This window comes from Argiope bruennichi, chromosome 7, assembly GCF_947563725.1.
Source record: "Argiope bruennichi chromosome 7, qqArgBrue1.1, whole genome shotgun sequence".
In the NCBI taxonomy this organism is placed as follows: domain Eukaryota; kingdom Metazoa; phylum Arthropoda; class Arachnida; order Araneae; family Araneidae; genus Argiope; species Argiope bruennichi.
In genome coordinates, this window is record NC_079157.1 from 45848466 (window position 1) to 45992644 (window position 144179).

Below are 144179 nucleotides of genomic sequence, written 5' to 3' on the forward strand. Positions count from 1 at the left end.
GGGAGCTGTGGTTGAGTCCTATGGGTCATCACCGGCCACGGTACAACCCTTCCCGAAGGAAGTACTTCCCGTCATCGATGGGAGGAGCCAGATCCCCCACCTTTTTGTGCACCCACTAGGGTGGCGAGATCCAATCACCATACTGGAAGCATCTCATTTCGAGAAGCCCCGGGGTGTTTTCACAGTTTGAAAATCAGAACTACTCATTTCCTCGAAGAAAAAGGTTTTTTTTACGGTAAATGTGGGAAACGTGACAACGTGACTTTCTCGTCATGCAATGCGAAATCCACGACAGTTCTAGAGTTATCGGTAGTTGAAATTCCACTGTTGTAGGATAAATCCTCGGAGTGTGAAATGGGCTTTATCGATCCACAACACGTTGGACAAGCAATCGCGATTTTCCCTCATTTCTTGCACTTTTTTAGGTTTCAATAAAACCCCATATCATTTCAATCATGTGTGTCAGTTTTTACCTCTCTATCTACATTATTCGTAAATTATTGAATTTTCGAATGTTAACGAACTTTTGAATCATCTGGTACATATACCATCACATATAACTTTTTTATAATTACTTTCAAATTTTTATTTATTTTCAAATAGTTCTTGGCAAATGTTAATAAATAAAGAATACTTTTATAAAGACTTTCTTATTCTATTAACATTTAAGAACTGGATAGAAGTTGAGAAATTTCTATCAAAATACAGAAAATTCTATCATTTATAAAATTTTATTTAGGGAATTATGTTAAAATTTTTGGAGACTTTGCCGTAAAAAAATTTTTTAATTTACTTCACATAATTTAACTATGTTCTTATGGATATTAAATTCTCGATGGGAGCTTTAAATTATTATTTTTTTTTTTTTTCAAAATCTTACTTTGAAAACATTACAAAGCTAAAAGAATGGAATTATGAAAACAGAGACGTTTGAGAAATCTATTCAGGTTTAGATACTAAATTCTTACTTCAAACTATTTTTTAATTTAAAAAATTATATTTAAAATTTTTTTAAAACTAATTATGCAGAAGCAAATGAATCGAGTTACAACTTGAGATATTCAGTGTTTGAAAATGATAAGGACAATCGGCTTTCATGATCAAGAAATCATTTGAAGTGCCAAAGATAAGATTTCACTTAAAATCATTTGACAAGTTCAAGGACCATGCTAAACCTTTGCAGTTAACATTTGATAAGTTATCAGTTTCGGAAAATTTTGAATTTGAAAAAATTGATTTGTATAATCGAAGACGTGGAATTTTGATTAAACAAGTTTATCTATTCAAACATTTACAAAGATTTATAGATGAAATCGACTCGATTTTTAAAATGTCTTGCTCGTGTTTTATACATTGATTGATTATATTGATTTAATTACAATTTGATATAACCGGCTTTACTAGAAATTAAAATATTTTCATGTCTAATATTTTTTGTTTAAAATTTATTTTTGAATAAAATATTATAATGCATAAAATTCTTTTATCGTCTGAAATGTTTTTAATCATTTATCAATTAAACCAGACCATTTTTAAAAACCACGGATAGCTAATTTTCACCATAAGTTATAGTATTTATTACCTAATTACTTCAAATTGTTTCATAAACACTGAAATAATATAAGGTTTCTTTGAATATATTGAGAACAATTAATTAAATAGGTAATTAATTAAAAACTTTCGATTTCCTGGCTGACCCCTCTCATAAATTTGAACCACTGCTGTTGTAGAAGGTCTGTTTCATTTTCGTATTTAGTTTTACTTTCTTTACCTTCTTTTGAAGTTGAGCTTTGGACGCATGTTTTCTTTAAGGTATCGTTATATTAATTTTCTCATTAATCAAAATTCTGCTCTCTTTTCAATTACAATATTATTTTTTCTATTACTGTGTAAAAGACGCAGGTAAAAGTTTTGAAAGTAATAACTTTTTAATCTAATTAAAATATTTTATTAAAAAATTTTATAAGCAAAAAATATTGCAAAAATAAAATGTAAATGTTGTATATTAAAAGTATAAGAATTCTAAGTCTTTGCAATGAAGTATCTATAAATTTCCTTTTTATAAAATCGTCTGCATCTATTCAATTTTTTATTAATTTTGGAAAATTTATAAAAATGTATTTATATTTATAATTATAAAATATAAATTAGCTGTCTGTGGTTTAAAAAAATCGTCTGGTTTAATTGATATTTAATTTTAAAAACAGTTCAGACGATAAAAACATTTTGTGTATTATAATAATGTACACGGAAACGAAATTGATATCTTGAAAAAGCAAAATTTGAAGTTATGAGATGACATAAAATATTTTCAAAGGGATAATTTGCTATGAATATTCATTAATGTAATAAAGAATACAGAGTAAGCAAGTAAAAATGAATTTCAAGCTTCAGAGTTTTATTTGAATAAGTTTTAACAAATTATCTCAAATAAAAAAAAAACGTTAGAAGAATATTATTTGATTAATTTAATATTAAACTACTGAAAATTAATTTAAAAATGCAAGCAAAAGGTAAGAGCACTACTCATGCTGCATCTTGAAGAATTAACAATTAAAACAATCTCAAGATCGCATTGCATGAGTTACCATTAAGTCTTCGGGACTAAGTGGGTTAAAAACTACTTCAACTTTTGTTTAGCTTTTTATGAATGATGGGAGATATTTTAACCTACCTCGAAAAGTTGAAGTTGCTCATAGTCAGTCATACAGTTTAATATTTTATTTAAAGGTTTTCTTTCAGTTGGCAATGCTATTTATTAACGGTAAATATGCAAATAAGTTAAAGCTAGCGGGAACGATCTCCAAAATTTTCTCACAATAAACTTGTAATGCCAGCGAACACCTTGCATGGCACTGGCTTACAATAGTTACGAAATATTAATTTGGCGTTCATTTAGTCTTTTTACTGAATTTATCGTGTCATCCTTAGCAGGTTATTTGGCTATTAATCCTTGGCATGCGTTAACAGAATCCGAAAATCGAATTTGTACATTAGATAAGTTTTTCATAAACGATTGAAACAAAAATTTGACACAAAACTGCACTTATAGTCGCAAAAATTCAACTCAAATTGGAAAAATTTAATTGAATGCATTTTTGAATTATTGCTTTTATATATGTCTGAAAGTACAGACCGATCGATAGACAACCTTTTGTCGAATTTGGTTCAAATTTAGATAGGTATCCGCAATACAGATGTTAAATCTGTGCACGGAACTTTATCTGTCTACCTGTCTTCGTTTTGTAATTATCATGGTCACTTATATTCGAACAACCGAGCAGGCGGAATTTCACTGAACCGATTTTATTCAAAACTTGATAGAAATCTGCAAATTTGGTGTAAAGACCACATACCAAATTTCAACAGTCTAGCTTAACCCTTTCTAGGGCCGTAGTAAGTATGCTTCCCACCAAATTTATCAATCTTTGTATGAAATTATGTAGGTTGGCATAAGTTCTGACACATTTTTTTAGTAAGTCAGAAACTTAGATGCTTCAGTTCTTTATCTCAGACAAAATAATGCCTCTTGATTTGTTACTTCATTATTAATTAACCAAATTAATTAATCAACCAAATTAAATTTATCTAATAAGCTAAATGAAACCCTTTTCTTATTCTAATTTCAAGCCTAAAAATATTTTAACATAATATGACTAGAAAAAAATGGCCTTTTAAAGGGTTAAATCGCTTTTCAGATACTTTTGTCACAGACAGACAGACACAAGACGGGTGAACATTTTCCAAAAATATATTTTACGAATTCAGAAAGGTCTAAAATGTGGAGATTCGTTAGAATTTTGTGAAGATTACTATACTTTCTCTGTACTACGTATACGAAAGAGTAAAAATGTATACAAATCAAAATGAATTAATAAATTGTGTGTGCTGTTGTGATTAAAATTGGAGCAAGTTTTACCCAGTGAATTTTTGTCGCTCATAATGGTATATGTTATTTTATTATAAGTGAATAAACTGTTTTATAATTAAAAAAACATGTTATTTGACGTCTCTTACTAATTTTGAATCTGTGAAGTGGTGGAATTATATATGTCTCATTTTATATAACAAAAGGATTTATTGATATATTTTTTTCTTATTTTGATTAATGTTTTATGTTAAACAATCAAAATGGATGTTTTTACAAAATTTTATAAGAACAAACTAGGCATTTTATTTTCTTTAAAATCATATGTCTCAAAGAATTAAGCATAGAAAATTCCAGAAACAAATCTTTTTTAATAAACATTTTATTCATTTACTTCAATTCATAATAATTATTATTTTATACACAAAAGACATTTTTTTTGTCATAGCCAATGCATTTTAAGTGAAAATTATGAAGGGAAAAAAAAACATTACTTCAAAGAGTAAGTTTAGACAGAGACCTTAATAATATCAGAAATGCAAGGTTACAAAAACAGGATGACATGATTCAAAAACACAGATACTACAAAATAGAATTATCTAGGGATTCTTCTTCATACACTAACAGGACAAGGACTGATCCAACCATTGAAAACTTTGTCCAATTCCGCCGCTGCTGCTAAGCAGAGATGATCTTTGAACGGTCCACTTACAGCCTGGATACCAACAGGAGCGCCATTGCTCAATCCTGCAGGTATTTGCGTAGATGGATAACCCAATATATTGAATATGCAGGTGTAGGCGATGTTAGGATACATTGGAATGGTCATTAAGTAGTGAGGAGGAGGTTCTGGATGGGTCGGGACCAATAGAATAGCGTCTTCTTCAAAGATTTCCTTGAATTTGCGATAGATTACTTTGTACTTGTCGAGGCAGAACTGGTAAAAGTCGTCCTTTTTCCTTCTGTCCACGATTCCAAAGTATATAGCTGGGAGGGTGTGTTCAGAGGACCTGATTATGCTCTTAAATAATTCCAACCACATGTTGATGCTCTTATTTTTTCCTTTCAAATAGAACTGGAAGGGTGGGCCGTCGTGTTCCAATAGTTTGGATTCCCAAATGTAAAAGGCATGTTGTAGCTCGGGACATACCAGAGGTGTTGCTTCAACGCCGTATTCATTGCTGAAGTGTTTTACTGCCTGCAAATTAGAAATTATGAATAAATGATCATTTTGTAGAATAAAATTAAAATTTAACAAAAGTTATTTTTGGATGGAAAATTAAATCATCCTTTATGATTATAAAGTATATGAAGAAAATATAAAGAAGAGGAAATAGATATCAATAGAATTTATAATACAGGGTGGGTAAAAAGTTCATAAAAACTTTAAAAGTTTATAAAACCGAGAAAATTAAGCAGAATAAAAAACATTTTGCAAGTTTAGCATCGATCAGTCACGGGATTTTTTTAAGGTAAGGAAAAAAAAAAAAAAAAAAAACAGCCGATAAGAAATAAACAGCCGATAGGTAGCGTTTTGTACATAAGTGAAAGAAAAGACAGGCAAATAACAAAAATAATGTTACAAATAATTTATTATAGCAATGTGTGTTTCACATTTAGACGACATTCCCACATTTAGATTCTGATGCTAATGTTTCCATTTCGGCTGCAACGCGCGCAAAACGTGTCTGCCTTAGATTTGGTTGTCCGGACCTTAAACGATCCTTCTGCAATCCAGTTTCCTCAAATCACTGAACAAGATTTATGAGGCCTGCCACTGTTTCTGAAGTCGGACTTTACTCAGTGCAACAGTCGCTGATTCCTCGTTCATGTAAAACAGCTTTACCAACAAAGCTTTATCTTTTCCACTCAGTATCCTTGTTCACATACATGATAGCATGCAACGGAGAACTGGATCAAGAACGTAAATATTTATAATCGCCTGTCTCATTTCATACATCCAACTAAATCGTTCGTACCAGCGCCATCTGTCGGCTGTTTTTTTTTTTACCAAGAAAGCTTTATCTTTTCAACTCAGTATCCTTGTTCACATACATGATAGCATGCAACGGAGAACTGGATCAAGAGCGTAAGTATTGATAATCGCCTGTCTCATTTCATACATCCAACTAAGTCGTTCGTACCAGCGCCATCTGTCGGCTGTTTTTTTAATTTTTTAACAATGTAATTTTAATTTAATAATGTAAGTCTAACTTTTGTAGTTATCTTGTATAATTGGTGGTAATAATGAAAATAAAGAAAAGAGATGTCGCTGAATTTGAAATTTGTATTATGTTATTTTACTTATCTACTTAATAATAAGCATAACTTGTGTAAATGGTGTCACTAATTTTTAGATCATTGCATCTAATAATTGGGATGCTCTTGCATGTTCTTTTGTTGTTGTTTTATTTTGCACAAACATTTGAAATATAGCTCTATAAATGTTATATGCAAGCTCATTTTGTATTTATTCTTAAACTTTCTCTAGAATCAACATTTTCGATGCTGAGAAGATTCCCTTTTTTTTTTTTTTTCTCTCTCTCTTTCTTTTATCACTCGTGGCTCTAAAATATTTGTACCCTAAGGCTCTGTGGAACCCAATTTGAAGACCACTGTTCTAAAGACTTGTGTACCACGTTACACTAATTTTTAACAAAGATTCTTTCATAACAGACATGTCACGCGAGTCATCATGTTTCCAAAGGTACTATTATTAAGCCTATTCAATAGCACAAATATAACTTCATCGGTGAATGCAAGTCATTGCGCCATTTATACCACACATCCCATTACAAAATCTACTTATTTTAGTTCCTGTTGTTACTTTTCAATAAATATAAGCATGGTTCTTGAAGACAGCACATTTATTAGACATAGAAAACGAAAAGAAAAGAAGACAGGTATTGACAATTACGTACACAGCATCAAGTTAAAACAGTTCGCGGGAGGAATGGTGCCGGAACGAAGCGCCAGAAACGTAATCAAATATCAAATCGTAGAAAGAGAACTGTGGTGGATTGTTATGTGCGAGGATAGAACCTGGGACCTTGTGGTTCGCAGTCCAGTAACATGACCACGATACAAAAGCAATTGCTCGTGTTTCGTAGCTGTTAACTGGCTTATAAGCTATTTACCACAGAACACAAATTTTAGACTTTGGATAACAAGAAAATAATCGTTTAATTGTGAATGCAATAGATAAGAATAGGTGATTCGGTAATTTGAATCATTTGATGAGTAAGTCCACGCAATTACCATGGATTATTTGACTTACTTGTATAAAACCTATAGAGAAAAACACTTTTGATACATAAAATTATGTACAAAGTAAGGAATTTATGGGAAGAATTTAACATAAGTAAAATTCGCACGTATAAGTGATTTATAATTCAGTAAATAATCAAAAGAATAGTTTCATTAAATAATAATCAGATTAAATCATTTCAAAAAAATTGAAAGGATTATTTCAATTACTAAAAAGATTTTATTTTAACAATAGACAGTAGGACATCATAAAAAAAATCATGTATTTTCGCTGTGTGTTTCTCTTTAATTTCTCCTTGTATTACCAGTTCTCTTAAGAGATAGGATGATTTCTTATTTTAATTCTTAAAATATTTACAACAATTGAACTTCTTGCAGCATAATTGTTCACGTCTAATATTAATACAGTTGTAATTTGAGAAGTTTATCATAAGAAATATAAGACATTTTCATTAAAATATCAGTCAACAGATGGCGGGACCAACAGAAGTCATCTAAAAAATGACTCGTTAAACATCGACTGTTCTTTCTTTGTCTTGAGCTGGTTATAAGTGTTTCATAACCATAGATATTGAATCAAAATAAAGGTTTATGATTCTAATATGATTTCAATTACTATTTTACTGAAATCTTTAGCTCAAGTAATAACAGATAAATTAAAAGTTAAATAAATAACTGTTCTGTTAAGTTGTCTTTTCTATTGTTATGATGAAAGATTTAAATCTTATTTGAGAATTCTGTTTCCAGAAAACGCACAAGATACACACTCATATGAAATTCTTTTATATTATTCTTTCATAATAGGGAAATAATTATTATCGATTAAAATTCCAATTAAAGCGATATGAATTATTTTAAATTAACTTATATCTGATTTTCTTTGATTTTTGTTACTCACCGTTTTAATGCGTTTCTTCACATCTGGTACTGCAGCATTCAAGATCCCCGGGAATTCTTCGATGTAGTATATTTTAATATTCTTGAAATTCACCTGTTGGGAAAAATAAAGTCTCATTAACATGCAACTGTACTAATAATAATGAAGAATGTATATATATATATATATATATATATATATATATATATATATATATATATATATATATATATATATATATATATATATAAGACTTACTAAGTTGGTTATATTATATTTATAAGTTGGTTATATTTATAAGGTTATATTTATTATATATATCTTTGCCCTTGACTTACCAAATTCAGTACAAATATATCTTAAAAGATTAGAATATGCATTTTTTTTTTTTTTTTGAAATTTTGACAGCTAATAAATAATGCCAATTAATTTTACCTAAATTTCGGTAATTTTTTTTAAAAATGGTTATTTTTGTTTAATTTTTAATAACATTATATATTATTACTACAATATAAACCGTTTTTAATATTTCATCAGATATTTATTTTATTACTCGTAATTTTCCTCCCATTTTTGAAAGATGAGGATGAAAGATTCTGCTAATTATCTGCATATGAGAAATCAAACTACGAAATCGCATTATAGATTAGGACAACACGCATTTTAAAATACCCAGACGCTAGTTTTTAATGATACGGTGGTATCATGAAATTCGAATGTTTCAGGCAGGTTCATTTACACAATAAATCGAACGAGTGTCAGGGTATCAAGTCAAAATTTGATATTTAAAATTCTTTGTTGAAGGAATCATGAACATCAAAGTAAGCATAAAAACTATAACTAAAATGAAATTAAACCGATATTTCCGGAGAAGCAGTTAGTTACCCAAGGAGACAAGATTTTTTCCCCCTTTAAATAATGAAAAAATCGTCACATGATAAAAAAAAACTATTTCTGAAAAATAAATATATTTCTTAAGAGATACAGTTTCGATAAAATGTGTTCATTATTCAGAGATTTGTTCATAAAATGTTTAAACAGATGAAGGAATATAATTGTTTCAGTATAGATAATATTCTATTAAACTACATTTGCCGGCTACAAGCAGCTCTTTCTTTTAATTGTTGTTGTATTATGATTAATTCCATTTGGTCCAAGACCTGAAACATGTCAAGGATTTGTGATGAAGGGATTGTTCGGTATCTTTTGTTGATGAATGTACCCTTGAAGTACCTAAAATAAAAATCTTGCCGATATATATATGTAAATATGACGATGTATAGATGAATATATCATGGTTGTAATTTTAAAATGTGGTATTTCAAAAACGTACACAGCAAAACTGATGTAACAGCTAAAATCACTGGTGATGTATAATATTTTATGACAACTTACAACAATCACATATAACATTGGGCCGGGATAGCCTGGTTGGTAGAGCGTCGAATTCGCGGCCCTTCCGCTGCGAGTTTGAACCCCGCCGGCCGAAGATTCCCCGCGTGCTTGGTGGCTGACGCGCGTTAAATCTGTCGTGGTCACAAAGTCCTCCATGTCGAGACTAATACCACTGGGGGTACTGGATCGGGATGATCGTTCTCTGATTCAGGTCTAAATTACGATCTGTGAATGAAGTCCGCCCCGTAAAAAGGGGTGTGACGTGTGTGTAGCTAAGTCGTTCTCTTGGCCCTAGATGGCGCTACTATAGAAACAAGAGGCACCCCCCAGGCTTAAATCCGCTGTCTTCGAACAGCGGGCTTGCCTATGGCAAGTGCCATAAGAAATAACATTTGGTACATATATATATATCAGCATTTTGCCCCAACTGATTGAAGGTATTTTGCATCAGATTTTTGTGGAAAATTTGACATACGATGTGTTTTGATGTAATAATGATAATCTGGAAATAGATAAATATTAGAAGTTTATAATTATTGCTTTTATATACTAAAATATAAAATTTGAATCCATGAGTTGAGACTCTGAACCTTCTAAAACGCGCCACATTCCTCCAAAACCGTTTAAGCTCTTGGTCTAACAAATTGCATCTCGATATACAATTATACTTTCGCCTATTTAGTTGAAATAATGAAAACAGAAACATTATTAACCTTCGGAGAAACTTACTATCAATGCGTGCTTTTCTTCTATAAGAAGTATATTCAGAGCATCCACTAAAAATCGAAAGCTCCGTCCCTTTTAACTTCAAAATGGCGATAAATATAATCATAAAAATATTGCCTAGGGATGATTGAAACAACTATACCTATATAATATTGGTTTTATCATTGATAATGATGCCACTTAAATCGCTATCTGTCGATAAAATTTGGATTAAGAATTCTTTACTCGAAAATATATCAGTTACGAAAAAAAAAAATGAATTTTAAAATTGTAAAGTATCAACGATTCGGAACGTTAGCACTCTATCCCGTAATGTATCAGATTGATATGAGCGAGGATAGAACCTGGGACCTTGTGGTTCGCAGCCGAGTAACAAGACCACAATACAAAAACAATTGCTCGTGGTGCGTGGCTGTTAACTGGCCTATAAGCTTTCACTACAGTAACATTTGAATATTTCTGAATAGAAATACTTACCTTCGTATCTAATTTCAATCTTTCATCATTACCAGAAAGAGCCTTCAACAGTAGTGGAAGATCTTGAACGTATCTGCACATGGGGCCTGTGCTTACAAAGTCGATGGTCCGGTCTTCTTTTTCTGTCTTCATTTCGCAGTAAGGAAACATACCCCAATTTGGCACGATACCTAAAGTCGATTAAGAATGAAAACTTATCCAAGCTTTGCATGTTACAAATTCCTCTAGCATATTTAAAGTGGAACAAATGTTTTTCTTTCTGTTTTTAAACAGTACCAAATAAAATTTTGGCAGTTTAAGAGCAGTTGACTGGATTGAAATCAACTAGAAGATTCGCATCTCGAATCGGGATGGAGGTGGGGGGATCAGCACATGGTTCAGTTTGTGGTTTAGAAGCCCTCAGAGTTCTACGAGTGGTCGAAACGACACTGCAGCACCTAGGTATTAACTAAGGTAGAAATTTAGAGTAAGCCCCGGTAGTTGTTCTCCTAAAGGATTCCAGTAGGCGGCTTTTCGCGTTTTAGTTTCGCGTAGAAGAAAACCAAGGAGAACTCACAATCAGCTCATCAGGCATAAGACTCTCTATTAAACAGCCCTCTCGGTATGTTGTGTCTTATACAATTTGGGTTTATAATTGTTGTCCATGTCCATGAACCAAGGACCCACGCAAAAAAAAGGGAATGTGAAGAACTGGTACTGAAAGCCTTAGTCATTAGCAAACGAAGAAATCTAACTTAAGTTCTAGTAGTTGCTTTCCTACAATAGTTCAAGAGAAAATTATTTACGTTTTAGTTCACTAAGAATAAATCTTTCCTACAACAATGCATCAAACCATTAACTAGATAGCCTTCTTGATGTGTTATATCTATCCCATTTGGTTTATTGTAGTCTATGATTCCTTGATGTCCTTGATTCATATTTCTGTTTCATGAGTCCCTGATTCACATGTGACATCAAGGAATGCAGAAAGTGAAGTGTGAACCTTCTGTTAATTTTAGCGATCTTACAGCAATTAGGTATCATTTAAGGCATAAGTCTGGCGTAAACTTCAGTAATTGCCTTTCTGGAAATTACCCACATTTGAGTTTCAATAAAAAAAAACCCAGCGAAACCCTTTAACAACAGCCCATCAAACATAAGACCATCAACCAGATATCTATCTTGTTGTGTTGCAATTTAATCCATTTGGTTTTATCATAGTTAGATATGTCTATGAATACTGGACATAGGGAAGGGGAAGTGAGCAAGTTTTGTTGATATTGGAGAATCTAGATATTAGTTGAAGTAGAGATCTCCATAATCTTCAATATAAAGAACCTGCATATTAGCTGAGGGGGAGATCTTCATAATCTTCAATATAGAGAGCCTAAATATTAGCTGAGATAGATATCACCATAGTCTTCAATAAAGATGATCTAGATATTAGCTGAGATAGAGATCTATCTCCATAATCTTCAATATGGAGAACCTAGATATTAGCTGAGATAGAGATCTATCTCCATAATCTTCAATATGGAGAACCTAGATATTAGCTGAGATAGAGATCTATCTCCATAATCTTCAATACAGAGAACCTAGATATTAGCTGAGGTAGAAATCTCCATAATCTTCAATATGGAGAACTTAAATATTAGCTGAGGTAGAAATCTCCATAATCTTCAATATGGAGAACTTAAATATTAGCTGAGTTAGAGATGGCCATAATCTTGAATAATTGCTTTCCTGAAAAATTTCAAGAGAAAATAATCGAAGATTTAGTTTCGCTTAAAAGAAGAACCAGAATGGTTTCCAACAACCGGTGCGATTGTAATGAGTAATTCTCGCTAAAGCTCAATTCATTCTATAGCTTTTTTTAAGAGCTATTGATTAAGAAAGCGTCTAAATACAGAAATAGCCAACTTGCTAGTCAGCATTCACTACCAATATTTCGTTCTGATACAAGGTGATCCTCAAGCAACTTTATCTAAAAGCACATGCGTACAAAATGAAAAATAAGTGGATGATAGGAATAGTGATCTATCCTTAAAATATTCTGTACCACGGTTATAATTTGAAATGAGATTTTACTGGAATACAGCAATAACTAACAAAATTGCAAAATTATAGCTTGTCGAAACGCATCTACCAAAAAAAGTAATTCAATATTTCAAAGTTAAATAGGAATGTTTCAAGTCAATAAAATCACTAGAGGAGTTTACATACCTCTGGATGGTTTGTGTCCGTAGATTCCACAAAATGATGCAGGGATTCGTATACTTCCAGCTATATCATTACCGATACCGATAATTGAACAGGCTGATGTAATTATGGCACCTTCTCCTCCTGGTGGAAAGAAAAAAGAAAAGAAAATTAAAGAATTATGCCAATGGAATTACAAATATATATCAAAAGTTTTGGTCTATCTGGAAACTGATTTCTTAAACTATAATAAAATAGTACCTAAAAATCCAAAAAATATATAATCCATTTTCAGTTACTTATTATGAACGTCAAGACAGTTTTAATCATATATAAGTGCATTTGAATACCATGGACACAAGACCAAAGTTAGGTGGATGAAATCTAGAATGGATTTTATCATCTCAATTTTTAATTTGTATCAAATTGCGGTTTAGATTTATGAAGAGATGACTATCTGCCTAGCATAGAGCATGTGAAAAACTCGAAAATGAAATTCGACTGTAGACTTCTCGCCAAAACTGTAAATCTGTATCAAATCTTTTATCCAATCATTTAAAAGACTGTGCTATTTCTACTGCACTATGAAGTAGAAAACATGCCATACACTGTAGTAGAAATCTTTCTACTACATTATATGAAAAAGCGGGAATCTCGCACAACTTCTACCTCGAATGTTGAAACTCTGCCCAATTCAAAGAAATCTTAAATCCTTACCTGAGCTCCCCCCGACGGTCCTTGTGTTGTCATAAGGATTCTTCGTCAAACCATTTACGTGGTTAGAGCTCTCCCACCACATGCAAAGTTCCGGTACATCGGTGACGACGAAGGGAATGGCACCGGCCTTCCGATACATTTCCGCCGCTCCACCATCCCTATCGGCTATATGGTCCTTGGAACGTACGAGTCCCGATGTTTGTTTCATTCCTGAAGAAGACGCCGGAAAGAGAAGAAGTAAAAAAGTAGAATAAATAAAACAAAAAGAAAAATCACAGATTAAAAAAAAATTGACTAAAATATATCCCTCTGGCCCAGAACGTGATATAAATTCGAATAAGATGAAAGATTACTGGATAAAATGAATAATTTAATCAACAATTGGATTTACTTATTTGTTGTAAAACAAAATTGGTACGATTACGTTTTATACATGTTCAGCGATGCAGCTGCATTTCAATTCTAACCGTTTTAAGTTCTAAACTCATACTGGGAACATGAAACAGTTAAAAAAATACTAAAATAACAAAAAGATGTACTTTACGTAAGAAGTAGCTGAAGAGGAAGAATTAGGAAGGCAACGACAACGTTTACTGAAGTGCCTCGTATTTTTCCAAAAAGTTCAACTGTCCATGGGCCACCTCTGTGAGAGGGGAAGGATTATAATTATTAAGAAGCATGCAGCAGCTGTTGTGAAATTCAACTAGCGCACTCATTCTGTAAGTGTAAAGTATTGTCAAATGAAAATGGGGTTTTTACCAGTTATTAGCTTGTAATATCAGTACCTCCAAATATTATCTAAGTGCCATTTCTGGTTATACATTCCAATGCGATTTTTATTTTTTTATATATTGCTTCTCTTCTCTGACAGTTTGTACAAAGTTTTGAATCCCTATCATTGGATTCATTAATTTAAATTTTCAAATAGTCAATCCGAAATTCATAAGAGTGTAGCGACTTTCTATATTCTGCTTTCAATTTTTGTAACTTAGATGCTATTCTTATAAAGATGGGCAATCCAGAAGTTCCATTTGAAATTTAAGCTATATTCGCAATTCTAAGATTGTGCATGCTGATTAGTTTGAGCAATTCACACTACAAAGATATCATCATTAGTGAAGACAGTCATGCAACGATTTCTTTGTAAGGTATACTATTTTTTTAATTGAAACTTCGCCGTATCCCCATACGAGGCTGCAACGCAAAGACTTATTACCGAGAAATATCTCCTCAGCTTCCTTACAGTCCAGATCTCACCTTCTGTGATTTTCATGTAGTTTCGCAACTTTAAATTTTTTCATTTTGATGAGAGGTTGCCGGGTGACAACAGCTATGAAACAATTTATTGTTAATTATTATTATAATGACAATGTTTTTTAATACCGGGATGTAAAATATGAAATTGATTATGACAAATGTCTTCGAACGAATGGCAGTTATGTTTAAATATATTCCATATGGTTTATTTCATTACTTTAAATGTTTTTTAATTGGTCACTGGAACCTACTTTCTTGTTTCCTTACTATAACTTTTCTTAATATAACTATTCGTTAAAAAAAGCGCATATATTAAAAAAAAATTATTTAAAGTTGAAATTTAATCCATAAAGAACACTTTAAATTGTTGAAAATATTTAAGAAGGCAAAACACGGGTGGATTAAAAAAAAAAAAAAAATTCTATTTTTCTTCACTGATTTGCATTTCTGCTATCATTTTGGAATTGATATTTTAAAGAATTCAACAAAGAAAAAAAATTTCCTTAGTATATAACTGTTATCTTACCTGTAATACCGATTGTTTCTTTGCAAGAGAATGGAACTCCAAGAAGTGGCGTTTCTTTGGCGATATCTTCTTCGGATTTAACTCCACTCGCCAAGAATTTATCAACTTCCTTTGCATCTTTTAGTGCTTCTTCGTAGCGTTCATCCACAGCGGCATTAATGTAAGGATGAACAGATTTAGCTCTTTCAATATATACTTTCATTATTTCTTCGGAACTGAGCTGTACATAAATAAAAAAAAAATTAGAATTTTTAACCAAATCTTGTCATATTTCAAAGACAATTTGAAAGAATTTCAATAAAGTTCAAGAAAATTTAGGCGTCAGAGCAAATTAATTTAGCATAAGATCATAAAACTGGAAACATCCTATTTGTACACTAGAGGGCGCTGTTTCAAATGAATTAATGATTATTCCCTCATTGTATTCCGTATATGTACAAACGTGATTATATATAATTGGGATAATTATCTTATTCTCTTTTGCTGAAATTATTTGGAATTTCTGTGAGTCTGCCGCTGTTATTTTCTTTACTTTGATGAGTGGTTTAAAAAGCTTGTATAAGAACAGCAGAAATGAAATAATAATAATAATAATAACGAGTTTAATTCAGTTTTTACTAGAACTCTGAATAAGATTTATTCCATATATGTGTAGCATTGTAGATACATTTAGCTTTCATTTTCAATCAATTTTTTTAAATTTGCACGTGCAGTAATTTTTATACTCTGTTTCATCCTAACTTGGCAGTATTTTAAAAGGTAGAAAATGTGATGTTTCGCGTTGGGAAAGAGTTCCCCAACAATTCCGACTTTAAAATAGTTAAAACGCGCAGAAATTTATCAAATAATATCATAAATTACAGAAATCCTTTTTTTATCAGTATGTATTTAAAATTATTCTCAAGTTAGAAGTGCTTATCTGTTAAGTATTTTGTAAATAAAGCGAACGAATAAAACTAAAAGATTGACATAATGAATTCCACTTTGGCTAGAACCGGTCTTCAAGGTCAAATATTTGGCGCGCTTTTCTTTTACGTACCCGCCAACTCAGCTTCATTCAGTTCGCAACCATTATAATGTTTCGTACTTTTTTATTCTCGCTTTTTTCCAGCTGATATTTTTGATACTATTAATCACATTAGTAGTTATTAGTTTTGATTGTTGAATATTTATTCGATTCGTTATTTTTATTCACTTCTAAAATGTCTGAAAAAGAGAAAGTGTTATCACCGACTACGCTGTGCACACCTTCAAGACGAGTGAAACCAACAAAAAGTGCAGCATGCAGAAACATATTAAACGTTTATTCTCGACTCCGAGAAATCCCTCAGATTCTATCAATCAAATCGTCGATAAAGTTTCGCACCTTACAGGTGTTTCGCAATGAACAGTTTTCCTTTTGAAAAAAGAAATAAAGGCATCCAGTCCTTTAAGTACCCCTGGAAAGAAATGACCAGGCTCAGTAGGTAAACATTCAGGTCTTGTAAAATATGATGATTTTACATTTTTTTGTATTTGACGAAAAATCCATGCATATTTTCGTAGAAATGAGATCCCAACATTAGATAAATATTTAAAAGATGTGAACGATTATACAGATATCTTTTCGAAACATTAGCCGAAATACGCTTTACCGAATATTGAAAGATTTAGGGCTTTCTTTTGAGAAACGATGAAACGAAATGAAATAACATTAATGATTTATTAAAATAATGTATCAATAATATTGAAAAAATAATGAAAATAAAGAAAAATTAATTCTCCGATAAAGTGATAATATAATAACGTAAATAAATATTTACTATTTGGCGAAAAATTTGCGAGATAAAGTTTCGCCAGCTATCTGCATTTTTAGTAACTTTGTACTTTAAAGTAACCCAGTTCCCCTGACAGTGACTGTGATTCGGCATACCTAGAATATACACTACTGCCAAGTTAGGGTGAAACAGAGTATAGTGGACAGATTCCATTTATTTAGTTGCCTCTCTCTTTCAAAAATGAAATTCTAAATATAAGATTTCCATATATTTCAATCATGAACGCTACTATCCAGAGTGAACAAATAGTCTTCAAAGCTCGCTATTTATTTTATATTGTGTAAAATGGAGTGAGTTTATTATTATTATTGCTTTTATTATGTCAGAAAAATGATGTTGTTTTGGTTTGGGGTTTTTAAAGCCTCAAAATGCGAGAGCAGAAAACTGGCGATTTACCGTTTTGGAGGAACCAATTTATGGCTTTTAGGGTTATTAGAAAATGATAAAGAAGATTTGGCGACTTATCGCCAACAAAAAATTACAACTTGGTGCGAATGTCCGCCATGTATCCGATTCTCCTGACTGATCAATAAAGGACAGGGTCCTAAGAAGTAAAAGAAGCACAAAGAAGATGGGAAGGAACGCGAAACACTGAGGTGAGGTAATATATATATATATATAATTTTCAATTTTTCTAACTAATAAAAAAATCTTGCCTCGAGATAAGATTTTGGAGCTCGAACACTTTGAGATGGGTGAGGAAGGGGGAACACACACACATTGTTTTCTGAATATCGACGCATGCGTAATCTGATAGTCACGTGACTGTTTAAAAACGGTTTAAATTGGTTTTTCACGGAAAAAAAATTCTGACCTCGAAAAAATCTTTTTAGAACTCGATTGATTTTCAGAAGGTGAAAAACCATCACTATTCTGAATGTTGGTGATTGCGAAGTAAGAGTCATGTGAGAACATGATGTTTACTGCTGAGTTGAGACTTAAAAAAAATAATGCTCTCTCAGATAACTTGAAATTTTGCAATAGCAGATTTTTTTTTTTTTATTTTTATTATTTTTTTTTATTGAGATAAGTAAATGAAAGGCTGGATAAAAATTCAAACGAATTTTCTAATTTGCATATCTTTATAGCTTCTGATTAATTTTTTCCGTGCGTTTAATAATTGTAATTTGCATTTTTTAATGAAAATAAAATATGTCAGGAAAAGAATAAAACTAAATTCTGAATTTGTAGAAATTTGTTTTAATAATATAAAACAATTTGGCTACATAATAGCTAACAAGAAATTTTTTAAAAAACTGACGCCTTCAGCAAATTTTTAAAATATTTTCGACCTACAAAACAAGAAATTATTGTTAAAATGTCACAAATTCCAAAAGTAAAAGAAAATGTAAAACATAATCATTAAATTTTTGTCTTATATTGCTAAAATACTTACCTGTCTTTTTCTAATTTTTTCCGCTAGTTCTACAGCTGGTATTAGAAGAATTTTATTGTCGATGGCGGGAAGTTTCTGCGTCTTACCCATAAAAAGACGGTAAAGAAAATCCAAAACGTAGTCAGAATATGGACGAGTGATCGTCACTAAAATGCGAATAAACTCCGCACATATTCTCAGAATCTGAAGTAATATATTGGTATTTTAATAACAAAAATGATAACAAATGATTTTAAAAAACGTACAAGTTCTGGTCAATGATATTTACAAGTGAAATCAAGTTACAGAAGAAAAAAAATTTGAAATGTGCAATAGATACAAAACTGATGCATTCATTTGTGCAATAGATACAAAATTTAAATATAAAAACGCGAAGGAATTTTTTCTGTTCATTTATTTGCAAACATTGAATACAATGTTACAATTATTAGTGTATTTAATTATTGCCAGTATAGCTTGCATCTACTGATTTTTATGATACACAGAAGAGCATTTAAGAAAAGAGTGATTTAATAATCGCATAATTTACTACTTATTGCATACTATACCTTGTTTATTTAATATAAATCCAATCAGTTTCAGAATGACATAAACAGTTTTTTTATTGACTGAAATGACTGTTTATTTCTGTGGTATATTATAGGTTATGTTACGTCAGAACTTCAATTAAATATTTTGGATTTCTTATTTCTTTGTTTGTTCTAATTTTGTTCAGATTTCTAAATATCGTTTTCAACTATCATATTTCTTAGCATTATTGATGTTAATCTAACAAAATTATATCGGCGTTTTTTTTTTTTTTTTGAATTAGTGATACTTTAAACTAAATTATTTGTAAAATTAGTTGTTATAAATTAGTTTTTAAATATACTCATCAGAGTACTAAAAAAAGTTTTTAATTTCTCTCAACACATCAGAGTATTGAACAAAATCGTTAGGCATAAACATTATTTTTATTGGCAATGCTTTTTAACAACTCAGATGTATAAATTAAAAAACTTGAAAAAGATTTGAATGTATGATTACTGATTTTCTTTTATGCATTAAAACATCTAAAAGCTGATTCATGATGTATTGTTTTATATTTTAAATAATAAAAATATTTTTTAAAATAGAAAATATAAATGTCATAAGAAAAAAAAAAATTATAGCGCATAATATAAACGTTGCATCATCAAACGCTAGTGACACAAACACATGCACAATGTATTTTAAGATTCAACATGTAATTACACATCACATGATATACACAATTGCTTTTTTCATTTGGTTTCATGAATAAACTCTAATAACTCAAATAAGCATTTCTTAGAACTTGCAATGTTTGTTTTTCCGTTTTATTACGGCATTTCTTACAGTTCAGATTACTGCTGATTTCATTTCTTGCATCTAAAATTAGCTACAAAAGTAATATATCCATTGCAAAGTGAAATAATAAAATGTAGGAAAAAAACAACCTAATTTTGGCAAAAAAAAAAAAAAAACTAATTGCATTGCTAAAACCTTTACCGACTTTTTTTTACCTTCGAAAAGTAAACGAACGCTTATAATCAATTAGCAATTTTCTAATGCAAGTAGAGTGTTTTTAATTAAAAATTCGTTAAATAATTAAGAAATTTGTGCGAAAATAAAAAATGGAGTTTCGTTTCTTAACAAAATTCAGAACAAACATTATATTCCATTTTTTAATTTTCAACTTGGAGTTGCAATTTGACTATTGTATAATTTTCCAATTTTCTTTTTACAACATGCTTGAGAGCTGAATTAAAAAAAAAAAATACGCGATATTGACGAAATACATAAATTGTTTGCAATAAACTAATTAATTTCGATGACATTCTGAAATAATTAAATTTTTTGTTTGAACATATTATTTTGTCTAAAATAAATAATTAAGTAAACAATTATGAGATAATTCATTTTTTTTTTCAGTTTTTCAGCGGAAATCAAAATCGCATCATAATTTGTATAATATTGCTCATTGCCAGTTTAAGAATTAAAACAATACAAAAATATAAAAATAAATTTAAATATATATATATATATATATATATATATATATATATATATATATATATATATATATATATATATATATATATATAATTTTTAATTTCTTAACGAAATGTTTTTTAGGAAAGTAGAAAAAAAAATTAGACTGTAAAAAATTTTGTGAAATATCACTTTTAAACCGCAGCATCCTGTTTGTGTATAGTGCATAACTGCTGAAATGGCATTTAGAATTATTTACAAGGATTAGTTTCTATTACGATGTGTAACGTCGGATATAGCATTTATGCAAATATATATATTTTTTAAAGTAAATACAAGATACTAGAAATAACATAAGGAATAATATACTTACGACGGACATGATGATGTAATTAAAAATAGATACCACCTTTAGATATCTTCCTATAATTCTTTTTTCTGTAAAGAGTTATTTTGCAAGCTCCGAAAATATATTAAAAACTTCCTGGTCGAAAAATTTCTGCTTCTCCTTTTTCTTTTCCTGTAAATCAAATGTATGCATGAAATTTAAATTGTTTCCTCAATTTCTTAAAACCTAAATCATACATTATTTTTAAATTAAGAATGAATTTTTGAAAGATTGATTCATTGAAATATTATCTTGAAATTTTATTTTCAAAGGAAAATGGAAAGTTATAACATATTTTTAAGGGAAATTTTTAATTCAAACTCACAAAAGGATAAGATCTTCTAACTGCAATTATAATATATAATATTAACAGTAAAAAAATGCAAAACATAATCGTTCTGTCTATTAAATATTAAATACATATGACAGATAACTGCATGTATAGTTAAGAAAGAAAACAATAAACCATCTCATTTATCTAAAGATTTATTCATGTGTTTATTCATAAATGAATTGTATTTCTTTATTTTGATATAACTATACCAGATTCTAATTTCATAAATTTCTTCATTGCCAGATAGAGAGATATTTTTTAAAACACATAATAATTTTTGATTATTTTTCATATTATAAATGATATCAATACTTATTTAGAGTAAATTATAAAATACAAACCATAATTTTTGTTCAAATAAAAAAATATCATTACAGCATTAATGGAAAAATATTTCATCGGCAACTACGTAAATTTATTGCTTCATTTCATTATTTTTTAGACTTTGTTGTTACAAAAAAGAACTTTTAATAGCTGAATGTAAATATATTCAAATTTATATATAAAAACGCTAACGTATGTGGCACAGAATTATTGTCGAATGTCAAAAACAAATGACACGAAAATGACATATCATAGAATGTTTTTATAGTTGTATTAAATTCATCGTTTCGCTTAGTCAATGAATGGAACTGCAAAATTTGCATTCTTAGAAATGTTTTGTAGAGCACTTGCTGTATCATTAAAAATTCCATTCAGTCAGAGGAAAGAAGATACAAAAGAAATTAAAAAATAGGCTTCAAATAAAAAATTTAATAGAGCGCAAAAATAGACTTTACTGTTGGCAGATGGGTAATCTCTATTATTTCTTTATGAAAATTGATGTTCATATCTTCCAAAAGAATTATGCCAAAAAAAAATGACTTTGTATTATCTTAAGACAAAAAAAAAAAAAAAAAAAAAAAAAAAACCTTTTTTGACTATATAAATTTCATTTTCATATACTTTTTTCTTAATATTATTAATATTTTATTACTTCTAAATTTGCAATAAAGTGAGCCAATTGAATTCGTGTTTGATCAGTCATTTGAGATAACAAGGTGAAATTTTAAATAAACGCGTACCATATTAATCATTTAAAAGCCTAAAAGGTTAATAATCTAGGCGAACAAGCTGTTCACCAAAGACGGATAGTATAAACAATGATTAGATTATTTAAACATAATGGAGCATTTAAATAACCATTCTGTAATATATATTTTAATCCTAAATCGTACAATTTTTTAAAAAATGTTCTGTTACTTTTCTGTATGTCTATATCAATAATTATAAATAATGCAGGAAAAAAATAAACATTATTATTTAATCTGCTTATTTTTTATTAGATTATAAATATATTAAAAGCAAAGATTATAAATAATAGACAAACAAAGCCGGCTGTTAATAAAAGCGATTAAAAATAATCGTTTAATTGAAATTTCTTTATTAAAACTTTTTTATTTTAAAATAAAAATTGTTGCAAGAACGCTGTTTCACTCATCAATTATTAGATTAATCTCAATCTCCAAAAAAAAAGCAAAAATAATAAAGAAACAAATGCAATAAAGTACTGATTCAATGAATCTTGAAATGAAAGACAATGTTTTTTATTATTTTACCTTTTTTACCTTCTAATACAAATTTAAAAGAATTTTATCATTCAGATTGAATATATGTATTTATTATTTTCCATACACATTTTCTGAAATATAACTTTAAGTAAAATATCCTATTCTAAATTCTATTCACTAAAATTCATGAATGAATAGATTTCTAATTTTTCGGGCAATTCATTATCTTAATTCATCTTAATTAATCCATTAAATTGAGAGTTTTCTGTATTCTTCAAAGCTAGGCTTTAGTTAGAAATTTACATATTCGTAGGTAAAAGAAACATTTCTTTTCATTACACAGAATTAACGTCTTCTGTCTCTCCGTAAGTTATTTAAATGAGTGAAATGGCAAATAACTGAAATTATATCGTATTTTATATTAATATATATATTTTGAAATAACCGGATTACATCCAATGTAATGTATTATGAAATAAAAAATAAAAAATATATGTTTCAAATTCAACAAAAAAATATAATATTATTATTAAAAAAAAATTCAAAATAAAAAAACCTATTACATATATATTCTAAATTCAGCAAAGCAAATAAAACAATATTATTAAAAAAAATTCAAAATCTCAAAAAATGAAATATGATGCAAATATTTCCATTCAATAATTATCTAAAAATATAGCTTCCATTTTGGCTATTATATTGACAGAGAATGTTTTTTTATATTATACTGTCCCTCCCCCCCCCCCACACAAATATTTCATTATTCGAAATCAAATTCAATTAATCTTAAAGAAAGGACACAAAAATTATTTATTCCAGCTTCGGCAAACAAAATAACATATTATTATAAAAATATTTGAATCTCTCTCAAAAAAAATAAAGTATGCAAGCGATTTTATTTCTTTAATCATTAAAAATATAGCTTTTAATTTCACAACGGGATATATTATAAGCCACAACGTAAAATATCGCATATCAATCGAAATTAAATACAATTAATTTTGAAAGTAGATGCAAAAATTATTTATTCCAAATAAACTGAGAAAATAATACATTATCATATACAGTGGCTTCCAAAAGTGTTCGTACACTAAAGAAATTTGCAGAAATTGTGTTCTATACTTCTTAATAAAGCATTTTATTAGTTGGTTTTTTTAATTAGCATCTTTAAATAGTTCTTAATAAAACTGAACAAATATTTTTATAAAAAATCAAGTAGTATTGTTCTAAAAAATAAATAAATAAAAAATGTCACAAAATTAGAACACAAAAGTCTTCGTACATCCAAACATTATTTATTTAAATTCATCATAAAAATATCTTTTGCGGCTTATTTTTCTCCTAATTGAAAAATACACTAAAATCGTTTGATTTCAGTATTTGATATCACGATTATTTATTCTATTTACTTTATTCTTAGATATGAAGCGCATTCGTAAAGAAACGAGTTTAGACGTACGAAAATTAATTATATTTCATTTTAAAGCTGGAAAATCAATTAGAGGCATTGCAACTATAACTAATCTACCTCATTCAACGGTGCAAAGCATAATAAAACGTTACTGAGAGGGAAAAAGGATTGCAAACAAGCCTCGTAATGGTCGCCCTCAAATTCTGTCAGCTAGAAGTCAAAGAAATATTGTGAGTAAATTTCTAAAAAATCCACGTCTGAGTGCAATAAAGTTTACTTCACAATATAATGAATCAAATGGAACTTCTATTTCCTGTGAAACTATTCGTAGAATTCTTCGGAATGCTGGTATACATGGCCGCTCTGCACGAAGAAAATTCTTTGTAAGTCAGAAGAACAGAATTGCTAGGCTTAAATTTGCCAAATCTATGATAAACCAGCCAGAGAGCTATTGGAATCGTGTCTTATTTGCAGATGAAAGTAAGTTTAACATCTTTGGGTCGGATGGGAGAATCATTGTATGGAGAAGAAAAAAAAAAAAAAAAAAAAAGGAGAACTTAATCCCAAGAATTTAGTTGGAACAGTAAAACATGGCGGTGGAGGTGTCATGGTTTGGGGGTGTATGTCAGCGGCTGGAGTAGGCAATTTAGTATTCATTGATGGTATAATGGATCATAGAGTTTATATAAATATTCTCAATAATAATTTAAAAGCGTCAGCACAAAAATTGGGCATTTTAAACAACTTTGTGTATTACCAAGGCAACGATCCTAAGCACACGGCCATGAATGTTCGTCTTTTTTGCCTCTATCATTGCCCTCAAACCCTTAAAACACCAGCTCAATCACCGGATTTAAACCCTATAGAACATATTTGGAAAGAATTAGAGATGCGAATAAGAAGTCACGACATTAATACGAAAATTCAACTGAAAGCAGTAATGATCGAAGAATGGAACAAGATCGGTGCAGAAGTAACCGACCGTTTAGTTAAATCTATGCCCAAACGTTTAAAAGCTGTTATAAAGAATAAAGGATATCCTACTAAATACTAAACGTTTATAAGAATTTAGAAAATTTCATACTTAGTGACGTTTTTTAAAGTGTATGATCACTTTTGTGTCCTATTTTTGTGCAATTTTATTTATTGTCATTTTTAAAAAAATAATTTGCATCGTAATTAAAATTTATTCTTCACTGCTTTATTAAGAACTGTAAAAATATGCTATGAAAAAATTTTCATGTAAAAATAAGAATATATAATGATAAATAATGAGGTTTTTAATTGATTCTTGTTGGTGTACGAACACTTTTGGAAGCCACTGTATATTTCAAAATCACTAAGAATGTAATACACTGCAAACGATTCCAGCTCAATATTTATTTAAAAATATAACTTCTATTTCGGCTTTCGGATCAAATTCTGCCTTTTGTATTGACGTAGCCTGTTGTTTATATTATATGTCATCCTAAAAAACATCTTTCCTTATTCGAAATCGAATTCAATTAATCTTAATAAAAGAAATAAAAATTATCCGTCCCAATACTCAGCAAATAAAATAATAAATTATTATAAGAAATATTTCAAACTCGCAAAAAAAAGTATACTAATGATTTTATTTTTTTTACTGTTAAAAACATAGCTTTCAATTTCACAACAGGATATATTATACGCCATAATGCAAAATATCGTACATCAATCTAAATTAAATACAACTAACTTTGAAAGACGATACAAAAGTTATTTATTTCAATGTAACATTATCGTGTATATTTCAAAATCTCTAAGAATGTAACATAATGCAAACGATTCCAACTCAATATTTATTTAAAAATATAACTTCCATTTCAAATGCTGGCTTTTGCATTGACATAGCGTGTTGTTTATATTATATGTCAAATAAAAAAAAATATTTCATTATTCGAAATCAAATTAAATTAATCTTAATAAAAGAAATAAAAATTATTCATTCCAGTTTCAGTAAACAAAATAATACATTATTATAAAAATATTTCAAATTTGCAAAAAAAAAAAAAAAAAAAATATGCAAACGATTTTATTTCTTTAAGTGTTAAAAGTATTCATTTTCACAACAAGATAATTATACGCCATAACGCAAAATACCGTGTATCAACCGAAATTAAATACAACTAACTTATTTTGAAAGAAGATGCAAAAATTATTTATTCCAAATAAATTGAGAAAATAATAAGCTATCATATATATTTCAAAATCACCAAGAATGTAATATACTGAAACGATTCCAGCTCAATGATTATTATTCTTAAAAAGGACACAAAAATTATTTATTCCACTTACAGCAAACAAAATAATATATTAGTAAAAAAAATATCTCGAACTCGCAAAAAAAAAAAAAAAAGTATGCAAGCGATTTTTTTTTCTTTAATTGTTAAGAATATATCTTTCAATTTCACAACAGGATATATTATACGTCATAAAATATCGTACATCATTCGAAATTGAATACAACTATAATTTTGAAAGAAAAAGAAAAAGTTACTTATTCCAAATAAATTGAGAAAATAATATACTATAATATAGATATTTCAAAATCACTAAGATTGTATACAATGCAAACGATTCCAGCTCAATGCGTATTGTAAAACACAACTTTCAGCTCTACAATTTTCGTCCATTATGCAAAATACCGAACAACTCTTGAAATCGTAAGTAATAAATTTTAAAAATGTTACCTATTTTCTGGAAACGCTGCATAAACTGTTGAGTAGGAAATTGCTCCTTAACACACTGAAGTGTCAGATGAGAAAAGCCTGTAATTTACATTCAACTAGCATTTGTTTTTGATAATGGCATCATCACAAAAATAATTGACCCAGATTGTTTGAAGCGCTTCTCGTCTGTTAGTATTATTGGCTACGAGGAAGCAATTACAGACCATTTACAATTTATTTGATGGCTGACTCATCCACAATTTTTCTAAGTAAAACAATTTTCACAACGCAAGTAATAGACTGGTTTTTAGAGTGCTAGACCATACATTATCTCTCTTGTTTATTCGTTTCGTTCCATCCAATTAATAATTGTTAGTTATTGAATTTCAGAGAGTTTATTATTAAAAAATTCTCTCTTCCCAGAAAGATGAAATTTGTTTACTGAAATGACAGGATATAGCGATACACTGGCATTATGAAACTAAATCAAATTGATTATAAACAGAAAGGAAAAGATAATTTTTCTTTTTACTTTCTCGTATTTGAAGTATAAATGGAAAAATTACCGTAATCATTCAAAAATTTTAATCAGGAATCTGAAGAATTTCTTAATTTTAATTTATATTATATATATATATTATGTAAACATATAATTTTTGAAGCAGAAGGCAGTTTCAAAGACAGTGAAGAGACTATTTTCGATTTTTTAACTCTGTTTTATTTCCGTCCCGGGAGCCATAATTTTTTGCACAAGCAGAAGCGACGAGCAAAACACAGAACGACACAAAACGAAATTTTATCACTGTGAATATATACTTTGAGATTTTAATAGGGATTTCTAACACATGTTAATCACAAGCAAGGGAAACGCAGGGATCTTTTAGTGGAATTATATATAAGCATTTTTAAGAATAAGAATTAATATAATAAGAATTTTATATAACCATTTAGTGGAATGTTTATATAAGCAATATTTTATCCCTTCACTCGGAGTGTGGGAACGTGTCGCTCTTTGGCCGAATCAGCAATTTTGCAAAGCTTCTGTCGAATTAATTAGATAGAAAAAGGGAATGGGATCAGGAAATAAGAAAATATTTTAGAATGAAGTTAATATGGGATAAATTGAGCTAAAAATTAAGACATTAATTAAGTTTAAATTAGATTTTAAAATATCCATACACACACACACACACAATGTATGTATCCTATTCTAATTTAAATCCTAATTAATTTCCTAATTTTTATCTTAACTTAGCCCATATTTTCATTCTAAAATGTTCCCTTATTTCCTGACTCAATTCCCACTCTTCATTTAATTAATTATACGCGCTTTCAATACAATTAATAATCTCAGAATTTTCGTTCCGAGTAAAGAGAAAAAAATCCTTAATGCTTACAACATTCTTTCAAAGATATCTAAAATTCCCTATTCTAAATCGATACGTGTCAAAGAAATCCCTATCAAAATCTTATGGTAAAACCACTGAAGGGAAAAATTTTGCTTTCTTCTGCTGCTCTGTAACGATGTAGACTGACGTATTTCTTACCACTTATTCTTTGTACATAAATTATGCCTTCCGCGGTGAAATAAATCGAAGTTTTATGTATATATATGTACATATATATATATATATATTCTGCAGGTCTTTTTGAATATATATGAAAGTGATAAAATTTAAAAATGAAACGAGCTATAAGTGAGATTGGTTTTTAACATATAACATCAAAATTGCAGATATATATCACTTTTTGGACAAAATACTACATCGAAGGATTGATTGTCGGTCCATCGATCTGTTCTTGAGATGTGAAATGAAACTGATAATTAAAGTATGAAAAGAGCTATAAGTGAAATTGATTTTGAATACCTAACATTAAAATTGCAGTTATATTAGCGCTTATTTGGGAAAAAATATATCAAAATATTAATTGTCTGTCGGTTGATACCTTCTTGAGATTTAAGTCTGATAACTCAAAAACCTAAGTTCTCTATAAAAGAAATTTGGTGTGACCTTGACATCATAATTATATCGAATTTGATCCCAGTTTAGTAGGAAAAAAATTAGGCATCGTATGTAATATACTTAGGCATTCTATAAAATAATAAATTTTATTTAAGCAACGTATTGAAAACGATTATAAAATATCAGAATCATTTGAATTTGTTATATAATTCCCCTAGCCATTTAATGCTTAGGTATTCTATAAAACGGAAAACGCGTTATGAAACGAAAATTATGAAACGAAGGTCAAGCATGATGAAGCTTTCATTTAAAAGTGAAGTTTATAAAAGAAACAAAGTATAAAATACAGATGGCAAATCTTGAGCCTAAGGAGAGCGTTATTTATTTTGTCACGTGATATTCGGATTGAATCGGCTGCGGAATATTTCATACTTTGAAGGTATAACATTTTGTTTCATACTTCGCTTAAAATTTCCTCGGTATTCTATGCCGGATTTCAAATGTAATGTATGAAGTAAACTTTGTAATGCCGGATTTCAAACTTTGACAAATATATCTACATTTTTACTACTACGTGTATTAATTCAATCGCTTTCATTACTCCCATTGAAAATATTAAACTCATTTGTTTGCAAATTATTATGACTACACTTGAAGCCATTTTTTATTATCAATACAATGAGAAAAAAAAATCAGAACAGTCATCAATATTGAAAGGATAATTTGTTATATTAGGAGTACGTAATAATCGTGTTCTTCTAATATTGATTATAGTTGAAATACAACAAAGTTACGAAATCAAAGTGCAATTAAAACGAATTATGGGTAATTTAAAAAGTTGTTATGGGAATTTTATTGAAACTACTTGGTTAAGTTTTATGGTGAAACAAGTGAGCATAAGCAACTTTGACCGCAATCTATCAATAGCATGGTTATGTGAGAATGCAAGAGAAAGGCAAAGAACGCTCCAGATTTCTTTCTTCCTTTTTTTTCATAATAAATTGCATGATTAAGCAGCAAATTACACACTGTTTCGCCATCCGCTGAAACGAAAACTTATTTCTCTTTTTCGTTTATTCAATTACATTTCTTTTAGAATAGGTAATTTCTTTTTAATGATCGCTGCAAACGATGCAATTTTTTTTAAACTTTTTTTTTATTCTTTATTCTGACTATTTGAAATCAGTGCCGATATCAAAATTGACAATCGTCTGCATCTAGTCATCTGTTTATCTGTTATTTATTGAACAAATAAATATTTTTTTCTGAAATATAAACTTTTTCTATCGTTTAAAAATAAAATTTTATACTGATATACATTTTAGAATGTTCAATCTGTGTTCCAAATTTTATCTATCCAGGTCTTTACGTTTTATTCTCTTACAGTCTTTTCGAGTTCACTTGTACTCGAAAGGCCGATCAAACAGACTTTCTCTGAATGGATTTCTTTCAAAATTTGAAAGAAATCAACAAAATTAGGATTGTACAACAAAATTTGAAGTATACAAATTTCATTTGTATACTTCAAAGAATTTTTAATTTATCGAGTTCACATATTCGTACTCTAATCAAAGTGTCATTTATAAAAATCTTTTATTGTTATAACATGCTAATTTTTAATATTAATTCTATGTCATATTTCTTTATTGCAAGTATTTTAGAATAATATTGGCATAATTTTGTCTCGAATTCAGTATCAAATCATGACAGTCGCATGGAATCAATAATTAATTAAATTCAATTGATCAACGGATTAATAATTTTTGAAATATTAAAATATTGTTCTTTCGTCGAAAAAATACAGCTATTCAAAAAATTTTAATTTTAGTACATCGAGAATAAAAATAAAAATTACTTTAAAATTCTTTTTTAAAAATTTTACATCCATGAAAAAGTTTATATTAAAGCATTAAACAACGTTGGTTTCAACAGGTTATTACTCAGTCTAAACTATTCACGATTCAGAGTAAATCATGCAGCAAAAATGACTGAAAAGTGAAAAACTTTCTCTTAAAATTAGTAATCGTCCATGAATCACAGCAATTAGAATATACGAATCGTGATGAAACGCAGATTTAGAAAGCGTGATGGATCCCGTACCACATGCAGACAAATCACGCTATCGCATAAAGCACGGATAAATTACATAATCGAGTTAAAGAGTCATAGCAATTCTTTTCGGGTAAAACACTTCTTTCTTAATGCATTAATACTGTTCTATAATGCTCTAATAAGTGCATTAAAATTAAAATGCATAAGTAAAGTATTTTAGAAACAATGATCGGATTAAACATGTATATAAGCATGTATATTAAAAAAAAGAAATAAGTCAATGCAGCAACATTAATTCAAAATTCTTCTATTGCAAACTTACTTATTTCGTATTCAGAATATGACATTCATACATATTTTCAAAACTTTAAACGTAGAAGTAAGATAATGAGGTTGAGTTGTTGCCATTCAAAAAAAGGAAAATCTAAAATATCTTACGATATATATATAATATCAAACGATAATTTATTATAAATAGAAATTAAATTCCTAGTCATAAAATTTGAAATCGTTCGATAAATTTTCTTGTTTTATTAATGAAATATTTGATAATTAATTATAGATAAATTTAATAATTAATTAATTACATATTTTTAATTAGAATTTACTTTTCTATAATTAGAATGAAGTTTTCTCATATTCACAGAATGGAAATATTGTAGATATTTTGCACCATTTTATTTATTTTTATTTTGCTTTCAAGTTGCTGCTTTATTGTATAATTACGTTTTGCATCATTTTTTACAAGTTATTATTAAATTGTGGCATTTTAAAAAAATCGTTAGATAAAAATCTGTAATTTTCGAAAAGCTGTAGATTTAATACAAACTCATAATTTTAAAAAAAAATTAGGCAGACTTTTGGAGGATTTTGTGTATTATAATATTTCATATTAAAGTAATTTTTATAGCAAGAATATCGTATTGTAAAAAATACACTCATGTAAATGGGCTTTGGCATTTCATTACCAGTTAATATTAAATATATTTTTACTTTCTTGCATATAATGTTAATAAGTAGCCGTTAAAAGCTGTTTGGTAAGTTAGAACTATAACTATGTACTAAGCACAGATGTGTGGTTATAAATATCTATATTTTGCTCTCAAGACTGAAATATAAGGAAGATTTAAGTTAAAGTTTTCTGATAATTAATAATATAGTTAATATTTTATAAAAAAAAATACGTGGAAATATTTCCACCCTTAAGAACTCTGAGTAAAAAACAAAACAATTCTACAATTTTTAATCTCAAAAGTAAGCAATTCTAGTCGAAGTTTCAGGACTTACATATTATTATTAGGAATTTTAGGAAATCAACTTCTGTATTTTTTAAGGAAATTAGTAAATGTATTCACATTAATTTAAAATTATATTATTCTATTTTTTTATTTCGGATTTACAAAACTATACCCATGCAAAATCTAAAGAATGATATTGTATTTGCAAAAAAAAAAAAAAAAAAAAAACACGAGTTAATTATTTCCATTTAGAGAAAAGGAAATATGAAATACCATCTATAAGATATAATCCATTTAAATAATCAAATGCAAACGATTATTTTTCAAGCATAACACTACATATAGTTTACCAATGAAGTGATGCAATGAAATCTTCACCAACGTTTAAAGATTAAACAAAATTATTTTATCGTAATTGCTTAAATATTATTAAACGTGATTACAAAATAATTATTTTAACAGTGATCAGTTTTTAAAAACTTTAAAGATTTTTATGGATTTTAGAAAACTTTATATAAAAGATTAACTAGTTAAACTAAGATTATTGCTTATGTTTTTAAACAGGAAAAAAATAAATAATAAAATCATTTTTTTATTTGATGATTGATTTGATTTTTTTATTTGTACATATTTTTAATGGCTAAATATCGTCACATTTAGTAAATTTGGACAATTCGCTTGGACAGATCTGATATCTTTTCCATTTTGTTCTATTCTCCAAATTATCAAACCTTTTCCTTCAATTAAATGATTAAATCAAGATGATATAAAGTCTTGGATCTTCATTTAATTTAATTAGCTTTCAATGTTATTGTTATTGAAACAAATGGAAGAAAATAACTGGAAGGAAGTTCATGCTGGTTGATTAACATCAAGTAATTCGCACGCAATAAATACAAGGTAAAGCAATTTATATATTTCTGAAGGTTGTTGAATCCAGTTTTTAAAGTTCAACAACCTCAAATCATTTATTCTTTGAAACATATGTTTCCCGTAGACTGTTTATTTCTTTTCACAATTTTATTAATCATCAGATTCTGACATTATTCATTTATATAAAATCTTTGATACAAGCGATTCAATCGTTAATAAATTTTTAATTCACAAGTTCATGTGTATTACAAATTGTATGGTCCTTGTAAGTGAATACCATAAATAACGAATTTCAGTATGATAATGTTTCAAGGTTAGAATACAATATGTAAATTGCATTATGCGACATATGTGACCTTCAAGTGTTGCAAAACGCTCTTCAAGGTAGATTGTTGGACATAATGAAATTGGGAAGGTAGTAGCATCTTGGAAAGTCGATGGTCATTGAGAAAGAGTGTTGGATGTATTTGTAATTTTAATTATAATTGTATTTATTTTATTAGTTCTGTTCTCGTGTGTTTTTGTTTTCTCTGTGATTTTTTATTATCATCATTTAAATGTATGACATTGTATCTGGCAACCAATTTAATGTTCAATTTGTATTATGGTCTTGGCAACGGCTGTTATGTAGTTTATTATTCGCTTGAGTTCAGCTCAGGCGTTCAGTTAACACTTTATTCTAAATGTGAAATTAAACGTGTTTGTACTTTTAGAAGCTTTTTAATTGATCTGTAACGATCAAAGACTTAAATTAGCTTTCAAATAAAGATTTAATTGAAATTTTAACATTTTTATCTCAATATTTTCAAAGCCTATTATCACACAAAACTCAATTTTTACTTTTGCATATTCGAAATGTGCTAAGAGGAAGCACTGAAATCAGTAAAAAATGTCGAACTCGAGATTTTTAGATTACTCGAGAACTCGAGAACCCGATCACTACGAGTCCGAAAAACACATTTTTGGAATTATGTCTGTCCGTCTGTGAACAGTTTAACTTAAAAACGATTTGGGCTAGGACAGAGAAATTTAGTATATGGAATTTATACCAAATTTGCAAATGTCTATCAAATTTTGAAAGAAATCTATTCAAAGGGAAACTGCCTATCTGGCTGCTCGAATACAAATAACCTCAGTGGCTACAAAGCGTAAAGAAATAAGTATATAAATTAGATACGCAGGTTTAGCATTTAAAATGTAGATTTTTATAAAATTTTATATTACATCTGTCAAAGGGTTGTTCTTCTGTCGGTTTGTATTTTTTCATATATCCAAACACGATAACTCAAAAATGCAAGAACTTAAATAAATATAACTTGTTTCCTAGTCTTGTGATTATTATTATTATTTTACGCCAAATGTCAGTTTCAACTGGTCAGGAAAAAAAAAAAAAGCATTCATAATGCAAATTCTGTTGTCGGGTTCTTTTGTATTAATCGCATGCCAGGAAGTAAACGCCAGAAAATCGCCAAAGATCGCACGATAGATTCAGTAAAAATACTAGATTCCCATCGAAGGTAAATATTTTGTTATTATGGTTCGCCAATGCCAAAGGTCCATAATTTTATACTGGGTCAGGGGAATAACATAGATATTGGAGAATTGCAAGACTACCCACGCTTGTAACAACAGTTTAAACACAAATTTTTTTGTTTCGGTTATTTTAACTTTATTTCCAAACATTTTTTCCCACTTTTAATGAAATATTTAAAAATTCAAAGTATATTTTACAACAATAGCTTTCATTGCTTTAGCATGCATTTATATGCATATCTATTTCAACCATGTTTCTGCGCGCATGTGATTGCTTACAAATAATTTAAAATAATACTAAGGTAATGATTCAATCCTAAAACAATATCGTAATATGATATTTCATAATAAAATTTCGAATCGCTTTTAATTTTTTAAAAGCTTTTACGAAAGTCTCACATATAAAAATTTAAATTTATTCGTCTTCATGTATAATTTTCAGTTTCTTTGGTCATAAAAACTAATAGACAAACAAACAAATTTAAACAAACTAATAGACAGTCAATTTTTGTTAGCTTATGAAACAAAATCCGCGGCTACTGGGTCATTCAGATTTGTTAACCTCGAGGGTGTGTAGCATTTGTGGTTATGTCTGTAGATGTGTCTGGCCTTGTGAATGTGAACATATGATTAAAAAAATAAAACCAGGTAAATGGGTTTAATTTCGATATGACATATGAGTCCTTTCCATCCAAACTGCATACTTAAAAAATTCTCGATTAAATTCATTCAGAGAAGGAAGACAAAACTCTGAGTTTCTCAATCGAAAAAGTAAGGGCTTATGATCCGATTTTTTTTATAAGTTGTAAGCACTCTTATCAGTCCGTCTGAATGCAGTATCTTTACCCCCCCTCCCCCGCCCGATTAGATGTCAAAATCAGCTGCGATATATAGTAGTGGATCTTCAACTAGGAAGATTAGGCAGTTGCCTAAAATCACTAGGCTGAGAGGGATTGCAAGCAAATGGATTAAAAAGCTTTATTTTCCCAGTTGACACATAAATAAATTTGTAAAAAAAATACAATTTTTATAATGGTAAAATATTAGGATAATATTAAAACTGCAAGTATAATCAAGTATAATTGGTCAGACTCCTAACGTTTCATTAGATTCATTTATTTATTAGAATATTTTTAAACACCGAACAACAGTTTCACTGATATTGGATACGTGGATATAAAAAAGCCTGAAATAAGACAAATAATCTCAAATTGACCGCTCCAACCTGCTCAGAGGCTTACGGAAAAACTTAAATGTCAGGCCGCCACGACAGCATTGGTGGGAACTAAGGTTGAGTCCTAAGGGCCATTACTGACATCCCTTCCCATGGGAAGCACGATCCGTCATAGATATGGGGTAACCATTGTTGTATTATATATATATATATATATATATGTAATGATATTTTAAACTCTTCATTTCAATTTAATTAATTTCCAAGATTTTATCTTAATTTAGCCCATAGTATCTTCATTCTAAAATATTCTCTTATTTTTTTGATCCAATTCCACTGTTACTACTTAATTAATTCAAGAGAAGCTTTGTTAAATTGCTGAATCAGCTAAAAGTCTAACTTTTCCACACTCCGCGTGAAGAGACAATATACCGCTGATGATACAAATTCTTTTTTAAAATCTCCCTGTGTTTCCCCTACCGCTTCAACGCGTGTAACGAAAATCCCTCTCGAAATCTCAGTATATATTAGCACTATGAAGAAATATTTTTCCTATCAATTTCTCTGGTTATATAAGACCAGGGATAAAATATCCTAGGGCTTTTCCCTCATTCTTTTTTTGTGTCTCTGTGTGTGCTCATCGCTTGTATATATGCCTGCTTCTTCAAAATGAAATAAAACGACGTCACGAAATAAAAAGTATCATCACTGTCTTAAAACTGCATCCTGCTTCACATAAAATAATGTTCGTACTGTGCATTACCTTGGACAATGATTGGCGATATCCTATCCGATTCATTATATGACCATCTTTCAAGAACAAAAATGACTGTCATGTAACTTAATTTAGGGCTAAGATTCTAATTAAATCAAATCATGAATCAAATCAAATCAGAATTTGATGAATGAATCGCAAAATGTTACGTCATACTATATCAAGAATTATTCAGCAAATATTTCCTTTAATGATTATATCACAAATGAAAACGAAGGCCAAATTCCTCATTTAATTTGCCCATTTCCTGCGTCATTTGAAAAAAGATAAAAAAAAAAATAATAAAAAAAAATTCTGGAAGGTAGCTCGTGTGTTATTCGATTAATATCAAGTAATTGGCACGCACTGCTAGATTGAATCATTTGAAACATTCCTGGATGTTACTGGACGAAGCTCAGAGGGTTCAACAACCTGCATTGTTGTAACATTGAAGTAACATTGTTTTAAAAAAATCTTTCCAAATTTCTTCTTATTATTATTTTTATAACTTTTCCGTGATACCAGGATATATCCTTTCTTATTCACATGATTAAAAATTGTTTTTAACATTGATTTACAATTTCACGACACTTAAATTTATGAAAATACTTTTCTTTTTACTTTGACGTATACGAAATATAGATAAAGTATAATAATAATCAAAAAATTCTAATTCAAGGTTTTGATAAACCCCCACGTTTCAGACTTTCCTGAATCTAGAATACATATCTTTAAAATTTTGACTGTCTGGCTATCTTTGAACAAGATAACCGAAAAACATCTTTAGATATTCAGATGAAACTTATTTTATATCTTTGTATCAAATCTGCAGATATCTATAAAATTTTGAACGGAATCCATTCAGAGGAAATCAGTCTGCCCGGCTCTCTTAATATAAATTAACACAATAACTACAAAATACTGCTAGATGAACAAAACCCGTTACGTAGATTTAACATCTAACCCGTTGAGGACCATGATCACGCGAGTCTCTCTTCAAGGTCCGCGGTATTCATTCAACGTAAAAGAAATTGTTTTTAATGCACATTCACTATTCTTCATGAGATGAAGAAATTAAAATCAAACCATAATATATTGTGAAATTATAAAGAAAGCAGAGCTAATACTTCCGCGGGTTTCTGGGATATGTAAACATAACAGATGGAAGAAAAATGGAAAACTAAAACTTAAAATAAAAAAATAGTACAAACATTCAGAAATCGCAAAATGGCCTTCACAAATAAGCAGACGAGTTGAAAAGTCACGGTAAACTCTTTTACAGCGGAAAAAGAAATACCTTTACCTTTTATCGATAATAATGAACTACAGACAAAAACTAAAATTAATGAATAAGCTGTCCTTTTTTAAAAAATATTTTTTTTTATTTGAAAACTTGAATACTGTAATTATACGAAAAAATGAATCAAACCGGGGCATACCAAAACATAAATCTAACCAATTAATTATTACTTAAACTTATTGTTAGTGACGTGCGTCATGGTGTCTTTCAATTGTTATTTCCTAAGACACATATCATTGGATTTGCATGAAAATTAGCATATTTGTATTCAATCCAAATTATTTTGGATCCAGTCCAAGATACTTAACAATTCTTTACCGGTACTATTTAACGATTTACGAAATACAGGGTAAGCTAAATGTATAAATGAATATTTTAAAATTTTATATTTTCAGTCTTATTATGCGTACTATAAATAGTGATGCATGAAAATAAAGGAAAAAGTCCCAACTATTTTTAACATCGTTCAACAAGTGGCAATTATATAACTGGACAAACTGGAATTATAGTTATTTCCAGAATTGGGAGAGAGTACCACAAAAACTACTCCATTCCCCCCTCGAAGAACATTCTGAAAAATCTGAACACGGCGAGAGCATTGGCGAGAATTGTGGTTGAGTCCTAAGGGACTGTAACATCCACGGTACAACCCCTGTCATAGGGAGGTAGCCACCCCTACACTATTTCTGGACCCATCAGGGCAGTTAGAACCAATTACCTTTCCATAAGGTTCTCATCCCTATATTTGAGGGGGGAGGGGGAGGGGGGATTATGAGAAGATAGTGCGCATTTTATCTTTCATCAAACTGAATGTCTCCCTCCATTGGTTTGGATGTTCGAAACCTACCGAAGTTGGAGCGTCCACAAGCTGGATTGGACTGATTGGCATGGCTTCCAAGATACCGGGACCTAACCAAATGTAATATCTTTTTTTGTGAAATTGCATTAAATATCTTTTTCACAAGCACCATTACCAAAAACAGTCAATCAGCTTAAAAACGCATAAATGTTGCATTAAGCACCATTGGCAATGTAAAACTTCAAAATGCATGGAATGTATTTCTTTACAGATTAAATATTTGTCATATTATGGAGGGTTCACACATTTGTAATTGAAAATAAATTTGGAATGTTTTTCATTACTTTAATTTATCACTGATTATATTATGTCTGATAGTTTTTAAAATATAAATGTTTAATATCCGGTCATTCATTTATGGTAACACAATAATTTAAAATATTGTGAGAAAATTCCAAAAAATATTAAAACATGAAAATTTTATTATATTCTAATGAATGACTATCCGTCTTCGACGAGCAGCTGTTCTCCCGCCATATAACAACATTAATGTAACATTGTAAATCCACTTTGACGAATTACATTTTATAACACTAAATAAAAATATTATTTTAAATTGTACTTGCGTAAGGATAATAAAGAATTCTGATTGTTGCTATGATTTCCCTACTTGCTAGGCACATAAATAGTGACATTAATTGGCGAAATAGTTCCAGCTTATTAGACTGGAGAATGTATAACGGTTTTATTTTGCTATATCTCTTTAAAAAGTAGAGCGGCAGTGTGCAGGCGGCCATTGATAATAAATCTAAACGCCAACGTTACGTTAATTTCAACAATACTTATAAATTAATTCAGAATGTAATTATAATTTTGAATTTCATTATCATATCTTTTATTCTTTCATATCTTTTTTATCGCTCTCTTTTCCAATAACAAATTTAAAAAAAGAAAAGGAATGTTTTTATATGAACATTAATTTCAAAGCAAAATTTCTGCTCCCGCTTTTTTCTTTCTTTTTTTAAAAATGATGATACAGGCTGGCATAATGGTAGATTTTGGTACGTTGCTGTCCTAGGCATTGCACATTATAAAGACCCACCCCCTCTTTCTTTTATAATCTGGTCAATTCAATTTCGTTCATTTCAACTCATTTTTATTTCACTCATTTCAATCTCACTCATTAATGTTTTCTTTTAAATTAATTTTTTATTGCAAAAATTTATTTTGTCTATTATAATTTCAGACTGACTGATATCCATATTATTATATAAATATCAATAAACAAATTTTCAATGTTTATAAAATGTTCTAATAAAAATGCAAATGTGATGATAAACCCGACTAATAATATAAAGCGTTAAAATTAACCTAATATTTTGTAATTCAAAAAAATTTGTATTTTTTTAATAAATTTATTCATTTGGCAATAACGAAAATGAAATTCTTTTCTTGATCTATTGCGTCTTTCTCTCGAACATTACTGTCTTAGACAGCTGCTCAATTGGAAAGAATGCCAACCACTGAGCAGCATTCTCTCTATAAACTGAATGATATCAAAATAGTTACACACAAAATACTACGGCTGATAAACCAAGTGAAGACACTGAAACCAAACTCAATCATGCTACGATCCTTAGGGCATATTAAGAATTTATGCGAATTTCATTTCATTCAATCGTTTCTCCACTTAAAATACTTTTATGATGTGGTTTTATAAGATAAAATAACAAGCATGTTAATCTGACTCCATTTATTTTCGTACTGAAGATTGATACTTACAGTTCTATTTACATAAATGTTGCCATTTTCAAAAAGGAATCTTTATTTTGCGCTCAACTGAAACTTAATTTTGGCTCGGCGTCAGGGGCACTTGCTACAGGATACAAGATTAAAATTCATACATTTTTGTAGTTGCAACTAGATGGACAGATGGAAACATAATTTTTTAGTCGAATGCAAGTTTTCAAAAAATCGAGCAACATAAATTTTGTAAAATATTATTTACGATCAAAAGTAGCTTTAGTTTGTTACTCCAAATGTTAATTAAAATGCTATAACTTGACATTTCTAAGCACAAGGGATTATTAAAATTCTCAGCAAATTGAAATATAGTAAAACAAAAAAAATATTGTTTAAAAGGAATTTAATACATTAAATTTACTTAGAATCTCCCATTTTTTTTGTTTATTATATTTTTATTGTACTTGATATATTGTAATGCATTTAATTAGCAAAATCCACGAAATCAAAACCATAATAATATAAAACTGTGAAAACGAAAAATTAATAAATAAATAAAAATAACGATTTTGCAATTTTATTTTTCTTTGTAGCAATGATATTATTTCGTAAAATACAGACGATAAAAATCGAAACAAATAACTGAAAAAGAAAAAAATAAAGTCAGACAATGGAATTAGAGTTTGCAGCACACGATGCCATTATGAAGTAAATTATATATTAAAAAATGATTTTCATGAATGTTGATTTCCTAATTTGGTTCTTTTCCCAATTCAGTACAAGAAAAAAAAAACTGTTACCTGTAGATTCGAGGGTTTTTTTTTTTTTTTTTTTAATCAGAGTTAAAAAAAATATATTGTTTGCCAATGGATTCTAAAACCGTCCTCGGTTTTGGGTATGCGTCATTAATGGATTTAATTCATCAAAATTTGTATGAGAGCAAAGATGAAAGGAGGAGATGTTTACATTTGACTATAAAGTGAACTCGGATTACTCGCAGGCTTATAAGGCGTGAATATTGCAGAAGATTCGTAATACAAGCAGAAAAGGATATTAATTAAAAATAAAATATGTTAGAACAATTTTTATTTACTATGAAAGGCATAAACATTAAATTATTATGAATAAATCGATTTCTGTTCTTAAAATTTGGTGATTTACTTTTTTTTTATAAAATAATAATGACCTGTTTTTTATGTTAAAATACTTCTTTTTTTTTATACTATATGTTTTTGAACTATTTGGCAATATTTTGATTATAAAAAAATGATCATTCTTGCTTAAATCAGAGAGAAAAGGTAAATAATAACAAAAAAATTGCAAAAGATTACGGAATTAGAATGTCATGTCATACACGGGAATTTTAATTTTCAGACCTTAAATTTTTAAAGAAAAAAAAAAGCTATTTTTTAAAAAAATTTCAATTTTTAATAAATTATCTCAAAGGTGCAAAAAAAAAAAAAAATTCTTTAGAATTATAATTTTTTGTTTTCGATTGTGCATTTTTTTTTCCTATATTCATTACAAGCGAAAACTCTACTAAACAAACACAAAATCTATATCTATACTTATAATAAAGCTCAATGTGTGTGTGTGTGTGTGTGTGTGTGTGTGTGTGTGTGTGTGTGTTGGCGCTCTACAGGCCAGACCGTTTGACATACAGCTACCAAATTTGGTACATGTATACCTTGGAGGTTGGGAATGTGCACCTGGGGTTTCTTTTTTCGAATTTTTAATTAGAATTTTAATTATTAATTAAAAACTAACTTTCCCGCCAAAAAAATCTTCCATTATCCCAAGCGCCAAACGAGAAAGGTTTCGGTTTTTTTTTCTCCCAACAGTAATGAGGCTAGGGTTAAAATTTTTCGGCGGATTATTTCAATCGGTTCTGTTTATTTTCTTAATGTTTGATGCATTTAAAATTAAACATTGTTAATGAATCAATCTTTCAGATTCATTCTGAAGTACTTTTGAATTAAAATAAAACAGAATAAAGGAAATTAAAAATTTCTAATCCGCATAGCGTTACCCCAACTGGCGTAGAAAAAATCACGTATTTGCGTTGCGTAACCGGCGAAGAAAATTCACGCATGCGCATTCTGTTCTGATTGTTGCCATGACAACGTTATCAATGGATGATTTAAATTATTTTTGAGTTAGTTGCATGCTTTTGTAAGTAAATTGTATTTATGTTAGTTATATATTTTTTGTATATGCTTATAGTTTTAAGTACATTGTTTTTTAAGTAGTTTTTTTAAAACCTGTTTTCAACCGTTTATTTTAAACGATTGTTTTATTTTCTTAGTGTTTGATGCATTTAAATTTAAACATTGTTAATGAATCGATCTGCTCATAATGAATCTAAGAAAATTTTGTTGACCAACTCTTGAGATATTACATAAATTAAAAAAGATATTCTTTAGTGCCCATAAAGTTTAAACGCTGAGTGACACTATTTTCAGTAATCAGATTATAAAAAAATGCTTTGTTTCAGTAAAAAATATTATTATATTAATTGATGATAAATTCTTTCCACTTTAATTTAAAGCATAAATTCTACGGGTGCTAACAGAAAATGAGAGAGATACATATTACGTTATGACTGAAGGCCTTTATAATATTATGAATGAATTATATGATAATCAAAATTTGAAGTTTTAAAATATTTTGATGAAGAAGCTATTAAAGTAGAAATTGCATAAAATATTTTAATAATTGTAATAATTGCATAAAATTATTAATAGTAATAATTGCATAAAATTTTAACGAACATTAAGAATGGCGAACCGGCTGGTCGCCAAAGGCGGCTAGTATTAAATAAAATTCAGGCTTCAAGACAATTTGCTCATACAAATACATGTGTACCAAATTTCGTGGCTGAAAATGGACAGATGGTAAGTCTGGACATATCAAAGATGCGCACAAATATATAATCTTTTATAAGTATAAGTTGTTAAATATCACGTTTTCTCTGGCAATTAAAAAAAAAACATTTTGGTCAGTTACTGCATGCGTTGCAATAGCGTTGTTACCACCTGCTTTGACAAATTCATGTAACCCTGACAGCCATTTGATGACCGTCCAAAGGTTAAACCTTGAAATGACCTTGCATTTTTTTTCATCGTCTCAAATTTAACATTTCGTTTTCATTCACTTCAATTCATACACGAGCCTCTTCTTTAGCACAAAAATTACTTTCATCATATGCAAGAAATTCTAAACCTACAGAAAAAAAAAAAAAAAAAAAAAAAAAAAATTCTAAACTGCAATTTATTTTGCTGAATGAAATGATCTAAAATCTTGTAACTAAGCCACAAAAACTTTAATCGATGCCTCATCCTTTCCATTATTTATAGTCGAAATCCTTCATCTTCTCGGACTTAGTTCACTGCTCACGGACGAATGCAAATCAGAGTACAAGGGATTGTTACATTCATTTGTAATCCAGAATAAAATTTATGCTCAAATTTATGAATTCTGAAAAATCTAAATCTCTTAGTAAGCTAAAAGCATATTATTACTTCTTCTTATATAAAGAGAAAGTATTTTTAGTAAATTGAAAGTATGCTTTATTACTTCCTCGTATACAAAGTGAGCATATTAAGTTTGGATTGATATTTAGTTTTACTATATTAGGATGTGTTGATATTAATATTTGATTGCACCTGATACTTTTATATCTGTAGAATAGGCCTGATACGGCCAGTAACTGATTATTTCTAGTGAGAAGGAAATCGAATATTCGATAGGTATGGGTTCTTAGACTTGTGCTGAAATTAGAGTAGATTTAATACTCGATTTTGCAGTATCAGAAGCGATAATCGATAGTATGTCACATTTTTATCTGATAATAATATATTTGATAAATCCAGCAACAGATCTCTTTCCCGTCAATATGTATTAAAATATTATCTGTTAATAGATATTAACTTGTAAAATTCTTACCTGTACTCAAATTGATCGTTACTTATAATTTTGTTATTAATTTTAATTTTGTACTTTATTTCTTAAAGCTTTATTAGAAAATAAGGACTTTTATAAAACTTAAAAGAACTGACAGCAAGAGTTTAATTTACTTTTTATTTTTAAGTATTTCGTCACACATTTATTAAGAAAATATTTATTTTTAATTTAAAATATATAAATATTTTCTTTTTTTAAATACCTCTTTTATATCGTAATATTTTGAAGATTCTGTTCGTGTTCAACGCTTAATTTTTATTTTCTTTTAATTAATTTGCTAATAATAAATTTTATTATTTGAGTTACCTATTTGTTTTAAAAAGAATTGTTTAAACCAATATGCATTTTATTTGTTCATCGAAAATCTCATCAATCTTTTATACTTAACAAACATTGCAAAAAAAAAAAAAAAAAAAGAACATTAAAACTGCATTAAAAATACTTTTATTCCAGGTTTTAATTAAAAATAATGTAAATAGGTAGTTTGAAAAGCTAGCTCAAGTGAATAGTGTCGATGAACCAGAACGGCGGATTAGAATTAGGCGATTCTGTAACGATCCGATACGTTGATTCATTTTGATACAAATATCACTCGGACACTTTGTATCATTTGATACGAGTATAACTGACTCCAGTCGAGACAAGTACCACATATTGACAGAAATATTATACCAAATTGGAATTTTGCTTCTTCGGAAGAGGAACTATGGAATCGATTTCAGTTTTTGACAGTGATTGACAGGAGGTATTGAAGAGGAAAGAAAAAAAAAAAAAAAAAAAAAAACTTTTGCTGATGTAATTAATATATGAGATTGAGACGATTCTTCACTGTTATGAGCGCCGTCACATGGGGTAAAGGATAGTAATGGCTAATCGCGCATGTTCATAGTGCTTCCTAAGCAAGACGGCGAATTAAATTATACTGATATAATACTTTTTATCATTGATATAATATCTCCAACAGAAAGGAATGAAACCGAAAAGATTAGCAATCGGCATCAATCATCCAAAAATTAATACCTGGTACCTGATACTCTTAGTTTATATCAGTTATGTGTATCTGATACAAAATATGGGGTAGATAAAGTATAACCTAACTCTATAAAGTATTATAAGCTGAAGCACGTTTTATCATTTTCTCTTACAGAAAAAAAAAATATTATAATCTTAAAAAAAAAAAAAAAAAAAAAAAAAAAAAAAAAAAATAGACCTTTAATGAATCTTCACAAACCTCCCTGTTAGAATCATTATTATGTGTGTCTCTCGGCTTGTGAGCTCTGTAACTCAAAAATACACCAGACGATAGCTATAAAATGTAGCATCTGGTCTCTACAGTCGAGTTCCGGAAGAATTCCGCCTATGGAAAATCTATCTGTTTCTCCGATGTCTACGTCAACACAACAGTTGAAACAACACTTAATTATATAAACTGACGAAAGCAGAATATAGTTTCATTACTAGAAATGCAAACATATATAAATTTATGACCAAATGAGTCTAAAGGCTGCCTCATAGTCCCGTCTGTCGATCTGTATATATATGAACACTATAACTCAAGAAGCAATAATTCAGAATAATGAAATTTGGCATTTAATCTTACAACAAAAACTGTACACCTGCATCAAATATTGACCCAATTAGTGTAATGAGTATTTAAAATTCATATTCAATATTCTTCATAAATTTATGTCGAAGGGAAAACACTTCCTGTTGGTTTTTAATCCGAATATAAATATATAATTTGAAAAGCGACACTAAAATTTATGTTGTATCGAAAATTTAGAAAGATCAGAAATATTCATCAAATTAATTCAGAAAATATTTTTTTATTCGAAGCATTTCAGAAAAATTTATACTTTAAAAAGCTCTCACTTCTCAAATGCACATTACAGGAAAAGTAAAGGATAGTCTTTAGAAATAGATTCTCCTCAAATCCCACAAAATTTTGTATATTGAATCAATATTATTAAGAAATGAATGTTTAATTAAGAGAAAAAGTAATAATAATTTATATTTATGAAGAAATTGTAAAGTTAGTAGCAAATTTAATCAATACCATTAGGATGTACGTACATGAATGGCCAAAACAATAAGGCATTCATCATAACAGAAATTTTTAATCAAAAACAAATACCGTTATTTCAGCTTGAGAAATGAGTCGGGCAAAATATTTGCTTAATGCGATGGTGGAAATTATATTTACTGAACGCAAGAGAATATATAATAATATTTGAATATTTTATTAATATTATCATATCAATTATTCTCTCATGTTAAAATGATTTAAAAAAATGCTTTCTGTGACAAAAAGAAAAAAAATTCGGTATTGCTACTATTAACGCCATTTATAGGCATTTGCGATATTCTCTTAGTTTTTTTATTATTAAGCAAGCAGTATAAATGTATTTTCATGCAAATGATAACGATTTACATCGAAATAAAAATTTCCATCCTTGTTAAAAATATGTATAAATTATTCTTAATACTCAGACGATTATTTTCACAGTAAATTACAAAAACAAATTTATTCTAGGCAGAGATAAATGAAATTTCTTTTTAATGTGCAGACGATACTTTCATTGTAAAATTCAAAAACTGAATTTCTTTTATACAGAAATAAATTAATCTTATTTCTTAAAACGCAGACGATAAATTTCGGTTTTAATTATAAAACAAAATTTTTTCTATACATTTAGTTATAAAAAATTTATTTATTAAACTTATTATGAAAACTTTATTCAAAAATTATCTTTTGCAAATTGAAGTTAAGGTTTAAATTTTTGACAATATTTCTTTCAAAGGCATAAGATTTCTCGTTCGTGCTATCTCGATTAAATGTATATAAATATTCTCGATTAAATTTATAGAAGGTTAATTTAAATTTATATAAATAATAATAATAATAACATATAACTTTTTGTAAATTTTATTAAAATTAAAATTAAATTACATTTAACATAGTATAAATTCTTAATACCCGCGTATTTCTTGTAGCATTAAACGTGAACAATAAGCGAAAGTAGAAAAATCCTTACCTTACGCCCGAAGGTGTTGCATGTTCCTAGACCGGATAAATAGTGTCTGCCTCTAAACGCCTAAACAAGCGACCTAACGATTGTTTGATCGTTTACAACAAATGAAACAGAAAGAAAAAAAGCGATTTCCTCTTTTTACCAAAGCGTACGATTCACGGCAACTGGCTATAAAGATGACCTTTCCTTTCCCAACATATCAGACTTCCTCCACAAAGAAAAGAAAAAATAACTCCCATTTAGAAAAAACCAGTTTTATTTTCTAGTTGTTATGTAATCATTGAGTAATAAATTGTTTTGTCAATAATTTAGACGCTTTTTTTTTTTCTTTTATAAGTGTGAAATTCTTTGAGAGTTCTAGGACATTTCTTTGATTTACGGAGTTGATGGTTTTTTAATTTTTTCCATTGAAAAGAAAATTTATTAAATTCAAAGAACTGTGACGCTACCATAATTTGATCGGGATATTATAAAAGCAATTTATGAAGTAATCTTACCAGAATTTCCTGATAATTCATATATCCTTCGATGGCATTTGAAGATTTTATCATATTTCATCTAAAGTCATCAGGCAATTATAAATTGAATGAGCTATGCAGTGAGGTAGAAAAAGACATTGAAAACAGGTAAAAGATCTTCTACAGCATATTAATGAAGTGTTTTAATATACATTTATTCGTATCATTTAATTTTTTAAGTCATTATTTTCGCTAAGTGCACTAAAATTGAAATAATTAACTCTTACTGATAATTTCATAATTTACTAAATATTTAAATTCTTCGAAAAAAAAAAAAACAGTTTGAAAGGATAAAATGCATCAAGGATAATCCTATTTGCAAATAAATTGGTAATAATTAAGAGACACAACTTGCTGATTTTAGATAAAATTCGATTAGCACAATTCAGAAGGTTAAAATTTTGATAACAGCAGGGGCGTTCACTTTCAGATTTTTTGCGTATGTTATCAAAATATCGTGTTTCCAAGCGCTTTGGAGCCGCGGTGACCTAGTGGTAAGGTCTCAGTTTTGGAACTGCAGGGCTTCAATTTCGAAACCTAATTCCACCGAAGAATCGTCGTGTAAGCGGGTCTGGTGCACAATAAATCCGTCGGAGCCAAACGTCCCCCCACTGACGTGGTGTGGAAGTTTGGAGAGGGAGTGCCAGCTCAGGTGTCATATCACAGCGGTTCAAAATTACGAGGCTCGTCCCAAAATTGCCCTGCTGTTGTTTTAAAAAACACGACATTAATTAAAAACTAAACTTAACATTTAAAAAACTCATTAACTAAAAACTTCTCAGCTTCTTCGTATAAAGAAAAAAAAATGAGTATGAATTTTGGATCTGTCTATATATTAACTAGCTATAACCGATCACGCGTCGCTGTGGATCGGTTATATTTCTCCCAAAATTCTGTTGGAGTTGGTTGGTTGGTTTGTATTTTTTTATGGCGCAAAAATCAAAATATTGTCAATGCTGCTCCAAACAGAGAGATAAAATCATAGCAATATGAAGGAATAAAAATGTTACTAAGAATGGTTATAAACGAAATTTTTCAAAAAAATAAACACAATTTAAATGAAAGAATAAAATTATTTGGATTTTAAAAATTCAAGAAGATTAATGTAAGGGATTTTGCCAAATAAAGTTGATAAAGAAATTAAAGGCATTTGAAAATATCGCAAGCGGTAAGCACTGAAACACGATCATTCAGACAAAATATAGTAGATGGCCATTTGACAGTTGCATCGTGAACACATTGGTGGTGGTTCTCCAAGTAAAAGATGAAGATGAGTGGATCAAGTGTGATCAATACGCAATCCATTTAAAAGGGTATATGCTTTTCTATTTTTTAATGAAGGGCAAGACTGCAAAAGTGGTTTGAGAGCGTGGAGTTTCTTCTCTATCTCAAGGTTCCACTATATTTGCCATTTTGACGTGTGTGTTTTTTTAAATCGCTCGCTGGTAAAGTTATATTTATTGGAGTAGTTGCCAATTTTGCTGCCTGGTCCACTTTCTGTTTCTTTGTCTTTCAAATTAAAGATAGGAGTCGGTCAATATAACCGCAAATAATGCAGGAATTTGATTTGGATGTTATGTGCTGCACGCATCGTTAATGCATACATCCAATTATTGGTCGTTGCCCAATAAATTCAGAACTTAACATGCATTCGAAGTGGTATGTCTAACACCACTGGCGAGGGGAGTGATACAGAGTTCTTGAACTCAAGGGTCTTAACCCCCAGTCATAATAGATGAATGGATTGCCATGCCATATAACATAATGGCATGGCAATGAGATTACTTAGTAAGTGATTGTCAGTTATTGGAAAGACGTTGGACCTGGCACATTTACCAATAGCATCATCTTGATTAAAATGCACGTTGTACAATCTATCTATCGTAGTTTCTTCGAATATGTCAGGTTCTTTGTCGAATATCTCTCCTCGTTTGCGTTGCTCAAATGATTTTCTACTTTAATTCATGTCTAATATGTAGTACTACATAATACAACGAGGCTTTGAAACGATTTAAATCATGACGAACATTTATATAGTTTTTATTACTTAATAAGTATTACTATTTTCTTAATTTTTAAACTTACTTAAGATTGAAGTTGACTTATTTAAACTCAGATCAATAGACAGCTCAATTCCAAGGAAATGAGAAACGAAATATTTCAACGACAAACCCGGACAGGACAAATCTGTCCAGATAGGTCAGTTTCATGAATATAACAAAATAACATGATATAAAGCACAGTAATTAATTAAGAATGTTACTAGAGACTAATTTATGTTCCAAAATTAATTTAAACAACACTTGATTTTAATTTGAATAAATTCGATAGCACCTACCATTATAGTGGTTAGGACGCAACAATAAATAGCTCTTGAAATATCGCAAAATAATAATAATAATCCTCGAGAGATCGGAGCTTTCTAATGTTGTTGGACTCCTAGGCATTTGCCTATTTTACTTATTTAATAATCTGATCCTGGTTGTATCATGAGAATCATTGTGACAAATAATATTTAAAAAAAGAACTCTCCCAAAATGTCAGCAGTTTTAAGTTGAACCCTTTCTTGAAATTTGTTTCACGAATTCTGAAGTGCTGAGTATATTGTAAAGAAAAACATTTCACTTATGTAGAAATATCTCCTGAAATTGAGAAGAGCAGAAAAAAAATCGCCTAGAAAAGTTAAATATAACAATTAATTGATTTTATAAGAACTTTTTCTTCAGGCTCCTCTGAACACATCGAAAGTTATACACGTTAAAAGATCTACGAAATTAATAATTCTAAATGCTAATAAACTATCACATAATGCGAAAACTGGTTTTAAAGTAAAACCACATGAAAATGCATCTAGAATATTTTGGAAAGAAAGCGGCAAGAATAGAAAATTGAAACGACTTATGTTTTCTGATGAGAAAAATTTTAATTATATGGTCTAGATGAAAGGCTGCACTGCAATAATCTAATGTACATTATATTTGCATTTCTTATTTGATGATTTAATTTAAAAGAAGGGCGGTTTCGGAAACATTTCTTTGAAGTTTTCAGTAAAAACCAGTTCGAAAATTTTGTTTCAGTGACTCCAAATAGCAAAATTCCCGGAATCTCATTTCATTTACAGCTCTGAGTCATCACGGCTAGGCGGACGCTCCGAGAAGGACGAAGATTAACATAACGCATAAGTTGCGATATATAGCGTTATGCTTCCTCGACAATTTTCGTCAATTATCTAAATTATCAAATAATTGCATAGATACTAATTAAAAAATATTACTTTGTATTTAAAAAAAATGACATTTAAATAATTACAATGGCGGTTTGAGAATTTCCGATATTGAATATCACAATTTCTTGACAACTTTCGTTATTAAAAACACATGCATCGAATTATTAAATAGGTGTATAATAATTGCTTATTTACGAATTATTTATCATCTGTTTGTGTAAAATAGATGTTTACATTACATTTTCTTTGAAATGGAAACTTTTTAGTTCTCAGGAATTTTATTTTTTAAAAAAAGGAAGCTAATTAATAGTAAAAGTACAAGTAGGAAATAAAAATTGCTGTAAAAAAAATTTGATTAGTAACATAATGAGATTATTCATTCATTTTTTTATGCTTTATATAAGTATTGAATTAAAAATTTTTTACTAGAAATTGTTTAAAAAAATATAGCAAATCTATGAGCTGTACTTGTATAAAGAAATAACATATTTTAGTTAATAAATATGAATGACTTAAGAAATTATAAAATATGAACCAGATGAAGACACATATTAGTAAACATTTATTTATTTCAACATAATAACAAGGGGAAAAAAACAATTATTCAGAACTCGTACATATACAAAATAGAAATACTATTAAAATGTGATTAATAAACAATTATTTTTATGTTGATGATAACAAATATGTTGGGCAGCCAGGAAAAATACTTAGCACAGCATTTTCTTTCAGCCGGGACTTCTTCAGAGGAGAAGATAATGTGTCCCCAGTACTTTCATTGTAGAAAATAGTTCTGTAAAGCACTTCACCATCTTTAAAATGTCTTTCACATACCTGAAAGAAAAAGAGAGAGAAAAAATTCACTATCATGTAGAATAACTTTTTATATTTATAAACCTACAAATCAAGAGGAAATTTTTTTTTAAGTTCTAAAAATGTTTTAAACTATTGCTTAAAAATCAGTTATTTTCATGCTTTATTTTAAAAAAAAAATCTGAGTGGCCTATATTTTACATTAACAAAATAGTGAAGCTAGGATTGAATTAAAATTAATGCATCTTAAATAAATTTTAATTAAATCAGAATGGCATTAATTTTTTTTACAAAAATTAAACTGTAACTACACTGCGTAAAAAAAGTAGAAGGACAGTGTCTTTTTGCCAATTAATATCTCTTATTTTCTCCTAACTACCAGATATTTATGCAGGTTTAGTTTAATGACCCTTGTTTTCATTTTAGATAAAAATTAAACATCTACCACTAGTATTATTAAGAAAATTAGTATATATAATTTCCGATACATAAAAAAGTAGGACACTTGCTAATATATTTAATTTAGTGAGTTGTTCTTTATTTAAATAGTGATTTTGTACTTCTTTGTTTATGCTTTTCTGTCAAAAAAATCTAATTTGTTTAAAAGTTACGTTGTTTCTCCGTTCTCAGAAATGTCTAAAGGAATACCTTTGGAGGATTTGCAAGAAGGGCAAATTTCCGCATATCAAAATGATGGTAAAGGTGTCAGAGAGATTGCTCGATTGTTGCAGGTGAGCCCCAATACAGTTTCAAACTTTATTAGAAATCCTTATAAAAATGGAAATAAAAAGAAGACTGGTAGACCGAAGAAGTTAACACCACGTGATGAAAGAAAACTTGCTCGTGTGCTGAAGAAGAACAAAGGAAGTGTTTCAAAGGCAAGAAATTACCAGGACTTAATCATGTGACGAAACAAACAGTTTACAACTATATTAAAAGATTTAAAAAATTCATTTTCAAAAAACAGAAACATCATCCTAAGTGGAAACAAGCCCACATTGATAACCGTTTAGCGTGGGCTAAGGAGCACATGTCCTGGACTACAGAATGGACTTCTGTGATATTTTCCGGTGAAAAGAAATTTAACTTAGACGGTCCAGACGGATATCAGCACTACTGCCATTGTCTGGGGATTGAAAGCGAATACTATTCAACACGACAAATGGGAGGAGGGAGTTTAATGGTTTGGTTGGCTGTTGGATACGGAGGAAGGACAAGTCTGGTTTTCTTAAATGGTAGGCAAAAACATACAGACTACATTCAAGTGCTGAATTCCAAGCTTCTTCCTTATGCCTCTGACATGGGGGGTGAAGAGTGGAAGTTTCAGCAAGACGGAGCTTCCATTCACACCGCGACTAGTCAAAAATTGGTTCGAGAAGCATTGAATGACCGTGGGACAATTTTTGTCAAACTGAAATTCAAACTCTATACAATTCACTTCCAAACAGAATATTTGAAATTTTAAAGGCCAATGGGAAGACCCATTCCTTATTAAAGTCCCTATTTTTTCATTCATTATAGTGCTGTCCTTCTACTTTTTTTACAAAGTTTCAAAAAAGAGAAACTATTTTTGTTGCCATTAATATTTTATGTTTGAACATCATAATTCTGATGTTAAAATTGTATTTTTGAAATATTTGTTAAATGTTTCTAATAAAAATTTTTAGTAAAAATAAAATATTTTTCGGTTAATGTTACAACATCAAGTGTCCTTATACTTTTTTTTACGCAGTGTAACACAAATTATAATATTTTAAACCTACAAATAATTGAAACTGTTTCAAAATATTAAAACGTATTAATTATCAATGCTAATTTTTGCTAACCTTAGAATTCTTTATAATGGTAAAATTTTTTCTTGGAATTGCATGCAGCCATTTCTCTTTTAAACCCTCACAAGTGGGATATCCAAAAACAGCGACTTTATTTTCTTAATTATAATTTCCACGACAAGCTAGAACTGAGCATTTATAGTGTACGGATGGTGTGCAGCTATTTTGGCCTCGTGCATTAGCTAAACCTATAGAAAAATAAATATAAGATGTGCAATGGCTTGCAATGTTTTTTTTTTTTTTTTATGTAATCTGTCTATATATTTATTAATAATAAAGAAGAAAGTGTATGTTTTGGAGCTCAAAACGCCAGACTTTTTGACAATAGTTACCACATTTGCTTATACCTTGAAGAGTAAAAATGTGCATCTGGGAATGTTTTTTTTTTAAATTTTAATTAGAAGTTTGAAAAAATTAAAATGAATTTTGGCTTTTTTTTCTATGACAACTTCCGAAAATAGACTCCACAATAAATTTTATAACATTTCCACATTTAAAAATTGTCTTTTTAGTGATACCAACTTGCCATGTGAATATGTACTGAATTTTGGCAACATAAATTATTAAAAAAAAAATCGATTTATCCGAAATTAAATGCAATCAATAATACCGACAAACAAATTGGCTGCCTGAAACTACTAGTAATTAATAATTATTGTTTTACTTTAACATTTACACATTTAACTTTGTAAGAATGGAAGTTTGTAATAAATTTTTCAATAATTTCATGATGTGCTAGTGCTTTTATTAAATTTTGTATACACTCATTTCCTTGATGACAATGCTATTTTAACATTTTGGAAATTTTAGTATAAGACATGGATTCTAATAGAACAAGAATCCATGATATTTATAACAGTAAATTATAAAATAGACAAAACTATAGAAAAATAAAGCAAAATACTGTCTTTCAGCATGATCAAAAAAAATTTTTTTATTCAGTTTTCTTTTTATATTTTACATTTTTTTGCTTATTTATAATGTTTTAGAGGCCTTCTATGGCATACCTTTCTAGTTTCCTTTTCCCTTAGAAAAGGAACAGAATGTCCATCCTTGCTACAGATGTCTGAATTCCAACTGCTTATAGTATTTACTAGGCGTTTTAATCGTAAAATTAAACGACGAGCTCTCCTTCTATTTCCAAAATGAATAAAATGATTCTCTTCACCTAAAGTTCTTGAATTGTGGCTGTTTCTCGAATTCAGTTCCAGATCTAATTCAAAAACCAATGATTTAATTCGTTTAAAAGTTCGTTGATAATTGCTTATCTTCTTTTCTGCTTCGGCAACTGAAAAAAGAAAAAAAAATTACATGAATTGCTTTTTCTAATTATTTATTTTTAAGAAATAAGAGTTGTAATAGTTACAAAAACCAATAAAATTGATAATAATTTTAGTAATGAATATTTAGGAATTGTTTTAATTCTTTCATTTAAAATACACAAAATTTTTTAAGAAATAGAACCAGTGGGAGAAGTTTCACTAAAACTTCCTGGAATACTCTAATAAAAGTATCACTCCTTTCCCTTACCCACTCAAAATAAAGCTGCAAATGTAAGCAAAGCCTTGAACGGCAGGAGTGTTCAGATATTTATTTTCATAATTCCACACATGTGTATTTTGTGCACCATAGTACAATGAAGAAACCCAAACTAACTTGGATGCCTTTATTTTTCACTGACTAAAAACAAAATTTTGACAATACAATTTAAAACGATCATATACCAAATTTAACTTGTATTTTTGATTTAAGCATGACAATAACTTGCATGTTGATATCATGTTCATATGTACAAACCAATAGACAGTAAATCCTTTGTTAAATTTTGAAAAAAAATCTATCAAACATCTACACTTCAGATGTTAAAACTATACTAAATTTCATTTATTCAAGCTACTGTATTTTGGAGTTATCGCATTTTGCATAAAAACAGATGAAGATCCTTTCAATGGATTTGATTTATAACTTTCTACAGATCTAATTAGTATTAGGTGCTAAATCATCAGTATCAGTGGTTTTTTTTTTTTTTTCTTTTTCCATTTCTAAGATTTATATATATCTTAGAAATGATAGAGACAGACAGACATGATAGTTGATTATTTAGACAGACTTGTATTCCATCTTAATGGAATTTGTTCAAAATTTAATAGAAATCTACAAATTATGTGAAAAGACACCTACCAAATTTCATCCGTCTACCTCAAAATGTTTGAGGTTATCGGATTCAATCACATTTCCAAAATGTGTTTTTTTGTCATGTGTTCATTTCAATCCATGTATTTTTCAGTAGAAGTCTGAAACATGAAAATTTATACATATCTTGAGTTCGTTTTTTTTGTTGTTGTTGATTACAATATCTTCTCTATGTATATGAAAAAATATAAGAAGCATTCAAAAAGAAACGAGCCGGAGGCCGAGGTACAGTAATCATTATATGCATAACAAAAGTATTGGCCCTGGCTGCAGAGGCACTTATCCCACTGCGACACAAAGTGGTGAATGGCTGTCTTGTAAAATTCCAGGAGCTGCATTGTGAACAAGTTCCGAACATACTGTTTTATGTTGTCAATTTTGTCATCCAAGGTGAATCGTTCGCACCACAGAGGGGACCAAAAAATGCCGTAACCACAGGGAAAGAGGTCTGCACTGTATGGAGTTGACCAAGGACCTCCCACTTGAATTTTTGCATGTGTGTCATGATTTTATTAGCCGTATGAGGACTTTCATTATCGTAGAGCAGAATGAACCTATGGGTGGACTAACCCAGTCATTTCGATTTGATTGTTTGGTGAAGAGTGATCAAGGTTTAAGAGTAACGCCATTCACTGGTATAGTGCTGCAAGAAGTCTATCAGAAGGGGGCCGTCAAAAAAGAATGTCAGCATAACCCTTCCTATGGGTTATGTTGACATCCTCCTTCATATGGATGACCTTGGATTTTCTTGGTGGTGGTGACCCAGGATTTGCTTCCACAGAAGACTTTGCCGTTTTGATTCTATTTCAAAATGACATCAAGACTCATTTCCAGCCACCACTTGCGCAAGGGACTCTGGCTGAGTGGTGTTTGAAGAGGAGTCTTGCCAAGTGGTTTTCGTTCTGGTATAGTGCTGCAAATGACAAAGACAGTGGGCCATTTGATTTGCTCCCTGTTGAGGTTGAAAACTTAGGGGCACCCATTGGGCACACACTTTGCAGCAATTCAATCTTGCTATCATGATGGTGTGGACATTTCTGATCTCAGTTTTACTGTCACTCTGCGGGCCCTGGGTAACGAGTCCATCAACCAGTTGGACAATATCATCGATAATGTTGTTTGGTGTTCCAGACCGTGCAACATCGGCTAGAGATAACTCTCCTTTCCTGAAGCGCTTGTACCATGCCTTATCTCTTGCAAGGCACATGCAGTGTTCACCATGCACTTGTGACATTCTTTGTTAAATATCCATCTCTCCTACTCCTTCCGCTGCCAGAAAACGCCTCTTTGCTCGTCCTTTGACGCCTCCATTTCATTGCTTACAACGCGCACGACTGCGTTAGCCAATTGACGCATGCTTCTGCTAGCTTTGTAGTCACATGGTATGCATCCGCGAACCGCTGTCAACTTCCGGGCTCTTGTCGGGACTATGTTTTGTTATACACGCAATGATATAATTCTGTCACCATTTTGCACATTCCAGACTATGGCTCATTTCTTTTTGAACGCTTCTTATATAAGAGGCAAGACATTTAAAAAGCATATTTTGTTTTTCTTGCTACACTTTGAAAGCATTACCCTGCATTGTGGTAATGCAAAATAAAACATTTCATAAGTTTACTTTTAGTTTTCAATTTTTATAGATTCCTAGAAACAAAACTACTTCTGAGACTACTCCAAAGAACAGTCCTGCAACTAGGCTAAAATTATAATTATGGAAAAGAAAGTTTTTACACTCATTTTCTGTTTCTTCAGAGCAAAATCTCATTTCTAATATTAAAATTGTTCCAATATTGAATTTTTTAAAAAAATATTAGGATGGCAATCTATTGGTTATAAAGGAAAGATCAATGCAAAAGAGTAACATAAGACATAACACTTACAGATAAATATAATAAGACGCCATTTATTAGTAATAGCTGTGGAGTCTTCATTTCTGGGATTGATGAAAACAATGATTTTTCAAATAATGTGGATTTTGAAAATCGTATGAAAAAATCTGTTTTAAAAAATGCACTTATGTTGCAAGTCGTCTATAGTATTTAAGGGGAAAAAATTTCAACATTAGTGCAAAAACTGCAGAACTTTCTTGCATAATAAAGATGCTTTCTTTCTCCTCTCTACATAAAATTATGGACTTTGGATGAAGCCACGAATGTTTTGTATTGCATGGGTGAACTATAGTTGTAAAATATTGTGGCATCAACTTAGGATTTTTACTGAATTTTTTTGAGGGGGGGGGGGGGGCAAATAATCTTTTAATAGTATCCAGAAACCAAATTTATGTTTTAGACATGCTGTTTCCAACGAATATATTTGGTTTGGTTTAATGGCACACACACCATTTGCCTATACTCTGCCAAATGTTTAAGATTGCAATAAAATTTTAAAGCAGTGTAACTGTTAAAACTAACCCATCATAAGAAATTGAACTTTACTTAGAAAAAAAAAATTAACATTAGATTTTGTTGTGTTTGAGTAAAAAAATGAGAATAAATATTTTTGCAGAAGACATTTTAATGAAATATTTTTTTAAAAATTACACCGAGTTTTGTAATACGGAATATGGAAGATTCTCTTTAACCCCCAAGAGAAACTGACGTGATGCATACTGCCAGAGAAGACAATGTTGAACATTAACGCATCTAAGCAAACAATTTTAGTGCTTAAGTCAGTTCCTCTTTGAGAAAAGTCCTGTAAATTAAATGTAAACACATATTTTAAATTTTTCATTGCCTTTAAATGGGATCAAATATGAGAACTCAGTATTTTTTTTAAAATTCAAATTTCCAAATAAATTTCATATTGATTATAGTTGCACCTTGAAGTGAGAAAAACATTTTATAAGCCTCTTTATATTATGAAATATTAAATAACAAGGACACGTTAAAACATTTTATACGAATATATTATGAAATATTAAATAACAAGGTCATGTTAAAACATTTCATAAAAATACATTATGAAATATTAAATAATAAAACATGTTTGTTAAAAGATTTTAAAAAATCAATCAGAACAATACATAAACATTTCTTTGTTTTAGTACAGGAATTGAGAAGAAAGGGGAAATCAACAGCTTACCTTTCTTTGCATATCGAGCCCTTTCCTTTGATAAAAATGTCTCCGTATTTGTTAACAGTTCCTTTTCATCCAATAAAGATTCATATTCAAGTTCCAATTCTTTCAATTTATTATCCTTTAGTTTATTATCTTCTAATAAAGAGTCACATTTGTTTAATAAATTGGGTAGCTTTCTTATGTTTTTTAATATAATACTCAGAGCTTCTCTTTTTGTTACCTGGAAAAAAATTTAAAGATAAAATATAATAAATAACAAAATGAAAATATATAGATCAAACAATCCTTTCAAGCTATAATTATTCAAACAGTATCGTAAAATTATCTGCATCTATGTTTTGAATAATGGCCAACACAATTACATATACTGAGGATAATAACTGAAATGGAATAATGTCATTTGAAATGAAATCATTAAATTGCAATATTTACTAGTCAAATATCTGTTTTAAAACAAAATTTAAATTCTATCTAGATATAATTTGTTAATTATTTACAATTTTTGTTCCATTTTGAACCAAAACTAATAAAATATAGATGGTTGCGTTTTCTGTTGAAACAGTCAGAATCCATAAGTATTAAGTTTCTTTCTTCAGAATAAAATAATATTCATTTAGATATTTTAAAACATTTTTACTATGTTTGAAATGCTTTTCCCCTCTTTTTATGGCAGTACTAACAAATAGTGGTTATAAGAATTTACATTAATTATATGAGTTTTGACTACAAAAGTATGAAAGCTTTTATTCATTTTAAATATTAGTATATCAAGAATATTACAAATATGACTGATAGGGTAAAAAAACTATATAGAACTTGTGATTGTATTACCAGTCCATTTATTGGCTTATATATAACAATTGGCTTCATTAAAAAAATTTTCAAGCTAGAAGTGTACATGCGTCACAAAAGATTTAAAATTAACTGTTAAGGTACAATTCAAGAAGCAGCACTTCATAAAAAAAGGTATATCATTGAAACAAAATGTAAATCATAAATGAGTCATACAAATATTTTTGCAATCATTCAGGTTCTATACAATTTATTGAAAATTTTAATGAAATACATGTTTAAACTAAAAAAAGATTTCTTGCAATACTTTTAATATTTACATACTTTCAAATAGTCTTTACTTTTATATTAAAAATGAAAAACTTACTCGTGTCTTTCCTTTCTTCAGACTTGGTGGTAGAGAGTCCCACAACAGGGATAAGGCTTCCAATAGAGAATTTTTCTTTATTAAGCATTGTAAATATTGGTATGAACACAAAGAAGACTATAAGAAAAGGGAAAAAATTAGAAAATATTTTTTTAAATCATATTTGTTTTCAATTTTGAGAAATTGAGCTAACCTCAAAATCAGAGTCATTTTTATTTCATATATAGTTTACCATGAGCAAATTCTTAAAATTATGAAATTGATGCACATTCAATTTCCTTAGAATCTTCAAAAATGCACTTTATAGAAATATTAATTAGATAATTCATAATGTTCTTCAAATAATATTTAAAGACATTCCATTCTCTAAAACAAAACATAAAGCCCTCGAAAATATTACTTTATAACTATAGAAAATTAAAATATCGTTAGATGGAAAATTGGAGATATTTAAGCACAATCAAAAAAACTGATAAAGTGGAAGAAGAAATGGAAGTTTTATCATGTCTCTTAATACAGAAGATTCTCTTTTATAAATGAAAGATTAATATTTATTTATTAAAACTGATGCTTCATTTCTGAAGCCATACAAAGTTATTAGACAAGGGTTTCAAAAGAACCCTTATGAAATGAAGACCAGAAACCAATCCATTATACAAAGACAAGCCAATAAAGACCTGCACTTTTACTATCTGCAAGTTGGTTGCATGGTTGTTGGTACATCAAATTTGACATTTTCAGATTAGACATATCATTTTCTCCTGTATTCCTTTTAGTGTTAACCCTACGAGCCCTGGCCACCTCCGTTCGACAGGGGTCTGACTCGGGTGCTTAAATGAACGCTCATCGAGAAATACTTTTCACCCCTTAAACTGCCCCATATCGCCTGAGTTAGGCCCCTGTCAAACGGGCAGTCAGGGCTCATAGGGATAAAGTCTAATAGCGATTATGTTTTTGAACTGGCATGCAATTTTGTATGTTTCCTTTTTTAAATATAAATAATAAAGGCCTGTTTTCCCATATTAAGCTTATTATCTTCTTGCAAAGAGAGCTGTACACAGCAAACAGATTTTGCGGAATTTCTCTAACCCATTCAGCAAAATTATCCATTCTAATCCATACAAAATACGGATTTTGAGCAACACTTTGTCTTAAAAAAATCTTTATTCTGAATAAGATCACAATATTTTCATATTGTGATCTTATTCAGAATAAAGATTGAATGTTGCCCTTCCACCGAAGAAATTTATTCTATAGGTAGTATAGTAGTCTCATACATCTTCATTAGACTGATCTATACAGCAAAAAGAATACAAAAATAAATACTAAAAAAGCGAATCGAATAGAAAAGGGGTGGGTTTCCGCAATTACACAGTTTCGTTTTTGGTGCTGTGGATACAATGCACAAAGTTCGGCATTTTTTAGATAAAAAAAGGGAAGGAGCAGCATTTTTAGATGATTTTTAAAATCCCTGTACTTTCCAGGTGCAACCCTGATCCGTCAGCACCACGAGGTCAATGCTTTACTAAAGCAAAATCATCGATAAATTAAACAGTGTAAAGCAGTTAACAGTGGTTACACAAGCCTAAAAGGTGAAAAAAAGAACAGGATATTCAGCCACATCTACTAATGATGACAATATTAAGCAATCCCATTCCCTGTTTCTACTAATAATAAAGATGAAAGTATGTGTATGCATACCGGTATTCCACGTTTGATCTACAGATACCAAATTACACATGTATATATTTTGTAGGACAGAAATATGCATCTCAGAATGACTTAAAAAATTAAATAAAAATTAAGCTGAATTTTTATTCTGATATCTTCTGAAAACTGGAGTTTACATTGTTTGAAATTATTTTATAAGGGAAAGTCAAAAAGTAAAGAGGCCTTTCAATTTCGCTTCCCAGGGTTTGGTAATACCACTAGTATCCAGCGCTGAATTAGAGTACTCGGCAACACTCCTATGCAACATGTCATTCTTATTCTCGCATTAGTCGTTGGAGCTTACCACAGTTAAATATTGTAGTCCCATTATCGATCTACACCAAGGAGGAAATGCGGTCAGTGCTTCCTGTTTTATTTGCGGAAGGTGTTAAAACTGCCAAATCAGAAATATTGTGATGTATTACGAACTAAATTGAAACCTGTAATCAGATCCAAATGTCGGGAAAACTGCGAAAAAGTGCCATTCTGCAACAAGATAACGCTCGTTACATTCCCCCCCAACGGACTGTCATAACAATAAAGAAGTTGGAATTCGAAGAGCTGGAACACCTGCCATAAAGTGCAGACCTGGCTCCAAGCGATTTTCATAAGTTTGGAACATTGAAGAATGCGCTAAGAGGAAGATTCGAAACCGATGAAGCCATTGATGCGGTGCAAAAGTAATTACAGATACAACCAAAAATGATTTTTTTTCCTTTCCCGATGGAATAAAAAAAAAGACTTATGAAACATACAGAAAAGTTAATTGAAGTCTAGGATGGTTATGTAGGAAAGGCATATATAACTTTCGATACTACCCCTCCCTGTTTCACGTTTATTACAGTTTTTATCTCTGTGCTTCAACGGATAATAAGCTATTACGAACCTGCTTTTAATTGGCCAGATAGGAGAATCGGGTACATGGTGGACATTCATGTCAAATTGTGACTTCTTGTTGGCGATAAGTCGCCAAATGTGACAACCTTTATCATTTTCTAATCAGATACGTCAACACTTTTCTACTACATTGTGTGGCTCTAAAAACCTCAAACAAAAACATTCTCGCATGATAATTGATTAAGAGACAAACCCTAAGTATATTAGTCATGCTTTGCATATGAAATCGTAAATAAATGTTTCTACTGCTACAAAGGCAGTGCGAGATGGATCCCAAAACTGAGTGAAGAGTAAAAATGAAATCATATGAAAATATCAGAATCAAATGGACCATCATAATAATAAAAATTAAACAATTTTGAAATAAATTATCATTGAAAATGAAACTTGAGTTCCTCACTCTAATCTATAGAACAATTGTTTGAGCATGAAAATAAACAATGAATTTCGAGTCAAAAAGATACTCAAAAATCAGCAGGAAAAAGCTGCTCAATTTTTTTTTTTTTCTTTTTCTTTCTAGGACTCACAAAAGCCAATTCTGGAAGATTACCAGGAAAAAGTGTTAATAACAAACAATGCCATACTTTGAATATGGTATATATTAAAACTTACAAACACAAGTTTCATTCATCAGATCCCCCCCCCTTTCTAAAACACACACACATGCAGCAAACTACAAAATCTTCAGAACGATCATCTGAATGCTCCAATAATCATCTTGATTATTGGAGCATTTTATAAACAATCTTTGTCTCTCTTGTTTAAGTAGCTGTTATTCATTTTTCATCAACAGGTGCAGGAACAGCTTACAACATACACAGTTTGCAATTTATCCTACAACTTCTTTTTATGCGAGTATTAGTTTATTGTTGACTGAGCTTTCTAAGTTCATCAAAAATATGACATTCAAAAATGACATCAGTTGAAACATACACATACCATATTACAAAATGGAATGAAGATATTGACAATACTGTATTTTTGTCTATATTGGCTCAACCTTGTAAGGTATGCACACACACACATGTACAAGCTTTGAAGAGTTTTGAAATTTTGATAACACTTCACTATTTCAATATTTAAAAAATATACATATCAAATACAATATTTTCATGATGAATTTGAGAAACACTTCATAATGAATTTGAGACAAACAGATTTCAAAATTCTATGCCACATAATAATAAATTATAAATTAGATAAAATAATCAGAAATAAAAAAATACAATCTAATATTAAATGCTATATTTGAAAAAAAAAAAATACATACATCTTCCTCCTGTAGGGCAAAATTCTCTTTATCATCAAGCTAAAAAAAAAAAAAATAAACATATTGAATATTGGAAAAGTACATTATTTGTCATAGCTGCATTTTAAAATTTTTTATAACATTAAAACTAAAAAAGAAACAATATTCAACATTAATACATACCGATACAACAGAATTACGAATTTAACAAGAAAAAAATATTATTCAAATCAAGATTAAAATTTAGATATTATAAAAGTTCAAGACAATTAATTCAAGACTTTAACAAGTCTTCTCAAAAATATCAAGGTGAAGCAGCTCAGCATCCCATATTAACCTTTAGCATGGTGATTCTCGGATGGTGATCAAGGCGGTGCAACATTGATGTTTTATTTAATTTTTAAAAATACCTGCAGAGGTATGAAGATGCAAATTAAACAGAAGAATTCAACTTAAAACCATTTTATATATTTATTTTTCAGAGCAATAAACAGGTCTTTATATTAGGTGAATGACTATGCATTGAATCACTTTTCCAATTATAAAAGGTTAAACATGTTTATGGTAGCCAGCTGTCATCCAAGTTCATGAACTTTTTTTCATATCTTTTATAATGAAAAAAAAAAAGAAAAAAAGTAATTCAAGCCATTACATATAGAATAATGCCTGAATGTTTATACATTGATAAGCTTATTTCATTTATGTCAATTTATTAATGTAACCTATATACATAAAATATCAATTCTTAATTTTTACTATTATTTTATTGTAAATATTCTTAAATTCAATAATTCTTAATTCAAATATTCAATAGTTTTACATTTCAGTCATTCTATACAATACAACTACTACTTTTATATTAAAAAAAATCATAAAATGAAATATCCCAATTTCTTAAAGGAATCTACAGAGAAGGAAAATATTAGAAACAATCATAAGTCAAGAAATAGTTACAGCTGTAATGCATCATGCTATTCAACAAAAATAAACTAAAAGTCAATAGTTCTACACCCTAGCACTTATATATACCATGTTTGCATATTAACCACACACCTTTAGAGACTTAACTAAGTTGCACATCATTGACATATGTAGTCGCATGACACAATTGGCATTTCTTTTTATAATTAATTGCAATCATGCAGTTAGCATATAAGTATTAAAAATACTCAAAAGGATAAAAGAAAACAGTTTCAAAATACAAGTAAATAAGTTGAAAAAATTTCAAATGTCTTTCAGTAAGAGCAATTAATTTGCTTCATAAACTCAGTATACTTACATAATCGTGATTTTGAAAAAGTACTATGAATATGAACAACAGTTATAAGATAGTTCAATATGTTTAAATTTTGAAATACCACTGTACTTTTTTTAATGTATATGACCTGTTTTAGAAAATTCTTGATCGACATATTGATTATTTATATAATTGAAAGCACGTTATTCATCTTAAAATTCTATTTTTTTTTTTACACATTAATACAGTTTTCTTAGTTTTATTTGCTTGTTGGATTTAACAGAAAAATATTTTCATCAGATAAAAAAAAAGGTCTTTTTAAGGCTGGCAGATTTTATTCAGAGCAGAATAAGATGCAAGTGCCAAAAGGAAATCGGTATAAATTTTATTATTCCTTAACAGAATGTATGAATGGCACTCTACCAGACAGAAAATTTGAAATCGAACAATTAAATATGGCACAAATGTTTTGAAGAGAGAAAATGTGTATCACAAAAGAATTCTTTTTAAAATTTTAATTAAAAATTAAATTAGATGTTAGCCAGTTAGCTTACAGTTGCCAAATTTCAACTTCTTACTTTTACTTAAGTACTATTACATAAGAAAATGTAGAAACCTACCAGTGCGGTACATAAAAAACAAAATTAATATTGAAATTACTGTTTGATTAGACTACATATTATTTTCACTATTTTTTTAATATGGCAAATGTTCAGTTTGATTTTTTCCCCCACAATTTTCAAGGAAATTAATGTAATATATTAATTTCCTTCATATGCAGAACAGGTTTGAAGGTTTACTAAGATATTCTTTTTATTCACATAGGAATACTATATTCAAGGATATATTCCTATATTATTTTTCCTATATTCAAGGATATAGGAAAAACTATTTACTTACCATTTAAATTAGTACATATCAAAGCATCTTGTACTATTCAGAAAGACTTTTCCCAATACCAGAACTGAAGGCAATATATTAAATTTGTCATAATGGAAGCTTTCCTACTTCCTTGTTTTGGCACAGTTTAATCAGAAATGGTTCTTGCGCCAATAAACTCCATCAACCAACCAACCTACTTCCATGTTGGATCTGTATCGGTTAGCAGATCTAGATTCAAAGATAGATCTGCTATCCGATGATCTCTAATCAAACCACTCTGAGCATAAACAATCTATAAGAAGAAAAGTAATACAATGCACAATCATGTAACATGTAAACAAAAGCTATATAAACATGAATAAAACAGTGTAAACATATACAATTTGTATCTTTTTTTTGTTTAATGTTGATTCAATTAAACAGATTGTCTATGGTCAGATAGCTTTGAAGAGATTTGATTGCATACAATCTATAAAAAAAATTGCACAACGACATTTAATTATCAAAGTATTTATAATGTTTAACAAAGAAAGCATACATAAACACACACATATATATAATGGGTAAAAGTAAAGTTTAAGATACGGACCCTCGCCAAATTCTACAAAATTCGCCAATTGTCCTCCAGCTTAGATTGCTCCGAAATGGCGCTATTTTTACTTCAAAAATGATTGTAATGGGGAGGGGGCAGCCCCCCCCAACACAGGATAATTAAAATATCATTAAAAAGACGAAATAAAGCAATTTTTACTTAAAAAATGATAAAACAGACAAAAAATTAACCCTTTTAACGATTCTAATGGGGGGCCAGCCCCCCGATTAGCAAATATTAAACATATTTAAAGCACAAAAAGAATACATAAAAATGGTCAAGAAATGAACGAAATAACTAACCTAGTCATAATACAAACCAGCATCGTCATCGAATTTTTTTTGGATTTGAAAACGAGGCAATTTTTAGCGACAGCACCCAACACGAGAAGCACGTGTTCGCAAACTAACCCTATCGACGAAAGGAACACCCTAACGGCGAGACAAGTCGAAAAGAGCGAATTAGATAGCAATGATTGACGGAGTTCCCGCTCGGTGTGGGCTACCTCCAACATAGCAATATGGAAAGAAGCCTGGCTTGAGCTAGAATGACCTGGACTGGGATATCTCCAACCCCTGACCCTTGCAGAACAGACCAATTTAGGGTTGTAATAGGATAGCCACCGGTCAAGCAGGGTTTACCATATTTGGCGATATATCGCCAAGAAAAAATTGAAATTTGGCGCCGTACCTTAAATGGTTTGTTGAGTAGCATACAGGGCCGCCGCCTGGGGGTGGCAAAATTGTTCACCGCACCAAGGGCGCCTGGGCCAGGGGGGGTTCCAAAATTTATAGTACTTATAGTTTTTTAATTTAATGTTACTTAAAATAAAGTTGTTAATTATACGCTTGCAATTTTGCATGTTTTATATTTTCTAAGCAATAAAATGAGATTTTATTTTATATTTTAATATTATTTTACTTTTGTTTTCCTTTCTGCGGGTTGTTTTCTTTTGTCTAAAACAAAATTTGATTGCCGATACGAACAATAAAAACAAGTTTCCGTGTGGAGTTCGCGCTACCACACGGAACATGTTAAAAATCTAAGAATTTGTAACATGTAACAACAGGAATTGGGAATGTTTTGTATCGACATATATTTATTCTGTATGTGCTGTGAAGCTGTTGCGGCTCAACGTCGTTGTTTAGTTTGCTTTTTTTTTATGATGGTGACGGCGCCAACGTGCGTGTGTGCGGCCTTGAATTAACAGGGAATACCTTTATTTTTAATCATATGCGTAGCAGCTGCTCATAAAGTGCGTACATTCTGTGAATTGCTTCGGATGCAAAGTACTGTGATTAATTTCAAATCGTTTTTTGTTTATAATTGCTAAAAAAAAAAAAGGATTATTTGGAGGCGAATGAACAACCTAAATATATTATTAGTATTATTTTCATAGCAGTAAAAATTCATAAAAAGAAACAATTCATTAATAAAAACTTTTATCTTTGAAATTAACAAAATAATTCAAAAAGCAACTTTCTATTTATCTCTATAAAACCCAGATAAATCTTACCCTTAATTGGGCAGAATTTGATTTATCTATTTCTGATATACAATTACAATTTCCAAATAATCAAAAAAAAATTCTAAAAAAATTACTAATAATTAAAGCTTTTTTTCATTAAAAGTTTATAATGTACCTGAGATGTTTTCAATATTTCAATTCTTGTATCAAATACTTTTTAGTAATTTGTATTAATATTGGTTTAATTTACTTAAATATTTTGAATCAGCAGAAAGAGGAAAAAATTTCACATTAAATTCTCAAAAATAAATTTTCTGCAAAAAAAAAAAAATGTTTCTAAAATTTTAGTTAAATTAGTTTTGTTATCCGAATCTTTATTTAGTAGCAAAGGACATAAATGGACTTTCGACATTCAAATAGTATATTGAGAGAAAATCATATGATGCAGCACATATAATTTGCAGCATTGCAACAGAACCCCACAAAGGGGCGCCAAATTTCCATTTGAAGAAGGGCGTCTAATACCCACGCGGCGGCCCTGGTAGCATAATTAATAAAATAGTGCGATCAACTTTTTCTAACGACTTTTATACTTGATTCTGATTTCTTATCAGTAAATTTCTAGGAAATTTAAAATTTTATTTTATAAGATTGTGTAAGTACTTTTGTTTTAACTAATACTATTCATGAACTGCAAGCTTAGCCAAATGTCATTAATATCTAGTCAATCTAATATAGAATCAATGGCTGGTTGTAGTAAATACAGCATCGTTACCAATTAACAGTTAGCATCAATTAATACACAAAGCAAAATGAGTAAATCAACAGTCTGTCTTGAATAGAAAAATGCCAGCATAATGTACTTAAATCGATTAAAAAATTATACAAATTTAAGATTTAGAAGAAAAAAATTTATTCAAAAGTAAAAATCAACTAATTTAGAGAATAAAACCAGAAATGGTTGCAAGCTAAAAAATAATAATGCTTGATAAATCAAATATGCAAAATACCAGTTTCTTTTTAAAATGCAAATGCATTAAAATGTAATTTTTTTGTTTAATTAAAATTGATAAATTGCAAATATTAGAGCCAAAATGTTTGAGGAACAACAAATTTAGAGCTGAATAATCAGTTAAAAAATTTACCTCCTAATATGACTGCAAAATGATGTGGATTCTAAAGAAAGTAAATACTGGTAGGTAACCCTTGAATGACTATTTATTACATGGGTTAAAATAGCACTTATGATTTAAAGAGGATCCATGGTCTTAAAGGTTTTAAATACAAAAAGTAAATCCTGTATTATAATCTTCATTGGTTTTGCTATTTAAAAAACATTTTCAAATGCATGTCCACATATCAGCCATTTCATTATCAAGAATACAACAATTGACAGGAATACAAGAAAATAAAACATCAGACATTCTGAGAAGAAGGAAAAAAAAAATGGCTCCATTTGAATGTTTATACTTTTCCATTGTTAAACCATAACTTTACTGCATCCATACCATAACATCTAAAAACAGAATGTCAGACTTGATTTTTAAGTCTTAATGGATCGGTATAACCATATACGTAACATTTTATGTTTCCTGGTCTGGAATATGTTGGCTTTTACAGTAGCAATTTATTGGCACATTCCTTTGATCCTTTGCACTTTGAAAAATAATAAAATGCATAGTTACATATGCATACAAGGATTTCTTTTACTACTTATGAAGTTCAAAAATATAATTATAGGTTTTTAATTATTTCTATAAATTAAGGTGAGAATTTTTACTGTTGTGTAGCCTTTATAAAATTCATTATCTAACAGGACAGGTAAATGAAATGGACACTTCCTTACACAATGTTAAGTTTGACAAAATATATGAATGCAAAGGATTCAGGATATTAACAATCAGCTATTTGCTACTTCAAGTCCAATTTTTGTTTAATTAAAATTGATAAATTGCAAATATTAGAGCCAAAATGTATGTATTATATTTTAAAACGTAAAATATTCGAAGCGTGGTTAAAAAGAAAATCTTCATGATTTTAGATGATAAATCATATAACACTGAAATTTAAAATATATATAATATTTCATCTAGAATTTAAATCCATTTCATTAATTTGTATTGCTATTTTTAAGAAACATAAGAGAACATAAATGAATATATACCACGTGCAAAAAGAAAAGTAAAAAAATATACGTACATCACTGTCATATACACTCCATTTATCTTTTTCGGTAAAATTCATATTTTTTGAAAAATGAAGAAAGAAAAAAGCATATAACTGATAAATATAAGACGTTCTGATACTGATAAATATATCAAAAGACGTTCGATAAATTGAAGCTCCAAAGGTTTGAATTTCCCTCCCGGTGACATAGAACCTACCAGGCATGAGGCACAACGTGCAGTGAATTGAGTTGCCAAATAACTCGCCTCTTTTGTTGAAGTTGAAGTTAAAGTAATGCTACAAAGTAAAATAGGCTTTGCCAATAAGCCTTTGAATAAATACATTATTTTAAAATAAATTGGTGCTATGGAGGAAATTCTTAACAAGTTTTCTTGCTGAATAATAGAATATTACATATCTAATTGTTCCATCAAGCTTTGTATTTGCTGCAAGAGATTCTCAAAGTCAAAATTTGATTTATTGATTGAAATATTTATTTTATTGTCATTTAGGAAAACCATCACTACCATTTGGGAACAGATTCTGAGTTAAAAGTTTTTAGACAACTTACACAACAACTTCATTTTAAACCATGGGATTGGTCTCCCTGAAACTTCCTCGCATATTCTTGAATGGAATCGGCATACAATAGTTGCGAAATATTAACCTTCGGCATGAATTCAGCATTTTTTTTTTCAATCTTTAGTGTCATATTAAATCTAACTTAAGGGGTTTATTGATAATTAATCCCTGTCATGCGGTATCCGAAAATTAAATTTGTATTTTTCCAGCCGACTAAAACAAAAATTTGATACAAAATTACACTAGTGGTCAAAAAAATCCCACATTAAATTCAATGTATTTAAACCAGTGCGTTTTTGAGTTATTGCGTTTACATGTTTCTGAATGTACAGATCGATAAACTATCGACCTCTTATTAGGTTTGGCTCAAAATTGGATAGATATCTGCTCTATAGATGTTAAGCATGCGTACCGAATTTTATCTATCTAACTCTCTTCGTTTTGTAGTTATCGAATTAACTTATATTCGAACAGCCTGACAGACAGATTTCCTCAGAATAGATATTGGTCAAATACTGTTTTTAGAAAATTTGGTCTAAAAAACGTATACCAAATTTCACCTATCTAGCTCTAATCGATTTTGACTCATCTTTGTCACAGACAGACGGACAGACAGACGAGTGGACGGAAAATGTGTTTTTTGAACTGAGAAAAGTCTGAAGCGTGGAGATTCGTCGAGTTTGAATTTTTCGACGATTACAAAATTTTCTCAATACTACATATACGAGAAAGTAAAAAGAATAATCGGTGGATAAGATTTAATGAGCCTCTATAAAATGCTTTACAATAAAAGACAGCTTTCATAAAAAATGAATGATTAAGATAAATCCTTATAATAACTGATTGATATGTATACACATGATTATTTGCTTCTATTTGCATTTTACAGAATCACATTCTATCTTTTCTCTGGTGGTAAGATTGGATTAAGCTTGCAGGGGCCTATTGGCAGAGTTCACGTCGGGGCTCCCGTTTTCCAATTCATCAAATATCCTAAGCCCGATACTTTTCGTTTTTAATGTTAAAGAATGTTTATATGAGCTTATGTTACAAGAAAATTTAATTTTCAATGTTATATAATTTGCGAAAACAATACTGTTTTAGAATATTAAAGTATGCAGTGGAAATTGTAAGATTTTCGTTTATTGAAAATATTAGATTCTTATATTGTATTGTGTAATATAGTTTTCTCAGTATTCACTGTATTAATTCTCAATGCTATAAATATTGTTAAAATTAATTTTAATAACCTATACGAGTATGAAAGAAACGTAAAAAAAAAGTATATTTCCAGATTGTTTTTAGGCCCAGTTTGCTGCCTCTTATACACTTTGAGACTCGAACCCAGAATCTTGAGGTCTGCACATGTCAAATGATCCATCAAACCAACCATATCAATATTTTCCATACAATATTCTGATATTATTGGAGTAATTAATGATTTTTATTTGATCTCTATACAAGAAATCTTTTGCTTTCCCCTGAATTCGAAAAAAATATTTTCTGGCATTATGTATATCTATCTGTGACAAAAATAATTCGAAAACGCTTTGACGGATGAAATTTGGTATATATATGTAATGATATTTTAACTCTAATTTCAATTTAATTAATTTTCATAATAACTTCATCTTAATTTAGCTCATAGTAACTTCATTCTAAAAATATTCTCTTATTTCGTGATCCAATTCCATTTTCTCTACTTAATTAATTCAAGAGAAGCTTCATAAAATTGCTTAGTCAGCTAAACGCCGAGATACTTTCACACGCTCGGCGTGAAGGGGTAAAATTGTCCAGTAAGCACATTCTTTCTTAAAAGATCCCTGTGTTTCCCTTACATGTGATTGACATACGTCAGAAATCCCTATCAGAATCTTATTAATATATTGGCACTGTGAAGAAATATTTTCCCTGTCAAAGTCTAAGGTTATATAAGGCGAGGGATAATTTATTTCGGCCCTTCTTCCCCACTTCGGCTTTTTGTACTGCGCTGCGACGGACGTCTTGTCCGCGTCTCTGCTTGTAAATAATTATGCTTTCCCGATGGATATTAAAAATAATTTAAAAAGATAATAAGTCTCTTCACTGTCTTCAAACTGCATCATGCTTCACAACAAATAGTATTACATATTAAAAAGCCGACAGGATTCGAAAAGTATTACATATATATGTATAGCCTATACCCCAAATATGTAGATTTCTATCAAATTTTAAGTGAAAAGTGTTCATAGGAAACTGTCTGTAATAAATACTGAATTGTTCGATAGAAATATAAACATTACCTATTGTTGCTTCAATACTTTAAGATAGACAAATGCAGAGATGGTACTTTAATCGCCAAAAAATTCAAACTTGTGATTTTGATGAATGCTCTTCGTTTCGGACTTCACTGAGTTAGAAAACCATATTTTTGCCATTATGGCTGCTTGTCAGGCAGTTACTCTGTCGGCCTTTTTGTGGCAAAGATAACTCAACATCGCTTTGAGGTAGATAAATGTAATTACATATACGGTCTTTTCACTAAATTTGTAGATTTCTGTCAAATGTTGAGCAAAATCTGTACAGAGGAAGTCTATCTGTCCGGCTGTTTGAGTACAGATGGATTCAATTATTACAAAATGCAAAGCGCTATGTAAATAAAATTTAGTATACAGGTTTAGCATCTAAACTAGAAATTCGTATCAACTTTTGAACCTGTCAAGTAGTCGACCATCTGTCGGTCCGAACTTTCTTATTCATGTACGTAATTCATAAACGTAAGGATGAAACTCGTTATGCTGTCTTGTGACCATTGTATTGTGTGTTTTGTATTGATATGTATTGTGTAACTATCATCGAATATTTAATTTGTAACTGCTTTGTATGGCATTGGGGAACCCCGTGCAAGTTATTTGCAAACCCCCAGTAGGGCATCTCGAAAAGAAAATGAGATGCTTCCGCTATGGTGGTTGGATCTCGCTACCCTAGGGTACACAAAATAGGTGGAGAATCTAGCTCCACCCATCGATGACGAGACATACTTCCTTCGGGAAGGGTTGTACCGTGGCCGGTGATGGCCCTTAGGACTCAACCACAGTTTCCGCCAGTGTTGCTGTTGCGGAGGTCCAGTCATTCAGTTTTCTTCATTCATGGACCTTCGGGCGGGTCAGAGGGTCAGAGGGTCAGTGATATGATATGCAAGGTATTTGCGGTCTTGTCCAAGGTCTACAGTTTGATGTATATGGGGGGGGATAGTAATTGGAGGATATGCGAGTATGTTTCGGGAAGCCAATACTCGTTGGTTTTTGTCTAAGAATCGACTTAGATGAAAAGAAATCTACCTTTATCATCCAATTTGTCGAGAGGAATTTTTTTTTTAGTTTGTTTTGCAAGAGTCAATGTTCATTTTATTATGTTTCATGTCTGCACGACATCCACATTCGTACTCAGTATTATTTAATCAGATGGTCGGTGTTTATAAACATTGAAATAACTAAGTGATCGTAATGAAACGAATAGCAACAGATGCAAATTTATGTATTTTGCGGCCCTAGGCATGTTAATGATTTATTTTAAGTTAATCTTATCACTTTTTCTTTATGAAGTATAAAGAAAATATTATAATCGTCAAACTCGTATAGAGTAAGCACTCTATTCAACTCAAAGGAAGTTCTCTCTTGAACTCAAGATTTTGTTGAATATCGAGGATTTAGACCTCCCTAGTGCGAAAAACATATTTTTTAAAGCACACCTTTCTGTGTGTCTATGACAAATATAACTAAAAAACTCTTTGAGCTAGATGGTTGAAATTTGACGTGCGGTCTTTACACCAAGTTTGCAGATTTTTATCAAATTTTGAGTAAAAATCTGTTCAGAGGTTAACACGATTAGCTACAATACAAAGAGAGCTAGATATTTAAAATTCGGTGCACTGATTTATCATCTATAGTGTAAACGCCAATCAAATTTTGAGCGTATGTATTGTAAGTGTGTGGGGATGGGATCTGACAGAAAGAGGAATGGAGTGCTGTGGAAGATGATCGCCGATAAAACACCAACCATTCATTTTCTCGATACAATGTATTTCATTAATATAACGAACATATACATTGTTTGATTTCTTAAAAGTTAAACGTAAAGTGAAAAAAGTAATATATTTTTTATTCTAATGTATAAAAAAGAAATAAAGAAAATCAATATTCATGTCGAGGAGCAATTGAGTGTACGATATTTTTTGTCAGTCCGTATTTAGCCAAGACAACTCTACAACATGCCACATATAATTGTCCGTGTGAAAAACATAGCGTGCCCAAATCTAAGCCGCAAACAGACATCGTATTGTCTTGCGACTTATTGATTATCATTGCTAATGAAAATCTAATAGGAAATTGAACGCGTTTGAATTCAATTGGTACGTCTGTGAGAATCATTGGAATTCGTGGCAGCAAAACATTTTCGACTTGTAATTTGCCATTCAAAATGGTGGCTTCGATAACGTTTTTCCTCAATTTTTTAATGACCAATCGCGTGTCATTGCAGAGCCGTGGTGGGTTCAAATTCTGAAGTAAAATAACCAGAGATCCAACTTTCAGTCGTAGAAGGTGTGGTGACATGCCTGGCAAATCTAGTGAGTTCAAAAACTCTGTTGGATAATTTACAACTTCGTTAGCATCGCAAACTGTATCGATCGATTTGTATGACACCAAGTCGTCTAGCAACGATTGCTGTATCTTGAAGTTTAAATCGCCGAAGTCCACATTATCTGTTGTCAAAATGGCTCTTTCTGCCAACAAGTGCAACACGCATGATTTATGTATTATGTGCGTACATCGGCAAATATGCGGTCAATGAGAGCATTTTGCGAATCAAGGATAGTGCAGAAATGAGTGAGCAATTTTATGCATCCAGTATTTTCATAGGCAGCAACTTTTCTATCGCCCATATCTAACAATTGGTCCGAGAATGTCTCAGCAGATGAATCGTGTAGCATTTGGACGCACATGTTTATTTTTAGCTGAACTTTTTGAACATTACGCCACAGTGGCGATGATTTCAAGCAAGCGTTGATCTCATCAGCGTACGTTGAACGTGGATAGGGACACCCTAATTACCTAGCATTATGAAATATATTTTACGACCTATTCTCATACCTGCCAAATACACATAAAAATTTCATGAAAATCGATCGAGCCGTTTCGGAGGAGTACGAACACAAACACCGTGACACGAGATTTTTATATATTAGATTAGCTGAACTTTTTGAACATTACGCCACAGTGGCGATGATTTCAAGCAAGCGTTGATCTCATCAGCGTACGTTGAACGTGGATAGGGACACCCTAATTACCTAGCGTTATGAAATATTTTTACGACCTATTCTCATACCTACCAAATAGACATAAAAAATTTCATAAAAATCTGTCGAGCCGTTTCGGAGGAGTACGAACACAAACACCGTGACACAAGATTTTTATACATTAGATTATGATTCTAGACTGCTCAGCTTTCACGTTTTTATATAATTTTATTAAGGCAGACGTTCGGTTCTATAAACATTCCAATAACTAAGTGAACACTGTGAAGCATAATGGGGTCAAAACCGACTGATAAAATATTAATTCTATTCTACTATTTTATGATTAACAGAATTTTTATTTATTAATTCATAGCAATTAGGATTATAAATTTTTTAAATTCAAATTGTTTAAGGCCTCATTTCTCATACCTGACATCTCTAGAAATTGTCTAATTGGAAATCTGCCTCTGATTGTCATACTAGTAAAAGCGAAAATGAAAATTCTTTGAAGTTAATCACCAAAGAAATAAAGAAAAAGAAATTGTAATGTTACCATCGCAAAAGTATGCGACTTAAAAATTTGATGATTCAAATGTGATCGAATTGAATTTCATTAAAATAATGAAAGGTATTGTCATTCGAATTCAATTTTGGAAATTTTATTAAATTAAATTTTCTCTGGATGTAAATAAAGCTAATATTTTGAATATTGAAATGACGCAAAGAATTGTTTTTGTGCAAAAATATATTCCGAAGTTATTGAGAAAAAATATTAAAAATATTATTTTAAAAACTTCTCAAAAAATCAAACAAAATGAATTAAAATCAAACAAATTAAAAATCAAGCAAGAAATTAGAATAATTTTTTTTGTGAGTACAATTATCAAAGAAATAAAATACGTGTCAAATTCCGTAACACTGAATCCAACAGTCTGCTTTAAAGAATATATGTCTTTAACGTTATTTTTTACAAATTTTCCTTTCTCTAATTTATAAAAATTCTGCTAGATAAAAAAAAAAAAAAAAAAAAAAAAAAAAACATTATTAAGTTAAATCCAAACAGAAGCCTTCTTTTTTTCCGATTTAAAAAACTTGCACAAAACGAGCAAGAGTCATTTTCTTGAAATTTCTCGCATATTCTCTAATAAATGTACTTGCGTATTATTAACCGCATGTCATTGACGTCGGATTTTATAAGCCGCAAGTCATTGATATTTATAAAAGATCTAATTAGAATGTGATCTTAGGCAATTTACCTTTGGAATGACGTTTATACACAAGTACTAAAAAAACAAATTTATATTATAGAGGATATTTTTCAGTCCGATTGAAACCAAAATTTGAATTACTATTGTAGTCACAAAAGGAATTTAATCTATTTAAACCATTGTTTTATTTTTTAATTATCCCCTTATTATGCTTGAAAAAGTGCACCCCGACAGACAATTAACCTTTTGACGGATATATGCTTACGTCGTCAAATTTTATTCATTTGCCTCTCTTTGTTTTGTTATTATAGTGTTAACTCATATTCAAACAATTGAGAAAACAGTTTGTTGTTTCTTATAGCATCTGCCATGGACATGCCCGCTGTTACAAAGACAGCGATTTTAAGCCGGTGGGGGAGCGTCTCTTGTTTTTATAGTAGTGCCATCTAGAGCCAAAAGAACGACTTAGCTACACACACGTCACAACCCTTTTTACGGGGCGGACTTCATTCACGCATTTTATTCACTCATCCGCAGATCGTAATTTAGACCTGAGAGAACGATCACCCCTAATCCAGTACCCCCAGTGGTATTAGTCTCGACACGGCTTTGTGACCACTATAGATTTATACGCGCGTCAGCCACCAAGCACGCGGGGAAACTTCGGCCGGCGGGGTTCGAACTCGCAACCTAAGGGACGCGAATCCAACGCTCTTCCAACCAGGCTATTCCGGCCACTGAGCAAAAAAACTTCCTCTTAATTGATTTTCTTCAATATTTAGATAAATTTGATATTAAACATACCAAAATTTGTCATTTTAACTTAAAGCGTTTACAGTTCGTCAACGAATTCTGAGACGACCACATTTCGACGATTCCATCTCATGAAGGGGTAAGACGCGGAACGACGAGTGCATTTCTGGTATTCAAATTTGACCTTGGATTTCCCCCATTAGACACTTTTTAATTCAATTTTTTTTTCACGTGTATGTGAGTGTTGTGTTATTTTTATTTTAACTCAAAATTTCGTATTGATATGTCTAAATCAGGTGGTAAAAAAGCTTTCAGGAGTGGTATGATGAAAATTTTACATAATATCATTAAATATTGAGACCAAGAAGCAGAAAACGGGGAATTAAAATATTGCCGAAAAAATTTAATAACATATAAAAAAATAAGCATTTTAATATAAAAAAGATCATCATTATTTTGTAAAAAAGTAGTTTCCAAATTTTAAGAACAGAAATTTTTCATTTATTCTTCATAATTTCATGTTTATTCCCCTTACCTTAAATAAAAATTGTTCTGAAATATTTTACTGTGCATTAGTGCTTTTTCGTTCTGTATTACTAATTGTCTGTAATGTTTACGTTTCATAAAACCGCGAGTCTTCATTGTTAAATGTAAACATCTCCTCCTTTCATCTTTCCTCTCACCCCTATTTTGTCGAATTAAACCCATCTATCCTAACGCATGCGCAAAAGCGCATTTTACAATCCATTGTCAAACAGTATGAGTTAATATATTCACAGCCAGATCTGTGCGCAGACACACATAATTTCAAAAATGGGCCATTCGAATTCAAGGAGGCCAGAAACAGGGAAAAGTTTTGAAAATTACAGTATTTTCCCTTTGTAAATACTTTCTTTTTTGTATAAGAATAAGTAATAAGCACGTGATAAGATACTAGATGATACACTTATGCTTATTTATGAGACATTGCAGGAATTAGATTATATGCATAGTTGCATTTGTCACGTGATTTGAGATGAAGGATGATTAATTATTGTCGATGCGTTAATATGCAATATTAAATATGCTTTAATTTATTTTTAACTAGCCTCCTTTGGCGATCATCTGGATCCCCCAAATATCTTGATTGTGTTCGATTTCAATTAAAATCTTTATGCCTTTCCATGCTATTTCAAAAATTCCTTAATTTGCAATGTTTTTATCTTTTAGTGATTTTATTTATATCTTTACCCACTTATGTTCAATTTTTTTATTTTCAAAAATATTGTGTACATATATTACAAATATAGTTTAATTAACTTGAAAAAAAATGCTAAAAATATATAATTCATGCATTTTTTATGGGCTGCCTTCTGTTAATAACAAACTAAACAAAAACATGGAAACAGATTAGTACAATTTAAAAGCCAAATGTTTATTTATGTACATCTGTGCACGAGCCGCCCTTAGAAAGGAATTAATGGGTTAAGGTACCCGAGTTAGTTAAAAACATGAATTTAAATAAAACTCCGCCTTTTTTTTTTCAGTTTTAAAAAGTAGATACGTTTCTGTTTCCTGTGATATCTTTATTTTATCTTTATATCAAGTAGAAGTCAAGTTATAGCAAACTATTAACATGTAAGAGATGCTTATTTATAAGCATTTAAAATCTTGTCTGAAGAACGAGATTTTTCATAATTCTACTGTACGATCGTCAGTAGAATTAGAATTATAATGTACGATGTATCGTCATATCTCAAAAAAATAACCGAGATACTTAATGAAATTTATAATTAGTGCTCGTTATGTTTTATAGAATGTAATGAACTATGGACTTGATGTTGAATACTCGAGAAGTGGATTTATGATTGTTTGATGTAAATATTGTTGAAAAAAATCCAAAATTTCAGAGATAATTTCATATATTGCACACAAAAATCTTATTTTTGAATATAATTCTGAGATAATAGTTAGTTACATTTTGAGTTATGGTACACATGTAATGTTACAAAGAAAAATGAAAAACTGTAAAAAATTTTTTTTCTCTTGAAGAATCCTAGTTTTTGTCAATAAATGCTAAAATTTACGTCATAATATGTTTTTTCTTCAAAAGTTATATATATATATATATATATATATATATATATATATATATATATATATATATATATGTAACATTATTTTTGTGAAGTAGAATGCAGTTTGAAGACAGTGAAGATACTTTTAATTTTTGTGACGTCGTTTTATTTCATTTTGGAGAAGCAGGCATATGTACAAGCGATGAGCACAAAGAACGACACAGAAAAGGAATGAGGAAAAGGCTCTTGGACATTTTATTTCTGGTCTTATATAACCTATGATTTTGATAGGGAAAACATTTCTTCATAGTACTAATGTATTACGAGATTTCGATAGGAATTTTCATTATATGCGCGGACAAGGTAGGGGAAACACAGGGAGATTTTAAAAAAGAATTTGCCTGATCAGCGGCATTTTATCTCTTCACGCGCGGTGGGAGAAAGTTAGATTTTATCTGATTCAACAATTTAACAAAGCTTCTCTTGAATTAATTAAGTAGCGACAGTGGAATTGGATCACGAAATAAGAGAATATTTTAGAATGAAGTTACAATGGGCTAAATTAAGATAGAATCTTGAAAATTAATTAAATTGAAATTAGAGTTAATATATATATATATATATATATATATATATATATATATATTTAAAATGCTTTCACTTTTATGCATCATTTGACCCTTATATTAATAAAAATCATCACGTAAACATTATTATTATTATTATTGAAAATTCCCCTCTGAAAACCTATTCGGATGCCTTAAATTCTCATAATCGGAAGTTTCTTCAACATTAACGAACAACAGAATGTTTTAGCCAGTATTTAAAAGCAAATTTTGCAGATAGGTCAAAAGACTTTTGGAGGATGAGAATCATTATTTATATGCAATACTATAATAATAACCGCTGAAATCACTAGACCGTTAAACTCGCGGAATGCAGAAACCTAGTAAAAAGGGCTGGAGAGTGACTCTTGGCCAAGGTTCCACTCGAAACCATGAGGAAGAACGAAAAATCGAACGAAAGGTGTTCCATTTTGCCCTATGTAGGTGGCGGAGGTCATCTGTTAGTCGAATCGGTGTCAGCGAGGGGCATCAGAGCCGAAACGGGGACTTGGAAAGTAGATTATGTTTCCTTGTGGTTTCAAGGTTATTCTGAAGACGATTTCAGTGAAAGTATCAAGGTGACCTACTGAACATCTGATGATCTACATAAGTAAGGACAGAGTTTTTTACAGAGGCGAGAATATAGGGTGCTCCACATCGAATGTTGTTTTTTACTTTCTCGAGTAAGAAGTATAGAGGAAATATTGTAACAGTCGAAAAGTTCAAACTTGAGATTTTGACCAATCTCCACATTTTAGGCATTTATGAGTTCGAGAAACACAATTTTGGCATTTTGTTTGTTTGTCTGTAGCACAGATAACTCGAGCTAGATGAATGAAATTTGGTATACGATTTTTATACCAAATTTGTAGATTTTTATCATATTTTGAACGAAATCTATTCATGGCAAGTATGAGTCTGGCTGTTCGATTACAAGTGAATTCGCTAAATCCAAAACTCAAAGAGCTTGATAGATGAAATTTGGTACATACGTTTAGCATCTAAAATTAGATTCTTATCAAATTTTGAACCAAACATGCCAAAAGGGCGACTATTTGTTTGTCTGTAATTTCACAAACATGTAAATGCAATAAGAAAGAAATGATATAAATTGATGGTATAAATTGATATGATATAAATTGATTGATATTCAGTTTTATTTCGTGTCAAATTTTGGTTTCATTTGGTCGACAGAATATGTATTCGCATGATAGATTTAATAAAGCTGTTAGATTCACATCAAAGATTTACGAATATTTCGTACTTATTGTTCGTTTATGCCATGTAAAGCATTTGAGACCTTTTCCAAGATCTAAAATTTTATGCGGGGGCCTTTATCGAAGAGTATGCAATAAAATTTCTGGGAGATTGCTTCCTCTGATTTAGAATAATTACAGTGTAATTATTAGTTATTATTTGCAGAATAATTACAGTGTCCAAATTTTCATACTATGAAGACACTGTAGATTGTTTTATACTTTTTAGAATAGAATGGACGTTGCAAACTAAGTTTCTCTATATCTGAAAGCATCTTCTGAAAATCTTATAAACATAAACCCCCAAAAACATATCGTCAAAAATCCTTTGCAATTTTTATTGTCAGCATGCAGAAAGAAAATATTGCAATCATTAAAAAAAATTAGAATTTGAACTTGGACGAATCTTTTAGATTCATATCTAATTGATTCGAAAAGCACACTTTTGGAATTATGTCTGTCTGTCTGTGAATACGATAACTCAAAAACGTTTTGAGCTAGATGAAGGAAATTTGGTATGTAGTCTATGCCGAGGACAGCATTATTAAGTAGGAAAAGTAGGCAATTAATTGCCTAACAGCCAATTGAATTTAGTAGAGTGTGGGGCATGATCATGAGGGGCTCCGAGATTTTTTTTACTTTATTTCAAGAATTATTTAATTTTGTTCTTTCATTTAACTATAAAGGCCGTGTAATCGAACGTATTTTATTAAAAATCAAGTGTCATTTAAATTAATTTTGGAATATTGCTTTGGTAACATTCTTTATTAATTGCTGTAACTTTTATATTATGTTATTTAATAATCCGAAAAACAAATGTGGTCCCTTATAATTAAAAAAAAATGTTCGAACTTATAATTAAATATTATTTATATTGATTAAGAAATTTTTGTCTTTTTTTTACTACTTTGTTAAAAATTACTTACAAATTCCAATCGTTTATATTTTATACGCAGAATACTGAAATCAAATTTTATAAAATGATTTGTAACTAAACATTTTGCTGTTTCAGCATGTCGAAATTAGGTGCTTAAAGTTACTTATATAAAGGTTAGACTGAAACCGATGAAAAATATTACTTATTAAAAGTTTGAATGAGAAGAGGGGGGCAAGATTTAGATTATCTAAGGACCCTTGGAAGGTTTCGAATTAGATTAAATAAATAGATTTTTTTATCATATTTTAAATTAAATTCATTCACAGAAAATATGCCTGTCTGCTGGTTCGAGTAAAAATGAATTCAATGATTACAAAAACGTAAAGAGCTGGATGCATAAAATTTGGTATGCCGATATGGCATCTAACGATCACCTGTCTATCCGTACATTCGCATGCATGTGAACACCATAATTAAAAAACAAACAAACAAACTATGAAGATAATATAAATTTGATGTATTGTTTTAACAGGCAAAGTGAAGATCCTTTCAAATTTTGAATTAAATATTGTAAAGGGTTGCCTATCTCTTGGTTTGCACTTTTGCATGCGTGTGCAAAATTCAAAACCGCAACACCCACGAAGAATAAAATTTGGTGTTAACTTGTTACCAAAATTTTAGTTCTCTGTCATTTTTTTTTTTCATTCGTCAGAGAGAAGGTGACTAAAACTAACTATTGTGTGGAATTTTGAAGGGGGGGGGGATTAGGAGTTGTGATATTTATGGTTTTGTTCAAAGGCGACATTTTTTATACTAGGGAAGAAAGAATAATATAGTTATTAGTGAGTAAGTGAACAAGCTGCTTGATGAATACCACCCACTGCTTTGATTTTATTTTATGACTGAAACATACTAAAATGCAGTTAAGTTTAAATTGTTCCGCGCGCATTGAAATAATAAGCATAATTATACTTCATTTTTTTTATTTTCTCATATAAGAAATATCGAGAAAATATTGTAATCATCAAAAAAAATTCTAACTCAAGATTTCGAGGGATCTCTACGTCTTAGTTCTTTCTCAGCTTGAAAAACTTATTTTTGGAAAATGCCCATCGGTCTGTCAATTCGTTTATCTGTGGCAAAAATAACTCAAAAACTATTTGATGGATGAAATTTCGTACCAAAATTTGTAGATTTCTATAAACTTTCAGCAAAACCTGTTAAAAAAAAATCTGCCTGTCCGTATGTTCGAACATATGAATCACTGTTTTGGCCTAGCTAAAAGTAGTTACTATAATGAAAAATAGATGGCGACACGACATAATAAAATCGGAAGGACCATAAGGCAGATCTTAAATGACAAAATAAATAAATAAATAAAAGAGCGAATTTTTCTTTAATTCTCTGATATATTTTCGTATAATAGTATCTTTTTTTTTAATAACAACTAATCCAATTACGGTTCTATCTATTTACAATAAACAGTAAAAGCAAATCTTTGTGATGTTATAATAATATTTTTTTTAATGTATAAAAATTCGCGTTTTCACATGAATTACCAGTAGAATAAAGTTTAAACAATTATACAGGTATATAGTTTGAATTTGCATTGCAGCTTGAATTATTAGATCAGTGAAGTTAAAACAGTAATGAAGGTCTATAGTTTGAAAGAAAAGAAATCCAAAGGTACAGTTTAGAAAGAATTAATTTGAATCCAATAATTGGAGTAATCTATTCTCAACTGCCTACTTGCAATTTAATATTTGCCAATGGTCATCTTCTTGCAGAGATTTTCTTAAATACTAGGGAACCTCCTTTTAAACAATATATTCTTTTTTTTAAAAAAATTTTCTACTTTCTTACACACTTTTGTCCAATCCATGCATTTAAAAATGAAGTCTCATCATCTATTTTCCTGTCCTTATATGTCAAATTTCCGAAATTTCGTTCAATTCTGTGTTGTCAATACATGATTATTAAAAAAATGCTTAATTGCTAATCTATTAACTTTAATTAAATTTTGATTGTATATAGGATTAAATTTTGATTGTATATAGGTGATGCCATCTTTCAGTGAATTTCAGAAAAAACAATTGCTTTTAATATTCGTAATAATGAATCCTCTGTCCTTTGCCAAACATTATAAGCAATCTAGTCAAGTAAAAAAGAAACTTATTTTTTTTACAAGGGAACTTGGTGTTGTTAATGAGAAAAGCTATTGCTATAGTGGGATCTTTACTTTTATATTACGAAAAAGAAAATGATGCACCATATAAAATGACTAACACAGTTTTAACGAATTTATAATATCCCAGTCAGCAGGAGAAGTCAACCCTAAACCGTCTTGTACTCTAAACAGTCTCTAATAAAAATGTTATCACTTTTCCTCCACATAAACTTATGGGCCACGAGCAAAGGTGTTCACATTTTTATTTTCAAAGTCTAGCAGAGTAATGTTTTGTGTTTCGTAATGTAATACAGAAATCGAATATGCTTTTTTGGATTCCCTTTTTTTGAACGGATCGAAATTAGACACAAAACAGCACTTTTAATGAGATCGTGCGCCAAATTTTATTGCTCTAAGTCAACATGCTTCGAATTATCGCTTTTACGTGCATTCAAATGTGTCGATTAACAGACGATCAACGATGAGATGCAGCAGGTGACAAATATCTACACTTTATACAAGAAACTATATGACGAATTTCATTTATTTAGTCGTTGCGGTTTTTTCGTTGCGGTTTTCACATGCTTGTGAAAGTACAGACCGATGGATGGTCAACCCCTTAAGGGATTTGGATCCAAATTTTATATATATCTACATTTTAGATGTTAAATCTTTGTAATAAATTTTATTCGCCTAGCTCTCTTCATTCGGGTGGGGCCGCGGTTGCCTGGTGGTAAGACCTCGGGTGTGGAACTGGACGGTTTCATGTTCGAGTCCCGGTTCCACCGAGGAACCGACGTGTAAGTGGGTCTGGTGCATGTTAAACCGTCGAGGCCAAAACGTCCTCCAGCTGGTATAGTGTGATGTGGAAAGGGGGGTGCAAGCTCAGGTGTCATCCTTGTCATCTGACCGAGGTTCAAAATTACGAGGTCCGTCCCAAAATAGCCCTAGTGTTGCTTTAAAAAACGGGACGTTAATATAACTAAACTAAACTAAACTCTTCACTTTGTAAATTATTATTCTAACTTATATCAAGACAGCTGAGCTGATAGACTTCTTCAGAGTAGATTTCATTCAAAATTTTATAGATATATACAAATTTGGTGCAAAGATCCATACTAAATTTCATCCGCGTAACTCATTTTTCTTTTAATTATCGCATTCAAAGAAAGACAGATATAATTCCAAAAATGGTTTTTTTTCTGACTTAAGGATGTCTGAAAGATGGAGATTCGTCAAAATCTCGAGTTCGAAATTTTTGAAGTTTACATACTTTTTCTTGTACGCTTCGATTACATAAAAATAAAATATAAATAGATGGTTAAAAACAGGATTTCTTGGTTAAACCATTAGAAGTTGTACATTTCATGACAATTGCAAGGCGGATTATCAGTTAGGAAAAGTAGGCAATTATCTACAGAAACCGCAACTTTCGATAGCTCAACTGTTATAGCTTCGAATGTTATTTTGCGATATTTTCAGAGTAATTAAATTTTATCCTTTCATTTTATTTACAAAAAAAAGTATTAGAACAGATTCAAATCAAAATCATGTCTTATTTAGATTCTATAACATTATTCTAACATCTCTGTTTAATTACCTGTTGCATATTTTATTCTACGCTGCTTTAAAATTAAAAAAAAGTAAACACGTTGCTTTATATTTTGAAAAAATAACTGAGTTAAAATGATTTTCTAATTTCTTTCACTCTTTCTTTTGAATATTTTAAAATTTGATTTGATTTTTTTTTTTACACTCAGGATAATGAAACAAATTCTCTGAAATATGACTCAGAATCATATACTTTGACAAATATCTACTTAAAAATATCAAGACAAAAACTGAATTAAAATAAATAAAAAAAAACAATTTTGAAAATTGATTTGAGCCTATTTCGACTTAAATATAAATTTGTTTATTGATACCCATTTAATTACTCTGAATATTTCTCCTGAAAGTTGAAAAATTTTGAATATATTTTCTTCATAATTTTCAACAATAGATTTCATTGTTGTAAGGAAATTCATATCATTTTCATAATTTCATTAAAAAGTTATCCGCACGATTTTCATCCATCACTAAAAGATTTGAAAGAAAAATTCTCCTGGTTCTCTGCACAACTTACGAGATGAATTAGAAAATGAAATTGCATTTCACAAATGGCAAAAAGCATCTTAAAATAGATTGCTGCAAATTTTGTCAATTGTTTAGCAATATACCTAAATACTGAAAGCTTTTACTGACCTATGATTACCTGGGACGGGACTCCATTAAGAATGTTCATTTGTACTATACACAGAACAAGACATATCAGGCCATATGGCATATCGGCTCGATGGCACATGGATAAAGAAAACTGAATGACCGGACCACCACAGCAGCAACACTGGCGGGAACTGTGACTGAGTCCTAAGGGCCATCACTGGCCACGATACAACCCTTCCAGAAGGAAGTACGTCCTGTCATCGATGGGAGGAGTCAGATCCTTCAACTTTTAGGGTGGCGAGATCCAACCACCATACCGGAAGCATCTCATCCTTTTTACGAGGCGTCCCCCCCTGGGGGGTTTACTATAAATAGAACAAATGCAAATCTTTTAAATAAGCTTCAATGTCTGCAACAACTGAATGCATAAATTGCGTTAGACTTTGAAAGCGATAGATAAAGAGATCACAATTAAGAGACAACTAAAATTAAACACAATTAATATTATCAGTTTTACATTATGATAGCCAGAGGCGGCTAGTGTATAATTATTACAAATTTATTAAAAGACAAAAATTCATAAATTAAATTTTAAACATGTAAACAGCAAGAGTTTGCATGATAAAGATTGACATTTTCTGCATTTTTTTTTCCCTAAATAGGTTTTATATAAATGTGTTTTAGAATGCATATATGAAATTTCCTTCGTTATACAAATAAGAAATTTCGTTTATATTACTTATGAGCATTAGTCTTCTGTTCATTTTTGAGCAATAATATTATTTTAGAAGGTATTTATACTAAAAAAAAAAAAAAAAAAAAAAAAAAAAAACATCATACAATTAGATATTTTCAAATTTTTAAGTCATATAATATTTAAATATTTTTTTTGTATTTATTTTAAGTATATCCAAATTAAATCAATTCACTCTAATAATTGAATTTTTACTTAATCACTTTTTTTTTAGTGTATTGATATGAGAGTAAGTTTGCAGAGCATCACATTACAACATATTTCCAGTTTCCTATTTGAAAACAAATGCTTTATGGTAAAAATATTTTTTATGTTATTTTATATTTGAAAAATAGCATAAAAACCATTATAAAATAACATATAAGACAACATATGGTGAAAATAAAAAAAATTTTATAGTGCTACATCTCATATCAGATGTAACATTTACCTAGAAGTCTTCGTATTGATATGGAACTTTTTCTAGAATATCCTGATTCCCTTGAAGTTCAATGGTATGCAAATCCTACTGTATTTCATTATATAAATGACGATCTTTTTCCAGGATTTAAATATTTTATTGATTTGCTTTATATTCGGAATTATAACAAAGGGATTTTGAAAGTTGTTTTAAATTTATATTTATAGATGGCAGCACCAGAAGATATAAATAGAAGCTAGAAAATTTTGGAACCGAAAATTGCTTTTTTTTTTTTTTTTTTTTTTTTTGTAGAAATATATTTTGAGTTGAATGCATATTTAAACATTGCTACGTTTTTTTGTATATATTTGCTGCTGGATCATAGTAAAGCTAAATTATGCTATTAATTATTGTGAAATTATGAAGTATATCGCGTATGAATCTGTGGTGAAAATACATTAAATATTCATAGCACAATTGGACATGACTTTGCAATCAAAAATAAATGTGAGTTTTATATATTTGGGATTTGTCTTTCTAGAAAGTCTATCTAAAAGAATGAAGTTTGGTTCGAAAGTTTAAAGCAATTCCAGTGCGTTGCATAACATATAACTTGAAAACATGATGAAAATATTTCCACGATTAATTTGAGAAAATGTTGTAATCAAATATTTACATATTTTACAAAAAAAATTTGCTTGATTCATATTTTTGAAAAATGGAATTTTATAATAGATTATTCATTGATTTCGTAATATATTAAATTTCAGAAATTGTGGGCGGTTATGAAAATACAATAATTTTATTCTTAGAAACATAATAGTCAGTTAATCAATCATTTTTAATTAAATGAATGCCACTTTTTAACAGTGAATTTAAGAAAAAAAACTGTCACATAATATCATAATATTTATTGTAAAAAATTATAAAATATATAAAAGAAAACTAAAAAGTAGAAAAAAATAAAAATTAAAAAAATTAAAATATGCCGATGAATTAAAAATTGAATAAGGAAATGATTTCATATACTGTGACTCAAAAAATTGAGAGTACACCTTACTGTTACTTCATAAATCCGACTTTCAATGTAAATGACACATTAACGGGAAGTGCAAACTTGTTTTTATTTTTACACATAACAAATGGTTTAATTTAGAGTAAAAATAAAGAAAAATCAACAAAAAATTTCTAAATTGAAAATTTTCAGGAGAATTTAAAATGAACATACTCAAAATTTTGCCTCAAAAAATTGAGAATACACCAATGAATTTTTTGCAATATCACGCATAGAAACAAAGTGTCACTATTAAATCTCTTATAATGGTCTTTTGGCTCTTATAATGGTCTCTAAACGTCATGGTACCGATTCGACCCATTTTTGGTGGTATCTGAAGATATTTTACCCCATTCTTCTTGCGCCACTTGTTTTAAATGGGTTTTGTTTCTAATTTTGTATTTTTGAACCACTTTTTCGAGTATCCCCCACGAATATTCAATGGCATTGATGTCAGGGTACTGTGGTGGTGTGTGTAACTGTTGTTTACAATGAAAAAGACATCATATTTTGACGTTACGTGCATTCTGTTTGGGGTCGTTGTCCTGCTGGGAAATGGAATTTCCATCTAAACCCAAATTTTTAACACTTTCCTTTAGATTGCTGCTACCATATGGTTCATCCAACTTGTTGCAGAAACTTTTCAAATCATAGGCAGAAGTGTAAGAGCTGAAACTGTGCTAAATGCCATTAAACAAGCTGGATATAAAAGTCGCATTGTTAGAGAAAAACCGTTCACCAGCTTGCAAATTAAGAAAAAGCATTTGAAGTTTGCAAAAACTCATCAATTGAAGACCAATAACCTTTGAAAGAAATCTATATTTAGTAATGAAAAAAACCTCAACATTTTTTGGCAGTGACAACCATCTTACTATATGGAGAAAGCCTAATACTTCTTTGTATCCAAAATGTTTACGTCCTACAGTTAAACATGATGGTGACTCCGTGATGATTTGAGGTTACATGGTTTCATCCGGGGTAGGAAATTTAATTTTTATAGATGTCATTATAAATGATACGGTTTACTTGGATATACTTCGCAGCAATCTAAAGGAAAGGGCTAAAAATTTGGGGTTTAGATGGAAATTTCATTTTCCAGTAAGACAACGATCCCAAACAGAATACGCGTAACTTCAAAATATGGTGTCTTTCTCATTGTAAATAGCAGTTACACACACCACCACAGTACCCCGACATCAATGCCATTGAATATTCGTGGGCCATACCCGAAAAAGGGGTTCAAAAATACAAAATTAGAAACAAAACCCATTTAAAACAAGTGGTGCAAAAAGAATGGGGTAAAATATCTTCAAATACCATCAAAAATGGGTCAAATCGGTACCATGACGTTTAGAGGCCATTATAAGAGCCAAAAGACATGCAATTTAATAGTGACACTTTATTTCTATGCGTGATATTGCAAAAATTTCATTGGTGTATTCTCAATTTTTTGAGGCAAAATTCTGCGTATGTTTATTTAAGATGCTTCTGAAAATTTTCAATTTAGAAATTTTTCGTTGATTTTTCTTTATTTTTACTCTAAATTAAACCATTTGTTATGTGTAAAAATAAAATCATGTTTGCACTTTCCGGTAATGTGTTATTTGTATTGAAAGTCGGATTTATGAAGTAAAAGTAAGGTGTACTCTCAATTTTTTGAGCCACTGTATTTTTTGTCGGTGTAGGAGACAATGGGCTCACGTAAGCTAGAGTTCTATTTTGTTAAAAACAATTAAATCATTGTAAAAAGTTGAACTATTTAAGAACCAATTTTTCTCTGAATATTGTAAAAGAAAATTAATGCCTGCTTTCGTCAGTATGAAGAAAATTGCATTAAAATAACTGTTTTTATCAGTATTGACGGAATTCGAATTAAATATCTGCTTATATCAATATTGACGAAATAGGAATAAAATATCTGCTTTTATCAGTATTGATGAAATTCGAAAAAATATCTGTTTATATCAGTATTGGCGAAATTCGAATAATCTGCTTATATCAGTATCATTGAAATTCAAATTAAATATCTGCTTTTATCAGTATTGAGGAAATTCGAATAAAATATCTGCTTATATCAGTATTGACGAAATCGGAATTAAATATCTGCTTATATCAGTATTGAAGAAATTTGAATTAAATATCTGCTTTTATCAGTATTGACGAAATTCGAATTAAATACTTGCTTATTTCAGTATTGACGAAATCTGAATTAAATATCTGCTTATATCAGTATTGAAGAAATTTGAATTAAATATCTACTTTTATCAGTATTGGCGATATTCGAATTAAATACCTGCTTTTATCAATATTGACGAAATTCGAATTAAATATCTGCTTATATCAGTATTGATGAAATTCGAATATATATCTGCTTATATCAGTAATAGCGAAATTCGAATAATCTGCTTATATCAGTATCGTTGAAATTCAAATTAAATATCTGCTTTTATCAGTATTGATAAAATTCGAATAAAATATCTGCTTATATCAGTATTGTTGAAATCCGAATTAAATATCTGCTTTTATTAGTATTGACAAAATCTGAATTAAATATCTGCTTATATCAGTATTGAAGAAATTTGAATTAAATATCTGCTTTTATCAGTATTGACGAAATTCGAATTAAATATTTGCTTATATCAGTATTGACGAAATCTGAATTAAATATCTGCTTATATCAGTATTGAAGAAATTTGAATTAAATATCTACTTTTATCAGTATTGGCGATATTCGAATTAAATACCTGCTTTTATCAATATTGACGAAATTCGAATTAAATATCTGCTTATATCAGTATTGACGAAATTCGAATATATATCTGCTTATATCAGTATTAGCGAAATTCGAATAATCTGCTTATATCAGTATCGTTGAAATTCAAATTAAATATCTGCTTTTATCAGTATTGATGAAATTCGAATAAAATATCTGCTTATATCAATATTGTTGAATTTCGAATTAAATATATGCTTTTATCAGTATTGACGAAATTCGTATAAAACATCTGTTTTTATTAGTATTGACGAAATTCAAATAAAATATATGCTTTAATCAGTATTGACGAAATTCGAATAAAATATCTGTTTTTATCAGTATTGACGAAATTCGAATGAAATATCTGCTTTTAACAGTATTCACGAAATTTGAAATAAATATCTGCTTTTATCAATATTCACAAAATTATGTTTAAACATATGCATTCAGTAATATTATTAATATTACAATTAAATATTTGTTTTTAGTAGTGTTAACAAAATTACAGTTTAATAAATGTCTTGCTTTTATTTTGCTTGTTTGCAAAAAGAATTCTATATTTTATAAGTCCAATTTGGCCTTGACTCACCAAACGCTGAATCTATTAAAGCGTCCAGAATTTTGTAATGGAATTAAAAATTGCATGTATACCATATTTTATGACTTACAATTCCATTAGGACAATTATTTTTATTTATTTATTATTAGGAGGGACGATTATTTCGAATTCGAAGAAAATCAACTATTTTTAATCGTCATTGTGTAAGTAACAAGTTTACAGACAAATACACGAAATGGCTTTAAAACAGCCTATGGCTCTTCTACTATTATATATAGAATGAGAAACCTTTTAATATTTAAAAAATTTTGGAAGAAAATCCATTTTTGTTATTTTTTATAATTATTAAAGCTCAGGTAAAAGAGGAGAATATGTAATCTTACTACTATTATTTTTTTTTTCGCATTTTATTCCTTTCTCGCATACATAATGTAGAGAAAATATATTAACCTCCGAAAAATTCTAACTTGAGATTTTGACGAATCTCCATGTTTTGGATCACACTCAATTCAAGGAAATACATTTTTGGAAAATGCCCGTCTGTCTGTCTACTTATCTGTGAAAAAGATAATTCAAAAATGCTTTGAGCTAGGCGGATGAAATTTAATATACGGTCTTTATACCATATTTAAAGACTTCGATCAAATTTTGAACACATTCCGTTCAGATGAATGTCCGGTTGTTCGAATATAAGTTAACACGATAACTGCATAAACAAAGAAATCTAGATGGATAAAATTTGGCACACACATTTAACATCTATAGGGTAGGCTCCTATCAAATTTTGAAGCAAAATTATCCACTGAGAGGTTGATCTTCATATCTTAATCATCAACAATAGAAAAAAAACCCCAGCATTTAAAATGATTACATGAAAAGATAAAAAACGTCTTTTAGGATTGAAATAAATTGTACATTTGGAAAGAAATGCAACCCACAAAAAAAAAAAATGAACTTTGTCGCTAGTATATTATTCTCCAGTTGAACCAGTTTCTGAAGTTTTATAAAATGAATTCCTGTACAAAAAAACAGCAGGAGTAGTCTACAATTTTAGTAGCAAGATTACATGCCAAATTTCATTTATCTAAATCGTTGTATTTTTTAATTATCGCCTTTTTTGAATTACCGATATATGGACTGACGATCTTTCAACCTTTTCAGAAACTTAGATCAAAATTTGAAAAATATCTCTACTTTATATGTTACAGCTAAGTGCCAAATTTCTTTTATTTGAGTTGCTGCGCTTTTTATTGTTACTGCGTTGACATACAGGGTGTTCATTAATTATTGTCGGGGTTTCCGTACCTCATAACTTTCGAATAAAAAATATTACGCAAAAACCGATTACGTATTCGTAAATTACAACTCAAAGAATTTTATTAATGATATTAAAAAGATTAATGAATTTGCACATGGCTGCCCTTCGTGGTTCGTAACAAAATCGAGACGAAATTCGATTTCCCTCCACGTGTTCTCCAGCATTTGTGGGGTAACATTTTGAATCGCAGTAACAATTCTGCGCTTCAGTTCATCAAGGGAGGGCACAGGGGTCTTGTACACAATGTTCTTGATAAACCCCCATAGAAAGAAGTCCAGCGGTGTTATATCTGGTGCTTGGTCTTCCCGCTCCCTTTCGGTGTAGAACGCTACCAGTTTCCTTAAATTGTGTTAACCAGCGTCTGATAGAATTATCCGAAGGAGGATCTTTCTTGTACGTGGTCCTGAGTAGTTATGACTGATTTAGTTTCGAAAAACCACAATACACACATTGCTTTTTCTTGCACGATCGCTTTTATTTATTGCGTTATAATTACCCAGACTGCAAATGCGCTAAGATCACATTTTTGCCACGTAAAATTCTTTGAGTTGTAATTTACGAATACGTAATCGGTTTTTGCGTAATATTTTTTATTCGAAAGTTATGAGGTACGGAAACCCCGACAATAATTAATGAACACCCTATATAATATATTTACATTAATACCTTCCCCACTTCATACCATTCATGCTTTGCTATTCGCAAGCAGTTTAAGAAACTACTGCCAAAATATATAACTTAATTTACTTAATTTTAATGTATGAATTTTTTAAAGGATAAAGAAGTTAATTGACTTCTGTACTTTAGATGTTAAAGCTGACTACCAAATTTGCAATACCTAAATTGCAATTTTAGAGTTATCGTTTTCACATATAATATTTTTACATTAATATTTCCCCCTCTTCATATCATTCATGTTTTGCTAATCGCAATCATTTTTAGAAACTGTTGCCGAAATATGTAACTAAATTTATATGAATGAGATTTTTAAATTATGAAGAAGTTAATTGATAGTTGAAATGACTCGATTCGTCTGCTCGAACTTTTAAAATTTACTTTCAGCTATATAACAAAAACTATGAGCAAATACAAAATGTATTTAATACAATAATTAAGACAATAAAAAGAGCTACATTAAAATATACTTCAAAATATTTTCTTAAAAATTTATTACAATTAGAGGGGGAAAAAAAGATACAGAATTGGTATTTGAGTAAAGCTCATTTTTTGGGTCCTAAATTGGTGCAGAAAAAAATTTATTTTTTTACAATAACATGATTTGAAGAAAAACATAAAAAAATATGATTAGTTTTCAATTAAAAATCTAACAAAAACACTAAGTGAAGCATTTTCTTAGTAAAATAATTATATGCCAAATTAAGTAATTATAAGTCCAACTGTTATCCCATTTCAACGATTTTTCCATCACATGAAGAAAGAATCGGAAATTTCTGTGTGAGTCGTGTGCTACTATTACAAATTACTACTACTATTACTATTTAGTAGTAGTAATTTGTAATTGCCATTTACAAACTATACTATTGCCATTTACAAACTATACTATTACTATTTACTATTGTCATTTACAAACTATACTATTACTATTTACTATTGCTATTTACAAACTATACTATTACTATTTACAAACTATACTATTACTATTTACAAACTATACTATTACTATTTAGAAACAATATACCAACCAGCCTATATACATTATCAAGTAAATAGTTATCAACATTTGCCAAGTAAATAGTTAAATATGGTTAATATTATAATTATGGTTATCAAGTTAATAGACAAGCATGAAAAAATACTTTGGACACTGAAATATTTTTACTAAAATTGGAAAAAAAAATCATTAGGAAATAAAATATTACTTAAAGCGTATCTTTTAAATATTAAAATTGGCCAAAAAATTTTGTGCAATAAAAAATTTCTTCCAGAATGATTGATGATGTTAAATTCATATCATGATAAATTGTTTGCCCTATAAAGCATTTTGAACGATATTTTATTCATATATGTGGGATCAAACTTGACGAATGACGCAATTTACAGAATGTATGACAGTCTATAAATATTATCATGTTAATAAAGATAAAATAAGATAAGATTATGTCAACGATAATTATAAGCGTGAAAATACAAATTTAACATCTGTTTCTTCCATCCCAGGTTGGCATTGAAGAACTTAATTACTACTAATTAAGGCATTGAAGTACTTAATTAAAGCTACTTCGTGCAAAAATGGGTGATTATTTTCTAATTACCTTTATAGTCCAATCCATTAAATCGGGCTCTGCTATAAATCTTTCAGATGCATGTAGTTTAGATTCGATGTCTTCGTCAGGAGGCTGGTTGGAATAAAGCTTCTATTTTCCAGACAATTAATGTTCGATCCGACTATCCAAATTAATTGCTGTCCCCTGGTTATCCTAGGTTATTAGGCTCAGATTATCGATGATCCGAACTCATTAGAATTTGCACGAATTCGGAATTATTAAGCTGATTCAAATTAATAATAGTATTGGTCACCAAATATTTGCTCAGTAAATAAATCTTCTATGACTATCCTCTGAACATAAAAAGATTATCGAATTGTGACACTGATTATTTTTTAGATTTAATATCAAGGGGAAATTCTATACAAAAAAAGAAATCTGTTAATTCTTATAACAATTTTACTGATGCACGCATTTTTTTCTTTTTTCCGAATATCCTAAAACAATTTAGGGTATAGGAGATTCTTTTTCGCAATCCCGTTTTAAAGTTACTATGCAGTAATAACTGGTAAAAATCTATAGGTACTTAACAAAAGGAAGTATTTGTGTATTTATGTGTACGCGTATATGTCTGAGGTATCTAGTCAAATCTGTCGCACTTATGGTTTTGAAATTCGGCATATATTATATAGTACAAATGATAACTCAATGCACCTGTCAGCTCTAATTATAAAATATACTAAAGAAAGTTTTTATTACATTTTTTGGGTGATTTTTTAGTTTACATTTGTCTGTAGTATCGTTTCTAATAATGGCAGGGAAAAAAATGCACGATCGAAAATAATAACATTATCATTCTACAGAAATTTGTTTTGAGTTTCTGACAAAACTTAAATTTATAAAAATGGATCCCTTTTCTCGAAAAAGTTTAAGTATTGGAACTAAAATTTGATATTCTGATTCAGCTACCTTTTACAAATTTTTTTGGAGCAATTATTCGAACTTTTGCTTCTAATTTAAAATAAGAATGATTAAAATGCCATTTTTCATTAATTTATATAATTAATCGTTTTATTGATAAGCTCAAAACTTTTAATTGCTGAATCCGCGGAAGAAGCTCCACTTTTCTGATGTTTCAAAAAACAAATTTCGAAAAAGAAAAATCGTTAATTTTTTTTAATAAAATTTAAATTTTGATTGCTATTGCTTATACCTCAAATTTTCTAATTTCATTTTCTGTTTACGGAGTTTTCATTTTCAATTAAATTGTTTTGATTTTTACTTTCTCTATATGTAATATAGAGAAAGTATAGTAAACGTCAAAAAATTCGAACTCGAGATTTTGACGAATTTCCACATTTTAGAACTCTCTGATTTCGAAAAATACAGTTTTGGAAAATGTCCATCTGTCTGTCTGTGACAAAGATAACTCAAAAACGCCTCGACGTAGACGGCTGAGATTTGATATACGGTCCTTACGGCAAATTTGTAGATTTCTGTTAAATTTTTTGTAAAATCTTTTCAGAAGTCCGTCTATCAGGTTGTTTGAATATAAGTTAATGCAACATTTCCAAGACGCAGAGAGCTAAATAGATAAATTTCTGTAAACAAATTTAACATCTATAGTTACAAAAAAAAAAAAAAAAAAAAAAAAAAAAGAAAAGACATCGGTCAAATTTTGAGCCAAATCCAACAAAGGGTTGAATATCTGTAATTTCAGATATATGTAAACACGAACACAAACGAAATTTGGTTCGAGGATTAATATAAATATTCGGCGGGTTAGATATAACCCGATAATTCAAAAATGCAATGACTTAAATATATCAAATTTGGCATGGGATTTTGTGACTACATGTGCAGTTTTCTGGCCATTTTTTTTTCAATCCATTAAGAATTTTTTTTTCTAAAACATAAATTTAATTTTTGAATATTATTAATGCATGTCAGGATCGCCAAATAATTCGCCAAGGATGACACAACAGATTCAATAAAAATGCTAAATTTACGCCAAAAGTTAATATTTCGTAATTTATGTATGCCAGTGCAATGTCAGGAGTTCTCTGTCATGGCGAGTTCATTAGAGAGTGTACGAGGGGAGACCACTGGGGGGGGGGATCACTTTGACGAGTTAAATATAAATGTGAAAAATTTTGCTACCACATTTTTTTGTATGATCTTTTGTTGTATACTATGACGTTTACTTGTCTGTAAAAGAATTTAATATGGACCACAATTTGATATCTTTGTTCTAAATAGTCTTTAAGGTTACAAGTTTTTCTGGAGGTGCTTATAATTAAGCTAGTTAATTATATCTCTTCCATTCATGAACGAAAAAAAATCCCTGTAGCTATTTCACGGTTGGCAAATACCATTTAACAACGAACACAAAGCGATTTACAAAATTATTATTTCCTCATTATTCTTTGATTCCATCCACAAATTCTCATTGCGATTTTGGCAACAGTCTGTGCAGCGAACAATGCAGCCACCGCATGGACGTCCGCTGGGTTCGATGTCTCCAATTGCGAGGCAATCTTCCAATTGAAGTGGAAAAAAGCAGACGACACTCCCCCCGTAGCTTACAAGCCTCGAGTCACGTCTCTCATCTATTAACCTCCAACCTGGCTTCTTTTTCACCGGACGGCATGAAAGGAAGAGCCCTCGCCTTTTTTTTTCTTTTTTTCTTTCAGAGACGACGTCTAAGATTTCTTCCGACAGCGCTGCGAGATGCCCCTTATTAGCATTTTTTTTATTTGCTTTTTCTTCTTTCTTTTTATTTAACCGTCTTCTGTGACCAAAGTAACGGAGAGTACTCCTGAACCAGTTACGTGTTTCTTCGCTGGGTCGATCCGAATGAGAGCGGACTCGTGTAAAAACGATCTGCGGGACTTTGAAGCAACTTTCATTCATCAATATAATAATTCGTAACATTTTGCTATTAACCCCTTGACTTATGAATTTATCTAACTTCTTAAGTAGATGAACACATCCTATCTGAGACTTTTATTGTTATTTTAATTCAATAATATAAAAGGCAATCGAAATCGTTTCTGATTTTCGCATTTTAAATTATTGACATTTTATTGGTGATTAAAAATTAAAAATTCAGTAATTCGATGTGCGAGTCAGATTCGTCATTGTATGAGAATGGGATAATTACATGGCACAAACTGGGGTAGCAAGGATTTCGGGGATACATAGAAATGATAAGCAATTAAATTATTTTTGTTAGATTAACATCTAATCACATGAATTATCCCTACTAATAATATGGAAGAATATGTTCATACCTGTGTTTCTGTGTGTATGTTGGAATTGCACAAGGCAAACCGTTTGCCTATAGCCATCAAATTTAGCACTTGAAAGAGTGGGAATATGCACCTCCTAGAGGTTTTTTTAAAAAAAGTTCTAATTAATTAAACACCAATTTGAATTTCGAAGTTTCTCATCAATAACTTTCAAAAATACTACTGCCCAAAAATTATTTTTACATAGTTCAAAAATTCAATTACTTATTATTATTTTTTTAATGATACTAGTTTAATAGTCGTGCCATTTAAAGTATTTTTTTTTCTAATTTCCAACAATATATAGATTGTGTCATTGCTTTGAAATCTGAACCGTTTTCATTCTTTCATTAAACATTTTATCGCCGGATTTTTTTCCATTGTTGAAAACTAAGAAAGAAGAATTCGGTTTAATATCTATATAGTTCCCGATGCCAATAAAAAACAAATTTGTAATGCCGTGAAAGTCAGGAAAAAAGGAATGAAAAAAAAAGGAATATGAAATTATGCCTATGTATTTTAACAGAAATCGACTATAACCAATATTCCTGGCGAACCAGTTGGTTGCCAAAGGGTAATAATCATTAATAAATTAAATAATAAACATAATTCCTTCTTGAACCAATAAAAATAGATTTGTCTTTGATGACCACATGGTTCGTCATGAATTTATTATTATTTATTTATCTGCTAGAAGGAAAGTAAGAGAAGTGTTTCTGAATCAGTTGCCTGTTTCTTTACAGAGTTGACGGTTAAATCTGGAGGGGGGGGGCTGGTAAAAAGTTGACTATATATATATATATATATATATATATATATGCGCGTTTGTGTGTGTATGTGTAAACATAATAATTTTTTAAGCAATTTTGTGGTCGAAGAGAGAGAAGACACTTTACATTTTTAAACTTCACTTTTATTCCGTCCCTGGAGGCATAATTTATGTACAAGCAGAAGCGATGGGGCACATCAACACAGAACGACACAAGAGCGAAAAGAGCAAAGGAAATATTTATCCCCATGATTATATACTGTAAGATTTTGATGGGAATTTCTTTACACGTGTCTATTTAGATAAGGGAATTATAGGGATCTTTTAAAAGAATATGTTAGATTTACAAATTTTTATCCCTTCACTCGGAATGTGGGAACTTGTCGATGTCAGCAATTTTACAGAGCTTTTGTTTCATTAATTAAATAAAAAAGGTGAAATGGGATCAAGAAATAAGAGAACATTTTAGAATGAACTTTATATGGGCTGAATTAAGATAAAGCTTTGGAAATTAATTAGGATTAAATTAAATTTTAAAATATCATCCTGAAAAAACGCGATTTTATACACAACCATACAATTTTTTTATTTTTTATAACTCACTATTAGAGCCTTTTTCTGTCTGCTGTCATGCTGACAATGTCATACAGCGCCACCTCGGACCTGATTTCACCATGGTAAAACTGATTCGAAGTTCGAAATTATAAATTATAATACATAAACTGCAAAATGAATATTGTAATATAACAGAATGTTTCGAATAACATGTTGTTATTTGTTCTTATTACTGAAATTGCTTCTGTGTCAAATTTTGATTTCAACTGATGTTTGTAATAAAACGAAATGTTCGTGATGTAGCTATTTTACCCTCTGGAAATGAAGTGTATTAATGTTATTGTTATTTGTTTTAGTTTATAATGTATATACAATGGAATTTATTAATCAGAATTGTATTTGTATTTATACTGATTGTATAATTTGTATTTTTGTGAATTTATTGTTTTATTGTAATTATTGTATGCAGTTTTATGAAGGTCTTCATCCGGGGGGTGGATGTTGAGTTTTGACTCCCTCCGGTGGAGAAAAGGGGAAATTCTGTTCCCTAACCAGATTTATTCGAGACGCCGACGCGGCGACATGTACATACTCTCTCTCCCGTCTTTTGTGTTGTGATGTGTTTGTGTGGTAGCTTAGAAATGTCCGTGTCCATATATGTGTGAAAATAATCCTATGAAAGTTCAACTCCTGCTTCGTCATTTATGGAATTGCCATGCACTGACTGAACATCGTGATGAAATGTCGCTTTCAGATAAAGAAATTTTAAAATCGTTTCAACAAAATACGACTTACAAAGACAAAAGATACGAAGCTCGTTTGTTATGGAAGGAGGATAATAAGGCATTACGCAGTAATTATGATTTAAGCGAAATGGAAGGAGAAATTGAGTTATGCGAAGATTACAAAGACAAAGCAATCGAACTAACATCTAAACTAGAAAGACAAATTGAAAATTTGAGGGATATTCCACAAGTAAGAACAAACAGTCCAGTTACAAATAATGCGGAAAATGTTATCCCCTTAAGAAATCAAAGTGTTAATTTACCGAAATTAAATATACAAACATTTTTAGCTGTAGTGAACGGACGTAGGGGGAGTAGGATGCACCTGCGTTGCATGTTGGATTGCGGGGCCAATAAATCCTTCATCTTGAGAGGGGTGGTCGAGGAATCACGATGTTCAGTCAGTGCATGACAATTCCATAAATGACGAAGCAGGAGTTGAACTTTCATAGGTTTATTTTCACACATATATGGACACGGGCATTTCTAAGCTACCACACAAACACATCACAACACAAAAGACGGGAGAGAGAGTATGTACATGTCGCCGCGTCGGAGTCTCGAATAAATCTGGTTAGGGAACAGAATTTCCCCTTTTCTCCACCGGAGGGAGTCAAAACTCAACAACTGATATAGAAAAATAAATCGAACTAGCCAAATTAGCACCTCATTAAGACGAATAACTTTTGAATTCAAAGTTTTTCTATAACCGCAATATCTTAGTTTGGGGCTGAAAAGTGAATTTCAAGCCCTAATTTAGTATGTTTCTAATATAATCAATTTATGTTGCTAGATAGTAATTTAGATGTAAAGGAATCTACTTTTTCAGAGGTGTTTTTTAATGCTTTAAATAAATTTGCTCAGTAGCTTCTATATTTTATCAGATAATCAAGTGAATATGTTAATTTTTAATCATTTTTTAATTAGTTAATATTTTAAATTATATATATCTTTGTATACTTTTAATCAACGCTTCAATCGCTTGCATCAATTTCCAAAGTCAGTTTATAATTAGAGTGCACAAACTTTTGAAGACATAAAATGGTTAAGAAATTACATTAGAAAGATAAAATTTATGCGACAGTTGTTTATTAGATGTTCTTTTTTTCTAGCGTTGAATAACTCGCAAGGGAAACATTACTTTCCTTAGCTGCTTAACTATTCTATTAAAGACAAATTTCGCTTTCTTTCTTATTCCTATTCAAGATATTGTATTTATTTAGCTATGTAAATGAAATGTTCTTCTGTCTGATGCTGAATGTTTATACTGAATATACCAAAGCGGACAAATTTGATTATCTTGCTACAAAATGTCTGCCATGTAGAGAAAGAATAATGTTATTCGGAACAGATTTATGTTGTTCGTAGAACAGATAAAAGAATATCTATCTACTGCAGAGATATTTTTTTCTTTGTACTAAGTCAATACAACAAAGGTCAACGTCATTTTAAATAGACTTTGCAATAGACAGCTATATTATTTTGCAAATACCCACAAAAATAATCATTGTGAATTTTCTTTCCTTAACGTTATCTTAAAGTAAAATAATATTTTAGGATTTTTTTTATGCTTCAAAGTACAATGATAAAAATTGAATCTGGATTTTGGATGTTTTAGTACAATATTGGTGACAAGATCACATACCACATTTCACGTATCTAAGCCATTGCATTTTTGAGATATCGTATTTTCAAACTCTCACCTATATAAACGAAAGAGAATAAATCCTTTTTGTGTGAAATAAGTCCGGAGTTATGGTGTATAACTCTGGGTCATTGAAAAATAAAACTTTTGGGAGTTATATCATGATAAACTGATGATGTAAATGCTAAAACATCAAAAGTTCGCTGATTTACCGTTTAATTTATGGAATAAGGGGTGGTAAATATACTTTCCAGAGATCATTCAGGGGGAACTGAAAGTGATAATTATACTTACCACTGAGCGTTAAAGTTAAAAATATCATCGAATTTTCGCTGGTAAATATACTTACTTCGTATACGAAAAAGTATAATCAACTTTGAATTTCGAAATCAAATCAAGAGTTAATAGACAATGTATCTTTGGCAATAGAGATACAACAGTTAGTAACAGTTATTGAATGTCTCCATTTCCAGTGTCTGAAAACCAATTCTGGTACAGATCTATAAAATTTGAGGCAAAACCGTATGCATGTTTCTTATTAGTGCCGTTTATGTTTTTCACCGGTCAGTACTTGGGAGGGTGACTACTTGGGAACACCGCGTGCTGTTGGCACCTTTTCAATCGGTCGGGATATCTTGGTTGGTAGGGCGTTGGATTTGCGTCCTTTAGGTTGTGTGTTCGAACCCTTCCAGCCGAAGACTCATCGTGTGTGAGGTGGCTGACGCACGTATAAATCTGCTGTGGTCACAAAGTCCTCCATGTCGAAATTAATACTACTGGATCAGGGGTGATCTTTCTCTGATTCAGGTCTAAATTGCGATTTCTGGATGAGTGAATGAAATGCATGAATGAAGGCGCCTCGTAGAAAGGGTTGTGACGTGTGTTTACCTAAGTCGCACTCTTGACTATACATGCCGCTACTGAAAAAACAAGAGACGGACTCTTGGCTTAAAATCACTGACTTCTACAGTCAGTGGGCTTGTCTATGACAAGTGCCATTAGAAACAATATCAACAATGTTTTTCACATATTCGCAAGTATAAACACCAACCAAATGTCATTCTTTTGATGGACTGGATTCAAATTTGATAATAATAGCGCATCTAATGATCATATGCTAAATACCATACATTGATTGCATTTGATAAAAAATATTTTTGGTGTCTCCTTTCCCACGGAATGAATACAAAATCAGATACAGATTTGCATTGTCTGAAGAGAGGTCTAAAAAGTCCAGACACATCAAAATCTCGAGAATGATTTTTTTTTTACTATTACAATATTTTGATTTGTATACTTCTTGTACGAATAATCACACATTGATTATTCCGTTAAGCATTGGGAGGGAACTGTGGTAGAGTCCTAAGGGCCATCACCGGCCACGATATAATCCTTCCCGTGGGAAGTACACCCCGTTATTGGTAGGGGGTAGTCGCCCCCTTCACCATTTCTGCACCAACTCGAGTAGCGGGAACCGATCACTACACAAGGAGCTTATCACCCTCATATCTGAGATGCAACCATGTGGTATTTCATATACAAGTTAGTAAAATTAGTATTGAATTAGATGAACAGTCAACCAGACAGTATATCTTTGATAGTAGAGCATAATTATATATTTTACAATTAATATTATAACTATATTTTATTTTCTTGTAAACGAAGAATATAAAAAGAAAATATTTCAACTTATATTCAAATATTTCAAGAAATTTGAAGAGATTTTGGTGAATTCACATGTTTTAAACTTTCCCTAATCTGACCCCCACCTCCCCCATTTTTTAAAATTGGATTGGATTGTCAAATTGTGAGCTTGATAGCAGGAGCAAGTAGTCTTTCAAAAAATAACTCATACTCTTACGATTTTTCTTACAAACATTCTAATTAAAGTACTAACCCCCTACCCTCGAAATGGCGAGCAACAGTTACGAAATTTAGATCCCCTATATGTTTCTACTGATTCTACCATATAGTCTTAAATGATTAATCCTCTCCATGCAGGTAATACACAAGTATCCTAAAACTGTGCATGCATTTCGGATCCTATTTGTTCGACGAATTAAAACCAGAATTGGCAAAGAACTTCAATTGTAGTCACTGTAAAAAAGAATCGAAACGATTTTTAAAATCAAATTCATTCAAAAATTGGAAATGAAACTCGCCTATATAAAGAGGATGAAATATAGTGAAATAATTATTGATGTATGACTGAAAAAATGAAATAGAAATTAAATTGAAACTTGAAAACGACGAGAGTAAGACTGAATCTGATATGAGTCATTATGTAATATACATTAAGATTAGAATAAGAGGGAAATGTCATTTTGACGTGATGTGACACGACAATTTATTTAAACGAAACAGAATGGAAAGTGAAAGCATTTGCTTCATTTTTCACGCTAACAAAGATTGTGGATTGATTCAGAATGGTCATAGCGTTTCAGTTCAGCGTGTTTTTCTATTTATATGAGAAAACCAGCAGAAGTTGTCTTCCCGAAACTTTCTCGCATACTCTCTAATAAATGTTATTACATACAGTGTTACATACAAATGTTATGACATAAAGTATTGTTAGATGCATATCATTGGTGAACAATAGTACGGAAGAGTTATCGGCGTGAGTTCTTTGATGATTTGGGGGCAATTAATCACTGAAATGTAGTTAATACTTAATTACCAGAAAATCGAATTTGTATGTATCCAAAAAACATACTGGATTTTTTCCATTGACGAGGCTAAACACAAAATGGGTAATGTTGTGAAAGTGCATGAAAAAGTCGAAGGGAGAAATCCCCCCCCCCGATTTATTCTATTATTATCTTTTTACTTTTATATAATACGATGTATGCAAAAAAAGCAATACGATGTATGCAAAATATTGTTACGAATCTGTGAGGCGGCTTCCCAGCATAGTTGGTTCCATAGGAGGTCCCAGAGCTTGGCGACCAAATGCCGACGACTTTGGCGCCAAAATAGATTATACCCGAAACATTGAGAATTTTCCCGATCCGTCCATTAGGAACCGAGATACGCCTCGAACGTTCCTGATTGGTTGAGAGGCTTCTAGCCCTGCCTCCTGAGACCTATAAAAGGAGCTGCAGCTGCCGGGGAATAGTGGTGGACCGGTGGAGTCGAAGAGTAGTCGGGATCGACTGTAAAGAACTGGCCTTCCAGAGATAAGCGGAGCAGCGACGGAGTGAAGCTAGTGCTGAACTAAGCTGCGCGCTACTGTCTGCAGTAGAGACTTGTTGTATGCTGCTGTTTATGCTGTTTTGTATGCTGCACGTCTCGGCTGCAGATAATCGTCTTCTGCGCTGTATATAGTTGTCGTCTTTGTGCTGTCCTGTGTGTCTTCGTGTAAATAAACGTCGTTGTTTTATTTTCTACTGCTGCTTGCTGATGGAGCGTTCTTCACACCATATAACTCCCACTATCCAAACGAACCCGGAAATTTCGTAACAATATACATAGAGACAAGAAATATACAAAGAGTATTTTAACCGTCAAAGAAATCAAATTCGAGACTTCATATACAGATATTCATATACAGTAAATTTCCACTTTTTATACCTTTTATGAGTCCGAAAAACATATTCTGACTGTCCAAGAACACGATAACACAAAACTGATTTGAGCTAGATGGATGAAATGAGGTATATGAATTTTACACCATATTTGTGTTCTTTCTGATTTTAAACTAAACCCATTTAGAGAAAGTGCGTCTGTCCGACTTCCCGAGTACAGGTGGACACGGTAATAACAAAAAAGCAAAGAATTCGTGGCTAAATTTAAACAAATTTAGAGAGCTATATTATTTGGAACCAAATCCACCAAGTGCTTGACCGTTTATAGGGCTGTACTTTCGCGTACAAATAAATACAATACCTCAAAAACGGAATAACAAAATTCAATAAAATTCGGTATGCGATCATTTGAATATAATTGCATTTTCCTGACAAATTCCAATCGGGAGGGAAAAGGCTTCCAATCTTTTTGGAAACCTTTCTTTTCGATTTTCAGATCTTCTTGTGTATTAGCCACATCTAAGCGATTAATCGCCAAAAATTTGCTCGCTAATAGGCTCTTTCCGGACTGTAGTTGATAGCGGTTAGTTAAGTACAAGTATCGGTTTTCTTTTTTGTACTATAAAGCGCACAAATAGACCAGAAAGTTTCGGAGAGACCAGTCCCGCTGGCTCTCATTTAGGAATGGATAGAAAAAGAAATGCTGTAAACACAAGAAGTGTTATGGAATTTCGTTGCTTTAGATCTCCCTGAATTTTTAGAATTTTTTTTTCGTGTATATTTGAAGGTGATTATTCAAAATTACAGTGAACTGTAGTGAATAAAATTTGTTGTGTGATCATCAAACGAGAATTAAGTATTAATGTTAGGGCCTTCTTCTAATTAATGGAAAGAATAATTTTTTTTCAAAATTCTTATTTAAAAAAGTAGATAAATAGCTTTATCTACTTTTTTTTTTTAAGAATTCATAAAAGCACTATGAAAACATGATTGCGTTTAATAATACATTTTAAAATATAACAGAATTGTACCAATTTCTGGTTTAGTATGATATTTTTAATTTGTTGAGAAACAAAAATGGATAAATTTAATCGATTAATTACCTCTCAATTATCCCAATTAATTTGGAAGAGACTTAACCAAGATAATTGAATAATTGACGGTAAAAAAGGCATTTGTTTTTTTTTTAAAGAAATGAATTTGTTTCTAACATAATAATTTCATGAAATGCCGATAGAAAAGGTAATTATTACTTTTTAAACGCTCATATCTATGTTGCTCAAATAATAAGAAAAACTCAAAAAGGAGCTTTCCATCTTCAACCACCGTTCCAATTTCGCCAACTTCTATCTAATAAGAAAATACGCAAAATTATAATTTTGAAATAAATAATTACTCATTTAATAAACCGGGCTTGAAATCTTTATTAGAAAGATAAATTGACCGTTGACGTGTTATATTGAAAATTAAATAGCTTTTCAACTTTCCTTGAATTTGAAAATTTTGATGTTTGTTGATTCAAGGGAGTGAAAGGCATAATCTGTGAAAGGTTTTGTTTCAGAATTAAGATTTCAAAATTTGAACTAAAAGAAGTTGAATAGATCAAGCTGAAGTTCATTAGATTGGTTGGTTCGTTTAATTGAAATTTTAAATAAATAATCTGAGTGAAAACAAAGTTTTATTTGAATAATAACAGATAAAAGGGGGTAAAAATGCATGTCATATAATCTGACCCAAATTATAAAGGTTAATTTTCAAATATTATCTTTAATTCCTTTCAAATATTATAATTAAATTATCTAATTTCCGATTTAAAGGTTTCGAAACGAAATTAAAAATTCCTTGAATAATGTGATTTAAAGGTATCAGCATATATTAAATTAGCAAATAAATCTTAAATCAATAACAAATACACTACATATTTATTATGAAAGGTTGAAGCCGAGTGATTAAATAGGATTCGGCTAGAGTCATTTGAATAGAAGAAAAATAAACACGTACTGTATAAGAATTTAGTTGAAAAAATTACTACTCAAGAGTAAGGTATTTAATTAAAATTTTATTTAAAAATGCAGCTTCTGGTTGGTATTGTCTTTATTTATTTATTAATGTTTTTGTTAAATATTAATAGCTAAAAATATGATATTTTCTGTTTTATTATAAAACTAAATTGTTTTAGAATTTTGTAAATTTTATGTTCCCCCATATTGTATTTGAGATAAGAGAAAAGCATTTGACTAAATATTAAAATATAATTTTTATTTTATTTATAACCATTTGTTATACATTTGCAAAAGTTTCTTTATAACTATCGTCTATTAGAACAAAAGCAATTTAAATTTCTGATGCGAAGGATTCATGTCAAATATTTAAAAATGTGGAATAATTGCTAACTTAAAAGATAATTCTAACAACGTTATAAAGGAACTTAAGTAATTCTCAACATAAAAATATATTTTATTGCTTTATAATTTCTTGTTATCGTTTTATTTATTTACTTTTTGCAAATATTCACTTTGCAATTATCGTTTGCTCATTTTGAAAGTATTAATTCTGCAATTATCGTCTGTTAATTATATAAATCTTATTTCTGCTGTTCTGAAGAAAAGAATTTCACATTTCGGAAATAAATAAATTTTTATCAATTTAAAAAGGACGTAGTTCTGTGATAATAAAAACAACTCAGTGTTATAATAATATTTGAATTGTTTCACTTTTCTTATGTTATAAAGGAATTTACAACAATTCTTAACATAAAAATATATTTTATTGCTTTATATAATTTTTTGATATCGTCTTATTTATTTATTTATTTGCAAATCATTACTTTGCAATAATCGTTTGCTCATTTTGCAAGCATTTATTATACAATTATCGTCTGTTAATTGTATAAATCAAATTTCTGCTGCTCTTAAGAAAGAAAATAAATGTTTTACAACTTGGAAATGAATAGAATTTTATCATTTAAAAAATGACATAATTTCTTTGATAACAGGACCAAAGTGTTGTAATAATATTTGAATTGTTTCACTTTTCTTATCCATACCGATGTCGTAACAAATATGAAATTCAATATATCACTACAAAGACTGAACTAGTAATAATATTTATGAATGGCGAATGAACGCTCGTCCTTTAGTTTAAAATAGAATTGTACTGAACCGAGCGAAGATTTCGTCATGTGCTCCGAACATTAACTGGACTTGACCCACATTGATTCTACTACTTCGTTCCAAACACCGCAGAGTAATTTAAGAGCAATTACATCGATTAAATCTCCCTCTTCAATGCTGCTAATAGCATTAGCGAATATGATCAAACATATCTCGGTTGCAGATAAGGCAGAGAAGTTAACCTTTTCATCAAGAGCTTCAAAACTGTCGCGCGGAAAAGGCGTTTTTATTTCTCGATCGCCTGCGCTTCCGTTGAAATTCCATGAAGTTCTCGAGCTCTTTTTGAAGTTGCAAAGGGGTGCTTTGAGTACACTAATTAGCAATCTTCTCTTTTTCCTAATTAGCGGCGCAGAAACGGGCAAAAGAGTCATTAAAAGCGGAAGATACGATCTGTGTGCGAGACTATGGAAGTTTTACGAAGAATGCTCTTCGGTTCTTTCCCACGCTTCTTTCAGTGCAACTCAACTCGCCGCGAAAGTTCCTTGGGTTTACTGTGAATTTTGGGGTAATTTGTTCAGAGATGAAGAAAGATTTGGTTTATCTGTTTTTAGAGATTTCTGTATTTTTGGTAATTCTTAATTTTCTCGTTAATACTGTATTTACAAAAAGGCTATTTTTTTAAACCTTTTTTGTGAATTAATGGATTTATCAATGGAAGTTCCTAAAGTAGTTAATTGGCGAAATAGTAAAAATATTCTTGAAAATTAAATTCTATTTTTCGATTCGAATTTTCAAGACTCATTCGTTTTACATGTTTTTGTTTAACTTTGCTTCTTAGATACTTGTAAAGATTTTTTTTTAATTTCCGCTGAATTTTTTATATATTAAGACTAAAATTTTGTGAAGATAAGTATTGTGTATAATACCTAATAATGTTTCCTAGTTTCCTGATAATGATTCCGTTAATATTTTAAGAAATTAATTATTAGCTAGAGTTTTAATTAATTAAAAGTTTGAATTTTAACTAAAAATTTGGTTTTGAGTAGATAACAATTTTTTTAGGCAGAATATAAAAATTTTAAAAGAAAGATTTATTTAAAAAGTAATTGTTGAAATTACTCGAAGAAAAACTTATTTTAAGATTTAATGATAACTATAATATTGAATTATGAAATATATTTAAAAAATACAATACATGTTTTAAAATTAAAAAAAAATTAAAAATGTTACAAATAAAAAAAACAATACATGTAAAAAGCTTTTAAAAAATCCTCTTTGATTAGTGTATTAAAAAGTAAAAATAAATTTTTGTTGAAAATCCGAAGAATACTTGAAAGATTTTTAAATGGGGCATAGAAATGTTTAAGAAAATCGAATCAGATTAAATATCACAAGAAATAAAATTTTTAAACATTAATTAGGGAAAAATAAAATATATTCTGAATTTAATTGCAATTCTAAGTTATTTAGAGAATTTCTGGCTATGCATTTCTTTCTAGCAATTTTTTTAATTGCCAGATTTTCATTGAAAATTTTTATGCTTTTTAGCCACGAAATCGAAGAATAGTTTCTATTTAAAATTTGAGACATTTCTTTCTAACTCGCTATTATTATTTTTATAAGCGTTTATGTGATTTTATTATTTGTAATTTTTGTTTTCATTTAATTATTTTATTTGTATTTTTTATTCTTTGTATAGTTATTCATATAGTTAATATTAATTAATATTGAACATAGATGGCGCAGTATGCTCTAAACTATACGTATATCTGTTGTTCTAAACACTTCAACTTGAGAGATGATGTGAAACTGGTGCAAGGTGGCACCGCTCGCTCTTTGTTAGAGGCAAAAGAAATTATTCGTTTGCTTTTTGTTAGCGGCAAATTCTTCATTTAAATATATATATTATGCATTACCTTATATATGTGTGATCATCGTCCATGTGTGTGTGCGAAAATAAATAAGAACAAGACAAGCACATAAGATTAAACAAACACACCCAGCTACAATATGTGACTAAATGAATAACTATTCATATCATTACATAGTAACTTTATCTTATTCATAAACAAAGCTATGCAGATATTGGCATATACCGAAATAAAAATGCTAATTGTTTCTAATATTTAATAGAAATTGGAGGACAGAAAACATTAAAATCGTCACAATTTCACACCTTTTTTTCAATTTTTAACACGATTCAGTTTTTTTTTTTCTGACATGTTTTCGGAAAATTGCCTGAAGAAAAAATCGCTAAGTCTACTAAATCTAGAGCTGCCAAATTTGTTACATGGTCAATTCGTAAACATTAGCTCTTTTTTTAATTTTATTTACACTCAAGCTTTTATAATTTTTGTACAACATTATTTTCTTTCCTATTTTTGTATTTTTACATTAGTATTCTATATTACTTTTTTGTTTAGGTTATCAATTTCGGTTTAAATTTTTTCACAATATTTTCTAAATTTCTCTGAATATTGGTATGCATGTCGCATGTTTTAGTTTCATAAACTGTACTTAGTTTTGTTACATAATGCTATAATTTGTTATATATTGTAACATGTATTTTTGAGAATCTGTCAGATTTTATGCAGCAATTTGGTGAGAGTTAATAAGTAAATAAAGTATTAGTTACTCATGCTTATTAAGAAACGATTTTTCAAAATTTTATTAAAAATTTTACTTAATAAAAAAATTAATCGAAATGTTCAAGTTTTTTTTTTCATTCACAGAGTATATTATTTCAAAAAAGCTATTTGCACTCCAATTTATTATTACACCAATTAGCTTTTCAGTGATATCAAGTTTATAACCGAACGATTTTTTTCTTTTTCTGATTTTAAGAAATATTACAGAATTTATTTTAAACACAACTTGTTACAGTATATTTTATTATAATAATTACATTCCTCCAAGAATGACACGATCGATTCAGTAAAAATGCTAAATTCAAGCCAAAAAATATTTCGTAACAATTATATGCCAATACCATGCAAGACGTTCTCTGGCACGACACATTTCTTAGAGAGTATGCGAGAAAGTTGTGAAGAGACTACTCCCGATGGTTTATTAATACTAATTAAATACTATTAAAACAAATGATATATTAACTAAAATATCTTCATTGAAAAATAAGCTTCATCAAATCAGAAATATTATAATTTTCATTCATTTTTAAATTATTGAATAGTTATTAAAAATGATATAATTTACATCATGAAGAAATTATTATTCGGTGAAGGATTATTAGCTGCAAAACTTACAGAGTGATAAGGCATGAGTCGTACCTACTTTCTACAAAATATCATATACAACATATATCTCTCCCCCCTGAGCAATTGAGCTTAAAATTCGATAAAGATTTATTTTTTAATGCCAAATTCAAGTATCTATTTTTATTTTATCCATTTTTTTATGTTTTTAAATTACCACGAGATCGGTGTTTAGTGATCGGTACATCCAAAATGCCTTAAAAATAATACAATTCTATAAGAATACAAGGACAGCAGAAAAACAAACATCGTATGTATTATTCCTTCATTCTATTTGAAAATCAATACAATGTACACTAATGAAATATATTTATATATATTCATTTTTAAAAATATTCTGAAAAAGTTACCGAGCATTCGTTGTACAAACCTTTCCTCTTGAATAATGTTCAGCAAAAGATTCAGAACAGTATGGGACAGATCTTCTTAAAGGTCCAAGGACTAGAAGGGTTTCGTGGGCTGATTGTGTTTCATTTTCAGGTTCGTCTTCATTGTGATTCAGAACAGTATGGGACAGATCTTCTTAAAGGTCCAAGGACTAGAAGGGTTTCGTGGGCTGATTGTGTTTCATTTTCAGGTTCGTCTTCATTGTGATTCAGAACAGTATGGGACAGATCTTCTTAAAGGTCCAAGGACTAGAAGGGTTTCGTGGGCTGATTGTGTTTCATTTTCAGGTTCGTCTTCATTGTGATTCAGAACAGTATGGGACAGATCTTCTTAAAGGTCCAAGGACTAGAAAGGTTTCGTGGGCTGATTGTGTTTCATTTTCAGGTTCGTCTTCATTGTGATTCAAAACAGTATGGGACAGATCTTCTTAAAGGTCCAAGGACTAGAAGGGTTTCGTGGGCTGATTGTGTTTCATTTTCAGGTTCGTCTTCATTGTGATTCAGAACAGTATGGGACAGATCTTCTTAAAGGTCCAAGGACTAGAAGGGTTTCGTGGGCTGATTGTGTTTCATTTTCAGGTTCGTCTTCATTGTGATGTGTATCGAGATGCATGCCATCATCGTATTTGTGCACGAAAAATTCTTCCTCCCGAATTTCAGAATTAAAATTCAGAGTTATTTCCCGAATTTCATCTCCTTCGGAAAGGTCTGCTAACTTTACAATGAATAAGGGTTGACCATCCTCTTGATTGATCTTAATAAACTGACACAGAATTACAGCTAACATACCGAATTTCATGTGGTGATGTTCATGTAGAGTGTTCATCGCTATTAGAAAAATAGACTCTTTATTTCACTAACAACTATCGGAACATCACTGCTTAGCGCACGTATATGTAGAACGGGGATTCCCCGGGCGATGTATTAACATAGATTGTATTAGGGTAAGTAGATAGGTAGCGCTTTAGAATAACATGAATGAAAGATGGCGCTACGATCACTACAAATTAAATCATTCCGCTTATGAGTTATTGCATTTACGAGCATGCAAAAGTACTGACTGACCGACGTTCAACAGATTTGGCTTAAAATCTGATAAGAACATAAGGTCGCGGTGACCTGGTGATAAGGTCTCGGCTTGTGAGCCGTAGGATTTCAGATTCGTGACCCGATTCCACCGAAGAACCGTCGTGTAAGGGGGTCTGTTGCACGTTAAATCCTTCAGACCAAACGTCCTCCCGCTGGTGTGGTGAGGTGTGGAGAGGGGGATGTCAGCTCAGGTGTCGTCCTCGTCATATGACCGCAGTTCAAAATGACGAGGTCCGTCCCAAAATAGCCCTAGTGTTGCTTTACACCGGGACGTTAATATAACTAAACTAAACTGATAAGAACATATATTTCTGATGCTAAACCTGCGCTTCTGCCTAAATTGTATCTACTTAGCTCTTTGGTTTTGAAGTTATCGAGTTCATTTGTAATTGAACAGCCAGACAGACTGACTTCCTGTAAATGGATTTGGTTCAAAATTTGATGGAATTCAGCAAATTAGGTCGTAAGTCCACATACGAAAATTCATTTGTCTACCTCAAAGCGTTTTTGAGTTTGACAGACAGATATAATGTCAAAAATGTGTTTTTCGAACTGTTCTGTTGGGGTTTTTTAAAAATTTGTTTTTTAGCGAGGTCACAGAGATTCAACAAAATCTCGAATTCAAATTTTTCCATGATTACAATATTTTTTTTATGTTTTACATACACAAAAAAAATAATTTAGCAGAGAAGCTCAAACACTTTTGTAAAGAAAAACTGTTCAGGGAGTAAGCCAGTTCCTTAAAAGAAATATTCGATATTTTTGCCAAAAATAGATTTTTCCAGCTTAGCCACCCACATTAAAATAATAAATCTTCTACCATTAACTGGCATTCCAAATTTTTAACGCATTTGATACTGCACAAAGAGCGTAGAATGCAAATGAGTTAAATATTTTTCTAAAAATTCATCAAGTTAATACTATTATTAACGTCCTTAACACTAATATAATTACAATGACCTTAGGCCTAATTGGATATTTACCTTATATCGAGCGCTACATGCAGAGTTGACAACTTCAATTAAGATAAATTTTTCATTTCCGTTTGTCCTCCCAGCAGAAGAATCTTTAAGAGGAATATATAATTAAATATCTTTGCAATGCCAATATTGATTGAGGAGGTTTCTAATAAGCAAGCTGTTTATCTTGTCAGTTATCAGAACACGTGGAGCAATTAACGAGTGAATAAAAATTGAGACAAATTCTTCTCAAAAGTGGATGAATACCATTAATATAAATATCAGTATTTTGTACATTGCATTACATACATTATTAAAAAATTGCGGCAATTAATTAAATCGCAATTAAATCAATTAATGGCTATCATTGATCCGACAGATCTCCATTCTTACCTTGAAATGTATACTTATAATGGAATTTATAACAACACTTTTCGAGGATCCACTAATATTAGCATACTGAAAAGAATGTTTTTAATGTTGTTACTTCTATTTCAGAGCCTTTGATTTCTTTTAGAAGTAGTAAGGATTCTCGAGTGTTTTTTTAAAGATAAAATTCTCTATTATATGGAATAAAATTTTAAATCAATTAAACAATTGTTATTGAATTTTACAAATCTTAAAATTGTAGTGCTGTCTACAATAGTGACCAAAATTTGGCACACAATTGCATACACACACACACAAAAAAGGCTCACAAGCGAGCAGAATTTGAGAACATTAGTACATCAAGAACAATTGATTCCAGTGAACTATGATAACAAAAACCTATTTTTCAAAAGCAAAATTAATCAAATGAAGTTTTAAAAAAAATATACTTGAAAACCAGCGGGTGTGGTCTCCCGAAACTTTCTTGGATACTCTTTAATAAAAATCCCTTCTCTCCCCCAGCATAAAATGGTGCACTTCGGACAAGGTCATGTTTGTCATAAGTGCTCAGATTTTTATTTTCAAAATTTCACTTATGATGGCGTTGTGCTTTGTATCATAGAAAAGAAAACTGAATTTGGTATGTTGAATTTCTTTTTTTCTAATCTATTGAAGCCCAAATTATAGTTTTAGAATTACAATTTTAACAGTATCCCTCTGGGGCAGCTCAAAAGTGAGATGAGAAGCTTCCAGCATGGTGGTTGGTTCTCGCCTCCCTGGTGGGCACAGAAATTTTGGGGGAATTAGTACGTCCTATCGATGACTGAATGTGTCTCCTACAGAAGGGGTTCTGCCGTGATCGGTAATGGCCCCTCAATTATAATTCTCGCCAATGCTGTCTCGGTATTCCGTGGTCATTCCTTATTTTCCCGAGTGCCTTCATGATAGAGCAGAATAGCCAACAGTGGTTGCAATTTTAATAGCCAGTTCACATGCAAATTTCATTTATTTAAATTGTTTTTTGAGTTATTGCGCACGAAAGTTATACTGATAAACGTCATTCCTTTGACAGGATTGAATCCAAAGCATGAAACAGATCCACATATTAGATTATAAAATTGCATAATTTATTTAAGTTATTGTATTTTAATGTCATAGCAAGAACACAGAAGAACAACCATGTTGTTGCATTCTCAAACATACAGACAGTAGTTATTCCAAAAATGTATTTTCCATAATTAGAATTACTGAAACGTAGAAATTCGTCAAAATCTCAAATCAGAATTTTTTTTGAAAATTTCAATACCCCCCCCCCCCCGCTTTTGTTTATCATATTCGAGACAATATTACAAATGTTTCTAAATTTGCTTGGTTCATGTTTTTCCCTCCCTGAATGAAACGGATTTTTTTTTCTGGTGTAGCTTGGGACTTTGCCGAGCTGTGTTGAATTAGATGTCCCTTTTATCATTTAACCAAGATTTAAAAGATGACTTTCGTTACAGAATAATCAGTTTAAAATGTGTGAAGACGTATTGCGCCATTTAACAGTTATCACCCGCGTGGATCATCCTATACTTTCAATTATATGTAGTTATGCAATCGAGAATCATTCATTATTTTATTGATTTTGAGTTCATTATAGAAAATTGCGCATAAATGTATGCAGCTTGCAACGAAACGTTCAACCAACTTCAGACCATAACAGAATCGATTACTCATGAGACATTAAGAAAAAAAAATGTCATTCTATTTGCTCTAAAAGTTTGGGTTTGTAACTGTAATACATAATGTTTATTTTGGCATTAGTTCTTCACTGCATAGCTGTCTTCAATTAAAATTGTCTTTATTGACTGTATGATGAAAGAAGTCAGTTAACAAAAACGCTATACGAGCAATTGCTTTTGAATCGTGGTCATGTTACTGGACTGCGAACCACAAGGTCCCAGGTTCTATCCTAGCTCATCACAATCCGCTACATTGGTGACCTCGGACTATGAACCTTCAACCTTCGTACAGCTGTTGTGGCGCAGCAACCCAAAAGCCGTCAGATTCACTTGACGCAGCAACAGCATCAGCAACCAGACACGCTCGCCATAACGCTTGGCGCTACTCAAATGGGTACAGGCGCATTAGAATCAACAGCTAATACATCACCACTCAACAGCCATATCTTTCGTCTCACCTCCGACTCACTGGAGGAAGAGTTTGTGGTGAAAGCTTATAAGCCAGTTAACAACTACGCTGCACGGGCAATTGCTTTTGTATTGTGGTCATGCTATTGGGCTGCAAACTACAAGGTCCCATAATGTTGCTGCTCTGGGACCGACCTCTGCTTGATTTGAATATGCAACAGCATACAATATTGTACTTGGTGACCAAACTTCGATCGGCAGTGTTTACATTTTTTTATTATATTTTGTAAAATTGTGCTTTTTTACAGAAAATATTTTGATACAAATCACACACTGATTACATATGGATATTTTTCAGTCTTTCCTCGTCTCATATCCATCAACGCCAAGTACCAGAAAAATTTACCAGATGGCGCTATATGACATTGTTAGCATAATAGCAGATAAAAAAAGGCTATATTAGTTATAAGAAATATGTTTTTTATGTGTGTGCGTGTAAAATCGCGTTTTTTTCAAGAAAGCAACCTGTATAAATAAACTGAAAAAGCAAAACCTTATCTAAATAGAAAATTTGATCCAAATCCTTAGAACCGTTTCCAAGATACACGAAATAAATTTATATATATATATATATATATATATATATATATATATATATATATACATATATACAATAATTGCTCGTTTAAACTAGAGATACATAACACTTTTTCCTAATTGAAAAAATTGTAATTATAATTTACACTATACTTGTTCGGTCGCCTATTTCCTTTGGAACTTTTCAAAATATTGAATCTATGATTTCTTTTCTAATCTGTTCAAAATCTCGTTTTCTAAATAAAAGAAGACGATGCACTAGTATGGGGCCTTATTTCTAGTATTCTACGTTTAGCGTTATTGGCGTACATGCGTTTTTCGTGCTTTTATTTTCAATACAGTAATGCAGCTCATATCTGCTAATATAACTCTTACAAATCAATCATCTAATTCTAAAGAGAATAATGCCTAACGAATAAACTATCATGAAAAATAAAAAGATGTTTCGTGAACAGCTTGGAATATTTTCTTCTCTAAAAAAAACTGGCATTCTCTGATATCTAGATGACATCAAGGGAAGTAATTTCTAAGCTTTCTTTGTTTTATTTCGGTACTTCGATATAATTTCCTTCATTCCAATCCCACAAACGGCAGCATACTATTCAACAACTGACATACATCTGCATCCTCTGAAAACTCAGATATTCTTTTTAAACGACTTGTTGATTCAATATCCGTGGGCATTGACCATTCCATGTCTTTCAACTCCTCATAAGCTCCTCAACTGAAGTTGTCCTTTCGCGACCTATTGGCATGACGACCGTATAAACATTTTGATTAACCGAAGAAAGCTTCCTCCTCTAATTGATTTCAATGAGAAGCTGAAAAAAACATTAGAAAAGACATTGGAAGAGGCGGACTCAAAAGGATCCTTGTGAGAAGAACCTCATCAGAATCTTGGGAACACTTGAAGTGACATGTTTATGAGGTAAGATGGCCCGAAAACTTGGGCACTCGAGTGTTGCTTGCTTTCAGATAGTCTTCTGTCTTAGGGATGTGGCTATTTTTAGCCACATTTGTGGCTTCTTGACGAAAGAGTGACTGTTTATGCAGGGTGATAAGATTTTATAGGTTATGTTAGGATGACTGGGTGTGGGCCTCTGCATCTGCTGGGAAGTGTTGCTTTCACCCTTGAGGAAGATAATTTGTGTCGGGGCATGTATCTCGTCACTTATATCACCTCTGGGAAAAAGAGAATGTGGTTGAAAATGCAACATGCCTACAGGGACCATGTCGCCTGATATTACGATTGGATTGGGCTGTACTAGCACATGCTCGCATGAACAAAAGTGGGCACTTTGAAAACATAGTTCGAAAAACGAATTAATACTGAATTTTAAAAATATATTCAGGATGTAACATATTTAAACTACTAAATAGATTATTAAGCGATATTTCACTGGATTACTGCATTTCGTTATATTTCATTGACTTAGAGATTAATTATAATTTATAGTCTTCATAGGATTACACTATATCATAGTATTAGTTTATAGGATTACTGCATTTCGTTAACTGAGAGATTAATTATTCTTTATTGTTTTCAAAGGATTACAGGATAGCACACGATTACTTTATAGGATTATTGTATTTCATTATATTTCGTTGACTTAGAGATTGATTGCAGTTTATAGTTTTCATAGGATTACAGCATAGCACGGGGTTACTTTATAGGATTACTGCATTTCGTTATATTTTGTTGACTTAGAGATTAATTATAATTTATAGTTTTCATAGGATTACACTATAGCATAGTATTAGTTTATAGGATTACTGCATTTCGTTGACTTGGAGGTTAATTTTACTTTGTAGTTTTCACAGGATTATAGCATAATAAAGGATTGCTGCATTTCGTTATATTTCTTTGACTTAAAGATTAATTATACTTTAGAGTTTTCACAAACTAATTAATATGTTGAAAACAAAAGAGATAAATTATTTCATTTCTTTCTTTCTTTTAAAAAGTAGAGTTGTTTCCTGTTTGTGGAGATGCAATTGTATAGTCTATTTTCCAATTACTTCTTGATATTTGGGAATTTTGAAAAACTAGACGATAACGTTTCTCGAACGACATTACACTCTTTTAATGTTTTCTGTAATTTAATTATAATTAATCGCCTAATTTTAATTTCATTTTTATTTCCTGAAGAAAAATCGTCTGGTACTGAATTTGGAGAAAATTGTTTACAATATTCCACAATAATTAGAATGATGAATTATGAAATGCAATGTAGAATAAAAAGTAGAAAATAATAAAAATAAAAATAATTCTGCTTTATTAATATATGATGAGCAAAAATAGTTTTTTTAATCAAAATATTGATATTAAAATGTGTCTTAAATCTATAAAACGTTGAGATTGCAATAAAACATTGAAAAAATTATTACATTACTTAAAAGTTGAAATGGATTATAAATGTGATAAAATTCATGATTAGCACAAGATATACGCACCTGAAGTTTTTATGACTTAGTTTCGGCATTCATATTTCTGATGAATATTATTTTCTATCTATTACAATCTTTATTATCTCTGATTTACAATCTTTATTTGTATTTTGTTCTTTTTACTGTTATATATCAATAAAAGCACGTATTTCAAAAACCTTTCTTATATATATTTTATTATTGAAACGGAATTAATACAATATTTTTGAAATAGTGTCAAATCACATGATGTCACAATCACGTGCTTACACGTCATCACTTATACTATGTAAAGTTACATTGTCTTGCGAATTGCAGTGACGTCACTTCCTTTTAAGGGAGCCAAATCAAACTGGATCTGCTTTTACCAGATGATAAAATTAATAACTCATAATAGAATCTTTATATTATTAATTAAATTCTTCCTATAGATAAATTAAAGCATTTTATCGTTCTTTAACGATTTTCACAAAAAAGACTTACTCGATTTCAGTGATTTATTTAAAATGAAGGAGATTTACAAAAAATTAGAGCAATTTACACAAATTCTATGTGTCTTATAAACCAGTTAATATGATATTATTAATTTTCCTGAACAATTTATCAATTAATTTTTATCCCTACGCTACGTATTGATTTATATTAGAATGCAATTTTTTTACTTTTCCTATTTGTTTTGAATAATATAAAGAATTATTAATAAATTTCTATGAATACCATATTTTTATTTATTGTGAGAAAATTCTTTGGCCCAAAAAGAAAATTTTAATTGATTAGTTAATGCTTTCGATTAATTGATTAATTCTTTAATTAATTTCCTTTTAATTAAAAAAATCAGTTTAAAATTATGATTTGAAATCAGGGATAATATTTCATTACTTTGTCTTGAAACTTCAATTGTGTAGTAAAAAAAGATACCTTCCGCATGTTAATGTTTAGAGTAGAAAACATTCAGCATACTTTTACTTAGTTGCCTTTGAGCTAAAACTGCGTAATACCGAAAATAATTATATATTATTATCTTCATTTATCTTTCTTGTTATCACAAAATACGCGTGAACTGTGCTACCTAATTAAAATAGAGGACCGATCTGTCTGTTATTGAACAATCCGAATAAAACATTATCTAATCAGCGTGCTTCATGACGAATATCGACAGTGCATTTAGAATTTTCGTTCTGGCAATAGTAAATGTTCAATCATTTGTACCCTCATTACAAGAAATGCATTTTTTTTCTTTTTGTCATATTTGCAAATAACTTGAATGGAATTCTAAGTGATTTATAATATAATAGCCCCAAACTAGCTTTTTTCAGCATGCATTTCAAAGGAGTTGGTTGGAACAGATGAGAACTGAATACATTTGGGATTTTTTTTTGAGAGGAATATAATCTATCTTTGATGTCACAGTTTTAGGAATCGCGATTAAACAAAAGCGCATTTTACACACTTCCATTCTTGGGATTGGTATATGCAACTTATTTTTTATACTAAGTAGTAATTGCTCTATAAGTTTGTAATTTGCTTTATTGTTGCATCTTTTATTAACTTCGAAATAAATGCTTTAACACTAAATTGTGCTATTAGGTGGCGCTGCAAGCGTTTTCATTGTGCAATGCATAGCAACTTAGCTGCACTTAGTAGCTTATGACTAACTGTTCTTATTCTGAAGTTCAGGTAGAATGTGGAAAGTCAATATATTGTGTGCATTGTGTGTAAATAAGCATTCAGTTGTCATTTTATGGATCATTTGTTTATATATTACACTGAGGATCTGAAGTTACCAGAATTGGTTAATTGAAGCAGATGAAGATTCAGGTGTTGAAAATTGATGTGTTTAAGATATAAAATTGAAGACTCTGTCAAATAAAGAAGTTATTGAAGATGACTGGTATGCAGGAAACATATTATCAAATTAATTGATAAATTCTTTATTCTTCTCTTGTTGTATTTATCTTCATTGCTGTAATAAATAATTGCTTTAGATATTCTGAAAAACAAATGGTTCAATCGGTATTATACTCATTATACCTGTCTTCAACCTCATTCCCTCAAATACCCAGAGCTTTTATATAGTCACTTTAGATACTGGAAAAAGTTTTCGATTAAGGAGCTGACCAAGACAGAGTTGAAATATAAAACTTCAGCCTGAGAATATATTAGTCAAAGATGTTATTGCCATTAGTTGGAGGGAAAAAAAACAAACAAAAAAAAATTGTTCGTTGGTTGCTAAGTTCTCTATTCATACATATTCAACTCTGTGATCAATAAAGTAGCTAGGCATCTAAAAACAGGTGGTGCATTTGGATTTTTCATTGATTGTTTAGGATTGATCTTTCCCTCAAATTTGTCTCCAAAAATATTTAAAGCAATCATATTACTGTTTTAGATACAGAAATAGTTTTCGATTAAGGAGCTGATCAAAACAGGGTTTAAAGATGAAACTTGTACCACACTAGTTGACCATACAAAGCTGAAGGATCTATCAACCAAAAATGTTACTGCCATTGATTGGAAAGAAAATAATATATTGTTACCTTGGTTGCTAAGTCTCTATTTTTAAATCTTTAGCTCTGTAACCAGTAAAATAGCCAGGCATCCTGAAGCAGGTGCTACAGTCGTGTTTTTCGTTCATTGTTTAAGACTGATCTCTCCCTCAAATTTGTCCCCTGAAATATTTAGAGCAATCATACCACTGCTTTAGATACATAAAGAGTTTTCGATTAAAGAGCTGACAAAATAAGGGTTCAGAAATCAAACTTGTATCACACTAGCACATTAAACATACAACACTGAATCATCAATAAACATCAACATTCAATCAAACTATCATTGAATCATGCAGTCAATCATTCTATGGATGTACCAATAACGCATCGTTCCCCTGACTGAAGTCTTTGTTCATGCATCTACAGTGCTGCAACCAGACATCTTGCAAGAGAGAGGATTTCTCATTGTTGATAATTGACCTCTCTCTCAGTCCTCTTCCTCCAAATATCCAGAGCATTCTTACAGACATTTAAAGCTGGTCATTTAACGACTGTCCAAAATCTATAGTTATTGAGAAAAAATAGTAATTATTGTCGTGACATAGACTGGAAGATTATTAATTTCCTCTCAATACAAACAGACTGAGGCGCGATGGATATTATTTCTCATTATAAATAGACTACTCTACAATTTAGAAAATTTAAATAGACTGAAAAGCGATAGATATAGTCTTTCAGTCTAAACAGACTACCCTACAGTTTAGAAAGTCTACACAGATTGAGTCGCGAAAGATATCTAAATAGACTGAAAAACGATGGATATAGTCTTTCAGTCTAAACAGACTACTCTACAGTTTAGAAAGTCTACATAGATTGAAGTTCGAAAGATTCTAAATAGACTGAAAAGCGATGGATATAGTCTTTCAGTCTAAACAGACTATTCTATAGTTTAGAAAGTCTACACAGACTGAGTCGCGAAAGATATCTAAATAGACTGAAAAGCGATGGATATAGTCTTTCAGCCTAAACAGACTACTCTACAGTTTAGAAAGTCTACACAGACTGAGTCGCGAAAGATATCTAAATAGACTGAAAAGCGATGGATATAGTCTTTCATTCTAAACAGACTTCTCTACAGTTTAGAAAGTCTACACAGATTGAGGCGCGAAAGATACCGGCAGGCAGTCAATTTAGATTGTGATGCAATATCCAACGCACCATTTAGATCGAACGCTCATTGAATGCTGATGGAGTAATGGAAGCTAAGGTGTGCGGATGGAGGTGTAATGTAATCTGGCAAGGTGTTTATCCCGGAGGGTGGTGTGAAGCGGTTTTAAACAACCAGCCTAAATGGATGAGCGAAAAAAAAAAAAAATTTGAATAGTATGTAGCGCCACATTGGCATTCATATCACTCTCAGCATCATTGAGATGGCGCGAAGTGATCATAATCGCAATCAGGTTTACTTTAGGTACTAGAAAATCTTTTTCGGTTCTGATCTTGATCAAACAAGAGTTCAGAGATCAAATATTTTACTGATATTAAGGAAAATGGACTGTATCATTTCCATTAAGATTAACGCGGCGTTCTTTTGAAAAACTGCATTCAATTTGATGAGATGTAATTTGTAATACATCAAACGCACCGAAAGTCAAAGAGAATTATTTCCATTCCGCTACTTTTAATCTACTTGTACAAACCCAGCGAAAAGCAGTTAAGTCAAATTGTGACAGACATGAGTCAATGTAGCGACAGCTGGATTCCTATTCCTAATGATAAGGACTAATAAAATGAATGATTAGTGTTATTTAAAAGTTTTTTTTTTTTGTTGTTGCTGTTGTTTGTAGTTCAGATGTAGAACAGTGGATTAAAGTTCACTGACGTCAGTTGGGATAGGCCGATTTTTTTTTCATAATTATACTTCTCCAATCATACATTCTTCAAAGGGTGGGTCAGAGGGAATGATTGAAATACGATACAATTTATCGTTTGCTTGTTTTGTTCTGCTGCCATTTTGCAGTTTCTAGTGACTGAAGGGTGTATTTAAATGAATTTGATATTTGGGAATTGGTTTGAATTAAGTGTGAAATATGGGTCACAACTGCTTTTAGAGGGAAACTGTCATTGAATGATTGATCAATATTCGCGATGCGTCAAGTAAAATCATTGTATGATTTCTTCTTTTAGCTGAGATTTAGTTTCATCTTTCAGTGAAGATAATTCAATATGCTTTTCGGTTACCATTAATCAGTTAACGGTTAACGAGACAGTAGTTTATTTAAGTCACGGAAAGTTTATAACTTTCTGTGACTTATATATTTCCAAATATCTCCGTCAATTTTGTTAACTCCATGAAACTTTTTCCTGTGTTTTTATTATGATATCGCATACATTTTTCTAATTGGACTTTAGACTGATCTTCTTTGTATGTTGAGTTTTTTTTTCCAAACTTGTTTATTTTCTCTCTAGAGTAGCTGTAATCTGTCTCACTAAATTCAGCTTTGTTACTTTACTATAGACGCATGCTAATATCCCTGGTTATACGAGATGCCGTTTGAAAAAAATGCTTAAAAGGGCTTACCTTAAGAGAAGGTCTCCAATCTTAGTCAATGGCTATGGTTCTATTGCAAAAAACAACCACATCTTCTTTTATTTTCTGTCCATTTTTCCATTGCCAAAATTGATTATTAAGATTCCTACAGAAAAAAAGTTGATAAATTTGCTTAAAGTACGAAATATTTTATAAATATCTACAATTCTACAAGTTGTCAATCAATACAAGTTGCTTCGTACAAGTAATCCTCTGATAGGTCTCAAATAATAAAGTCCCTTTCTGACATGATGATGAACTCCAGTTACCAATTCCATTTACTCCAAGATGATGGAATTGTTTTTGTTTCCAATATATTTGTATTATCTATACTTATAATAAAGTACAATATATGTGTGTTGGCTCTCTACAGGCCAGACCGTTCTAACTACAGCTATTAAATTTGGCAAGTGCATACTTTGAAGGCCGAGAACGTGCACCACGGAGCGAATTTTTCGAATTTTTAATTGGAATTTTAATTAATTAAAAATTAAGCGAAATTTTGGAGTTTTTTCGCAATAACTTCTGAAGATATTACAGCACAAAATTGATTTTTACATCATATTATGATCAAAAAATTATCTTTGAAATGATGCTAATGTTTTAATCAAAAAAAGTAAATTTCAATTTTTAATGAATTTAAAAAAAATAATTTAATCATATTTTCCAACAATTTATTTCGCATAAAATAAATATAAAATTTAACCTGCACTTGCACTTTAGGAGTCAAAGGGAAAACATGAACTTTTATCAATATGTTGCCATCATATTGATAAAAGTTCAAATTAAAAAATAAATCAACTATTATTGCATATTAAACATATAAAAATGAAATTTTTAGCATGTGTCTGTATGAAATGAAATAAATATGAAATATGATTTTTTTTAAAAAGAAAATATAAAGAAAAGATTTTATGATTTATACAATATCTAAATTATTAATTCAATAAATCAGCTTTATTTAAGGAAAATAGGATTTGATATATGTGTGTTTATTTATTTTCGGCACGTGTCTGCATGAAATGAAATAAATATGATATTTTCTGAAAAGTAAATACAAGGAAACGTTTTCTATGATCTTTTACTAATTCAATGAAACAATTTTATTTAAGGCAAATATGGTTTAAAATGTACAAGATATCTACTCGAAAAGGAGTCTAACAGCTAATTTGTAATCCGTTAATGACAGATATCCATCTGCTAACAAATGATCTAAATGAAATGGTATAAATGTTGATGAATTTCGAATTTAAAATTTTTACATTTATCATCTGCTCTGTGAATCATATTTAATAAAATATTCTTGAGAAGCTAATATCTTAAATGAAAAGAATTGCACTCCAATCAACTAAATCAATTACTAAAATTGACCGATTTAAGAAAATTTTAATATAAAAATTCTATAAAAACAGGTGATTTTAGATTACTTCATTAGCCAATCATATTCCATGGTTTCTGAAGAGTGATTGGCCTAGATTATGAAAAAGTTTATTGTTCTAAAATTGTAATATACAAAACTTAATAAATCGGTCAGATTTGATCGCAGTAGATAGATAGGTTTATTTATTTATTTGAAAGTTGAATTTTCAAGAATATTTTGCAGAATATGAATCCTTAGGACCAAAGGACTATCTAAAATTTATACTTCATAATTTAATCATATTTATAAACCGAAAAAATATTTGGCATCATTTGAATCCTTTTGAAAATAAAACTAAAAACTAAATTTTGCGATGAATCTGTAAAATTTTTGTTGAATAATTCTTTGAGATATTATAAACTATGAAAATTATTCGGTAGTGCACATAAAACTTCAATGCCGAACGATTCTACTTTCAGTTCTCATGTGTTTTTTAAAAAAAGATGCTTGGTTTCAGTAAAAAAAATTCTTTATATTCATTGCAGTTTCAGCACTTTAATATAAAATTGAATTTTACGAGTGCTGACAGAAAATTATAGAAAGATGATTAGTAGAATGAGCAGATTGGCTTAAAGCCTACATAATAGTGTAAGTGACTATCATAATTTGAAGCTTGAAAATGTTTTGCTGAAAACCTATTATGAGACTAAGTTACATGAAATATTAATTGAACATTGTAGCGTGCTTTAACATTGGCGAACCGTCTGGTCTCCAAAGCCGGATAGTAAACAGTAAATCAGGGGAATTCATAAACTTAGTTAAATATGGTATGAAAAGTATGATATGCATCCAAAGCATTATAACTCTTCTTTATCTGGAATAAAGTCATGTCCTATGACATTGATTTTTTAAAAAAACTTTTTAATGGAATGAATGATATAAATAGTTTAATCAGTTCTTTTGTAAACGTACCAGATAAGAAAACCCGTAGAAATGGTCTCCCGAAAACTTTCTCGCATACTCTCTAATAAACTTGCCATGTCAAGGAACATCTTACATGGCACGCCGTACAATAGTTATGGAAAAGCAAATTTTGGCGAGAATTTAGCATTTTTACTGAATCTATCGAGTCATCCTTGGCTAAGTTTTTGGCGATTATTCCCTGACATGTGGTTAATAGTATTCGGAAATCGAAATTCTGCTTTAGATAAGGTTTTCCCAATCGATTGAAACAAAGATTTGACACTCATCTGCACTTGTAGTCAAAAAATCCATTGTGTCCTTGAGTTATCATGTTTCGGAAACAGATAGTCGCCACTTTGTTGGATTTGGTTCCAAATTTGACCACCGGTTTCTACACTATAGATGTTAAATTTGTGTACATAATCTTATTTATCTAGCTCTCTTCGTTTTGAAATTATCGTGTTAACTTATATTCGAACAACTGAATTATTCTTCGCTATGAAAACTTATTCTTCTTCCTCTGAAAAGATTTAAATCAAAATTGGACAGAAATCTGCAAATTTCATACAAAGATTGTATATCAAATTTCAACCGTCCATCTTAAAGCTTTTTTGAGTTATCTTTGTTACAGACAGACGGGAATTTTCCAAAAATGTGTTTTTCGAACTCAGAGAGTTCTAAAACGTAGAGATTCGTCAAAATTTCGAATTCGATTTTTTTTTTTTTTTTTTTTTTTTTTTTGCGATTACTAAAATTTCTTTATATTACATATACGAGGAAATAAACAAGGACTCAAATGTTCTTTATGTTCTTGGATGAATTCAAGTAAGAATATGTTATTCAAAATTTGGATAAAAAGAAAGCATATATTTTCCGTTTGTTCAAAACAATAGAAGGAATATTTATTTTTTATATCCATCGTTAAAGAATTTGATTAAAAATCATATTATAATATTCTGCAATAAAAGAAAAAATCCCTTTTTACCAATATATTTTTTATAATGCGAAAATAAAAGCCTTTTGATAGTATTTTTAACGGTAGAACTATTCATACAACAAACATCTTGGTATTTTCCAAGCTTTCAGCTTGAATGTTATTCTAAAACCACTGTTGCCATACATACCGGTCTTTTCCACAAATGTTCATCGAAGAGTTCTTTAAAAAAAGATTTCCAAAATCTCATTATTGCCTTTTGAAACAGTTATTGAAGCTTATAAATGGAAATAAAATTTCTGGCCAAATGGCTGCACGATACACTGTAAGGTTACACATTATAGTTAGTTATTATATATTAATAATAAATTTAAGGATAAGTAATAATAATCATTAATTAAATAATTATATTAATTAAATAATTATATTAATTAAATTAATAAGCATAACAATAAAATAATTAATAACGATTAAATAATTAGTATTTATATAAATTAAATGAATGCATAAATAATGAGTATGTGCTCATAGCTATATATTTTGAGTATTATTCATTTGTATTCAGATCATGTTGCCATCTTGGAAAAATATAATGAGTGAAAGTGATGTTGAACGTTGATTAATAAAAATAGATCATTCAGGGGACGCTAAATGACATCAATGGGTCATAAAGGGTTATTAAAACATCAAGTGAATCATATAGGTAGTGACGCAATAGGAAAAGGATAAGATTGGAAAGTTTCTGTAAAGTAATTACATCTTTGTAATCATTATTCCTAAAATATTTTTTTCGACTTACGAATATTTAAAACATTAAAATTCATCATTTTGACAAACATGATACTTTTTCTATAAATATTTTGAATACTCGAAAGAATTTTTTTTAAACATTTTTTTGAAATATTCATTTTCCTTATTAATATTTCGTTTGAAATAATACTTTATTCTTCTTCATTACAAAAATAACTAAGTATTTTAGCTGAACTTTATTAAATTGCAGTAAATCGAAATAGTTAATAATACGATGAAATAATTAATAAGGCGAAAGAATAATTAGCCATAATTATTCTTAAAGTACAGCTCATTTTTTGTATATTTAATGTAACTGTTTCCAAATGTTTCTAAGAAGAAAATCTTTAATCTGCATTTAAGACTTACAGAAAAAAAAATCTGATGTAAAACATAAGATATGCTACATCTTCATATTACAGGAAAGAAATTTCTGAGAAGCATTTAAATTTAACCAGAAAAACTTCATTTAAAAAAAATCATTTTTACATTAAAAGCATGAAAAAGTATTATGGCCATTTGAGTAGGAGTATAATTTGAGTTCAAGTTCTGTCAGATATCCTTTAATTGAAACATCAGAAAGCTGGAGAAAGGATTCAGCTGGCAGCTAATTATTCATAAAGTAAAGTAAACGCTACAGTTCTGCTGAAATTTATATGATATGCTATTAATTAGCTTAAAGTATGTTCCATCTTTTTAGAGCTTCTAGAAATAAAACAATCAAAACTAGAAAAAAAATAGGTATTTAATTTATAAGTTACTATTTCCATTCGATATTCTGAAAAATATTATTTTCATGTTAAAATCCGGATTTCTTTAAATTTTCCGAGAATAAGTTTGGATTTTTCTATCAGTGTTTAATAAAAAAATTAGGTGATATATCATCAGTTTAAAGCACACGGATATTTATTATTTATAGCTTCACTGAATCTAACTAGAAAGGATATCGGAAAAAAACCTTTTTTTTAATGCAGATATTTAATTAATTTTTTAGTAATTGAAATTTATTTTGAAAAATATCGTCTGCATGATGAAAGCAAAGATTTTAATTCTTTCCAGAAAAAAATATATATTTATCAGCATTTTATTAAAAAATTAGACGATATTCATCGTTTGCCGAAAAATGTAAATCTTTGTCTTTAAAAATTTGTTTTGAAAACAAAATTAAGGTTAGTATCTAATGCTTGTGCGTGACATTTCATATTAAGCAAAATAAAAAAATAACATCTTCGAATGAAATTGTAAAAAACAAAAGAAAAAAAGGAAAAGGAAAAAACTAAACAATTAGAAAAGGAAGTTTTAAATAGAGAAGACTTAAAGATAAAGTTTTATGAATGATTTTAAACGAATATTTCTCTCCGAAAATTATGTAGTCAGTTCTTAGAAGTCTTTTATATGATTAAGTAATTATTATTTCTTCTTATTAATAAAATTAATCGCTTCTTACCAATAAGTTTTCGGCTTTGAGTCATTCTATTACATTATGAAAAAAAAAAAAAAATAAGAAACATTCTTACTTAAAAAAAATTCAGAAATGATACACTGTAGAATCATGTTGCGAAATAGAAACTTTTGGAATCATTTCAAATACCAGTAACTTAAGCACATCCGCGCTGCTGACTTCCCATATTTTGTTTCAAAAGGAATTCGCATATTCAGTGCTTTATTTGCGGCGACGACGACAGTCGTGTTTGGAATAACGTGTAAGTAATGTTAAGAGTTTTTAGTTCATTTTGCCTGGATATGCTTTTTGTAATGCATGCTTGAAAGAATTAAATAAATCCGATGCATTACATGATTTCTAATTTTGTGTATGTGAATTGAATTAAAAGACCACAATAGAAAAATTTTTTAGAAAGCATTTGCAGTTTCTGCAATATGTAAAATGTAATCATATTAAAAAAATTTTATATCTGAATCGAATAAAAGAATAGAAGGGAATAAAGTAATAATTTTTGTATAGTGGTATTTTACACTTACTGCGCTTTTATTTATGAATCATTTTCAGCTAAGAAATTTTCAAGGTGTCTCGTATCTACATTCTTTCTGTTTCGAAGACAAACAGACAGTAGACAGACTTCCACAGCCAAATTATGAAAAATACTTATTTAATTTAATTTTGTTTATTTTAATTTTTAAAGTTTCAAGTCCCTTGCCATTTACATAAGGATAAAGCCATTTCGAAAATCTAGCTTTTTTTTTATTTTGTTATTTATAGGGGAAAAAAATTCTTAAGCTAACATGCATGTTGGTGAGCGAGTCTATTTATAAATTATAAAATAGTTCTTAACTTTGGGAATTGGCTAGAAGGCGTCTCAATCAGCAATTCACTCTCTAGACTTCTACGCCAGGCCATTCTACGCCAGGTCAGATGATATGATACATGAGATCATATTTAACATTTATTAAATTAAATAAACGTAGTATATTTTATAGAATGGATTTTCGAATTCATGTTTCTTCATTTCCAAAGCCGAGATAAAATTTTGGCTTAAATTTAAAAGAATAAAATTTTCAGTGATATAAGGACTTTTATCTTTTATATGGTTTAAATTCCATATTCTTCAACAAAAATAACTAAGATATTTTATAAGATGTCTGCTTAATAAAGGATCTTTACGATAATTAAATATTAATAAATATGAAAGCTATATTTCGCCATTTAAAACTTGCCAGAATTCTTTTCAAATCTTTCACAAAGGAAATAAATATAGCAAAATGTCTAAAATAAAGAATACAACGAAAATCCAATATTCTTCAAAAGAAATAGATGAATGTTTTTTTTTTTCTCTATCATTGGACTCGAACTATTTTTTAAAGTTGAACTTTCATAGTGAAATACGTAAACCGTAAACATTTATCTCCTTAAGTCTTAAAAATAGAGCCAGACATACTTTAAGCTATAAACTTTGAAGTTTAATGGTAGTTTGAAAAAGCTAGATATCTTAGAAAAATCTAGACCTGAATAAATCATTTTCTTCTTCAAGAAAGATACAGAAGCATTATTTATGAAGTGGAAGTTTATATTTCTTCAACTTCTCAGTTTTGGAATTATTCACGAGCTCCGACGAAAACAAATTTTAAGCTTCACACATGCATTTCAGTTTTCGTTTTGGACTTAGAATAACATATGTTTTAACAAAAAAAAAAAAAAAAAAAAAAAAGAGATAAGAATAAAAGAGTACCGCGCGTGTGGAATTTGTACGAAATAGAAAATAAAAAATCAATATTATATTAATAATATAAACAAATCTAACAGTTGACAACAAATAACAAATTAACAAATAATTGAAATATTTGAACAATTTAAAAAACAATTGAGGCAAATTAAAAATATTTGAAATATTTGTTCTGAAGGAAATAATAATAATAATACACAGGTATTATTTCCTTTCAGAACTAATATTTCAATTTATTTTCCTTTCAGAGAATACATTTCAAAAGAATTTCCTGTAACTTTTTTCAAATATTTTCTTTTAGAACAAATATTTCAACAAGAATTTTCGTAATTTTCAAATATTTTCTTTTAGAACAAATATTTCAACAAGAATTTTCGTAATTTTCAATTAGAACAAATAAATTTCATTGAGAACAAATATTTCAACAGGAATTGTTCAGTTTGAAGAAAGTATTGCAACAAGAATTTTTACAATTTTGCTATATTTTCTTTCTGAATGAATACTTCACTAATTTTTTAAGTAATAATTAAATTCACTATTACTAATAATAAATAAATGTTTTTAATAAATAAATATATATTAATAGTTCTTTTTCTGTTTAAAACAAATATTTCAACAGGGAATTTTAAAATTTTGTAATTATTTCCATTCAGAACAAATATTTCTATATGATTTCTTTCTATTTAGACATCATATAACGTTATTTTTTATACTAATATGTTTTCTATACCCTATTTCTTTAAACCTAAATTACAACTGAATTCTTATAAGTTTAATATTTTAACATGCATTTTAATACTTCCAGGTTCCAAAATGTATCGCATTTTGTTTATCTAACACATATAAAGTATTACATATTTATCTTTATGGCAAATGGGCAAAAAAATGCTTAACTTATTTAAAGCAAATATGACTTATTTCGAATAGAAAAGGTGACTGCACATTTCAATAAACTTCTTGAATTTGAATTAAGGTTTGTATCTGTCAATAAAATTGCAAAAGCCTCAAAACTACATAAAAATTAAATAGAGAGTTTTTTCGAAATAATAAAATTCGAAGTGAATTTTCAAAATAAAGAAAAATTAAATTAAAAAAGAATTAAAAAAAGAAGAAAGAATTAAAAAAATTAAAGATTTAAAAAAAAGCAAAGGCATTAAATTTTTAATAACTGCTATCTGAAAATGTGTTGTTATTTTGTTTGAAAATTTAAAATATAATTCGTTTTCTGAAATTCAAAAAGAAATGTAAAAATATATCTAAATTTTAAAATTTGGAACACTACATCTTGTATATTTTAAATTAAGGATCTTTTAAGTCATAAAAAAAATAAATTTTCTGTATTACAAATTTAGACTAATAATAATAAAACCATATTTTCCTACATATTCATAAATATAGTATTTTATAATTAAAAAATTATCATCAATTACAGTAAAAATATTTTAAAATTTTCCCACAAATATTAAAATTTCAAACATCTGAGATAAAAATTTTTTTGAATATAGTTTTGAATATTAAATTGGATGGACGCGTATCAACATGTGCATGTCTCATAAAACGTATATTTGACTATATTTTAATCCAAATAATTTCTCCACCATAAAAAATTAAATTTCTTTATTGCAATTTTAAAATAATAAAATAACCTTTAAATATTGTCTTTATATTCATAATTATAGCAATATTTTATTAGTTAGATAAAAAATAGAAAAATTCTTCATGAAAGTAATAAAAACTTTCGAACAGAGTTTAACGCTTAAAATTTAGAACATCCGAAATGTAATTTCTTTGAATATTATGCTTAAATTGGGTGAATAAATATAATCGTCTTCAAATGTCATTAAATACATAATAAAGCTGAGTTATTTATTTTTACTGTTTTTCATTGGCAACTTTTATACAATCTCATATCGTTTGCAACATTAAAAAGCTGAAACTTTTAAATCATTCGAGTTTTCTACAAGACTACTAGCACGTCGTCTATTAGTAAGCAGAAAAGACAATTTGAAGAAGAATCTTTATAATTATAAAAATATTTTATTAGTTACTTAAAAATTAACAAAATCCTTCGTGAAAATAATAAAAACTTTCGAAAAGATTTTAATGCTTAAAATCTGGAACATTCGAGATGTAATTTCTTTGAATATTAAAAAGTAAATTGAATGGTAGAATATAATCGTCTGCTAATATCATTAAGCATATAATATTACTGAGTTATTTTTATTGTTTTGCATTGGCAACTTTCATACAAATCGTTAGCTGCATTAAAAAGTTGCAACTTTTAAATCATTCGAGCTTTCTACAAGACTAGTAGCACGTCGTCTATTAGTACGGAGAAAAGACAATTCGAAGAAGAATCGCAATTAGTAGAAATAAACCGACATCATGGCGACACCATTTCAGGAAAAGTACAATGAAAAAAAATGAGCGTGAAAATATAAATAGATCTTTATATCTAGTTTTTATGAAACTGGAAGGGTTGTGGCGGGGGTGGGGAGTAATTATTGTATCAAATGTCTGAGCTTGTCAGTATGCAAGCGTGCGTAAAGATGATTTTTTAAAATTCCGATTGTAGAGTTGCTTCTCGCTTTGTGAATTAAATATTTACTTTTATCATGGGTATCGTGACGATGTCTTATTTAGAAATATTCGTTTAATTACGTTTTTCCAAACCACGCGCTATTTTTTTTTTTTTAGCTCCTTGTGAATTAGTTCTGAAAAAACAAATAATATAGTAACGATTACATCATTGTTTCACCGAAATGCACTCGTGGTTACGTCAAAGATGTAGAACTTGAAAAAGTTTGGATCCTTCGCAATTAACTGTAATTCAGTGAATGCTTTTAATAAACTCGTGAGAAAAATGTTAACTATTTTGTTTGTATACATTTTGCTGTTGGAGTTTTTTTTTTTTTTTCTTGTCCTACCCATTTTGTGTAGAGGTGCAATACTTTTTTTTTACTTTCTCGGGTTCATAGTGTAGAGAAAATGCAATAATTGCCAAAAAAAAAAAAAAAAAAAAAATTCGAATTCAAAATTTTGACGAATCTACACGTTTTAGACATTCCTGTGTTCGAAAAGCAAATTTTTGGAAAATGCCCATCTGTCTTTCTGTCTGCCTGTGACAAATATGACTGAAAAACGCGCAGAGTCTTGACGGTTGAAATTTGGTGTACGGTCTTTAGACCAAATTTGTGGATTTCTATCAAATTTTTAATAAAATCTGTTCAGAGGAAGTCCGACTGTTCGATTATAAGTTAACCCGAAAATTACAAAACGAAGAAAGCTAGATAGATACAATTTGGTACACAGGTTAAACATCTATAAGATAGAAACATGACAAATTTTAAGCCAAAGCCAACAAAGGATTGACTGTATGTCTATCTGTACTTTTAGAAACATAGAAACGCGATAATTAAAAAATGGAAAGACTTAAATGTACCAAATTTGGCATGAGATTTTGTAACTACAAGTACAGATGTAATGTACAGACAGAAGAATAAATGATTCTATCGATTGAGAAAAACGTGTCTAAAACACAAATTCGATTTTTGGATACTATTTACGGCATGCCAGGAATTAATCGTCAAATTACTCATATTTACAAGAATGTCACGTTAGATTCAATAAAATGCCAAATTCAAGTCAAAAAATATTTCGTAACTATTGCACTTTAATGCCATACCAGGAGTTCTCTGGCCTGGTAAGTTCATTAGAGAGCATGCGAGAAAGTTTTGAGGGGACCATTCCCACTGGTTGAACATATCAAGTTTTTCTTGTTGAAATGGATTGCTTCTATTATTGATCGTTGTTCCAGATCTGAATTATAACTTTTATTGTCGTTTTATACTTAACAGTAAATGCTTCGTACTTGAAAAATATTAACTAGATATGGTCACATGAGTAAATGATTAGATTCTGAGGAACTATATTTCAGAATTTATTTCACATAAACATTATGATATTATTTCATATAAATATTATTAATCCCAATATAACTAGCATAAATGAATTAGTATGAAGTAAAATATCGAAACAAATTATTATTTATAATTCATTATCTCTTTCTTTCTTTTTTTTTTGTTTCTGATTTTTATGGTTTTTTTAAACCTATTTATGAATGTTTCCAAAAGTTTATGGCAATAAATAAATAAATAAAATTAGAACATCACGAACTATATAAATTAAATTTGGTTTGGTCTGCGATTTCGATATAGACTAAAATCATAAATCTATGGAATTTCGATATGTACGTTTGATTTATACTAAACACGAAAACCCAAATTAAGCAGAATTTTGTGCTGCGAAAAAAAAAAAAAAACAATTCCGCTGGGTTTTTTTATTCGAAAAATTTATCAGAGCAACAACGGAAAGAAAATGGATGTCTATTAGGGAAATTGATCTTTATTTTATGGATCGCTTATTTTGAAAGTGGTGTAAGTCCATTTCTTAAAAATAAAATCTAATATTTTAAAAATAGTTAATTGTTCTATTTAAAATTGGTCATTAAAATAATCTGCGTAACGCCTGTTTATGAAATCTAGAAATGTTTCGAAAAAAAAAATGCACTTGCACCAATTTTAAAATAAACGGTCAAAATATAAGTTTTAAAAAAAAGCAACCCAAGTAATTATATTTGTATTAATTCAAAATGTTAAAAAAAAATATTTGTGGTTCAAGCTAAAATTTTTTTTTTTTGCTTTTGGAAAATCTAATTGGCTGCAAGAGCAATTTGTTTGCGTTCTATTAAATGGTAGCAATGTCTTCTGGCATTTTATCATCCGTCAGAATTTATATAAAAAAACGACTTCAACACAAATCAAATTTATTCGATTATATTGGATATTAATGAATCGATTTTATTATATTTCGTCCTACTTTAAACTTTATCAATGCAAAGATTTATATGTAATTTGCCAAACGATCTTTTATTATATTTGTTTGCATAACGTTAAAAAAAAAGATTTTATTGAAATTTTGTGAAAAAAAGCGATGAAAGAAAAAACAACATCAATTTTATGCGTTTCGCTTTCATTTACTGAAAACTGTTATATATGAATGAAGTTTGTTGTAGAAAATCAACCTAGCTGAAATATTTTTCCTTTCAAACAATTTAAAATAAATTAAGTAATTTTGAAAAAATGTGGCAGTAGGAATTTAATCCGTAAAGCATTTCCATAATAATTATACTTCCAAATATTATTTTAGAATTGATTCCATACTTTGTTCTTATATAAATCTGATTAGCAAATAATAAATCATCTGTAAAAAAAACTTAGGAAATGTTTTGAATAAAAGCGAATTTTTATCGTCTGCTATTTAAATGATAATTATGAAAATTTATCTTCTATGAATAAGCGAAATGAATCTGGTTGGTTGATATGATACGAAAATTAAAAACGTGCTTTGCGAACGGAAATGTTTTAAATCGGAAGAAAAAAACCCATTAACATGTTTTAATAAGGATTTGTAGCACAGAATAATGAATGCATTTATTTAATCAGAAAAATAAAACAAACAAGGTATTTACATTTCTATTTTCAGAATTACATTTTCTAAACTATGTATTCATTGATTTTAATCTTTTAAAACATAATATATAATCTATTCCTAAATGAAAAAAATGAAAAAGTTTTTTTTACTCCATAAAACATTTGGACAAATTGATGATATGCTTCTCTAACTAAATGACATTTACCGGGCAAGTTCATAATGCTGGCTGTTGGATTTTGCATATAAATATGATATTTAGTTCTTTCGCCAAAGAAATAGGACTGAAAAATTATTTGTAAAGATATGCAAAAAAATTTCATGACGACAGGTAATTGTTGTACTAAATGACTCAACTTATTAGTACATAAAAGCATGCGTAAGTGATTATTTTTTAAAATCCATCTTGGTGACTTGTTTCTTGCTATGTGAATAAAATTTACTTACATTGTGAGCATAATGACGATATCTTTTGTTAAGAAATATTCAATTAATTGTGCTGTTTAGAATGTCGCGCCATTTCTTTTTGTATCTTGTGGTAAAATCAGTCTGGAAATCAGAGGTAGTAGTCTCCCTGAAGCTTTCTCGCATAATTTCTAATAAAAGTGTCATTCCTGTCTCTATTCCAATATAAAATTGTGAACCTTAGGATAGATTCATGGATATCAATGGCATGAATTCTCACATTTTCAACCTCGGAATCCCACATATGTGAGTTTTATGCTTCGCTGTATTGTAAAGAAAGCTAGTACTTGTTTATTATTTGTATGATATTGGGGAGCAATAATTGCTAAATATAAATCGTAGACGTGAATCTAGCATATAATCATTGTTTTTATTTATTTCTTTTTTGGGATCAATCACTGGCGTACGGTTAATACAAAAGTACAAGAAAATTGAATATGTTTTTTGGATTATGCCTTTGGGCAATGTAACCGAATATGCATTGCTTTCTATATATATATATATATATATATATATATATATATATATATATATATATATATATATATATATATATATATATATATATATATATTGTGTATATACAAGTTTGTGTTTTGTCTCTCAGCAGGTTACACCTTTTGATCTACAGCAACCAAATTCAGCACACAGTAATTGAAAATGTGCAACTCGGATCGATTTTTTTAAATTTTTTTATTAGATTTTAATTATTTAAAAATAAAACTGAATTTTGGCGTTTTTCCGCGATAACTTCCAAAATTATTATTGCAGAAAAATACATTTTACTGAGATACAAAATTTTTAAAATGTTATTTTAAGGATACAATTTAAAAATCGTGCGAATTTTAGCTGAATTTCGGGATTTTCTTAAAATTTTTTTGTCTGATTTCCAGGAATAGATTTATTATTGCCCTAAAATTCTAACCGTTTTCATTATTCCATCAAGTATTTTATCGCAAGATGAGTTGGATATTCGAGTTTTTAATAGTGCTATGATGTTATGAAACTGCCTCCATTAGAAAGAATTATATACAAAATAAATAGAATTTAATTAAGACCATTAAAATAAGATAGCTTTAATGTCAAACAACTTGGTGGAATCATGGATATGAAATTTAATCTAAACGATTTGACAGAAATTAAATCTTTATTACTAGTCGCCTGACGCGACTAGTAATAAAGATGAATGTGTGAGAATGTACATGTGTGAGTTCAAATCGTCAGAACATCGTGTCAGAACAAATCGCTTGATCTAGAATTATGAAATTTTCCCCATATATATTTTAGAAGGTTGGAATGTGCACTTCGGAATGGTTTCTTTTAAAATCATGATTAGAATTTTAATCTATTAAAAATAAACTAGATTTTGATGTTTAATCGCGATACCTTTCGGCGCCAATTCCGAGGAAAACGGTTTTTTTTACACCGTTTTAAAGTTTAAAAAAATTATCTTTTAAATGATGTTCATCTAATTGCTTTAAAATTCTTTTTCTAGATTTAATTGATTTTTAAAACAAATTTTTAAGCATATTTTGCAACAATATATTCATTGTTGAGAATTAAACCGAAATTATTTTCATTACTCCATGAAATATCTAATCGCGCTATTTTCTTCTATTGCTGAAAACTAAAAGAGGATCCTTATCTAATCTTTTTAACTAAAATGAGATATGTTCAATATTTTGGACGAATCGGCTAGCCAACAAAAAAGACTAGTATATATATATATGTGTGTGTGTGTGTAAAAAATTTATTTTCAGAGACTGTTATATAACGTTTTATTGTGAAGAAATTTGAATAAAAGCAAATTAATGTCATCTACTTTTTTAAGAACAGCAATGTATATTCTAAGTAAAACGCATTTCATTTATACAATACGGGAATTAAAAACGTGATTTACATCAGAAGACTAAATTAGAAATATAAAGTAATGAACTTAAATGACTGCTACAAACTTTCATTAAAATTTTAATTAAGATTTTTTTCTCAGAATTTTGAATAAATTTTTTTAATTACTAGACTGAAACAAACAGAAAGATTATACTGCTATTTTCAAATATTGTTTTCAAGTAATGCATTTTAACTTCTAAGCTATAATACATAATTTATTCCTTCATAATAAAAAATAAAAATAAATAAAAGCGTTTTTTAAAAACCATAAAATGTCCGGGCAAGTTACCTTGAATAAACAACTTCTCAGGCCAAAGGATACCTTTGAGCAAACCCATAAAGCTGTGAATGGCCTTCTGCATACAAATGTGACATCTGATTCTTTTACCAAGGAAAAAGGACAGAAAACGATATGTAAGAAATGTGAAAAATTTCCCTTCTTGTGGTAGCGGATTTCTGATTAGGCAGATTAGGCATTACCTTAAACCGCTGGACTGAAATGACGAATTTTATTACTTCGTTGTCAATTAATTATTTATGGAAGAAAAGTAAGTTCTATGAATTTCGAAATATTAAGACTATATTGATACCTTTTCAGGTACAGTTGATTAGATTTCTACCTGTTTTATTAAGTTTATTTCCTCAACAAGTATTTTTAATCAGCAAAGGTTTCCTTAAATAAGTTCGTTCCAACTGTGGATGTCGCTCAATGACGATCTCTACTACTAATAAAAATGAATATGTGTCTCTCTACCTGTGAGGATGTTGTTAGCGCTCTACAGGGCAAGACCTTTCGTTTTAGAATACAAAAATTGGTGTATGTAAACCTTAGAAAGTGGAAAAGTGTCCCTCGTATTTCGAGAATGTAATTAATTTACAAGCGGTAGTGCTTTTCAAGAAACTTTCGCGCATACTCTCTAATAAAGAACGCTTTGCATGATTTGCTTATCCTTAAAAACACCTTGCATGGCATTGGCGTACAGTAGATATGAAATATTACTCTTTTGCGTAAATTTAGCCTTTTTGCTGAATCTATCGTGTCATCCATGGCGAGTTATTTGGCAATTAATCCTTGTCAAGCGGTTAATAGTATCCAAAAATCTAATTTGTGTTTCAGATGCGTTTTTCCCAACCGACTGAAACAAAAATTGGTATTAAACTGCACTTGTAGTCACAAAATCGCACACCTAATTTGATTAACTTAAGTCATTACGTTTCTGAGTTATAGCATTTACATATTTCTAAAAGTACATACAGATAGACGGTCAATCCTTTGTTGAATTTCTTTCAAAATTTGAGCCTATAGATGTTAAATCAGTGTACTGAATTTGATATATCTAGCCCTCTTCTTTTTGTAGTTATCGCATTAAATTATATACGAACAGCCGGACAGACAGATTTGCTCTGAGCGGATTTATAATTTTCTTATAAATGCCATATACCATTCAACTGTCTAGCTCAAAGTGTTTCTGAGTTATCTTTGTCACAGACAGACTGACGGGCTGTTCCCAAGAATGTGTTTTTCGAATTGAGGAGATCTAAAACATTCTTCAAAATCTCGAGCTCGAATTTTTTGACAAATATGGTACTTTCTCTTTACTATGCATACAAGGAATTAAAAATGAAGCGAAATTTTGGTTCTTTCTCCAAGATAATTTCCGTAAATATTACAGCCCAAAAAAGGATTTCTACATCATTTTAAAAATCAATTTTTGGTTCTATGATGCTTTTGTTGTCTAAAGTAATGATAAAATTCTTCTCCTAAATGTAATTAACTTTTAAATACAAGTAATAAATAAAACAAAATTTTTTAAGTCAATTCCTACTTAGGTCAACATTTTTTTTTATTTTAGTTACTTTTTATTAAATAATTACAAAATTGGTGACAAACATAGCGACCATTTGGCGACATGGCGGCGGATTTTGCGACCGAATAGAAATTACTGGACAAATTTAATTAATTAATTAATATTTGAAAAAACTGTATTAACATCAAGTGTCATACACTACAAGTTTAAAAAAATCTATTTGAACTTGAGTGGATGAATAAAAAGTATTTTATTAACGATTGAAAATTTGAACAAGATATATATATATAGAGAGTGTGTGAGCTAATAGTAGGAATTGAAAAAAAGAGATATTTTTTAAGTATATTTTACAAAAATATGATCATTGTGAAAGAAACCCAAATTGTTTTCATTTAATATTTCAATAATGAAACGGCTTTTTTTGCATTGTTGTTGAAGAAAATAGGAAATTATTTTATGTAATGAGTAAAATATAATATTTTATATAGGAGTTTATTTTTATATAATTTAAAGTAATTTTTGTAATCTTTTTAATTTAATATGTTTATCGCTTATAAAATGTTAATCTATTAAAATGTTTATCACATGACTATCAAGTTATGTTCTTTGGGAGTAAATTGGTGAAACATTTGTTAATAAAAGAAGCTTATTTTCTGAAAAACTTTGCGTGCAAGCAACTTGTGTCTTCGATAATTTAGACGGAACATGTGTCTTCATATATATTATAATTAATGAGAACTTTGTCACTGACTTAAAAATTCATAATTATAAAGTTAAATGTCTTTTTAATTAGTAGCAAAAAATCTATTAAGTTTAGAATTTTTTTTTTCTTGAGTTAGAGAGAGTCACATTTGATCAACTATCGAGGTGTGTCTTTAGCTGTTAGAAGTCCTATTACTTAAGTGATCTGGCCTTTAGAACGCCAGAACGCATACACATATAC

General features: G+C 29.8%; 2 protein-coding genes across 4 annotated transcripts; both read right to left on the reverse strand.

The window, feature by feature from the left end:
- Positions 1–4358: 4358 nt before the first annotated feature.
- LOC129976751 (fatty-acid amide hydrolase 2-A-like) lies at positions 4359–47468 on the reverse strand. 2 transcript variants are annotated; one of them, XM_056090483.1, is made up of 9 exons: positions 47298–47468; positions 20867–21013; positions 18502–18684; positions 15289–15508; positions 13506–13715; positions 12813–12932; positions 10611–10780; positions 8034–8126; positions 4359–5066 (listed from the first exon to the last, which is right to left on the reverse strand). In XM_056090483.1, the coding sequence occupies exons 2-9, from the start codon at positions 20873–20875 to the stop codon at positions 4482–4484; spliced, it is 1590 nt and encodes a 529-aa protein (XP_055946458.1). In that variant the 5' UTR covers positions 20876–21013; positions 47298–47468; the 3' UTR covers positions 4359–4481. The 2 variants fall into 2 exon arrangements, with proteins under 2 accessions (XP_055946458.1, XP_055946459.1); XM_056090484.1 differs by lacking the exon at positions 47298–47468 and adding an exon at positions 26891–27051.
- Positions 47469–51628: 4160 nt separating this feature from the next.
- Positions 51629–70557, reverse strand: LOC129976071 (uncharacterized). Of its 2 annotated transcripts, XM_056089443.1 has the most exons (7): positions 66986–67380; positions 66110–66383; positions 63994–64032; positions 60117–60233; positions 58961–59177; positions 54691–54971; positions 51629–51872 (listed from the first exon to the last, which is right to left on the reverse strand). In XM_056089443.1, the coding sequence occupies exons 2-7, from the start codon at positions 66110–66112 to the stop codon at positions 51705–51707; spliced, it is 825 nt and encodes a 274-aa protein (XP_055945418.1). In that variant the 5' UTR covers positions 66113–66383; positions 66986–67380; the 3' UTR covers positions 51629–51704. The 2 variants fall into 2 exon arrangements, with proteins under 2 accessions (XP_055945418.1, XP_055945417.1); XM_056089442.1 differs by lacking the exons at positions 66110–66383; positions 66986–67380 and adding an exon at positions 70351–70557.
- Between the last annotated feature and the right edge of the window lie 73622 nt (positions 70558–144179).

Coding starts and splice junctions, on each gene's coding strand:
- LOC129976071 (XM_056089442.1), bottom strand. CDS start 70,542: ATGCCTGGTAGGTTCTATGTCACCGGGAGGGAAATTCAAACCTTTGGA. Junction 59,178..60,116: donor TGAAGAAAGGAAAGACACGA/GTAAGTTTTTCA, acceptor ATTTTTTTCCAG/GTAACAAAAAGAGAAGCTCT. Junction 54,972..58,960: donor GGCTCGATATGCAAAGAAAG/GTAAGCTGTTGA, acceptor TTCTTTTTTCAG/TTGCCGAAGCAGAAAAGAAG.
- LOC129976751 (XM_056090483.1), bottom strand. Junction 15,509..18,501: donor AAAAAATTAGAAAAAGACAG/GTAAGTATTTTA, acceptor ATTTATGTACAG/CTCAGTTCCGAAGAAATAAT. Junction 12,933..13,505: donor GACCGTCGGGGGGAGCTCAG/GTAAGGATTTAA, acceptor TCTTTCCACCAG/GAGGAGAAGGTGCCATAATT.